The sequence below is a fragment of the Aethina tumida genome, chromosome 2, assembly GCF_024364675.1.
Source record: "Aethina tumida isolate Nest 87 chromosome 2, icAetTumi1.1, whole genome shotgun sequence".
NCBI lineage: Eukaryota > Metazoa > Arthropoda > Insecta > Coleoptera > Nitidulidae > Aethina > Aethina tumida.
In genome coordinates, this window is record NC_065436.1 from 31801975 (window position 1) to 31902973 (window position 100999).

At 29.4% G+C, this 100999-nt stretch overlaps 2 protein-coding genes across 8 annotated transcripts; both read right to left on the minus strand.

Moving 5' to 3' along the window:
- Positions 1–3911: 3911 nt before the first annotated feature.
- Positions 3912–5421, minus strand: LOC109600445 (glycine cleavage system H protein, mitochondrial). The gene is made up of 5 exons (XM_020016598.2): positions 5158–5421; positions 5022–5101; positions 4441–4504; positions 4163–4294; positions 3912–4106 (listed from the first exon to the last, which is right to left on the minus strand). Exons 1-5 carry the CDS (start codon positions 5267–5269, stop codon positions 4006–4008), a joined length of 489 nt encoding a protein of 162 aa, XP_019872157.1. The 5' UTR covers positions 5270–5421; the 3' UTR covers positions 3912–4005.
- Positions 5422–6999: 1578 nt separating this feature from the next.
- LOC109600456 (aryl hydrocarbon receptor nuclear translocator-like protein 1) lies at positions 7000–71002 on the minus strand. 7 transcript variants are annotated; one of them, XM_049963824.1, is made up of 12 exons: positions 70806–71002; positions 69912–69939; positions 57964–57987; positions 44303–44426; positions 10194–10360; positions 9964–10136; positions 9319–9600; positions 9032–9263; positions 8743–8975; positions 8448–8681; positions 8160–8390; positions 7000–8101 (listed from the first exon to the last, which is right to left on the minus strand). In XM_049963824.1, exons 2-12 carry the CDS (start codon positions 69922–69924, stop codon positions 8084–8086), a joined length of 1731 nt encoding a protein of 576 aa, XP_049819781.1. In that variant the 5' UTR covers positions 69925–69939; positions 70806–71002; the 3' UTR covers positions 7000–8083. The 7 variants fall into 7 exon arrangements, with proteins under 7 accessions (XP_049819781.1, XP_049819784.1, XP_049819780.1 ...); XM_049963827.1 differs by lacking the exon at positions 57964–57987 and having other exon boundaries at positions 70806–71001; XM_049963823.1 differs by lacking the exons at positions 57964–57987; positions 69912–69939; positions 70806–71002 and adding an exon at positions 57766–57856 and having other exon boundaries at positions 8160–8387.
- Between the last annotated feature and the right edge of the window lie 29997 nt (positions 71003–100999).

The window sequence follows — 100999 nt, forward strand, 5'->3', positions numbered from 1 at the left end:
CAGCGACAACAAAATTTGTTTTTTAGAAATCAGAAGAAAATTAAAATAAAATTACTATATTAATTTTTATTAGAAATTTATATATATATATATATATATATATATATATATATATATATATATATATATATATATATTTCTTTTAATAAATAAAGGTTTCCAAAATTTTAATTATTAAAATGATTAAAAATTTATTAAAAATTGAAGAAAAGTAGATTAATTAGATTATAATATTAGTTTATAAATTCTAAAATCACACAAAATATTAATTTGGATTAATTTTAAAGTTCTTTAAGTTTTGAATTATTTAAAATAAATTAATTAACTTTTTTTTTAGAAATTTAGGGAAAATTAATTATTTTTTTTTCTTTTAATTAATGAAAATTTCCAAAATTTTAATATTTAAAAATTTAAAAATGTATTAAAAATTTGAAGAACAGTATATTAATTGAATATTAACATTAGTTAAAAAATTTTCTAAATCATAAAAAAATTAATATTGATTAATTTAATTACTATTATTTAAAATAAAATAATTAACTTTTTTTTTTGAAATATGGAGGAAGTATTAAAAGTAAATTAATTGAATTAAAATATGAGTTAATAAATCTCAAAATACTTTAGTTTAATGATTACACTTCAACTGTAAATTTAGAAATTTGATGAAAATTAAAATAATATGCTCTAATTAACTTTTGAAGAAAATAAAGTATAATATTTTAATTATTTTTTTCTGTTAATGAATGAAAATAATAATAATAATAATTTAAAAATATATTAAAAATTAAAAAAAGTAATTGAGTATTTCTATTAGAATATTATAATATTATTTAATAAATTTTAACGTTTCAATTATTTAAAATAAAAAATAGTTAATTTTGTAAATTTATATAAAATGATAAATTTTTAATAGAAGAATAATTTAATACAAGAATGTTTATAACTTAAAATTATTTTTTATACTTTGATGATGAAAACTATGATATTTATTATTTATTTTTATGAGCATCATATTTATTTATTATAATAACTCAAACTGATTTTAAATATTTTCCAATTGGATTGACGACTACTGGAGTTCCGACATAATATTGATAAATTAGGAAAACACTCAACTGGAAAATCCAATATACTTAGATTCTGGAAATTTAGTTCATTATTTTGATCCTAAATAGTAATTAATAAATGCTCACTTAACACTTGAACAGATATTAATTAACCAGGTGTGTTTCCCTTGTTTTGGATTTAATAAATGTTTGTTCAATACACTATTGTTTAATTAATTAACAATTCTACGAAAACATTTCTCAATCATTATTTGTTTACATACATTTTGTTCATAAATGTAATAATTTTAAAAACTTTTCGTCATAAATTATATAATTTTTTTGTACGTAAAAACAACGCTCTCTCCAACACTGATCTAAATCGAAAAGTTTCCATCCAGAAACCGAGTGTCTGCCATGAATTGGCCACGCACGATGAAATAGCGAAGATCGGGTGATTGTACGATAATTAAAAATTCATAAACAAACCATCAACTAAACATTACGCAATTTGGTAAAAGAAGATAACCTTGGATTTTCGCGGAATTCCAATTGATTTCATGGAATCGCCGTCCAAAAGTCGCAATTGTAAACTGCAAGTAATCAAAAGGGTTAACCTTTTACTCGTCTCGATAACTTTGTGCAGTCACGTTGCAGAAGTTCCCAATCCATCAAATGCAAGATTGGGCTATGGTTCTTCAATAAAACAAATCTGCGTTCGAACGAAGTTACCACTACGCTCTTCAATGTAATAATGCGTGACCTTATAAATGTTCTTTCACGTGTCCAAATTTTATTAAATTAACATTTAAGAATGTCACAGAAATAGATTTTGCCCAGTAGTTTGGAAACCACTGAATATATTAAACTGACGAAAATATCATTCGTCATGAGCGTATGTAATCAAAACAATTTATTATCAATCACAATATAGCAATTTCGTACGTGTGTTGATTCTGGTAAATTTTTCTAAAGTTCCAGTTTAGTGAAGATCGTTTAAAAATGGTAAATATTCATCAAGTTCATAAAAATCATGAAAATAAACTAAAGTATTCATATCAAATTAAATAGCTATTATTGCTGTTAAAATGAGTTATGATAATTATCGTAGTCTGTAGTAAATTAATTAATATCTCGCATTGTCAATTACCTATAAATTGCCAGACGTTCGCACGCATGAACAGCTTTAGATAAAATAAATATTTTTACACGCATTGTTTTAATATTAATTTTGAGTGTTTGTCAGCGGAAAATTTAAATTCTTAAAGTTAAATTTGTACTTGTTATTTCTATTTATACGCCCGGTAGAAATGGGTTCAAAAACTAATTTGTTTTTTACATTAACGGATATTTTGTTGGTGGCTAAATTGAATCGTGTCACAGAATAAATTTTGCACAAAATTTAAATTCTTAAAGTTAAATTTGTACTTGTTATTTCTATTTATACGCCCGGTAGAAATGGGTTCAAAAACTAATTTGTTTTTACATTAACGTATATTTTGTTAGTGGCTAAATTGAAACGTATCACAGAATAAATTTTGCACAAACATTCAATGACATTTTTAATTAACGATTTGTTGAAAGAAGGTTTCCTTGTAGTATTTAATTGATACGATAAAGCCTAACGCATATTAATACTGGGTCTGACGTTGAAATAATAAATAATACATTTATAAATACGTAAATTACGAACAATGCGATTTCATGCACATGTACATTTTTATAATGCGACAACAGAAAGATATGGTTAATTAAAAAGATATTTCTTATGTTAGTGTTTTTCTAGCACGTTAATGCTATTTAATGAATTTTATTATGCAACCCAAATATCATTTATACACATCACATATTTCTTCTAAATTTATAATTCTATTTGTATAAATAATGTGTACAGGGTATCCCAAATTGGTTGTCTTCATTTGTTCCTAGGATTAAATAAGGTGTTTCTAAAATACATGGTCAAAATTTGGAAGCAGTTTGAATATATTCAACAGTGAAGAAAATTTTAACACTAAAATTTCTCCTGAAGGAAATACAGACCCTGATTAATTTCGATTAACACAACCATTTTCTTCGAAATTGTGCATACATAAGAAATAAAGTGAGTAAAAGAAGAATTTTCAGAATCTACACCACTGTAATAAAATGGAAAAAATTTAAACATCTGTCTACAATTCATATTTTAGAAGAAAATTAAATTGAAATTTAAATTTGAGGGGCTGTATTTTTTTCAGAAGAAACTATAATTATATTTTCTTCATTATTGGACCTATACTTACTGCTGCCAAATTTCGACCACCCGTTTTAAAAACACCTTGTGTATAAACTACTTGTCTTAAGAAATATATTTTTTAAAAATTTTGAGATAAGTTCAAATTTTTATTTCTAATGGTAACAGTAATTGAATTTACTTTCATAATGTTGGAAAAAAATTAATACATATTTTACATTATCTTTAGCCAAAATATAACAATATTTTTAGTAAATTTCGAGATAATATTATCTATGTAACAACTCATAATTTTAATAATTATTGTTATAAAAATAAAACACCACTTCTATATTATTAATTAAATGTTATTAACATCTTATCCAAAATGTCTTAAACATACAAAAAAATTCTAAATGTAATAAGAGATTATAAGTCGAAATTAAATCGCATATTCAATAAAAATTAAATTATTAATATTTATACACATTGACATGTAAATCGTTTTCAGTTTGTCATAAAATATCTTAAATTAGGTTACTTTTTATTTATAACTGAACCTCAGGCGTACATTTTTGCGATAACCTTCGAGAAAAGACGTTTTATTAATTGTGTTTTTATGTGGAACGCAAATCGTCGCAGAGATAAGGCAAAAATACATAAAAGAATCGAGTAACTTTATTTAATTATAAATACAATTATGTAACCGTACTGAATAAACAATTTTTTTATTTATATTTATTATTAGACCTAATGATCTTCCTGAGTCTTGAGGAACTCCTTGTACTTTTCTTCGTTTAACAATTGATTCAGCTCGCTTGGGTTCGACAGTTCTAGTTTGAAGAGCCACCCTAAAAAATATTATGATGTTATTTGTCATGTACTTATTTAATTAGTTGTTCAAAACCTTTTTCGTAACAAGACGTGTTGATTAATGATGGGGTGTCTTCAACGGCAGTGTTTTTTTCAATAACTTTCCCCGAGACAGGGCTGTATACTTCACTCGCAGCTTTTACACTTTCCAAAGCACCGCATTCATCTACAATTAATTAACCAAATAATGTATTAGAATTTTAATGAGGAAACGATTTTAGATAAATTGGGGAAAAACGATAAGGACAAGGGTAAAGGTCAAGGGATACAATAAATCTAAAAGTTATACAAATAATAATTGTAAATACAAACCGGCTAACTTTAAAATTGTTTCAACTTCTGGAAGTTGTGCGTAAACTACATCGCCCAGAGCTTCCTGTAAATAATTTAATTAATATTTTCATAATTAATTCATGGAGATGTTTATAAAAATAGCCACGATATCTTTCCATTCAAAACAACATTTTTTCTGATATTGGTGACGACATTAAAAATAAGTAAATACTTTTGAAACATGTGGTGGGTGATTTTTTTCTTGCTGGGTCACGGTCAACGGTTTATCAATTTTTACATAGAATTGCTTTTTGGTTGTTTCGAAAAATTAATGATTTAACTAAAAATTGTTTTCAAATTTTAATTTTTGTCTTAAAAAGTGAAATACTTAGTTGTAAGATGTTATTACAGTTTTCAGAATTCTTTAACCTCACATTCTTGTTGGTTTTCAAAAATTGATTATGTAAAGCGAAATCAAAATTTTAACTTTTCCTCTGAAGCAAAAGCCACAGACAGCTGTAACACGTTCTTAAAGTTGTCAGAACCACCGCAAGATGTCACGTGCACTAAATTATTTAATCGACCACGTTTTATTTGACACAATCGGAGACAATAATTACCTGGGCATAATTCGAAATGCCAACGGTTCCCACGTTGCCTTCCACAGAGACCCACTCGTGTTTGGAGGTGAACAGTCGCTCTGGAAAACGAACACGGTGACAGGAGCGAATTTTATCACATATTTACCTCCGTTACCTGCTAGTGCACATTTGGACGTATGCAACAAACGTTTCCTGGCTAATCCGCTGATAATTGCGTTGTTCTGTACGAGACACGCGGAACGGAACATTAACCTGGGCAGAGCCATTTTGGGGAACTGATTTTTTATTGAACTAGCAACCGATATCACTCACAATTACGTATCAAACATCAGTCATGAGTTTTGAAACTGATCTAGTTGTGAACACTACGCTGAGTCTCCCGCATTGTGTACTAAGTTGGCAAAAGGTCAATTTTGAGATAAAGTAGTTCTTAATTGTTGTGCAAATGTAGTTAGGAAAATTATCAATTGACATTATGAAATTGTTGATTGAGTAGCGGTTGTCAACAATCGAAAAATCGAAAATTTAAAAACAGTACCAGGTGTGACCTCTCTGATCCGAGGGTTTAAGCAATCTTATTTTTCTATTCGGCTGATTACTAACAAGGTTTCTTTCTTGTAATTATTAGTTATAAAATTAATATTCAATTTCATTAAGTTTTAATATGATTTCAGTAACTAAATATTCTTAATAGCTTAGTAAACGTAGAATTGAAATATAATGGTTTATTAAATGATAGTGATTCAGATTTACGAGTTTTATCGGTTGATGCTTTCCTAATTTTTTTGAAATAAAATATCACTTCCGGTTTTGTCGGAAGTAATATCAACTTTGTTATTTTTAATGGAATACCATGTACATTTTTGGATTCATACGTATATCTAAGCCAAATAGTTTTAAATAATTTTTTTTTTTCAAAAATTTAGACAAATTGATGGTTTAGCCAAAATTTATGTAAAACCATCCATGTTGATACAGGAAAGTTTATTTTTGGCATACACGTTAACTAAGAATAGTTCAATAAGAAGTCATTATTACCACCCCAAATTTTATACAGGGTGTTCGTTATTTACGATTAATTTTGTGTATCTTATAATATCAATAATTTTGTTACTTTCAGTGGAACACCATGTATGTTTTAGCATAATTGAATTGACTATTAAGAAATCTTTCTACTGGTATCATGCTGCCAGATACGAAACAAATGTGTTCTTGGCACATTACTATTAGTATATAAGGTAAATGACCGTTATTTTTATATTTTTGGAAAATTTTCTGTTAATTCTATGTTCTATTAAAAATTTATTGATATTTTAAGATGCACAAAATTTATAAAATTTGGAATTACTAATAATGCCTCTTTATAGTATACCTGTCACTATTAAAATTGGTGGCTTTACAGAAATTTTATTTAGACCATCAATTTGTCAAAAATTTTGAAAAAAATTAACTCAAATACTATTTGGTATAGGTCATAGAGAATAGCTATTTTATTTGCCATTATGCCATTATGCGGAATTCAAAAATATACAATTTTTTGTTGAAGTCAGATTCGGCGAAACCGGAAATGATATTTTGTTGAAAATAAAAATGAAAAGTAGTTTAAGTCAAATTATAATTGCTATAAAAATTTCAAATCAATATCTTTTGATGTTTTCTAGAAACTTTCAATGAATAAGAGGAATCATCCCGTATATTGAAATGGTGAATTCTTCAGTTCAAAGAATTTAATCTGATGCACATGATAAAATATCTTTTTATGAATTATAACCTGGGTAGTGAGTTGTAAGTTCGTAAGGTCGAAAGTTATGACCTTGTGAATTAAACTGATATTCAAAATATCTCCAATTCAAGAAGTTGTTTCATAATTTTAATATCACTCTGTAAACATTGAAAACAACATCTGAAATACTTTTCAGCATATTTGGAAAAAATTGTATAATTTAAAAGTAAATAAATTAGTTATGTGATTGAAAAGAGTAAATAAATGAAACCATTCAGTTCCTAATATTTTTTATTTCAAATTAAATAATTATAATGTAAATATAAAACACTGTTGTTTATCAATTATATACATACATATGTATAGTGAAGGACTTTCATGATAACAAACCAAGTCGTGTTCTCAAGAACGATTAACGAAATGTTTGTATAAGACATAATATACTATTTCGAAGTTTCGTAATCGACAACAGACGTCCAGAAAATCCGTAAATATATAGTTTTTGAGCTTATAGCGAAGAAAATACACGTGGGCAACAATCGTGATAAACAACAGGGATTTTTCCACGTATTTATGCTTCGAATCTCAACATACAAAAAAAAGAAAACAAAAAAAAAAATTTATGGAGGATGCGATGAAATTGTTTTAAAGCAAATGCAATAAGAAAGTGTTCCAAAAAACAACATGCAGTCTTATTCATATAAATTTCCATACAATATACAAATTATAAAACATAAATATTTAATAAATTTAATTAATATACCAAATAAACACGAATAGTTACACTACTTACAAACAAAATTTTTTGATATAGTTGTAAATTTAGTCTAAATTTAGTCGAATATTTTCGGTTATCGTTACAATTAACATATAAAATATATACATATTGGCCGTTTTTATATAACTGCAAACAAATTTCGTTTACCGCATTTTACAATTTCAGACTGATATTCTCGTACTAGTCTAATTGTTAATATTTTCACGAAATAATAAAATATGGGCTTAGATATTGCATTTGCAGAATAACAACTAACATGAATGATCCGTATTTGTACTTATATTATAAAACATACACATACATCACAGTCACTATATATTAATAATAATAAAAATCTATATACATCTTATAATATCTTAAAATAAAACAATTCTTTCTTAAAAATAATCAGGTAGTGCGGAATTGGACTTCGTCAAGCACCAGGTGTGTTATACATGGTGAAAGAGATGCTTGAAGAATGGCAATTCCTCTCATTTAAGTATGGCCTATATCAGTCAGTCTCTCAAATATTACACTATTTAGCAAAAAAATTCACTGGGTCCTAATACGTATCCCGCGTTGTTCAGAACTTCCCAGGGATTAAATCGTCTCCGTGCTCTAAAAAAATCAATTAATAATACTGTGATGCAGTAGAATATTATATGAAAGTAAGTACCGGTAGCTCAGAGATGGTGAGCCCCTGACTGTACGGGGAGACGCAGCGACTAGGAGAAGCGGGTGGTTTCAGTCGTTTGTTGTTCAAGTTATCGTCCAAATCTTCGATCGTCACCCGCCTCTTCGAACCACTCCTGTATGGCTGGTGGTTGGGCGGCATCGAACTACTGCCCGCACCCGTTGCATTGTTCCTGCACCTACCGTTGCTCCTCTCCGGCACGGGGATTTGCTGCTTAAAAGAAAACACTAAATGTTTGTTCCAACAATATTTTTAGAACTTTAGAATTACTTGTGTTACTGTGGTGGAGGTGGCGGCGGTGTATGGCATACGACCCCCCGTTGGATTTTGATGGGCCAGGTGTGGAGGCGGGGCGAACGACTGTGGGGGGTACTGGATTCGAGGGCTCGGCGTCGATCGACTGTCGGAACCCGGGGACGGTAAATTGCTCACCAAATGGGCTACCACGTTGTCCAATTTCGCGGGGTCCTCCACTTGGTCCACCACCTCAGTATCTGCTTCCAACTGAAAATATATAAATTATTAGTTTAATTATATATAATAATTCGAGTAGTTAATTAATTACCATGTTTGAGTCGATCGATGTATGAGCAATAATGGCCGAGAACTTCTTTTTCATATCGTTGATAAGCTGCATTCCCACGCTTTCGCTGACCAGCACGTTCACGCAGACGAAACTCTCGACAGTGCCTTGGTCATCGATCTCCAAGAAACCGAACGTTCGCAGATAAATAAACTGACCGTTTCGGCTTACTAGTCTATAGCAGGATGTGCCTCTACTCTCTCCTTTGTCGTACACTGCAATTACATTTCCCATTACAAATATCCATTGACTAATGGCTGTTGTGACTTACTTTGCCTTAAGGCAATCATGACCCAACGAACGTCATCCCGATGCATGTAACGAAAGGCGGACATGCCTGAAACCTCGTCAGTCATATAACCGGCCACCAGAGATATTCTCTGGTCGCAACTAATTATCCTGCCATCCAACAGGTGACGAGTCACATATTCGTCCTTGGCCGCCTCTAGCAGCAAGTCATCTATCCGCTCCGGACGGCAAACTTTTGCGAAGAAAACCAAGATCTACAAAAAACCAAAAATGTAACAACCCCCTAAACAATTCAAAGACTAAACGTACATCGGTATCACTGGCCGAGGATGTAGACGAAGTCGGCGACAGGAGTTCTCGACTGGAGCTGGGACTGTTCATGCAGAACGTGTCCAAGGTGCGGTGCATGCCGATCATCTTGACCGCCTCATACACGGGCGTCTCGGCCCGCGGTCCGGCCCGCTTCAGTCTCACCGTGAAGTACTTGCGCCAGTCGGCCTCCACCGCCCCCGAGCACTTCAAATAGGTGCGCAGACGGTCGTGATCGTCCGGTGCGCAAATATTAAACAACGATTGGCCCATCAGGTCAGTCTGGAAATCATAATTAATATTTGTAAATTTTATTAGTGAATAACTGTGATATTTATTTTGTTATCCTTAGCATTTCACACATTTCTTTAATAGTTATAAGGTTACAAAAATATATGATTAATATTACTCATTCGTCAGAATTCTAAAATATTTTTTTACAACCTTTTGTTTTGAACTACCATAAAAATAATGTAAGTCATTGAAAATACTTCGTTATCTGGGGTATTCAACATATTCCGTGCATTTGAACTAATTATGTTAACGAGGAAGTTCTAACGTTTTTCTTAAATTGCTCTGACTTTCCAAAAATAGCAGTCCAGTTATTTTTAAGTTTTACAATTTAAGGTTGTTGATTTTTGTTACCTGGCTGTGAGCAAGAAGATTTTCTACAGTCTGTGATACGAAGATTATCTTTCCTGATGACGTCAGTATAATCAGGAAGCCTCCTAGTTCGTCGCAGACCAACTGCTCCAATAAGCACTGGTCCACATGTTTGGGTAACTCCATGTGTGGTTCCAATTTTCCATTTAGTAGAGCTATAAAATATACAACATTAATAAAGAATTAACATTATTTAGTTAATATTGACTTACTTTGGTAAATTCTTAAAAAAACGGCTGTCAGTCTAAGTATACTAGTCTTGTCCATCCTTTTCGGACTCTTAGCTATCATCGGTACCAGCGTGGACAACTCATTGATGAAGGCATTTAACTTATCCCTTCTCTGCTTCTCCGCCAGGTTCCGTTGGTGGCGGTTGTTGCTGAAAACGGAATATTACTGTTATTATGGTGCAGGAATAAATTAATATTAAAGAAAATGACACCACCACAATTTTATAGCTATTTAATGTGTTAGTCAAGGCCGCTGATATTGAATTTTAATGTATTAGTACAAAAATCTAGTCGACTTGATCTCCGAAACGATGGATAATATGCGAGATTCCATCTCAAATGTTTTTTTATTCACACATTAACATGCATATTTTATTATTAATTGGAACATTAAGTTTTAGATATTTAGACATTCTAAAATGTAAATGTTTAAGATCTGCGCTTGAAAGACTTAATTAAAATGTTAATTAATTAGCTGGTAAGAAAAATATTTTGCCTAGTTGTCATGAGAAAATTTAATAATAGAAATAAAGAAAACAAACAACAAAGAACTTAATGTCGGTGGAAAATTGTCCAGTTAAGTTTGTTTTTCTTCCTGAATATGTACTTATTCATTGCTGACCTAATTGCTTAAAATAAAAGGGTCAAAATGAGCTACATTTTCTTCCCACAACAGCAACATTTTTATTCAAGTTTAAAGGAACCAATTTATAGCCGTTCTTTAGGAAGGCTAAACTAATTTATTAATTAATAATTGCCATAGGAAAGTCCTACGACTATTTGAGATGCAGATACCAGTTAAAATTAATTGCAACATTAATTATATTCAAAACACTGAACTAATTAGCGTCGTAAATTCAAGTGATTGTTGCTAAAAGTAATTTTGCCCTTAATTTGTAATTAGTTTTTTTTTACAACTTCACCTTGTTATTTTATTTTTTTGTGTACAACAAATGTGCTAAAGATTAAAGTCAATGTTTACGATTTAATTCATCAACGCAGTGGTGGGAAATGTTGACTGATTTAATTTTCAAAGTTGCGCATTGTTTTAACGCTCAACATTATGTATATCTAATTGAGTGTAATATGCATGAAACGAATACTTTATGGTGAACTGTACTTGACCCAATTCCATCGGAATTGTTCTAATTTTAGTTATAGAAGCGGGCACCACTGCCTGGTTTATATTTAAAATTCATGCGATGCAAATAAAGTTACTTGTCTTTTTTGGATCGCATTTTCAGCCGAGACAGATTTAAACATGCTTAAGTTATTCGTTACTGCGACACAATTAAAACACATGTTTTGTGAAGAGAAAATGTTATCTGGTTTGTGTCGTGATGTTGTCGATTTCGAAAACACATTTATAATATAACATTAGATTACAATTAAAATATATAAATTACACATTTTTAGGGTAATTTGGGTGTGCTGTACAAGAAAATCTTAACAAGTTGTTTTCATTTGTGTCATTTATCTAGTTATGGTTTTCGGTTTATTATTTCAGTTCATAGACTTCCCACAGCTTTAAGTTCAGATTACAGTCAAGTTTTAACTGTTTCAAGTTATTTTTGCCAAGTTTTACAATTTTAGACGTTTGTTTTGTTTAATTTTAATTTTAAGACCCACTAGACAAAAATTGGACAAGAATTCAAAATGATATGATGGAAAGAAGACAGATGAATATTTTAGTTTGTTTCTATGTTTCATGTTTCATTCATTTCAGCTGTATAAAGTGTTTTGACATGAACTTTTTTATTTACTTTTGTCACATCTTGTTGTGCAAGAAACCAACTTATATATAGTCTGTCATTTGCTCGTCCCTGAAGCTTTGATATCATCTTTTATTTCAGTCATGTGTTGGAGAAACCTTTCATCTTGTTCATGGCATTAACTATTAGATTTTCTATGAAAAAATCAGATTACTGAAGAGAAAATGAATCTTAATTATCTTAATTGAATCTGGAAATGTAAGTTAAATATTTAAATATGGACAGTCTTGGAATAAATGAAAAAATACTTTTTTTTCTTTCTATCACAACATTTTTATGTATTTTGGGGCTTGAAATATTCGTAATAAACTAATGAATAAAGTAAAATTAACACATTAAAACAATTTAATGTTTAAAAAAGCTTCTGAAATGTGAATGTGATTTAAAATCAATCAAAAATAGTGTAATGTTTAGGTTTTCAACAGCTGTAAAGCTATTATTCTTCTTCCGATCGAACCAAATTAGATACCGTTGGATGCATAATTCTCTCAATTTTGCCGTTAACTGTGGACGTCACTTGTAAACTAGTGTAATTGATTGCAAAATAAGTACATGTTTACTAAAAGCTTTAAAAGCTTTTACTACGAATAACAGCCAAAACAACGATTCCACGAAAAGATGAAAAAGAAACACATCCGTTCATTGATCACAGCCTCTTTGTACGGAAAACACCCCGACAAAACGAAATTTGTTTTGCTTATCGTATTTATAGCTTGTTGGTGAACCATCAAAAATAGCACGCACGCATATTTGTACGGCCAATTCCCGTCCGATTCGTATCTCCCTAATGAATCGGAGACAAATTGCCGGGGAATAAATGAGACGCATATACGACCTTTCGGCCACATTGTTCCGCTCTCCGTGAATCGTGTCAATTAGCGAGGTTTCAGTGGCACTGACGACGTACGGTCGGTTTCTACAATTTTTCCACAATTTTGCATAACTGTTTCGTGCAACGATGATTTATTAAAGGCTCTGTTATGCTTTTTTGGACTTCAAAAGGTTGTTGTAAATAAATGGGGGAAATCGGCCAAACAATACCTTTAATAAATGATGGCCTGAAGAATCGAGAGCTTAGGGCATAATAAAGGGCAAAGGGCGAAATATATTACCATTTGAAATTAAATTGATGTGAAGGAATTAATTTAAAAAAAAACAATTTATTAAGGAATACAGTACTAGAATATTTTGGTTATAACATTTTTATTTAATGTGAACTGGTAAAAAAAATAATATCAATTTACTAAAAAATTAATACATTTTTATCTTTAAAATGTTACAAATACCTTTCTATATTGAGCTGGACCTAAATAACTTTAATTTTGAAAGGGATTTTTAATGATTAAATCTGTGTTATTTAATTTAATATCAATACTTTGTATAATATCCTTTTTGTTTTATAATTTTGGCCCATCTCCATGGCATAGACTCAATTTTCCAAATATATGCCAAGTATATATTCCGTGAAGCTCCTTAAACTGTTGTGACGAGTTCATTTAAATTTGTAAAATTTTTGTGACAAATTTGGTTATAAACGTGATGTTTTTGGTGTGAAGATTGAGTGGGCAAGACAAAACATAGATAATTTTGGATTTGTATTTGGTATTGTTTTCATGTTGAAATACATTTATTAAGAACATTTCTTCAGTATATGGAGGCAAATTGTTGTTTGATATATTCCTTTACATAAATCAGTCTAAGAGGTCCACGCCAGAAAAATTGAAGCATCCCCCTATCATAATTGAATCTTCACCATGTTTCAACAACTTTTTTTGTAGTTTTGTTCCTGTATGATGTTTAACATAAGCGCAACAATCATGTTTTTTATAAAATTAAATTTAGACTCGTCACTGAACACTACTTGTCGACATTGTTCTATTTTACCAAAACGATCCCCCATCCACTATTCATCTTTCTCAATCCACCCGATTTTGACGATAAGATTCGATTGTTTTATGATATCGAATTATCCAGTTATCGATTTTATTTCAAGTTTTTCTAACTCAGACAATTTTTTTCGTTGCTACTACACGTTGCTACACTCGCTCAGTTTCTTTAAATTTTATAAAACAAAGGAAATGACTTATTTAAACCACTGTTAAATAATCAATTTAAATTCACAGAAAGCAATGAAAGCATAAAGTAAAAAGTTGTCTAATAAAAAAATTTGCAATTTTTTAAAGAATAAAATTAGATTGACCACTTGTCTAGTAAGCACAACAATAACAGAAAAAACAATATTGTAGGTATTGGCACACAATTTTAACAGCCCAGTTCATATTTTTTTAATATATTTTAATAAGTTGCCATAACTAACATATGTCCAATACTGTACATGAAGTAAACAAATTTAGTTAATTTTTAAAAATTCAAAAACGTAATATTGTAACGTTTACACAAATAATTTAGATGGATAAAATGCTTCAATATTGCATTTTAATTACTTTAATAAAATGTTTGATAAAATGTATAAGTAAAAAATTCCAAATAGTTTTACAGAAGACATGACTAATGTCATATGACTAATATATGTTAATAGAGAATAATAAACTGCTTTTACAGGTTTTACAGCGAATTATACACTTAAATAGCATACATTCTTTTAGATATAACATTGTATACTTTTTGTATTCATTTTGTCTAAGAAAATTATAATAAGTGTGTAATACTGAATAGTGTTTATGTATAATAAACTGTCAAATTAGATTGTTTTTCGCACGCTCGTGAAAGTAATTTGCATATCAATGTGCAGTGCAAAAATTATGTAGTCTATACAAAAAAGCATATTTTAAATTATACAGGCCACAAAGAGTTGCATGTCATTTATAACATGTCTTATCGAATTCTTTGTATATTATAAATAAATATTTATTACTGATATTAAAGCAGAATAATATTACTATAATTTTTGCATTGATTAATAGTCCGTATTTACAATTTTAATAATTCGCCTTGTAATGGCATCACTGCTTTTTTTGCTTCCAGTTATATACAAACGCAACAATTAGGTTTAATTCTTAAAAATGCTATCAAAGTTTTCCATTAGTTTAAGTACCAATTTATTCTCATGAAAATGTACTTTTCAATCGTTCAAATTAGTCCTGTCATTATATCACTGTCTTTTTTTTCTTTCAATTATATATACGCAAATCATCGTTTAATTTCTTAAAATTTATTATGACAATTAAAGTATACGTATTTTCCATTAGTGTGTATTTTGTTTAAACGGTAATTTGTTTTCATGGAAACGCAACATTTAATCGTCGCACTAACGCGCAATAGAATGCTAAGTTCTAAATTTAAATGAAATGTTTAGCAAGTCGTTAATCCCGTACTAAGCACCGGACAAATCTAATTTGACACATCCATGAATTACCCCCATAAAATATTTCACATTAATCGAGTAGAAACACGTCTAAGGTGCATTATGAAGTCCTTTGCCTAAACGTAGTGCATGTTCATCAAAGGAAATTCCCGAATAAAATGTTATTTTCCAAACTGTGTACAAAGTCACGGAGCGTGAACATGTGCACATGTGCCTTTCGATGTGTGCAACAAGCTCAATAATATGCATGTTATAAAAGTCCGCGATATTATCATACTACATTTGTGCTTTGTCGGACGCAAAACGCATAAAATGCAAACGACTCATTAGCACTTAATGCACTGGGAAAATAATTACGTGATGTTATTACAGGCAGAATTAACAAGTCAATGTGCAAAAACATTTATCATACTTCTGCGTATGACATTATAAAATTATTGGCGCTGCGTTTTCGAAAACCACTTGCATCATAACTGTTTGTTACTAAAAAATAAATAAAAGAAACGATCAGTGACATCACGAAACTTGAATGTTTTGTTATTTGGGTTGATAATCATCTGAAAGGTCAACCGACTTTTCAGACGGGTTATCTGTATATTAATATTCGATAATTAATTGGGTTTTATGACATGGAAGCATTTATATAAATTGAATAATTTTAGTTTTTGGTGTTTTTACGATTTTTCGTTTGCTCCTAAGCGGGGGAGGGTATTGTTGAGACTTTACGGATTATTATTTTGACCGCTTGCAATAATGTTGCTGGACGTGTACGGTTGACAGATTAAAATAAAATCACACGGTGCCAGAAACATACTTGTATTGCCAAATGCGACTATTTTTAACAGCTGATATCACAATTTACAATGTATCATTTATTTTATATGTCCAAGACATGAAATGTGAATGCATGAGAAAAAAAATAGACATTATCTCATTTCAATTCCACGGATCATTTTCAACGAAAGAAACGTTAATTCGTAGGAAACACTTTCAATTTGAATTCTTATGAGTAGCGAAAAGGTAGTTAGAAATGTAAATTTAATTAATAAACAAGGAATTACGTATTGTCTCGGCTTACGTTTCGAATTTCAAATTTAAAATAAAGAAATTTAATACTAACACAAATAGTTTTTAGTATTTTAATATTTTAAATGTTATTAATTAGTTATTCAAGGTTATGAACAATTAATTTCCTTAATTACAATATAGGATTTACATAATAAACCGCAAAAGATTCAACATGTGATTTTCAGTTTATTTACTATTGCTTTACGCATCAGAAAATTCAATGTTATTTATTATTTTATTGTGGTTGTATCATTTTTATAAGTAATCTCTAGTTTTGTTTTAGAATCTTGATGAAAAGAAAAGAATATTATTTCTAATTCATACATAATCAGTTAAATTTGCTTCCTCTTGTAAATAAAACTGTAGATTTTTTATAATTAATTTTTTTAAAATGTTTTACAATCTTGAAATGAAGAAAAGAAGGAACAACAAGTTTCCCTTGGTATAATTTATATTGTCAGTATTTAATAAATATTAATAAAATTGAATTATCCAGAATCTTTTACTCTCTATAAAAATTCAAAAAACTTGTGTGTAAAACCATTTTTCCCATATTTTCAACATGTAAAATTTATTTCATTTTGCAAATAAAATTGTAGTATTTTTATAATTAACCTCATTAAAATGTTTTTTACTTTCAATAAAGATTAAAAAATATACTACTGAAAAAAAATTATACTAAGACGATCCTTTCGAATTATCTTAGTATAATTTAAATTGTAGAAACAGAAGTTAACAATATTCGTGTGTAAAGTACTTTTGCCCAATAAAAATTTAGTAAATTTAATTTAAAAATCTTACAAAAAAATTATATTAGTTTCCAAAATTAATCAGTTTTATATGTTTTAGAACCTTGAGAACCTGAGGATATAGTTTTGTACTTAATTGGTGTAACTTAATTTATAGAAACAGACGGTAACAAAATTATGAATCAGGATGTAAAAAACCTTTTTTCCTTCAATAAATTGCATATGAAAGCCTCAATCAACGAAATCAGAAAAGCAAAACAAACGCTAATGTTGTCAGGATCATTACTCACACCCACCTTTATAAACCAAACGCAAACAAATTACTTTGGTTAGCAATGAAACAGAAATTTCCACTTATAAATAAATCTCTGTGACCATACATCCCAGTTAGGGTCTGAACTTATTCCCTCCCTTTTCAGTTCAGAAACTTAACGACACACACATCCCGTAAGGCTTAAGTCCCTTTACACGATCATAATTCCCCGTATTAATTATCGTCTCCGAAACATGCGGATTTAGAACAATCACATAGACGTAACCGAGGAAACGGCTCCAACATGTATTGTGTAACTCGCGATATTAGATTACTCTTAACTTTTCACTCCAGCTATTTGTCGCATTAAATGACGTTCGATGCTTTTTATTGTTTGCAATACGAAACTACTCGGTTATTCGACGCCCAACGCAATATCAAAGTGTCATTTTCATCATACAGTTAACGGGTAAAAAGTCATTAGCGTGGCAATCTGCCGGAGAAATTTGTCGTGTGTTCCAGACAACTCCTAATTCATTCAAGAAAGAAAAAATATCGATTTCCGTGCGAAGGACGGACGACTTGGAAACGGTCTCCCACTCGGTGGAGGTCGCAGAATCAAAATGGAGTAAATTCGATTTTGTCCTCTGGGACAAACAATTAATAAAAATATTGGCAATTAAAATAATGAATTTCACATCAACGAGTTTTTATATCAGCTGGTCGGAGTTTCAGGGTCAGTTTAACTTTTAGTGGTAATTAAAACTTTGCGTTTAACTATTGTGCCATTTAGAAACCGTTGATCGAATACAAAATTCATAAGATATGTGTATTATTAGTTCCATGAAAAGCAATTTTAGTTGGTTATGACAAAAATAGCTCTAAATCATCGATTTGATTGGGAAACCTTAAAGCAATCAATCAATAGCTATTACTGTTATGAAAAATTTATTATTTGTATTATTAACAGCTTCCAGTTTTTTTTTTCAATAATTACATTTAAATATCAAGTAATTTTATTTGTCAAAAATTAATTACGGTTAATACACACGTGGTACATTTCTGGTATTATAAAATATTGGAACATCAAATAAATATGCACAAATAACCTATTAAATACATAAAGACTTAATTAGTTTGTTTTCACAAAATTTATTTTTAAATTCACCCAAGGCTGCACAATTTATAAGGCTAAAATACTTATTTAGTACATGTGAAATGGTGGACGCTTTTGTTTCTTAAATGGCCAGACGTTTCTTCATCTACATATTATGAGGAAGGAGTTGTTTATTATGTTATTCATATGTCGCCCACGCACTGAACAACATCAACAAAATAAATATAGTTGACAGCTACTTTAATTATAGTAAAGGTCAGTCTCGGTTTTACGCAATAGACTTATATTCTATGGAGCCAGCAAGATATTTTTTGACCTAGACTAATGTGATAATATGCTTCAACGTCTAAGCCTTCATTTAGCATTTATATTGATCGCTAGTGTTTATTTAACTCAATTATCCTTTGGATAATGATGTGATCATGTCCTTCGCAATGAATCGATATTTTTACTCACCAGCTCAACAAATCTAACAAATGCATGGTTGGTGTTGTTGTTTATGGCTTACCTGCAAAGAAAAAGACAATAAGAAACACAATCCTCCAAGATCGTAACTAGTAGTATGAAAGTAGTAGAATTCCGAATCGAAAAGTCAATGCCAAAACGTAGCCTATATTTATTTATAAACAATCTAACTGTATAAAGATTAATTAATACACCATTGACGTGGTTGATTAATGGTTTAATAGGATATGCGTGGATTTCGAAAACAACACGAATAATAATAAATGATATCACCGATTTTCTGTACGAAAATATGGTTACAGCCGTGGCCATAATTATAGCAACTTGTTAAAATGTATTAAAAATTTGAACTGTACTCCTTGAATAGATCTCAGCATATGGTATGTAATGTTTCTTCTGTTTTTGTTGTGTCCACTGTGCAACTGGTCAATTTAATTTTATTTTTTAAAGAACTATAAAAGGATAATACGAATATTAAAAAACAATCCAACATTATCATCATCAACCGATATTAAAGCTTATCTGGAGGAAATTGGATTTGCTGTAATTAGTTCAAAGACCGGGAAAAGATTAGTGGTTGGGGTTCGTTTGACTCCAGACCTACAGGAAAAACCATGGTTTCCATTACAAATGTGAAAGTCCAATTTTGACTTGTTTAGGATCTCAGTCACTGGACCACAGAACAATTGAGACGAGGTTCTGCTTATGTAAAACATTTTACAGGAATAAAACAACACAAATAGTTTATTATTATTATTAAAGTTACTGTATTTATGTCCCACTCAACTCAGAAAAATGAATGTAAAATTTTATAGAATAAGAATATAATAGTTTTTATAATAATAATAAAATGCAATAGGGCAATAGGGGTAATATTTAACAAGTTCGAAAAATTTGAATTTGGATAATTCGAATGTCAAAAAACAAATCATTCTTAACATCAACTGGAAAAAATGGGACTTCTTGTTATTTAATTTAAGGATAGTGAGAAGAAGGTTGGATTTGGGTTGACCAGAGACCTGTAAAGAAAATCCTGTTTCCTATTACGAATGTGAAGGCCCACGTTTGTTCAGGATCACAAAATGGAGGTTCAGCTTGTGTATTCTATAGGGACGAGTCTTCACAAAATATGTCTTATACCTACCCATTGGGTGATGGTTCAATTATGGTAGGAAGATATTTCTGCTACTGGCGTAGAGGATACGTGATCCGATTTATGTACACAAATATATTATATAACAACTTGCTTCCACATATTGAGGAAACGTTGCTGTTAGGTAATGTGTATCAACAAGATAACAATTCCAAACATAAATCTAAAATTATGACGGAGTGGTTAAAAGATCAAACCACCAATGATTTGCCTTGGCCGATGCAACCTCCAGACATCAATACAACAGAAAACATGCGAGTTCACGTTGATAACCAATTGGATATAAAAATTTTACAAATTTAAATTAATTTATCTCACCAATTCAATAATTTCGAAGGAATATAGACTTGTCGTATATTCAGAAAATGGTTGAGTTTATGTCACGGGGAAGGCCTAAAATTATAAAACAAAAAGAATATTATAAGAAGTGATAGTGTTAAATTACATAACACAGATTTTAATCATTAAAAACCCCTTTCAAAATCGGAGAATAAGCACCGAAGCGACACAAATGAAGTCTAAGACTTTAGAGACCGATTTTCGACAACCCGATTCTTGACTGATGAGTGGTTAGGAGAACAAGGGTATGTTGTAAGTATTCGAACGGTTTACCGCCGAAGGTCATTTGGACTGCAGCATTATCACCCCAATCTTGTGCTATCTCCTACCGTTCAACATCGAAGGCAACGACTTCAGTAGTGTAGAGAAAGACAACATTGGAATGTGGATTGACATCAAATCGTCTTCTCTGGTGAATCCCGATTCTGCTTGGGTGGACATGATGGGCGAAAAAGTGTCAAATGACATGGGAGAGAAAGACATTAACCTCAATTTGATATAGAGCGTCATTGATGTAGGCCACCTTTAGCCTTTATTAGAGGCATCATGACAGTGCGTTATTATCTTCAGGAAATAGTGGAGCCCTATGTTCTTCGTTACCTTAATGGGCTCAGGGATCCAATATTTCAGCAACATAATGCTCCGCCCCATGTTGGCAGGGTTAGTTTAAAAGTTTTTGAAGAGACCCATGTGAATCTGATGCCATGGCCAGCCAGATCCCCCGACCTCTCACACATAGAATATGTTTGGAATATGATGGGTGGAAGACTAAGAAATTTACCCCAACTCCCACGGACTTGAAGTAGAGATAGATAAAATCTTTGACATTTTATTTCCAAATTTTAATTGTTTATTCCTTGCTATAACATCTATGGTTTATCAATATAATATTAAATTTGGTGTTGCAATTTATTTGTCAGTGAATATATATTTATGTCCAGTTTAATTTAGAAAAATATTTGTTTATAGAATACGAAGTTTCTATAATAGAGTCTAAAACAAATAATGTTGTATTAATATTAATAAATAAAATAAGATCATCACATTTGAGATGTTAAAAAGTTGTCATATGAATGACCATTACTGTACGTGACTGCCCCTCTGAAGTAACGTATACACATCCATGACAACATTAATTCAAATCGGGTTTTTTGTTATTTAAATTTCATCGATTTTGCCTTATACGGACGTGTGTGCGATGTCTCATGTATTTTCCACACAGTTATTGCAAATAAAAATCATAAGGCATGCATTTTGGAGACGGTCCAAAAGGTTATTGAACGCGATATTCTTGAAACGGTGTTTACACCGTACTTGCTCTATTTTTATTTAGTGAAACAATTCGCTTTTTTTATTTTTTATCTTTTTTTTTTCGCGGGCAACAACAACCGTGCACGCTCCATAGATGTCGGAGATAAAATAAAGCGAATAAAAACAGTCTCAGCACCCTCTTTGTTGACTGTCGACTGTGGCAAAGCCCCGCGTGACACCGGCTCCATTTCATTTCGCCGCGACAATGCCGACGAAGCCGGCGAAACGCAAACACTTTCTGGAAGTCCCGGGACGCGAACGGGTAGAGAACAGGGGCAGGCAACACGTGTCTGAACGTTGCTGTCGCGGTTTCTTTCAATCGGGGACGTTGTTGGTAAATAACCGGCCTCGCCTCACCCCTTTTAAATTCATGAACCACGGAGCTTTCTCGTCCCCGTTAATGGAACGAAGCTTTATTATTTTACACGTCCGCCATCTAATTTGCTCGAACTTTTATTAAAGAAATGCACACTGATGGCGCAGTTGCTTCGTTAGACGTTAGTATCGGGGCATGATAAACCCTTGCTCTGACCTCTTTAGTGGGATAATTGTTTCCAATCGAACGATGCCCGGGTCACCGATATGCGTTTCCGAAACGCGACTCCTACAATCGGCCATTCGATATTTAGTTCTATTACCAGCTAATGCAATAAGTTTCATCCCACTCATCCCTAATTCATATTTTTCAAAATATTTCTGATATAAAATGAGCGACAAAAAGTAATTGGATGCACGCGTATCGATAGACGGCACGTGAATGCAAAACGAAGTTCGCCTCAAGAGGCAAATTGTGCACAACATCAAAGGGCGCACAAATTACTTTGAACTTGCAAATGGAACGAATTCCTACTAAAGATGTTTTCCTAGAAGTAGTGAAAAATTCTCTCAAATCCACTATTATACCTTATAACTATATTTGCATTATACATTATAATAATACTTGCATATGTGCGGTCCCGGCTTATTTGAATAATGAGGCCATTACTTGACGGATGCACAACTTTTTTCAATCGACCTCTCAAATTTATATGTAAATTTCAATCTTTAAAAATTGGTTATTTATATGCGTATTTTCGTCTTTAAAATTAACAAGCGATAATTACATCAAATTCGTTGAAGCATGTGTGTAATTTCCTAAAATTTATCTTTGAAACACCAATATTTAAATAATTTTTACTGCATAACAAATTAAAACGAACGAACTCTCATCAAGACTTCTACATTTATAATTAGTAATTTGTTTGTCTTTTATAATGTAACAATTGAGATAGTCAATAAAGACTGTTATTCACTTAAAAAAAACTTTACACTTCCCTATCATTATATGTTATCTTTATTATTATATTTATATTTATTATTGACTTCATAATATTGTTGATTTTTTACAATAATAATTTGTTTTTATTAAGGATATTGATTTTAATTTATAATAAATATAATAAAAAATAATTTAAAAAATAAAAAAATGATACTTTTAGGTCAATTTTCAGTTTTTGAAAATAATTTTGCTAATTATCAAATTCTGATAATTATCTTATATTTGTTATAAATATTATATTCATTTGAACCCTGTAAAGGATTAACAACAACAGAATTATACTTATTAATAAAGAAAATTTTACAATGATTAAAATTATTGATTTTTAATTTAACTAAGATTTTTATAAAATACGGAAAATGATTTATTTATTATAAAATATCAGATTTGTTTAAAAAATCAAATTTGAAATAAATATACAAGTAAATTATAATTTGTAATAAATAAAATTTAAGAATGATTTAAATTATTTAGTTTTTAACTTTTTTTATAAAATAGACAAAATAATTTTTTATATAAAAAATAACAATTCTCTGGATAATTATAATTTTTTGATAATAATGTTGGTAATTATCAAATTTGGTTTATTTATTATAAATATTAGACTTATTTAAACTTAAAGAGGTCTAAATATCAAATTTGAAACTTCCTTAACTATAAGGTATTCATAAAATGGGTGAAATAATAATTTTGTACATAAAAAGTGACATTATTATAAATAACAAATTATATATTACAAATGAATTATAATTTGTAATAAATTTAATTTAAGAATGATTTGAAATATTTATTTTTTATCTTTTTTAAGAATAAATTCTTCACAAAATAGGCAAAATAATAGTTTTGTTAATAAAAAATTACATTTATCTGGATAACTATCAAATTTTAATAATTCATCGTTATTTATTATAATGTCAAATTTATTTAAATTCTGTAAAATAACAATCAAACAAGTGAATTATAATTTGTAATAAATTAAAATTAAGAATGATTTGAATTATTTATTTTTTATAACATAATAGTTTTGTAAATAGAAAACGACATTGATCTGGATAAATATCTGTTTTTGAAAATAATCTTGGTAATTATCAAATATTATAATAATGTATTCATTACAAATATCAGTGTTTAAAAAATGTGTATTTGATCAAATTTGATACAAATATTCAAGTGAATATTTGTCATAAATAAAATTTAAGAATTATTCTATTAATTATTTATTTATTAACTTCTATATAAAATAGGCAAAATAATAGTTTTGTTACTAAAAACAACTTTTTTCTGGATAAATATAATTTTTTGATATTAATTTTGGTGATTTCCAATTTTAATAATTTCTCTCTAATATTTTCGATATTTATTATAAAGGTACAACAAAATTATAATTTATAATTAATAAAAATTTTGGATACCTTACTTGAATCACAAGAACTTAATAAAATAATCAAAATAAAAGTTTAGAAAATAAAAAAAAGATATATAACTAGAAAATTATCAAGTTTTTATAAAAGTTTCATCTATTTCTATCTATTTTTGGATTGTAATCGGATAAAATTTTGATACTAATCCGATATTTATTATAAATAAATATTCGTATGGTATAAAACGTCAAATTTTGAACGTCTGTATATGAATATAAAAATATGCAATATTTATTTTAATAATTTAAATTATTTTGTGCAAAATTTGATAATAATTTGGATAATTATTTAATTTTAATATTAATTGGATATTTGTTGTATTACATTATATTTATTCACACCCCGTAAAATACCAAATTTGTAATGCCCGTTTAATATACAATAAGTCTCACATTGCAATTAAGAGTATTTCTTGATTTATGACCTCACTTGCTAGACACACAGACGCTTCGACTGCGATTTGTTACACGTTTATTTTATAAATGATGACTGTGCGAAAAAATATTGCAACTTTGGATGTTGATAAATTAATTATATCCGTCAGTGCTTAATTAATTTAGTCAATGGTATATTTGCGACAATAAATGAATTACAAGTAAACAGATTCATTTTGTGCCACACGCAATGGTTGCATGTTTTTATTAAAGAAAAATTAAATAAAAATAGACATTTTTCGTGAATTTTATTTGTGATAAAACAAAAATAATTACGAAATAATTACTGTTTTCGTATGTTGATGGGTTTCAAAACAAATAAAGTTACAATGTCAAAACTAATATTAAAAAATAACGGTAAAACTTTCCAAACTAACTAACTAAACTTGTGCCGGGAGTGCAGAGGAATATTTTTAGCTTGGGCTATCGACCCCAAAACAGTCGGTGCACTGCACTGTCCCATGGTTAATCGTTGCTTCCCCCTCGACCCAGTAACCCGCGACACGACTACCTTGGCCTTTTCGCGAATGTCTGAAAGTGGCAACCTGTTGAGTCTACCAGACATCGACTAACACTATGACCGCCCCCGTGACGAAATTTGTCCACTTTCCCTTTCTATTGGTACGGGTTGTTAGTCAGCAAAAATGGGACCGGTTTTGTTCCACACCGGGGGAGAAATGAAAGGGTGAATTTTGTTCAGGTTGAATGGCTGAATGGAAACCAGTCCTTGTACTACCAGTTGATTTATACATTGCACAATGTTTAACTTATTACGAACCACATTATTTTCCTGGAACACTCGAATCATGGGTTTTGCCATAGATTATAAACGTAAAGCAAAATATTTTTGTTTGGATCGATTCCAGTCGAGATTGTTACAATTGTCCTGGGACTCCAGGTGCAATCGATAAATGCGGGAACGCGCTTTACCACCTTTAATAGTTTGACCCGAAAGGAAATTAATAGACTCGAAAATAAATGAAAACACGAGTTTCCCCCTCATACTTTTTCCCTTGAGAATCCATTTGTTCGATGCTTTCATTTCCCGTAATTTTAATGTACAACGAAGTTCTTCGGGGAATTTGGCAATGTAATAATCCACAGGCAAAAGTGGTAAGACTTAAATTCATAAAATGTGATTTGCATTCAAGCTCCAGCTGTATTCGCCATTAAATGCATTTAGTATCACATTTTAATAAGGTTACTCAATGTTCAGGCACGTCGGGAAAAATACAATACGACTCAAGTTTATCGCATTCATTATCGAAAACGATAATAAAATCTACATTGTACTTAACCACATCGGTCATAAAAAATCTGACACAATTGATCAGTCAATTAGTGACGTAATTACCGATTTCCATACCGGTTACGTAACGAATCACATTACAGTCCACGTTCGCAAATCGACCGCACGATTTTCCATACGTCGACCGGAGCCCGGCCAGCCAGCCATCCCGAAATTGAACAATCAACAGCCGTCCCTGCGTGCAGTCGTTAAGGAGCGGAGCAAACACGAGCGCCCCTCATCTCTTGCCACCGCCCTGCCGCCGCCGCCGCCTCCGCGAACCGTAAGCTGCGTGTTGGAGGCCTTTAAATTCTCGTGTTAGGCGGTCGCCATGGATACCGGTGCCGAACCCCGCCAACATCGTCGACGCGAACGGCGGCCGTCTAGACACACTTTCGCCCGGCCACCGCCGCCGCCGCCGCCCGGCCCAAAGATTTTCTACGTTCTGTGCGTTCGCATTTTTGTTCACGGTCCATCTCTTATTTCCAGTTTTCAAGGTCTATTAATGTTACAAGCGGAGTCGACGATATATATTATAATTCGAATTGCTAACTTAAAAAAGGTTTTCTTAGTCATAACACGTTAGATTAATGAAAAACAAAAACAAATTAAAAAGAGAGGAAAAATTATTTGTGCTTCTGTTTCATGAAACTTTATATTAAATGTTTTTCTAACGCATTTTGTGTAATTTATCCAGATATTAATATAAATATAATAAATATCCCATATTTTCATTTAAGATGAACAGTCATGTACATAATTTTATCACTTTTACTTATTACAAACCTAATACTTTTTTTAAAAACGAAAAAATTTGATCTGATATTTTGGTATATTTCTTCATATAATTTTTAAACATCTACTAATAAATACAATTTTGATACTTTTTCTGAAAACGAAGTTCGGTAAACTTATATATAATTATATAAGATATGTCATAAATATCAGATATTTTGATATTTTCAAATTATGGTGTAGGTGAGATACAGAGAAAACCTCTGATTATTATAAAACTAATATTTCTTTTAAAAATGAAAAAAAAAAATAAAACTTATTAGAATACTAAAACATTTTTCTAAAATCAAAAAAAAATTAATAACTTATTTATACACAATATCTTAAATATCCGAAATTTTAAACTACCATTTATTATTAAATGAATACTTTTTTTTAAAAAATAAAAAATCTATTAATTATATATCAATATATCCAATATATATAGTAAACATCCGATATTTTGATATTTTTAACTAATTCTAACATTTCTATTCTAAAAATGAAAAAATTTAATAACTTATATATCGATATATCCGATATGTATTTTAAATATTCGATATTTTACACTTCCATTTATTATAAAACGAATACTATTATTGAAAATAACAAATCTATTATTTATATACCAATATATCCAATAGATATCCAATATTTTGATATTTTCAATAAGATATTCTTTCTATATATTAGAATTTTAATACTTTTTCCAAAAACGAAAAAGTTTAATAAACTGATATAGTAGATATGCCATATTTTGCTATTTTCAGTCATATAATTAATTCTAACACTTCTATATATTAGAATTCTAATATTTTTTGCAAAAGAGAAAAAGTTTAATAAACTTATATATCAATATATCAGATAACGTATATCTTAAATATCCGACATTTTTCACTTCCATTTATTATAAAACGAATACTTTAATTAAAAATAATAGAATCTAATTTTATACCAATATATCCAATAAATATAATAAATATCGGATATTTTTCACTTACACTTATTATGCAACGAATAATTTTATTGAAAATAAAAAAATCTATTATTTATATATCAATATGCCCAATAAATATAATAGATATACGATATTTTGATATTTTCAGTCAGATAATTAACTGAATATTTTATATTTATTTTAATTTCCATACTTCTGATTTTTATAAAACGAATAGTTTTTTAAAAATTAAAAAATGGAATACTATATTTAAAGTAAATATCTCCAGTTTAATTTATTAAAATTCAAATACTTATTCCAAATATGAAAATCCGATATTTTATTATTTTCAATAAGTTTCAAGACTTCTGTTGTCATAAAACGGTTACTTTTTTAAAAATGAAAAAAATCGAATACTTACACGTATATCAATATATCCGATACTTTGATGTTTTTATAAAGTATCATCTTTTAGATGAAATCCATAATTTTAATACTTCCGCATATTAAAAATCCAGTATCATTTCAAAAATGAAAAAAAAAAACTATGTATTTTATATAAAAATATTTGACATATATCTTTAAATGTCCGTTATTTTGATATTTTCAATAAGCACCACGAAATTTACGACCGACCGACTACAAGGTACATTCGCCGTGCCCGGGGGCAGTATCCGACCGACAAAACACGCACACTTGTCCGAGAAACGAACAGCCGCAGCTTCCCACAGAATCCGGACACTGCGGCTGTTTTGTCTAGAACGAGTTTTGGCGATAGACTTGCAATCATCGAACAAACACCGGCCAGCACCAACAAACACAACGACTAGTTCAAAACTAGTAGGAACGGATAATTTTTTTACGAACCGGTTACAGTCAGATCGGGACAACAAATACTGATATTTTGAGGCACAGATTCTCTTATTGTGGTTGCAAACAACAAAAGGCATTTGGTAATTTATTTTTTCATATGTCGAACGTCACGGAAATCTTTACCGGACTAACGCCCTATCGGTGTGATTGATGTATGAGTCGGGCCCAGCTGAAGAGATTTACCAGCAATTGTCGATTTTGATTGCGAGATGATACTTGTAACATAAAGTCGACGGAATAGGTTTGCCCGTTAGTTTTCGAATTAAAATATTATTTGTAACGATCATTAAAATACAGTGATAAACGAGCGTTTCTTTATCGTTTCGGGAAATTCTTTGAAGGTTTAATTAACGTCAAGGTTACATGTGGTAAAACTACATGTGTATATAAATGTTTTACTTGTAAAATATGCAAATCGAACATAATGGGGATCACCGAATATAACCGATAGTGAAATAAACATGAATATAAATATTGTGTGTCGATGATTGTTTTGTGCAATTTTTGTTTGTTGTGATTGGAAATTTCTTCATCAATTGTACAAAATCAAACCATTGCCAAGATTCGCGAAAAAACCATTAAGTCATAAATATGACTGGCACTATTTATTTGACTATCAGATTATTTATTTAAGTACACACAGCAATCAGACGGACTTTTTTGAATTTTTAATAAATATTCAAAGTAAACAATATTGGAGTGTAACCATTAGAAAGCAAATAGATAAGAAAATATACGTCACAATTTTAGTCCGATTCGAACGATTTTAATTTTTTATTAATTTGATGATCGATGATCACATGATGTCGATTTGTACAAATTTTGTCCTAACACTTACCTATTAAAAGATAGTACACGGTCATACCTGTAAAATAAAACTTTTAATTAGTTCAAATAATTATTTTTACGTAATTAAACTATCCATATGCATAATTTATCAAATACGTTTGTTCACCTAATCCACGATAATAAATTATGAAAACTACTATCTAATCGGCAACAATGTTTCAATATTTACAAGTGGTGCACTTACATTTATTAGTCTAAACGAAGCTTTAATCCATTTTATGTTGTGTGTTTAATTAATTATAATTCTAGTTTTTCTACAATGTTTAACAAATGAAAATTTCATGTACAGATTTGGAAAGTGAATATTTTATAAGTGTTAGTCATTAAAAACATTATAAAACAGATAAATAAAAAGTTGGACAAACGATATTTTAGTTTCGAACTATCCTGATCTGATATATAAGTTTGATTAACAGTTTTTTTAACCAATAATATTAATATATGAAACAAACTTTAATAATACATATGTCGTTTTTTAGACTAAAGATGGAATATTTGTGTAGGGATAGATAATTTATTCTACTTATATATATATATATATATATATATATATATATATATATATATATATATATATATATAAATATCTGATATTTTGATACTTTCAGTAAGAATAATGATATTTACTAACAGATACATAAATTTAACATTTCCACTTGCTACAAAATTCAGTAATTTTTTCTATAATGAAAAAATTGAATATATATTATTCATCCCACATATATCCTAAATATCAGATACTACTAATATTTTCAATAATAATAATAATGATATTTACTATTTCATACATAATTTAAGATCTACCCATAAGGGTAGAAAAAATGACATATATTGTGTGGAAATTCATATCATATACATCGTAAATATTCAATATATTGATATGTTTAATAAAAATAAAGATATTTACTATCAGATACACAATTTTAATGTGTTCACTTTTTAGAAAATGTACAATTTTTCCAAAAATGAAAAAATGCCATATAATGTGTAAAAATTAATCCCAATATCCAATATATTGATATTTTCAATAAGAAGAATGATATTTACTATTACTTAAATAATTTTAACATCTCCACTTATTAGAAAATTTACTACATTTTCGAAAATAAAAAAAAAATAATATATTATTTACCAATTCATTCCATATTTATCAAAAAGGAAAAAAAAATGAATAGAACATATATACATAATAAATATCTGATAGTTTGGTATATTTTATAAGTATGATTTTTATGATCAGACAAATGATTTGTTTCATGTTTCCATATTTCGACCGAAGGTGGAAAATCTTGTGCGAGGATAGATAAATCAGGGGCTGTCAAATTATTCCCTTGGACGTGTTCGACAACTGATTTGAATAAAACAAATCACATAGTGAAATATCGAAACGACACTAACGGTAAACACACCCTCGACACGTGCCATTCGAACTTCAACTAAATTTAGCCGTTTCATTGCCGCATACGCATCGCATTCAATCGGTGCTAATGCACATGAAACACAACACGATTACTCGTTAATGGCGTAATTGATATTCAATCGATGCGGAAATAAATCAAAAAATTAACGAAATATTTAAATAACGTCACAAAAACGGGAATTTAATGTATGCAACTGAAGGAAATAAATTATTTCACAAAATTTAAACAAAACACCGTCGTAAATTAATTTAAAAAAATGTCATTAATGACGTCACTGTAAAATGCAAATAAATTATTTATTAATGAATTCACAAAACGGATGGGAAGCTGTGGCAAACATGTTGCATCAAATGTTCACAGCAATAAAAGATTCATGGTCATTATTTAAATTTGATATGATTAACACAAAATTTATTATGCGACATATTAATATTGTTGTATTGTTAGGATTAGTTCAATGCTAAATATATTGTGAAACCGAATAATAAATTTAAAGGCTACGTCATTGATTATCGTCAAACTTGAGGAGGCCTTAAAATACACTACTGACAAATTAAATTATTAAAAAGCGATAAAAAAACATAATAAAACATTTTTAATTCTCTTATCTATTAATAATAAAAAAATATGCTTATAAAATAGACGTTTAATCAGTTAGACTGGCGTAAGTTAACAGTCAACAAAAAAATTTAGGTTTATCGTACAACAAATACTGATATATCGGTATCTAAAACTGGAAAGGAGGATCACTTTAAAAATGAATCCGATGCAACGTCGAAACAATTGCGTTTATCGAAACGAAGGCGAGTTTATTCGTGGGCTATGACTGCTTCGCGTCGAGTTTCCATCTAAAAATACCCTCGTAATTTTTTTTAGCGAAAATTCGATAATTCGACATGAATTCAAATAAACAAATGACGCAACGAACGTTCAAAACAACTTGTTATTACTACATTCAGTAAGATAACGTCGTGTTTAATGAAGTAAATAGAGTTAATTAACTCTGAATTGCATTATATTTATGTACTTATCAATTTTATCGTATTTATTGTTAATTACAAGGTGTGCAGACTTTGCGAAAACTCCAGAGATCTTTTAAATCGAAAAGGTTAATTATGTTTTTCTTGTAACAGTTGATACATGCATTAAAAATGCAGACAGGAAAGTTGCCCAGAGGTGTGTTTCTTTTAACAAACAATCTAATTGATACGCTTAATTGCTGCACTATGAAATCAACACATGATTCATAAAAATCAAATGGAAATGTTGCGTAGTTTACACGCGCAGGAAATGGTGGATAATTTTTACTAAGTGGTCAAGAAAGTTAGTCATTATAAAATGACCAAAGCACCCTGATGTTTTGGAGGAAACGAAATCGTGAATGAATTCTTGTGTACAAAATTGTCGAAAGGTTTGAAAGAGCTGATGAGAGGTTGAGAGGTTTGGTGAGTAAGGCAGACTTTCGTACCCTCCTTCGTTCAACTTCTGCAGTGACAGTTGTGTGACATGTAGGCGAGCATCTTCAGTAAAATGAATTTACCCTTTTCTGTTGACCCATATCCAGCACTCCGCTGCTATTTCTAGTGCATTTCGTCAACTTGTTGACTATACTGCACCGCCATAATTGTTTCACCAAGTTTCAGGAAGCTGTAATGGATCACAGCAGTCCACCAAATAGAAATCACAAGCTCCTTTTGGAGCAATTTGATTTTTGGAAAGTGTTTGCTAGCTTGGTTGGAGTCTAAGCATTGTACAGAACGTCGTCGATAATAGTCACAATCTAATCAATAAACAGCTTGTTCACGGTATATTATATAAAAGAACATTTGTCCAGCTTTTTGGTCTTTCCAATCTGTTTTAGGTGGTTGAAAATGGTAGTATATGAAATAACCTAGTATTCTCAAGAAATAATTGTTTTTCATAAAAAAATTAGTCGTCAATAAATGCGTGGTAAGATTTTATTTAAAATGTCTTAATGGGATTATCCAGAGGGGAAGAACAGAATTGCATAAATGGAAGTGGTCACTCAGAGCGTAGTTCCGAAGACTTATTCAAGGTTTCTGTCATTGGGAACCCTAAAAAATAGGCATAGAAGTCGTGAAAGATCCACCACAAAAGGTCGGAACCGTTTTTTAGCTCACATAGCAAAAATAAATCTCACATCCCATCTCGAGCTTCAAAGAAAACTTAAGAACAATGCTCCTCCACACACCTGCAGGGTTGCCAAAAATTGTTTGGAAATGGAAAGTGTGACCGAATTAGAGTGGCCTTCTTGTTCTCCGGATCTTAAGCCCTTTGGGCACTTATGGGATAATGTTAAAAGAAGAATTAGAGCTGTTCAAAATATCCCTGACAACACCGTACAACTTAGACCCACAGCTTTAGAAGAATGGAGAAATGTTCCCCAAGAAGACATTAATAATTGATTAGAAAGCACTCCACGTCGAATTGGTGTTTGCATTACTGCTAGGGATGGCACCACTGATTATTAGATTAGCAAAAAACTTTTAATTTTTTCTTATAATTTACCGTAAAATTTATTTTCTGTTTTTTTTTATTGGGTCATATTTTCTGAGAAATTCACAGTTTTGTCTGTGGAACAAGAAAATTGTCCGAATTTGATTTCAAATAAAAATGAATTTACACATTTAACACGTACTTTAAATCTATATCACCTCATCTCAACATCTCAAATTTGACCGAATATTCATGTTCCAAAAATTAACATGAAACGCAATAACTTTCTTGATAATCTAATATTCAATTCATCCAGGCATAAATGTGCAAATTGGAAGATAATTAAGTTGTTGATATGATTTAATTATTTTCCTTTTAAATTGTTTACTTAGTTATTGAAGTTGGATGATGTTTACAATACGTTTAATAAAAATGTTTATTAATGTTTATAAACTGCTACTGATTATTTTTTTGTATTTTAACGTATCTTTTATCTGAATTATTTGCAATAAATTTGTAATATGAACAAACAAAATTATACGACGGAAATGATACTCCATTACATGAGCATGTTCAAAGATTTTCAAGCACAATTGGGTTACGTTAATTGGGAACTAAAGGAACGTTCATCAGATTATTAGACTTTGGAGGTTAAATCTTAACAACAAACATAAGAGCAAGGCAACGTTGTTTTTGTCTGTTTTAAATGTTAACAACCTTTAAACCAGACAAGACCTGCATATTGTTTCAACAAATCAAACATAAATAACTGCAACGTGCGTCAAACAACACATTTATCGAAATATTTGCTTAATTACTTCATTTTCCTTTGCAATAAAACCACACATACATTTAACAAAACAGATAAAAAGTGCAACATTATCATAAAACTAACATCACATTATCAACATCGTCTCTAAACCGAAAAAATACATTAAGGCAAATAAACACGAGAGCGATCACCGGTAATTTCTGGTTTCGACCTCCGGAAATGCGTCGAGTCCGGGTCGGTTATCGAGAATCAAGATCCAATTACAATTTATTCGCGTTTGTACGTGATGCCACAAACAAAGTGATTTTCCGCGATACGCCAAACAATTATCGTTACGTTTTTCGTCGTCGGGGATTTCGCGTCCGAATGTTAAATGCACGGGCAAGCAATGTCGCTGCGGAATTTGTCGAAACGAAATATCCGGACGAACGGCACACAAAACACGCGCCGGGCTTTACGGTTAATTCCGGGGCGGACCGGCACACGTTTTTCGAAGTGCACAATAAAATAATTTTTTGTCTAGCGGACTTGTTCATTAATTAAAAATTGTTTTCCTGTTCAATAAGTATTTATTTATGGAATTATTTATTTATAGTAGTGGTTGTTTTGACAAGCAACCTAAAAAATCCATACTTTACGATTGAACAGATAAACTAAAATAATTTAGATAATGAAGAATGTTGAAATTGAAAACATAATTTTTGTTTCTAACAAGACCAAAATCCATTTCCTTATCACATCAAAGCCAAAATAAAATAACTTCACAGATATGTGAATCTGCAAAATTATGTAAAAAAACTTGCTTTAAAATTTGTTATTTATCACTAAAATAAGTTAAAAGGTTACTAAAGAGAACATTTTAGCGTTTTTCCTTGATGCAATAAATCAGAAACCAGAAGTACAACATAAAATCCTCGTACAAAATAAAACTAGACGTAAGATAATAAATATCATAATTAAAAAATACATTCTTGCTTTAAAATTGTTTCGATCTTTGTACATTTTTGTTGGCGAGTTGATAAAATTCATGTTTTCGTCTCACAATCAGTAAAATATACTTAATTATATATTTTTTTGTACTAGAATTTGACCACTTTGACGTTTTGTCTAATTTTATTCATAAAATCCGAAGCTAGTCGTAAATAAAACAAAATTATTCTCGCATAAAATTAAATTAAAACAATAATTATAATAATTAAAGAATACATTCTGACTTTAAAATTGTTTTATTTGCCATTAGTTTCCGTTTTTATATACCATCATCAGGAAAAAATGTCGAAAAATATTCAAGTTTAAAATCTCTATTAGATCTTTGTTGACATCTTGATTATATTCTGTTTTCATTTTATAATCAGTAAAATTAATAAAATTATATATTTTTTAACCAGAACTTGACCACTTTGATGTTTTACCTGACGAGGTTTATAAAATTATCTTCGCATAAAATTAAATTAGATATAAAATAATAATTATTATAATTAAAGAATTCATTTAGACTTTAAAATTGTTTTATTTGCCATTAGTTTCGGTCTTTATGTACCATCATCAGGAAAAAATTTATTCAAGTTTAAAATATCTATTAAATCTTTAATGAGAAATTTATAATACTTTGTTTTTGTCTCGCATTCAGTAAAATAAACTAAATTATGTTTTTTTAACTAGAATATGACTACTTTGACGTTTTGCTCCATGATGCTCATAAAGACCAAAACTGGTCGCAAATAAAACAAAATTATCCTCACATAAAATTAAATTAGATGTAAAATAATAATTAATATAATTAAAGAATACATTCTGACTTTATTTTGTCTTTAGTTCCGGTCTTTATATATAATCATTAAGAAAAACGTTGTTGACAACTTGATAATATTCTTGGTTTTCGTCTTACCATCAGTAACATAAACTAAATTATAAGTATTTTTGAACAAGAACTTGACCACCTTGACGTTTTTGTGTGATGATACCCTATAAAGCTTGAAAGTAGTTGTAAGTATCATCTATTAGATCTTTGTTGGCAACCTGTTAATGAATATTCTTTGTTTTCGACTCAACGTCACTAAAATAAATTAAATGTTTTCTATACAGAACTAAACTAATTTGCCGTTTTTCTTGATTATGACCTACACAGAAACTAGTCTAAAACGAAGTATTTTTAAAGCAAGTAATACATACAAATTGTATTGATAAATACAATGTAATTACAAGTCCGTAAAAATAAAATTTTGTCAATGTTTATTTAATGGAACACAGAAATGCAATTATCTATTGATTAATATGGAATTTCCCAAGAATAAATGTGCAATAGTTTTATATTCGCGGCAATAAATTGAAGTGAACAACAATTATATCGCATTATTTAAAACAAACTCACTTACATGTTAAAATAAATTTACGACACTTTACGTTGTTTCCGACCGAGTTAACAAAACGAATTATCTCTCTCTGTTTACAATAAATATTGCGTTAAAAACTTTCTAATCTCGCGAACGTTGTTCGGCCCTAACCTAAGCTAACAGCGTATATGTATCTAGGTGTAGAAAAAACAGACGTCGAACGGATCGACGCTGAGATAAAATGATAAACGATTGATAAGGGTTTTCCAAGAGTTTATCGTATGAATTTCAATGAGATCGAGGCCTTGAGTCGAAGGTTGAAAAAATAAAGTTTAATTATATTATTTATTATTGGTGAGACGCGATTCTGAACTGAGACTGTTTATTCGAAATGTATTTTTATGTTTTTTATCACCGTTCAACCAACTATTTTTGAAAGATAAGTTTTATGTGGTTTGTATGATTGATTAATTATAATAATAATCTTAAGTAGTGACAGAAATAGAATTTTATATAGATTTCTGGACAAAGGCACATTTCCGTATAGAGAAGGGGGCCAAATCAGCAAATAATTATCGAAAAGAAGTGTTGTAATCTGTAGATATTGCAAAACATCATCTTGGCTTCGGATCCATCTAATATTAGTTTGTTTTCGACTCTATTCAAGGACAACAGACCGACTAAATGTGTTTGCATAACATTTTTTGTCTATTCGAAAACTAGATACAACGTTTGACACTTTGACAATTCGAAACTGTTTTTTTTTGTGTATTTTAAGAAGCAGTTACTATTTTTTGTAGTAGGTGTTGAAAAATTACTGTTACTTAGTCAAATAAATCCTAGAAACATTGAATAAACATCTCTCAGTCATCAAATGAAATCCTAGAGATAACTGTAGGTTAGCTATTTGATAAATGATATAAGGAAAGTAGGTTATCAATTCGATTGACAATCTTTCGACCTTGATCCGTATGAGCTTGTCCAAGAAACGAGGGGAAGGAGTCGCTCAATAACGACAAGTAACTTAAAACTGCTTCACTTTTTCAATTAAGAAAAGGAAACATACGCTACTTTTTATACTTTATATTTCAAATGAATCAACACCTTTAGTAAAAATAAACAGAAACAGAGATAAACAATGGAGAACAAACAGCATATGATTGATAAAAATGTTTATGCCTTCGTACTTTTCTAAGAATGTCACAACTAATCGTTCGATTGGATGTGCAAACAGACTGAACGAAAAACACATCTGGTATTGGGGGAAAAATAAGAAGTGAACTGTGATTTATTACAAAATATACGTTCAACTTATAACCGAAACACCAGCAACGTTTATCGTCATGGTATGGTTCATAGTCCTGAACGGAATGAAGAGTAGTTAGTTTATCTGGCTTTCAGTTTAAACCGTGTTCCGCGTATCAAAATACCCGATAAAATTTTATCACAAGCAGGATGTTACCCTCCGAATTCAATGACCTGCACAATGGTTATAACATAGTGTTCTTAGAACATTTTTATTTTTAATGGTAAAGATTTGTTCAGGGAATATCAAAGATAATATGATAAAAAAATAAAAGAACGACACAAAGGTGTCTACTGTTATAAATCATAAAAGATGGTTCATATAAATAAATATAAAGAGTAAACTTTAAATATTGTGAATAAACATCATTGTGAAATACTTGATAAAACCGACAAATAAAAGATCATTGTTTTTATATACACAAAGGAAGAACGACGATTTAAAAATAAGAGAAGAAAGAATAAAAGATAATTGTTGATGAGAAATAGAAATCATAAATAAACATTTTTATAAAAAAACAAAAAGAGTCAAATACAAATGTTATTATTAAACTAACACATTTAAAGAACATCCTTGTAAAATACTATGGACTACATAGTACTAAACTACAAAGAAAGAATGATGATTTGAGGATGAGAAAAAAAAAGAATAAAAGATTGATATTGCTGAAAAATAGATAGCATAAATGATGATTGTTATGAATAAATAGAGTCAAATATAAATGTTGTCATTAAACCGAAAAAGTAATGTATCATTGTGATATACTTAATAAAAGTGAAAAAGTTCAAGACCATTGTCGCCGAAACTACAAAGAAAGAATAAAAGATAGTTGTTGCTGAAATAAAGGTTGTCATTAAATAGTAACATTTTAGTACGTCATTATATTGTAAAATACTCAATAATACTGAAATATTCAAGATCATTGTTGTCGAAATTACAAAGAAAGCGTAAATGGTGATTGTTATGAATAAACAGAAAGAGTCAAATAAAAAAAAAGTCATTAGATCAAAAATTAAAAAAATATCATAGTAAAATACTTAATAAAAGTAATGAGTTCAAGATCATTATCAAAACTACAAATAGAAAATGATGATTTTAGGATGAGAAAAGAAAGAATAAAAGATGATTGTTGTTAAAAAACAGAAAACATAAATGATGAACATTATGAATTAACAGAAAGAATCAAACATAAATGTTGTTATTAAACCGAAAAATTAAAGTGTCATTATCAAATACTCAATAAAAATGGTTGTCGTTAAAACTACAGAGAAAGAATGAAAGATAGTTGTTGCTAAAAACAAAAAGCACAAATGATGATTGTTATGAATAAACAGAAGAAGTTGAACATAAATGTTGTCATTAAACTGTAAAATTGAAGTATATTGTTGTGAAATACTCAATAAAACTGAAAAGTTCAAGATCATTTTTGTCAAAATTACAAAGAACGAATAAAAAATGGTTGTTGCTGAAAAACAAAAGGCGTAAATGATGATTGATATGAATAAACAGAAAGAGTCAAAAGTAGTAATTAAATAAAAATAGTGTTAAAAACATTATTGTATTGAGACACTTAATGAAACAAAAGAGTGAAAAATCCTTGTCGTTAAAATCACATGGAATGAATAATGATTAGAATATGAGAAAGGAAGAATAAATGGTAAATGTTGTGAAAAACAGAAAGCGTAATTGATCTGAGTGAAGTGAACGGAAAAACTGAAAGATTCTTGTAAAAAATCATAAAAGAAGAAAGAAAATAAGATAACTGAAAAAATATATATAATAAAGATGATTGTCATGGAGAAACAGACGAATGGAATAAAATATTGTAAATCACCGAAAAAGTAAAATATCATTGTTGTGAAAAATTCAATAAATAAAAAGGATTGTTCAACAGGAAACGCAAAATACTGTTCGAGTGGAAAGCACAAAACAAAAGATTAACGTAATGAAAAATGGTGTGCATAAAATATGATGAGTTACGAATAAACAACAGAAAGATGACTGAGGAAAAACAGCCAGTGAAAGACAACGGTTGTAAAAAACAGCGCAACCAAGAGATGCCAACGGTGAAAAACAGAAAAGGCATGAAAGACGATAGATGGATTAGTCGATTTCTCTGGTCGGCAAACGTCTGGCCACAATTCAAATAATATACAAAGCCGGTTCCGTCTATTTTGTTGTTACACCGTTGCCGTTTGACCTTGCACATAGACAAACACATCCCGTTCCGAGTACATCCAACAACAAATTCGCTATAGGCGCGCTACGTCACCGGCCCGCTGCACTCGGACCTCGACCGTCGAAGCGCAATTCGAGGACCGGGCCGCAATTTCGTGCACCGGGCTAAATATAAATCCGGTGTGGCGTTTTTGTCTGGCGTTTTCGCAATTTTCGAAAATGCGTTTCACTTTTGAACTACGATACTCGAGGATCGTGTGTATGATTTGTGTGTGTGTGGAAAATGTTATCGTCGCGATATCCTATCGTCGGATGCGTGATTCAATGGCAAAGATTAAAGCAACAACAACAGCAACGTGGAAAGCAAAGTATCAAATTGATTTTTTGCTTGATTAACTTCATTGCCAGAGATACGTGCACTTAATGAACTTAACGAATTTAATAATTGCAAAGTAGATGTTAAATAAAATGCAAAGGTAAACGTATTCAGATAAAGGATAACAATGCATAGATTATTGTGATATTGTTTAATTTATGCAACGTATAGGATTTTTAATGTTTGTGTATGTCCGCCATAAACAAATAAAAGTACAATTATATAATTCAACAAGCAACTAATTAGTTGTTTGAAGTTCAAGAATTTTCATATAAATGTACGTTTATGCTTAAATTGTATTTACATATGCTTAACTGGTGCGAATACACTACAATCCGAATATGTAATCCTATTTACACACTGCTTACAAAGGAACATTAACACAATGAATGAACATTGAAGCCTTTCTTTTTCAGATCTGGTATAATATAGGTTATTTATATAAAATTTTGCTTGTCAATATAAATTGTATAATTTTATATTTAGCTTTTAAGTAATTTAATTTAACTAAAACTTGCTTTCTTTCTAAATATTGTAGGATAAATGAATATTTTTATATGGAAGATTAGGCTGACAATATTTTTATAATTTTGTATTTTGTACTAAAGAGAATAACTTACAAAAACAACTTAAAATAGAAGTTAAAAATTAAATGTGAAGAATCTGTTTACAAAAGAAGATACAATTAATGAACACTGGAGTCGTTCTTTTCTAGATATGATAGAATATGAGCATATTTTTGTATGGGAGACTTTGACTCTCAATATTTTGCTTTTAAAAATATTTCTTTGTGGAACAGATTTTATGATCAAAGTATAAATGAATCACTTAAGATAGAAATTGAAATAAAAATGTGTGAATTTGACTGTGTAATCCAATTAAAACGTTGCTTACTAAAGAAGACTAACACAATTACTGAAGATTGAAATATTTCTTTTTAGGTATAGTAACACATGGACTGAAAAGTCCCGGGCCTAACACATACATGGTGCTAGTTTCATTGCATTCACCTCGTTTTCAATTAGTACTAATCTTCAAAATACAGCCGTTATAAATTCATGATATTCTATTAATTAGTTCGTGAGTTGTTGTGACGCAACTTTTGTTATTTTCAAAACAAACAATTTTGTGTTTTAATTTCTTGATGGGAAAAAATACTGTTCAAGCGAAGCAATGGCTTGAAAAGTGCTATGGGGACTCCGTTCCATCAGAAACAACAATAAAATGTTGGTTTGTTGACTTCAAACAGTCATAGAGTGGACGTCCAAATGAGGCGGTAACTTCAGAAAACATAAATAAATCCACAAAATCGTTTTGAATGATCGAAAAGTTAAGTTGCGTGAGTTAGCTGATATCGTAAAGATATCAAAAGAACGTGTTGGCTTTATATTACATGAGCATTTGACTATGAGAAAGCTACGTTCAAAGTACCGGGTTAGCTCACTGTTGACTAAAAACAAACACGTGTTGATGATTCTGAGTAGTGTTTGGCCAAGTCTCTCCCAAAGACTTGGGCTGACAATATTTTCATAATTTTATATTTTATTTTTAAAAATATTCTTTGTGGAATAGATTTGGTGATCAAAGTATAAAAGAATCACTTACGAGAAAGAGTTAAGATAGAAGTTGGAATAGAAAATATGAATTTAACTGTGTAATCCGATTAAAATCTTGATTAAAAAAGAAAACTAACACAATTAATGAACATTGAAGTCGTTCTTTTCAAGATATGGTAGAATATGACATTTTTCTATTGTAAATTTGGACTGTATAATTTTATATTTTGTTTTTAAAAATATTTCTTAGTGGAACAATTTTTATAATCAAAGTATAAAAGAAACAGTTAAGAGAAAAACTTAACAATACAAGTTGAAATATAAAATGTAAATGTGAATGTGTAATTTAAACCTTGTTTACAAAGGCATTAACACAATTAAAGGACATTGAAGTTTTTCTTTTGTAGATGTGGTAGAATATGACAAGATTTTTGTATGGGAAACTTTTATTGACAATATTTTTGTAATTTATACTTTATTTTTAACATATTCTATTATGGAACAGATTTTGCGAGAAAAATAAAGAACAACTAAAAATAAAAGCCAAAATATAAAACATGAATCCGAACGTGTAATTCAATTCGAGCCTTACTTACAAAGGATCTTTAAGACAATAAATGAACATTGAAACCTCTCTTTTCCCGATATGGCGGAATACGTCAATAATTTTCAACGTGAAAATTTGGCCGACACATTAAAATGTCTTATTTCTAAAACATTTCATAGTGGAACATATTTTACGAGCAACACAAAATAGAACCACTTACGAGACCATTTTAAAAATAGAAGCCAAAATATTAACTGTGTGGTGGAGGCGCATCCGCCCAAAATGATAATTCAATTTCTTCAGTCCAGTTTAAAATTGCCGATTACTAATACTTTCTTCAATTAACATATACCTGATAATTATGACCGATAGTTCTATAAAATAGTTTGCTATGGATTTATTTTGGTCACGATATTCATTTAAAACATAGTTTATACCAGAATACTAAACAGCTATGCAAATATGCTTACGTAAACAAGCGGTTTATTAATTAAAACATTGTTTTCTCCAATAAAAAACGAAAATTAACGACTTCTGTAAAAGAAAAGTAAGGAATTAAGCACCGTCTTTTTATACATATATAATATATGTGCAATAAACTGTTATTTATTTGTAATATTTGATAAAAACTAATGGTTTAGTCAAGGACAGGCATGATGTTCCAGAATAAATAGCTGATAGTGGTGTTTTTAAAGTAACATATTATACATATGTATGCATCGACAATTGCTTGAAATAATATTGATTGTAGTTTACAAAAAAAATAAAAAGAAACAATGATGCACCCAAATAACCGGTGATTATTTCGATAAATCTTGATAAAACTGAGTCAGACGTGTTTGTTTAATCGTACAGGTAAAATCAGGCGACAATAAATTATAAATATTCATAAATATTGCGATCGTTAATGTCTTTTCCGTATTGACAACAACAAAATTTGAATACTATCCTTGGAATACACATGAGAGACAATAATACGTTTACGCACTCGACGAATTAATATTTTTAGAAACGGGAGTGCTCATTCGGAATGACTATAAATTTAATAACAATATATATATTCCAAGGACGTGGCCGCTGATATCAGATATGTTGTTGCCGTTTCGTGTTCGTCTATGAACTAGGTTTCCTCTTGTGTCTGTATGTGCCGTTTCATACATGTAACCTAGTGTGTGCAGTGATCTAAAGCCGGCGGGTACCCGACGTGCCGGAGTACGTACGGGAACAGTAACAACACTAACCTAGGATCCACGACGAAGTTGTTGTTGGCGTTGCGCGCGACCGGGTACCAATTCGTCTGCATTTTATCGTTATTAACCGAATAATTCGCACGACAATCACTGGAAACCAACATAACAGTTCGTCACATCAGCAGGCCAACGGTACTGTAAGGTCCATGGTGGCTCGACGTGATCATAACAACAACAACAATTAATCTGGCGGTATTAATCTAAGTCGGTCGCGTCCCGTTCGAATCTCCAACACCTGGGGGTGCGTGCAAAAAAGCGGGCGCCTGACGCGCGTCTACGTGGTGCACTCGCGTCTCGCGACGTCGTCCGACCTGTGGCAGCAACGTTCGCGACGGATTGCGCGGCTCGACTGGTGTGGATGGAGTTGGCGCGGCGACGTCCGCGTTACCCGCCGCACACGGGCAGCGGTCTCGAGCAGCACATTGGCGTAGGCCGCCGCCGTCACTCACCTTGGCAACGCGGGTCCCCCCTCCGGCGACACGCACGCCTCTGGGGCGCTGTCCTCCTCCGTCTCGCATTCGGCGCCGCTGTCCATGCTGCCGCTGCCGCCGCTGCGCCGCTGCACGATGCCACCTGTAACGCAAACGATACGACGATTAATAACAGTGGTCTGAACTAGCATAAAATGTTGGGTTGTTTTAAAAAAACATTACTAAACACACATGCGATAAAATAATGAAAGGAAATTTAATAATTTTTACAGAATGGTATTTAATTTAAAAATTAGTATTCAATTGTATACAACTTAAAAATTTTAAAAATTATAATATTAATAAGATTTTACGATTTTAGGATTTATTTACAATTTAATAATTCTAAAATTTTATAATCAGTTCTGTATACAATTAATAAGGTTGTATGTAAGACACGACAAACAATTTTATATACAATTAAGAAAGTTTAAAAATTCATAACAAACTCTGTATACTATTAATAAGGTTTTCGGACATCATAAACAACTTTATTGACAATTTAATAAGCGTAAAATTTTATAATCAGCTCTGTATACAATTGATAAGATTTTAAAACACCATAAGCAATTTCATATACAATATAGAAAGTTTAAAAATTCGTAATCATATCTGTGTATAATTTTATAATCAGCTTTGTATACAATTGATAATGTTTTAAGATACTATCAGCAATTTTATATACAATTTAAGAAAGTTTAAAAATTCGTAATCATATCTGTGTATAATTTTATTGATAATTTAGTATGTCTAAAATTTTATAATCAGCTCTGTATACAATTGATTAGGTTTTAAGACGTCATAAGCAGTTTTATATACAATTTGGAAAGTTTAAAAATTCGTAATCATATCTGTGTATAATTTTATTGATAATTTAATATGTCTAAAATTTTATAATCAGCTCTGTATACAACTGATTAGGTTTTAAGACACCATAAGCAATTTTATATATAATTTAGAAAGTTTAAAAATTCGTAATCATATCTGTGTATAATTTTATTGATAATTTAATATGTCTAAAATTTTATAATCAGCTCTGTATACAATTGATTAGGTTTTAAGACATCATAAGCAGTTTTATATACAATTTGGAAAGTTTAAAAATTCATAATCATTATCTCTGCATAATTTTATCAGGTCTGTATATAATTGATAAGGTTTTAAAACATCATAAGCAATTTTATATATAATTTAGAAAGTTTAAAAATTCGTAATCATTTCTGTATATAATTTTATTGATAATTTAATATGCCTAAAATTTTATAGTCAGCTCTGTATACAATTGATAAGGTTTTAAGACATCATAAGCAATTTTATATACAATTTAGAAAGTTTAAAAATTCGTAATCATATCTGTATATAATTTTATTGATAATTTAATAAAAAAATTTTATAATTACCTTTGTGTACAATTGATAAGGTTATCATAAACATTTTATATACAATTTACAAAGTTTAAAAAATCGTAATTAGCTCTGTGTACAATTAATAAGGTTTTAGGACTTCATAAGCAATTTTATATTCAATTTAGAAAGTTTAAAAATTCGTAATCAGCTCTGTATATCATTAATACGGTTTAGGACATCATGAGCAATTTTATACTCAGCTCTGTATACAATTGATAAGACTGTATGACATCAGAAGCAATTTAGAAAGTTTAAAAATTCGTAATCAGTTCTATGTATTAACTGTATAGTTAATAAGGTTTTAGGACATCATGAGCAATTTTATTAACAATATTATAAGTATAAAATTTTATAATCAGCTCTGTATATAATTGATAAGGTTGTAGGATACCATAAGTAATTTTATATACAATATAAAAAGTTTAAAAATCGTATTCAGCTTTGTATATAATTAAAAAGATATTAGGATATCAATAAGTATAAGTAATTTTATACACAATCTAAAAGACATATAAATATACAATTGAGATTGTTGTAACATTTTATAAGCAATTTAAAATACAATTTAGAAAGTCAAACATAATTAATAAGTATGAAAAAATATTACACGCATAAAATTAGAAATTTTATGTACATTTTATAATGTTTAATAATTCATAATCAATTCTGTACATAATTTATAGAATGAAATTAAGTAAGCTATTCTATTTAAAGTTTAAAAACCATAATTATAGTTATAGTATATACAGTTAAGACGGTTGTGATAATTTATTTTATTTACAATTTAAAAAGGATAAAACTTCATATATTAAGGTACACAAGAAAATTCTCAAAACTTCATAAGCAATTTAATACACAATTTAGAAAGTTGAAAACAGTTTAAGAAGTTTAAATCCAAGTTCGAACTTGGGACTTCCTATAAAAATTATCTATAGAAGTAAATTGTATTTGATTTTTTTTATATTACACTATTTATGGTGCCAGATAAAATATCTTATCGCTTTAAAATTAAACAACTTTTTTTGTGTTTATCAAAACTGAGAATAACCGATTAATGTGCATCATTTTCTACTGATTAAACGTTTATCAACCGAACCATAACCGTTTTTTATTGAACCCATCCACTCTAAAAACAAATCGACTGAGGTAACGTTTCATTATTTTTTTGAATATGTATTTTTTTTGACGAAACGCCCGTGTGATAAGATCGATCCAATCGTCTGCGAGACATCCGCCCGCCGAACCATTGTGCGTGGTCGTCGTCGCGAAAAAGGAGAGGCCGGATGAAATTCGGGCGGCCGCCGGTTGGGTTTTTTGGGGGGCCGGCCGCCTCTCGCTCGTCGCCGTCGAACCGAAGCTCTCTCACATACACACACACAGACTGGCGAGGTTCGGGGGTCGACCACCTGTTCGTTCGGTTCGGCGGCGAAACGGGAGCGCCTCAACGCTCCCGGCCGTCGGGTAGGTCGGAATCGCCTGTTAGTTCGAACGCAATTTTCGAACAATGCCCGCAACACGAGACACCCACAACAACGTTCGGTTCGTCGGTTTCAGGAAAAATGTCTTTTCGACGATTAACACGGTTGTGACGAAATTGTTGCGACCCGAATCCGTTGATGCAGCCGTGGTGATGGACTCCTAAGTCATGGATGACTTAGGCTAATCCGTTTAGAAACCGGTTTCCGATTGACTGTTTATATTTACGATCATATTTTGGGCTAATTTTACCTTAAAGCTAAGAGGGAAATACCTAACAATTAGAGTAAAGCTCGATTATAAAGTGCCCTAGGGGGATCTTAAAAATTGGAACACTGTATCAGAAATTTATTGAAAATATTTCCATCCATTTTTATTGTTTTTATTAATTTATGATAAAAAAGTGTCAAAATAACAAAATTTACATACATTCCTTTAAAGAACATGTTTAAAATAAAACTTTATTGTTTTTGTTATTTTGTGATACCAAGAATACAAAATATAAAATGTTAATTATACGAATTTGTTTTTATGCATTAGTAGTTTAAAACACTCTTCTCTACTTCCGTAAAGTTACGTTACGGTAAAAATGTTTTTATATTGATAGAATAAGAATTTTAAATTAGTAGGTTTTATTATAGTTGTAAGTACGTTATAAAAAAGATTCGCCAATTTTCAAGAAATATTTCTTACAACCAACATTAAAAAGTGAAAAAAAAAACTGCCAAAATGTACGTACGTAAAAGTATCTCTAATTAAAAAAAAAAAAGAAATGGAAGACGGAATTATAGAATAGTTTGTTTTAAATAGTTCCAGTTCAAAAAATATCTTCTGTTTTCTACAAATATCTTTTACATTTTATCTTCGAAGCTTATAATGTGTGAACGTGTTCATGAAAAGTACTTCATAATTTACTCCTTGTTTTTATTTTAACACAGGAATTGAATTCTTCTCATAAGAAATATTTAATAACCAAGTACGTTATATAAAATGTTGATAGAAATAAGACCTTGGACTCTTTATTTAGTACGTTTTAAGTGTAAGTACTTACTTTGTCAGTATGCTATAAAAAGTTTTGCCATTTCCAAATATGTTTCATTAAGGAATATATAATAAAAAATTAAAAAAAAAATTGCTTTACCAAAAAGTCTGTTACAATTCATAATTGGCCTTTTGTTTTTGTTTTAACGCAGAAATTGAATACATCTTATAAGAAATATTTAATAACCAAGTACGTTATATAAAAATGTTTGTCTGTTGATAGAAATAATACCTAGGACTCTGTATTTAGTACGTTTCAACTGTAGGTACTTAATTTGTGAGTATGCCATAAGAAAGTTTTGTTTCGTTAAGGAATATATAATTGAAAATTAAAAAAAAAACTGCTTTGCCAAATAATCTGTCGCAAAATTTATTTTTTAACAATTTACAAGAATATTTTGTAATAAATACATTTCTAGTTCCAGTAGTACCTCAAATATATCTTCTTTTTTCTACAAATGTCTTTAACATTTTGCCCTCAGAAACTGATAATGAAAAGTACTTCATAATTTGCTTTTTGTTTTTGTTTTAACGTAGAAACTGAATACTTCTTATAAGAATATTTAATAATCAAGTGTGTTATAAAAGTGTTTTTCTAATGTTAGACAAGGGTAATATGTTGGATTCTTTATTTAGTACGTTTTAAATGTAAGTACGTGCTATGCATGTACTTTATAAGAAACTTTCACTAATTCTCAAAGGAATTTCGTTAAAGAAGACAGATAGATATAAGTCGTCCATTGTATAACTTTATTTTAGCGATTTCCAAGAAAATTTTGCTGTTTTAACGAGGTGACATGTTGATGATACAGCTTTCTATTATCGTTTTTATATTTTGTTCTCAAAAATCAATTAAGTATGAATTTTAGAAACATAAAAAGTAGTTTAAAATTTCTCTTCGTATCCGTTCTAATCTAGAAATTAGGTACTTTTAATCAAAAGTACTTAATAACCAGGTACGTTATAAAAAAGTTTAATCGATAATTCTATATGAAACTAGACACTTTATTTGGTATGTAATATGTGTGTACGTTAAACTTTTCATACTTCCTAAGAAAAATTCAATTTTTCATAATAATAAACTTTACCAAAAAGTTGTACGTCTTGCTTTGGAGAATTTAAAAAAAAATTGCCTTCCTAGTACCCACGTCAGGACAAAATACCATCTTTGTAATGCTTCAGCTTTCTATAAAAGTTTTTCATATTTTGTTCCGAAAAATCAATTAAGGATGTTAAAAAAGTAATTCATAAATTCGAATATAAAGATAATTCGAACCGTGAAATTATATACTTTTTAAAAGAAGTATGTAATAACCAAGTACGCCATAAAAACCTTTTCTCTTTTGATAGCCCCATATACTTTTTATTTGGTACGTATTGAACGTACCTTATAAGAAGGTAAATTAATTTTGAAAAAAAAAAATTGTAATTAACAAATTTTGATTTATTACATCAAATCAACAAATCCCTCATCCCTCCACCACCAACAATGCAGTAACTCAATAATGGCATGCTCACAACAACCTGACCTACATTACCGGGTTAAAGCAATCGATCTTGGCATTGGTCAGTGGTATTAGAAAAACTACATGTGATCCCTTAAGCGAATCCAATATTCCGAAGTTGACCTCTCAATGTCAGAGCCCATTTAAAAACGTTAACGACATAATTATATCTCTCTATCTGCTAATTTTCCCAGTGATAAATTATTTAGAGTCAATTACGAAATTAATGGTTGGCATGATATAACATGGTAATTTGCTGTGTAACATTAACATGATACACACACGAATCAATTCCTAGGCGCAATATTAAATTTGTTTGGGCCGACTAAAAAGTTATTAAACATAAATGCGAAAGAGGCGTAAACCTTGCCAGGGAATTATTATAAATCAGAAATTTTCTGGAATTGGCAATCACGTCACGTGCCCGTGCTCCGATTCAGAAACTAATTTATTTCGATTCCGCCGACATAGAACTAATTTATTTGAGATGTAACCGTTAGTCGGCGGCGGACTTTGCAACGTAACTGCAGATTTAATTTATCTCGAAACGGTTTCAAAGAATGTAAAGGGAAAGCACTGCACGTGTCGATTCGGGTAAACTTTAATTAACCGGTTCATTATTTCTGGCTTGGAACTTCTTTAGCGAGACTCGACGATTTTTATGTGCCCAAGAAGTTTTCGCCAGTCCGTTAAGCCGGTTAGTTTTTATTGAAAGGAAGTCCGAGTTTCCGTGACACAGTTTCTCTAAAACTAGTAAAGTGAATTGGCCTTCTAGCACGGTAATCCATATCGATTTTGTGTTATTGTTTTTATTTTACTGACCTATTTCACCGCGATACATCATTTTGTCTCGGTGAGGCTCACGTCCACCATCGTGACATATAGAATTCCATAAACAATTAGTCATGTTTATATTGGGAGTCAAAAAACAGACATTTATCTAAACAGGAACTGAATCACTGTTTAGGCAACGAAGTCGGGTTCCAAATTTTTCGTCTGGCGTACCCGAAGCATGCGTACTGAGTACGGTTTTCAATTTATAAACCTATTTGTCGTGGGCATTAAATCTATTAATATAAATTGAGACAAACACTGTGCACTTTTGGTCCTGCGTTGATGGAAACCAAGAGACGCCAAGGAAACGACTGGAATCGACTTTATTTTAATCAATCAATAAACAATAAATTATTAATGTCAGTTAAATTACCCAAGCAGCAAATTTATTGCTGCTTTATTTTAAGTGCTTTACATATAAATTGCTAGCTCAAACATACTAGTACCACGACAACAATAAATCCATTACAGGGACAATTATATATTATTTCTCAACAACAATACGTAAGGAACATAAACAGCAATTAGAACAAACTAAAAACAGATAATTTATAATCCCACAATCATCCAGCCGTTCTCAAGGATAACCATTTTGTTTTATATTCCCATGTCGACGGTCGCTCATAAAAAAAAAACTTGTTGATTTGCCAATACCAGCTAAACACAAAATGTTATATGCAAATCGTGTTAGATAATCAAATGTAAATTCGAACATTTAACTGCAGGACACATTGCGAAGAATATCAACCTGTCCACCGGACAAAAATTCCACGCGATACGTGCAAGATTCGAAGACGGGGAAGAAAGAAACACGAGCCACGCCTCGTCGAATCGAACACGACGACGGCCAACTGTGTGCAAAGACAGACAGCAGCAGCAGCATTGCGGGCAAACAGATTCGCACAAAACGTCCGGCCTTATCTGTAGAACAAACACGCCGGAATGCTGATAAGCCACCGATTCCAGACGTGTCTAAGCACTTTTATCGAAAGGACCATTGTTTCGTTTGTCCGCTGTAACCATGCGGAGATGCACAATTGCATCTTTCTGTGTAATGCATGCGGTCGTGCATGTCAATATTTAAGTTGTTTGATTTTAAATAACTTATCTTTCTTTAAAACAACTTTCATTTAACATTATAGTAAACAATTTTTTGCCAACGTTCTACAAGTAAATTCAAAAAAAAAAATCTGGATTCTTAGAACCGAAGACAATGATATAAATGAACAACATATATTTGGAGAAGTATCTGGACTATTTGGTGGATGTGATATATCTTCTTATTTAATATTTAGAAGTTCGTCTCTAAGTAAGTTGGTGAAGGGACAGCTGACTGTTGCATTCATTCTTGATAGGTAGTCAATATAAAAATTCCTGCATTGCACTTTGCAGTTATATCTCATAGGTTAAGAAGAAGAAGAATAAGTACTGTGATATCGATTTACCATCTTCAATCCATTGTCTAGACCAAGAATTGTTGTGATCAACCAACTTTTGCCTGCAATGAGAGAATTGTTAATTGACAAATGCATAATTTCGTGCTCCTCACTTATTTGATGTGTGAATCCATTTGTTCAACTTTTTATGAAATTCTTTGCATGAAGCCTCTTTTTAATGCTTGATTTATTTGAATTTAATAACGGGTCTACTTCCAAATCTATTGAACAAAAATAATGCTCAATTTCTTCGTTGCTCTAGGACTGAAAACCTCATTGGCACCTTCGGTGTTTCATTATAATTAACAATTTTTTTTTCAACGTAGGTAAATTAGAGAAAAAGTACGAGAAAAAATGCTGAGTTCTTGGAACCGAAAAAATTGGACATTGATAAAAATAAATAATAGACACATGGAGAATGATGGATGAGGTAGAACTTCTCATTTAACATTTGGAAACTTCCTTTGAGTCTCTAATGCAATATACAGCCTTATATTGTCTAGAAGAAGCCCATCGCTTTTTCTATTGACTAAATAAGCTCATCTTTGAGTAAGCTGGTGAACTGGTCAATTTAAGGACAGTCGACAGTTGCATTGATTCTTTGGCCTCTTGATAGTTAGTTAATATGAAAAAGTTCATCCCCAATCCACTTCGCAGTTATCAAAATTTCTCTTGATTTAAGAAGAAGATGTATTGGGCTATTAGAACCACCACACTGAAAATTGTCATAATCAATCAATTTTTCGTCGCAGTAGTAATACTTTGTGTTATCTTCACTTATTTGATGGAAAAAACCATTTGTTGAACTTTCTAATGAAATTCATTGCATTAAGCCTCTTTCTAAGGATGGATTAAACGCAGTATAATGATTGGTCTAAATACAAATTTATTGGACAAAGATATTCGTTGATCCAAGTTTGAGGAAGACTTTGACGTTGTCCAATTTCAGTACTTCATTATAATAAACACATTTTTGCCAATATTTCTATAGGTAAATTTGCGATAAAGGAAATAGTAAAATGAGAAAAAAAAAATGGGTTTTTGGAACCGAATAGAAAATTGACCTCTTCAGAATTGATTAGTTTGTTACGTAAAAAATTGACCAATGATAAAAACATAATATAACATGGGGAAGGATCTCAACTATACGGTGGATGATGTATAATTTCCCATTTAACATTTCGAAGCTGCCTTTAAGTTTTTAATGGTTAATCTAATGATTAAAGAAGACTTTGAGTATATTGCCAAACTAGACAATTTAGTTTGGTCTTTTCATAGGTAGTCAATCTGAAAAATTTCATATGAAATTCACTTTGCAGTTATCAAGAAGGAGAGGATTAAGTATTGTGCTATTAACACAATGAATTGTCATAATTAACCCGTTTTAATTGATATGGAATCTGTTTGTCCAAATTTCTGTTGAAATTCATTGCAAGAAACCTCTATCTAATGGTTGATTCACCTCACTTTAACATCTGGCTTATATCTAGATTAGGATATTGCTCAATTTCTACGTTGATCCAAATTCGAAGAAGACCTTGACCTTGTTCACCTTCACAGCTTCATTACAATTAACAATTTTTTGCCCACGGTCTAGAAGTACATTCGAGGAAAAGTAAAAAGTCAAACGAGAAAAATATTCTGGATTCTTAGAACAAAATAGAATATTAATTTCAGTTTTGACTTCTCTTCAGAATTAAACAGTTTGTTATGTAAAAAAATGAACAATGATAAAAATAAGCAATAAACATGGGGAAGGACGGACCTGGACTATATGGTAGATGAGGTAGAACTTCCCATTTAATAATTGATAAGTAATCACATTAGATTTGCCAGTTTTAACTCATTGTACAGACCGAGAATTGTCAAGATCAATCAATTTTTCTTCGAATCTAGTATTAATATCAATAATATGACTTGTATTGCGTGCAACAAGATAATTGTTATTAACAAACGTCTAATTTTGTTGCCCCCACTTAATTTATGTGGTTGTCTAACCTTCTGATGAAATTCACTCCAGGAATTCTCTTTCTAATAGTTGATTCATCGCAGATAAATAATTGGCCTATTTCCAAACCTATTGGATGAGAATATTGTTCAATTTCTTGGTTGGTCCAGGTTTGAGGTAAACCTCGACATTATTCATCTTCGGTGCCTCATTATAAGTAACAATTTTTTGCCAACGTTCTACAAGTAAATTCGAGAAAAAGCAAAAAGTAAAACGAAAAAAAGGAGTTGGGTTCTTGGATCTGAAGTGAAGATCAATCTCAGTTTTGATCATCTCTCAGAATTAAACAGTTTGTTATGTAAAAAATTGGATATTGATAAAGTTAAACAATAGACATGGAGAAGTATCTGAATTATATGGTTGAAAGTGCAGAACCTCTGGTAACATTTGAAAGCATCTTTGGTTGGTCTTGCGTTGTCAAGAAGAAGTTGAAAACTTTTTCTATCGATTAAAGTCTTTGTCTTTTAGTAAGTTGGTGAACTGGTCAATTAGCGGGCAGTAGACAGCTGCATTAATCCACTGGCATCTTGGTAGGTCAATATAAAAAATTTTAGGAGTTTCAGTAAGACCTTGACCTTGTTCACCTTCAGTGCCTCGATCGCCGCTTTTAAATCGAGGAAACTAAAACCGTACGATTTCATCCATTACAGCTTCTCCAAAGGCATTGTGTATGTGTCGTGCTAAATGAAGGGCAACCATAAATCACAATTGACAAAACGTCCTTCGTACAAATGCAATTTCTGCCCCTCGGGACAATTGAATGAACCAGCCTTGGGTTGGAACAAAGCGCGTTCCGAACCCCACGGGCTTGATTTCACCCAGTTATATATTAAATCGATCGGTCGGGTGTTCCACGAAGGCCGCAATTTTCCTCCCGACGCCATCAATTTAACGCATGCAACGCCGCAACGTCCTGCCCCCACGGGGTCGTGTGTTGAAAAAAAGTAACGCAAAACGTTGGCGTGGGCACGTAGTGGAAGAGTGCCCGCCAGGATTTTTTCCATTAGGGCAGGTCGTGCGGGTGGGTGGTGCGGTCCCATCGCACGGCGGGGCCGGGGCAGCCCACAGACACGATCACCGTAAAACCGTAGTCCAAATAAACAATAAAGCCGCTCGATAAGTTCAAGGTCGCGAGTCGATTCGCAATTTTCCACCGGCTCCCGCACAACTGCAATCGTGACTCTGGAACTCTCTCCCGGGACAGTGGCGGCGCGGCGGTTTTTGTCGCGGCGTCCAATCAGGAGCAGACATCTCCGCTTTTGATATAAAATTTCGAATTATACGAAATGCCAATATGTTTTTCCAGGATTTTATACTAGATGATTCAATGCCATTTAAATTTACATGTAAATAACGATAATCCTGTCAGTATCAGATATATCCTGATTTAAAATTAGTTTCAGCAAATCGGTTGAAACCAGTAATATCCAATCATTTTTATTATTACTATAATCCACGAGATAGAACAAAACAAAAACATCCGTGTCTCCGTCACCGATATTATAGGTAGATCATGGTCAATATCGTAATTAATTACTAGTGACATCTGTAGTATATATGTTGATGCCTTTTTGATCTTAGTAGTACCAACCTACACTGACAAGAACTTTCTGAACTAAGAATCTGAAAATTTCAGAAACAATAAAATAATTCCTGTTATAAAATATTTTTATATTGAAACAATCACAGATCCACATTTACAGTCACCAAAAAGGGTGATTTTGTTTACCAAATTCGAAAACCTAAACTTTTAACTTTCTTTACACCAATGAAATAATTAAAATTAAACATGAAATGCAACTATGAATATATTGATATAATAAGTTATTTACTTCACCCATACTAATGTCAAACTTTGAATCTGAGTAATAATTATTAATTATTATAATTATAATTATATATTCATTTTCAATTTGTTAACTTTATTCACACTATATCAAATTATATACTAATTTAAATTATTATACATGAATTGAAGGTAAAGGTTATGAAACAAATAAATTATGGAAAATATATTTAAAAAATGGTTTACAACAAGGTATATCTTTCTACTGGTTAAGTTTTAAAATAACTATGTTTTCTGTTTATATAATTGTTAATTCATAAATCTGTAAAAGATTAAGGACACTTAATAAGTAGATATCTACTTTACCCATATTAATGTCAAATTCTAGATAACAGAAACTTTAATATTTTATGTTTGAATTGAAAATAATGGTTATAAAACAAATTTATATTTGAAACTTGATTTAAAATAAGTGCTTAATAACTGAAACTTTTCGGTATGTAAAATTATATAGTGATAGTTCATATTCTATTAAAGAATAAGTACATTTTGTCTCAGATTAAGTTGGTTTGTAAAGTAAGATAGTTACTTTAGCAACAAAATTGTTAAATTATAGATAAAAGAGATTATAATTTATTATATCTATATTGAAAGTAATGGAAATATAATTGAAAAATAGTTTATAATATGTACATTTTTCTGCTCGTTTGGTATTAAAATTTTTAGTAATTAATTGCATTGTTTTATAAAGTTAGGTATCTACTTTACCCACATTATAAATAAAAGAAATTTTATATTTTTGTGTCTTGAAAGTAGTGGTTATAAAACAAATATCTTCTAAAAAGTATATTAGAAAAATGGTTTACAATTTAAAGTATATTTTCCTCTTACTTTAGTTTTAAAATATCTATAAACTTTCATAAACTTTAAAATAATAACTACATTCTGTCTCATGTTCAAGTTTATTTGTACAGTTAGGTATCTACTTTACTCACACTAATATCAAATTATAGATAAAAAACTTAAAATTTTTGACTCTGGATTAAAGGTAGTGGTTATAAAACAATATATTCTGGAAAAAATATAAGAAAAATGGTTTAAAATATAAAGTATATTCTCCTGCAGCTTTAGTTTTCTGTACTGTAACGTTTCATTCTGGATTGAAAGTAGTGCTTATGAAACAAATATATTCTGGAAAATATATAAGAAAAATTGTTTACAATATATAGTATATTTTCCTGCAGCTTTAATTTTAAAATAATTATTAGTTCTCAAAATCGTTTTAGAGTACAAAATATATTTTTCTATTACATAAAATTTTGAATACCTATAAGTTATTGTGTAGAAATAATTCTTAAATTGGGTAAGAATAAAGTCAGTTTCGAGTAGATTTCTAAATTTAGATCCACTTATCCATATTAATGTAGAATTATAGATAACATAAACTTGTATTTTCTATGTTTGATGGAGATTGTTATAAAACAAATATAAACTGAAAAAACATAAAACTGAATGAACTATAAAGTAAGCAATATTTTATAGAAATAATTCAACAATGTTCTGTATCAGTTTCAAGTAGGTTCTGAAGTTATATACTTTACTAATACTATACTAATGTATTGTTTGTTTTAAAAACAGTTGACAGTGCGAAGTAGATTGATATAGTAAGTTACCTACTTTATCGGTACTAATGTCAAACTAATAACTGGTTCAAAATATGTTATCTCCTTCCTAAAACCTTATCACCAGTTACCTAAATTATACTTAAATGGAAACCCAAATGTGAAAACCGAACAAACTCATGTGTGTGCATAGTCATACATGTGTTAATTCATACGTAGGTGTTAATTTCTGGGACCTTGTAAATTTTTATTGCCATCGAAAACATGTTTTCAATACATTGTTTACTTTTGCAACGATAAAACTAACCCAATGTAAGCGCAAACTAACCAGCCTCAATCTGTTTTCCTAAAGCAAAGCGATGAGTTATTTGTCGACGCATCTATTGATCCAATCTAGCAAATGGTTAAATTTATTTTTGTGTAGTCGTAAACAACGACCTTAGTTGTTTTATTTGCGTCAGATCGCGTTAATCTCGAACAATACGTTTTGCCAATGCCATAAAATTTTATTTTTTAAGTCTCTTACCGATAACTTCAGCTTTTTCCGAGTCTGAAACAGAAATTAGTCACAATTTAATAACAACATAAATATTTCTCAAGCCGATAATTTCTCAAGCAAGTTACCAAATTATCGTCAAATTTGGTCGGCTGCCCACAAATCGTTTGTAAAATATAAAATGTATCAATTTATTGATGAAATCCTTACTTAATGAATACATAATATACTTGTTATTTAAATGACGATGATAACCTTAACCACCTCATTCAGTCACCCTGAACACAGACCGAACTGAATAACAAACAATTTGATTTACGGCAAATTTCATAATGGAATGCAAATTATTAAATAAAGCACTTTGTTTTCTTCGGGACAGTCCAAATGGATCCATTGTGCGATGTCGCTTTATTAGTCCGGATTGTGTCGACGCTGATACAAAACGTCGTCTGCTCCCGTACTATAATATGTCCTGTCGTTCAAATTATCTCGTTTCTGCCGAGGCAATTTTCTATAATCTATTCGGTGTCTGGGCCACGAATTCAACCACTGACAAAATGGGCGAATTTAATTATGAACGTCTGGGCCGTTGATTAAATCGTCGACTTTTCTGTGTTTCATGCAACGTCGCCCGCGAAATGACGCCAGGGAAAAATTAATCAATTAATTGTTCGATCTTTAGGGGACGGGTGACGATACCCCACTTTTGATTATAAGACGACAAAGTTCATTAACGATGCGTTATATAACTAGATAATATTAATTAGAATTATACCTTCATTAACGTGAGAAACGTTTGATTTTCTGCCTGGTGGCCTTCCCATTTAATAGCAACGTTACAAAGCTCGCAAAACAAGCGAACTCGTAAACATATTTAATATGCAACAATGCAACTGCAATTCGACGGGAATTTCAAAAATACCCAGTTAAAATGTTTCTTGACCGTTTTACGCAGTTGTTTATTAAAGTTTAATTAATTAAAATCATAGCAGTTGTCGTCTGCATGTATTTTTTTAGTATAGGATAGGATTAAATGTAAAATGCGTAAAATAATATCTCATAGTTCGGAAAATATACTTTTAAGTTTTCCAATTGAATATTTGGTTTAGTACTTCATTCACATTAATGATAAATTACAGTACATCCTATCTCATGTTCAAATTGATTTGTAAAATGCAAAGTTTTTGTGTCTCTGAAGGTAGCGGTTATAAAACGAATATATTCTGGAAAATATAATCAAAAAATGGTATTCAATACGAATTATATTTTTCTATTTCTTTAGATTTAAAATAATTATTTTATTATATTATATTTTTTTATATAATTATAAATTTTCAGTATAAAATTGTGTAGCAATTGTAAAATAATAGTACATTCTGTTTCATTTTCAATATGTTCTGGAAAATATAATAGAAAAATGGTTCTCGATATATATTACATTTTTCTGCTACTTTAATTATAAATTTTTCAATATAAAATTGTGTAAGAATAATTCCTAAAATGTAAAATATTAAGTATATTCTGTTTCACGATCAAGTTGATTTGAAAAGTTAGATATCTACTTTACCCACTTTAATGTCAAATTATAAATAATAGAAATTATAAGTTTTTGTGTCTAATTTGAAGATAGAGGTTTTAAAACAAATATGTTCTGGAAAATATAATAGAAAAATGGTTCTCGATATATATTACATTTTTCTGCTACTTTAATTATAAATTTTTCAATATAAAATTGTGTAAGAATAATTCCTAAAATGTAAAATATTAAGTACATTCTGTTTCACGATCAAGTTGATTTGAAAAGTTAGATATCTACTTTACCCACTTTAATGTCAAATTATAAATAATAGAAATTATAAGTTTTTGTGTCTAAATTGAAGGGAGAAGTTTTAAAACAAATATATTCTGGAAAATATAATAGAAAAATGGTTCTCGATACCAATTATATTTTTCTGTTACTTTAGTTTTAAAATAATTATAAATTTTCAATATAAAATTGTGTAAGAATAATTCATAAACTGTAAAATATTAGGTACATTCTGTTTCACGTTCAAGTTGATTTGATAAGTTAGATATCTACTTTACCCATTTTAATGTCAAATTATAAATAAAAGAAATTATTTAAGTCTTTGTGACTGAATTGAAGGTGGAGATTTTAAAACAAATATGTTCTGGAAAATATAATAGAAAAATGGTTTTCAATACAAATTATATTTTTCTGCTACTTTAGTTTTAAAATAATTATAAATTTTCAGTATAAAATTGTATAAGAATAATTCATTAACTGTAAAATAATAAGTACATTCTCTTTCACGTTCAAGTTGATTTGAAAAGTTATATATCTACTTCACCCACTTTAATGTCAAATTATAAATAAAAGAAATAGGTTTTTGTGTCAAATATAGTATATTCTTGAAAATATAGAAAAATGGTTTTCAACAAAAAATTTTTCTGGTGCTTTAGTTTTAAAGTAATTGTTAGTTTTCAGTATAAAATTGTGTAGGAATAACTCATAAACTGTAAAATAATAATGAGATAACAGAAATTTTAATTTTTAGTGTATGAATTAGCAAAAATGGTTTACAATACAAAGTATATTTTATTTGCTTTATATAAGAAAAATTGTTTATAATTCAAAGTATATTTTACTGCTGTTTTAGATTTAAAATAAGTATAAATTTTATGTATTTAAAGTTGTGTGGAAGTAATTAAATTAAATCGTAAAACAATAATTACTTTTTTTCAGTTAAAGATGGTTTGTAAAGTTAAATATCTACTTTACCCACACGAATGTCAAATTATAGATATGAAAGAAATTTTTTGTGTTGTTATATTGCAGGCCAAGCTCCTTGATAATCCGAACCATTTTTCAAAATTTCTCAATCAAAATCGAGCCTCAATTAAATACATATTTAAAAGGTGTGTGTGTATTGAATTTAAATATTAAAAATTAAACACATTTATTTTGAATTCACTTAATAATTCTGGGATGAAAAAGGAACTCGGGTACATGTATCGAGAGCCACAAATAATCCTTCAAAGAGCCGCATGTGGCTCACGAGCCACAGTTTGGCCACCTCTGTTATATTGTTTAAACTGAATGTAATGGTTTTACTAATATATTTTGGAAATTATATAATATTTCTTCGATTACCAACATAGTCTTAGAATAATTTATAAAAGAATAAATAACCTTATTCTACTTCAGATTAAGAAATTTTTGTAAAGTATTTACTTTTTATATCTGTATTAATGCAATTTGTTATAAATCAATGATTCTAGAAAATATATTTGAAAACTCTTTTACAGTACAAAGTATTGATTTACAGGAACCATTGAAATAATTTATTAAGTTACGAAGTAGATATACTACATAATTATAAACCTTTGTGTATCACCTGGCACGGTTCCTCATATTTTATTGATCCATTTCAATTGACTTACATAAATTATTTCACCGTTTTTTGGGCAAATCAATTTCTCTCAAACGAAAAAAACAATTTACGACATTTGTAAAAGTAGCACCAAACTAATCGGAACGCGATAAAAACATTCACGTTTACCAAACAGTCCTTTGAACTTTCCCACATGGGTAAATAGCGGTTCGATAAAAACTCAACATTTTTTTTTCGAGTCTTGCCAAAATAACCGAATAAAAAAGCCACCAACAGCAATATTTGATGAACGTCTGGCATTCACCGGCTTCCAAGAACGCAATCTAAAAATACCCGTCTGTGTACACAAAGGAAAAAAGATTAACCACATCCATTTGTCCTCTACATGACCTACCCTAATTGAAAAACATGCATGTTTAACGTACGAATGCAACGAGCATGACTCATGCGAATAACAAAATAAAAAAAAAAAAAACGGAATGTTTATTAAGTGCATCTTTATGGTGTATGTTTCTTGACATTCCAAGCCAATTCGAGTGGTTTATCGTTGCGAGACGTCGCTATAATTGTTTACGGCGCGGCGATCAAAAGTTCAGCGTTTTTACAATAATTAAATATTGATACGTTCCATTGATTTAACCCTCTCGACGGTTAATTAGGAGTCGCAGAAAGGATGGTAACGAAATGCATGTACGGTGGTTTCGGTTTCCGGACGAGTCCAATCTCCAGATAATGATTAGAAATTACAGTCTCAACAGTTTCAATTGTGGATGCGTACGAACGCTCATCATCCTGTTCGTCTATTAATAATTTCAGCGTTACGCAACAACGTTAAATTAATATCAATGCTATATTATTTATGTCGTCAAGGCGAAATAAACAATTTCTGACCAAGGACAATAAACAACTGGATGTGATATGATAAGTCCGTATTTCCTTGTCGTTTAGAAATTATATACCCACTGGAAGACTCACGTCTCTGTAGAGTTGCTCTCATAAAACCTTTAACACCATTTAAATATTAATTAATTTAAATCATTGTTGTAAAATTTGATGATTTGATTTGTATAAAAAGGTGGATGTAATAAATTCCGTTGATTTATTTGCACTTAGACGTCCGTAATATTGACTTATGATAAGCTGTAATTAATATCAATGAGTGTATCAAAATACGTACAGTAATTCCTATCCTCCAGTGATTAAAATGAAAACGACTAACACAATAATTAATACAGTAACCACCTAGGCCAAACGTACAATTAACATATAAAATCAACAACTAAATTGAAAACAAAACGAATAAACACAAACACAATGTGTACAACAATAAATTACCGGTACCTGCAATTACCGCAATGTCAAATGAGTCATATTTACCAAGATATTGGCAATTCTATCGTATAGCAATAGCTCATTAGCCGGACGACGTATGAGATTATTGCCGGTTTTTATGGCCATTTAATTAATACCGTGCTTGTTTATTTTCGTTTGACATTCTATGTCCTACCATAACACAAGTCACATTCGGCATCCGTACAATTAAATTTTCTATTTTTACTCGTTGTGCAACCACTGGATACCGGCCATTTACCATGAAAGTGTCCGAATACGTTCCAACCGGATCACTTGCGCACATTTTTATTATGCACCGCTGGCTCCAATTTATTTTATTTACCCAAACCGTGTACCAGTGAGCAAGCACCACTTAATATGGAGTTGTATCATGCGGTCGGTATCCGGTGGGAGTTTTCAGAAATTTTAGAATTGGTTAAAAATAAAATAAAAAGCACGACTAAATAAAAATTGTGAACTTTATTACTTCTACATAAACATACATATCTGGTGATATCTGGTGGATAAATTTACTGCATGTAGATGTAGGTATTTCTGAATAAACACTAGTTGATAGACATAAAAATTGCTGAAGCAAATTCGTTAGGAAGTGTGTCCCAGTGGCTACTCCACTACAGCACAAACAGCTAACGACTGTTCATCCTCTCCCTCCATCATTAAACTTTATTACTTTTACATAAATATACACAATTGGTAACTGAAGTTATTTTGTATTTTCAGAATATAGATGTAGGTATCGATAACAAATTTCTAAAAAAGAATTTGAATAAACACTAGTTGAGTTTATTGAGATGACAGCTAACAATTGTTCATCCCGATTCTCCACCACCTTCTAATATTATAAATAGATTATTCTGCAAGAATAAAGAAAATGTTTGAACTTTATTACCTTTACATACAATTGGTTTGTTCATTTTCAGAATATAGATATATGCTAATCTACTATCAATAATCAATTTCTAAAAAAAAATCTGAATAAAGACTAGTTGATGGAATAGACGAAAACAAATTAGTTACGAAGTGGTTCCCAGTGACTATTTCGCTAACCAACTGGGAGGAATTTTCTTTAGAATAATACAGAGAAGACTTAGATGCCCTAATTGTTTCAATGTCAGCATTAAAATCTTATTTGATCATGCTGTTTATTGAGATGACAGCTAACGATCGTTCATCCTTATCCTCTACTATCTTCTATTATTCTAAATAGATTATTTTGCAAGAACAAAGAAAATGTTTGAATTTTATTATCTTTACATACATATACACATTTGGCGAATGAAGTTTGTTCATTTTCAGAATGTAGATGTATGTTAATCTATTATCAATAATCAATTTCTAAAGATAAATCTGGATACAGGATAGTTGATGAAATAGACAAAAACTACAGAGCCAAATTAGTTATGAAGTGGTTTCTAGTGGCTATTCCACTAACCAGCTGGGAGTAATTTTCTTTAGAACAATTCAGAAATGATTTAGATGTCGTAATTGTTTCAACGCCAGCATAGAACTCTTATTTGATCGTGCTGTTTATTGAGATGACAGCTAACGATTGTTCATTCTTATCCTCCACCTTCTTCTAATATTCTAAATAGATTATTTTGCAAGAGCAAAGAAAATGTTTGAAATTTATTATCTTTACATACATATACATAATTGATGAATGAAGTTTTTCTATATTTTCCATAACCAATATGTAAAAGATAATTTGAATACAGACTAGTTGATGGACTAGACAAAAACTGCTGAAACAAATTAGGTATGAAGTGGGTCCCAATGGCTATTCTACTAACCAACTGGGAGGAATTTTTTTTAGAATAATTCAGAAAAGACTTAGATGTCGTAGTTGTTTCAACGTCAGCATAGAACTCTTATTTGATCGTACTGTTTATTCAGATGACAGCTAACGATTGCTCATCCTTATCTCTACCATCTTCTAATAGTCTAAATAGATTATTTTGATAAAACAAAGAAAATTTTTGAACTTTATTATTTTTACATACATATACACAATTGGTGAATGTAGTTTGTTCATTCTCAGAATGTAGATGTATGTTAATCTATTATCAATAACAAATTTCTAAAGATAAATCAGGATAAAGACTAGTTGATGGAATAGACAAAAACTGCAGACCCAAATTAGTTATGAAGTGGTTTTCTAGTGGCAATTCCACGAACCAACTGGGAGGAATTTTCTTTAGAATAATTCATAAATGATTTAGATGTCGTAAGTGTTTCAACACCAGCATAGAACTCTTATTTGATCGTGCTGTTTATTGAGATGACAGCTAACGATTGTACATTCTTAACCTCCAACTTCGTCTAATATTCTAAATATTATTTTACAAGAGCAAAGAAAATGTTTGAAATTTATTATCTTTACATACATATATACAATTGATGAAAGAAATTTTTCTGCAATTTCCATAACCAATATGGAAAAAATAATCTGAATACAGACTAGTTGATGGACTAGACAAAAACTGCTGAAACAAATTAGGTATGAAGTGGGTCCCAGTGGCTATTCTACTAACCAACTGGGAGGAGTTTTCTTTAGAATAATACAGAGAATACTTAGACGTCGTAGTTGTTTCAACGACAGCATAGAACTCTTATTTGATCGTGCTGTTTCGTGAATGAAGTTTTTCTGCATTTTCAGAAGGTAGATGTATGTTAATCTATTATCAATAACCAATTTCTAAAAATGTCTTTTTAAAATAGGATTTAGACGTGGCAGATTTAATGTCCGCATGGTCCTCTTATTTGTTCGTTCTGTTTTTTGGGTTGACAGTTAATAATTGTTCATCTTCATCTCACCATTTTCTAATATTTTAAACTCTTTGGTGTTGCCTTTATTAATTTTCTATTTTTTTGCTCATGAATTTTTCGTTTAAATGTTCCTCTCAAAAAAATATGTTTTACATCTTATTCCTTTATAGCTTTATTGTTTTTGATTGGATTATCTTTGTGTAAACTAATGGCTAAATAGCAGAACCAGTATAATTAACAGTATGACAAAAAAATGTTGGTATCCTGAACAAGTGATAATTTGAACGACCACATTTAAAAGCAATCAAAACCAACACAAAATGTAATGACATTCCATTAGAATTATAGTCACATCATAGACAAGCACTAATTAAATGAGCGTTTAGCAATCATAATGTGACTGCTATAAAAAAAACATTGTCTAAATAAATGCAAAGGCTACGAGAAACGATAAGCGAATCATAGATAATGAATGATTTATTGGATTCTTTTTTATATGTGTATCTCATAGGTTTGTCGTCATGGGAGATTTCTACTATTAAAACAATCCGATTCGATAAAATTTCGCGAATGTGTTCCCCAAATAAGGCGTGGTGTTTGCGTGGGCACATCAAAATAAAACGATTAAATTAAATTCGAGACCAATTTCCCTCACATGCCGTTCACATTTTCGCGCAAAAACTCCCTCGTTTGACGTCACCCGTCCGAAGCATATGTTCCGAGATCGTCGATGCCATTCATGAGGACCAGTTTCCCATTAAGATCTCTAACGAATCCTGAATAAAGTCGTCAGCCACCCGAAGGGAGGGCGACGCGGGCGGTCCCACGTGGCCACGTCTTCCCAAACATATTTCGATGTCCAGACCTGCCATTATTCCATTTATGACTCGATTGCAATTAAAGGGCCCGACGGTTCAAAGGTGACATCGAGTTTATTAGGTAGGGGGCCTCGCAATTACGTGGTGTACCCAATTAGTACCGAGTTTCGTACTAATGACCTGACTAAAAGTAAACAATTATTTTATGTTTTATACGTTAATACGTTTTTTTAACATTTCATTATTATTATTATTATTATTAAGTATAGTTAGAGTTAAATGCGATTTCGATCGAACATCTAATTATTAGCATTTGCTGCTCACTTCGATTCTGATTTTTCCTCTGGAAGCATCAAAATTAATGGTTGCCATTTACAAAATGGGTGCCATAATGACCTATACATTTCCAATACGATTTAATTATAATAATTTTGTTCCCAATTTAATCATTTTGCTATACAAATCTATTTTAACTTCTCTGAAAGTACCAATATCTATAAATTGAGTGCCATAATATCTATAAATTGAGTGCCATAAAGTTCTTCATTCATAAGCATAAATTTATTACACCTATATAGGAATTACGATTTTGATTTCAATAGAAGAACAATCGTTTTTTTACGAAACAACGAGCAAATAACGATATTTTTTCAACATTTGTTTTAAGAAACGTCTTAGATTTTTTCTCTTCAAAAATTGCTAACTCATCAATAAATTGAATTTCATAATGTCCTAATAGATAATACTATGATACGAAAGGACTTTGATTTATTCTTTCTAAGTTTTAATATTGTTGGTAAGCAACTAATAATGTGCATTAGCTACACAAATTAACTTTGATACCTTCAATAAGAGCACTAATTATTATCATCTATAATAAATCTATATAAAATTCTATTAGATATCATTACGGTACATTTCATGTGCATTTTCTCATTTCATTTTTTCATTTCATCTCCAGAACCTTAAATAGTGTTCATATGTATCTATATAGTTACTGTCATAATGATTTATTAGATCTCACTCTGATTGTTCTGTTATACGATAAGTAATAATTAATTAATTCAATAGAACATTTCGTATATGCATTTGCTGCTATACAATTCTACTATGATTCTTTCTCTAGAAGTACTAATAATGTTATTAATTTCTATAAAATGAGTGCCATAATATCCTATCACTTCACTATGGCACATCCCATCATGTGCATGTTCAATATTTGATATTGACTCATTCTTTAGAAGCCTAAATATTGTTCGTATGTATCTACGTAGTGAGTACCATAATGATTTATTAAATCTCATTGTGGTTGTTTATTTTACGATAAAGGAATAACAAATTTTTCAAAACATCTCGTCATTTGTATTTACTACACACATCGATTTTGATTCTATCAATGGAAGTACCAATATTGTTTACATCTATAAAATGAGTGACATAATATCCTATTAGACTTCACTATGTGCATTTTCAATACATTTTGACTTTGTTTCCTTCTCTATAAGGTTAAATATTGTTTGTACACACCTACATAATGGGTACTACAATGATTTATTAGATCTCACAGTGGTTGTTTTATTGTACGATGAAATAATAATAGATTGTTTTTAATACATCTCGTCATTTGCATTTATTACACATATCAACTTTGATTCCTTCACTGGAAGTATTTACATATAATTTAAACTTCTATAAAATGAGTGCCATAATATCCTATTAGATTTGGCTATGGTACATCTCAGTAAGTACGTTTTCTATAATTTAGTTTTTTTTATTTATTATTTTCAATACAACATCTCGCCATTTGCATTTGCTACAGAAACTTTGATTCACTGGAAGTACTAATATTGTTATTAATATCAATAAAATGACTTCCATAATATCCTATTAGACTTCACTACGGTACATCTCTGTAAGTGCATTTTCTATACATTACGAAGCCTAAATATTGTTCGTATAGTGTGTTCTACATTGATTTATTGAGTACCACCATATCTTACGATATTTCATAAGGGTACATTTCTTCATGTGCATTTTCTATACATTATGACATTGATTTCTCCTCTAGAAACCTAAATATTGTTTGTATCTTTATAGTGAGTACCTCGTAATTAGATCTTACTGTGATTGTTCTATATTTTCAATACAACATCTCGTCCTTTGTATTTGATTTCTCTATTACACGATATAGGAATAACGATATTTTTTAATACATTTGGTCATTTCCATTTGGTATACAAATCGACTTTTGTTCCTTGTCTAGAAGTTTCAATATTGACGGTAACCATGTGTCATAAATTGTTATTCATAGCTTCCAATAAGAGAATAATGATTTTTCCAATAAAACATATAGTCATCATTATTTTGCTATGTAAATCAACCTGTATTTCTTCTCGAGAATCATCACTGTTGGTCATAAATTGAGTTGCATACTGTTCTGTTACATTATGCAACTATTCTATAGAATAATTTGCATTATCTATATTGTAATTATATCCATAAAATCAGTACCATAAAGAATATATTAGATAAATCCAGACCTGTCCGCCTTGCATTGAAATGCACATCGTACCGACGAGCAGATAGGCACGCTAAATTGTTTACTTGAATGCAACATAGTTGTTTGCGATCCAAGGTTAAATCAATATTTTCATGATGATCTCTAATTATAACTAGTTAATGTAATGCTATAGAAATGCATCGAGTGCATGGAAGACTGTAATCTGTCCGGCAATGGAAAATCATACGTTCTATTTATATCATGTGCTTATCACTTGGACTTGAACAGTGGAACATGTTCCGTACGTTGGTAATGTGAAATATAATTTTCTATTTAATTGAGTTCAATTTGCGTCCTTGCACAACGACCACAAACTGATCACAATGGGGAAATGCGTGTGAAGTTTTTGCACAATACAACATCCTTTAATTTGGATTTCGTTTTTGTGTGTACACTATGGTCGTGTGCGAAGAATTCCTTATTCAAATATACACTTTAAAGTAGATTAATGAATTTCCAAATATTTATGCATGTTTATTTGATTATCACGTTTCAAACAACGTTTCTAAATATTATAATATACGAATTAACGATTCGACTTTACGAACTCCTGCGTATTTCCAACATCTTTAAACATGAGCGAGGCAAACATCAATAATTCAGAAAACTGGATTCAAGTGCTGGCACGATCCAATTAATTGAAATCGAGCGTGTGTATGTCTTGTAACCTGGGAACGGTGTTTACATGCCCACGACAAAAGACATGAAAGGTGCGCCGCTTCCCTGGTGGGACGAACGATAGCAGGTGGATGCTGGGCATTATTATCCTGGGTGTTACGTGTGAAACCCGTTTGTTTTTCTTCTGTCCATCCGGTTTGTATTGTTTTTGTCAATTAATTATGTACGACATGGGAAGCGGGTGGTTCTGATGTAGAGACAGCGGCTAAATATTTATGGGTTGCCTTGGCAACAGCATTATGGATGCAACATGAGGGAAAATTGTGGATGTTTCAAGGGAATTGCATAAGGTGTAATTAGAATATTGGATAACAAGAAAATTGTCTTTGCTCATTATATACGTGTAGATTATAGTGTCTTCCCTACTTTTAATTAAACTAAACAAGGCACTATCAAACAATACTGTACCTGTCTCTGACATATTCGTTGATCAGTCCTAGAAAAGATAATGTTTATTAAAATTTTTATGTTTTTGTTAGTTTTGAATTAAACTTTTTGTGCGAATTGTTTTTACATTCTTAATCCATTTTATAAATTTTCGGGAATAGAACATAAATCTCAAACACAACAAAGTTAATAAATATTTTCTTGATATCAAGAATTTGTACCACAGATAAGCTTTATTATATTTACCTAATTTTAAACACAAATGATGCAAAACGCAGTAATAATTTGTAATTTTGAACATTCTTCAACACTCCCCATATAACTCTTCACAAATTGTATCCATGAGAATAATATCAATGACAGTACAATGACCCACTGAACCCTTCTCATATTAATAGACTTACAATAAAATAAGAAGCCGATTATTTATTGGACACAAAATCGTTTTCCCAGTTTCCACTGTGGAAAAATAAATAATTGTGAGGAGTGTAACGGCTGAAAAAGTACGGAGCGGCAACGTCGAAATTTGTACGATAACCAGCCCCTTGTGTTCCCCGCCCTAGCTCTAATTTCAAAGGCCGATGACCTCTCCATCAATTTAATTTGTGACCCATTTATTTTAAACGATATAGCACAACTTCAACAGCACATATGCACTACACTAGTTTATACATACGATCTTACAATCGGGTACAGATGTTTGTTAACCAACTCCTTACACGTTACAGCCCACAATTAGTGGGCCGTTCGAACGATGAATGATAAAAATCTGCACGATATTGGTAAACAAGTTACTAATGTGGTCGTACATGGGTGGACTTATTCATAGATTGGTCACATTTCATTCAATACGTTCGACCATAGACGATTGTAAAAAAGTAAACAAACTGATTTACTCACTAACAGTTTACTTACCCAGGGGTTAAATCGTGAAATATTAATCCAGTCTTGAGTGCAGTCTTTTAGATGTGGTTTAAACTAAAAATACACACGAACATTCGTCACAAACCGAACAAAATTGTAAACTTATATTGGAAACTATTATAGCCCACCATACTTCTTTCTGTCCAAAACTTTATGGTCTAGGTTGTCTAGTTGGAGGGGAGGGTTGTTTACTTTCTTCATCGCTGGGCCGACTATCACTTTTAACGGGCCGCAATGCTAAAGCGCAACTTTGGCCCAGGTGTTATTCAAAATTTGCAAAAACCGTACACAAACATGTAGTAGTGCAAAATTCATAATAAAGAAATAAACTGTAATAAAAACAGGTGTGGCATCTGTCGGTCTAAAGCATAATTAACGCCGGGTCGGTAATACAGATTTCGTATTTCTAACGTAAATATCTCATTCTTCATTTTTTAAACAGATGTTGCGTTATTTGATAATAGATGGCTCACTCTGTACACTTTGCAGAAATAGTCAATGCGAGAGTGGGAGATTGGGGGGTGATTCCCCAGGGTCAGAATCTGTGTAAGAATTCGGATTTCTCTAATTGCATTCACTTAACTATGATGCTGAATTTGAATAGGTAATATTCTTTTGAAAAAATTTTTGAAAAAAAAATTGAAAGACAACGAAAAAATTAACATAAGAAAAATATGGTAGAAATAAATCTTGTGATAAACAATTTCTAAATTGATATATAATTGGTGCCAGTGAGACTGGACTTTTCTAACTTATTTTAAACATAATTTTATTTCCGGTTTTTATCGAAGTGACGTTGATTTTATTATTTTCAATAGACATCCTATATATTTTTTGAATTTTAAATTGGACATGTAATCGCAAATTAAATGGTTATATCTAAACCCAATAGTTTTAGACACATTAACAGAATGATGGTCTAATTAAAATGCCAGTAAAGCCACCAATTTTCATGCTGGAAAGTTATTTGTTAGTATTACACGTTACAAGTACCATTCTACAAGAAGTGATTTTATTACTCTTCAATTTTATAGAGGGTGTTCATTATTTAAGTTTAATGTTGTGCATCTTGAAACTTGTCGAGTCAATTTTTGATAATCGATGTACTTTCCGTACGGGATTTTAAGGTACTGTAAATTTTGGCAATATTTATGCTCAAATTTCTTAATAATTCTGGAAAGAGAAATTTATTTATTGAATACTTTGATTATATTTTTTTCTCATCGAACCTTTCTTAGTGTGAACGTCACTGCCACACCACTTTTAATTTAATCAATGTTAAATCTGTCAACAACTAACCCCATTTTAGTGTTTATATTCACTCGTAGTCATTAAATCACCATTTCATTCACCGGAATAAATTAATTACATTTAAATCCAATAAAATCAATTAAACGTTTTATAAAGCGTATTGATTTTTGTCAGACATATCACCTTCAGTGCAGATTAATTAGGCCACCTCCTATGATTGATAAATAAAAAAAATTAAAAGCGCTTTGGTAATAAAGGTTATGGAAATAATCATCGGAAGCACCTTGAGCCGTATACCATCATCTAGATTAGTCGAATGGCTTATGCCGGAAGTAAAATGCGATTTTTCAATAATCAGCTGGCCTTCGATTGACTTTTCAATTATTGATCGCTTTCTTGATGGAATTCCACAAAAAAAAGTCTTCTTCCGTTTATAAATTCGATGATAATCTCTGTTATTTCTTCGGTTGCCAAACAATTATAAGAAAGTTGGATTTAACAAAAAGTTGTTTATTGTTTGTTGACTAGAACAGTTATTTACACCAGCAAAATTGGTTCAAGATGATTTTGAAACATAAAAAAATAACATATGACATCGTTCTTGCAACAATTGGATTTTGTGGTGACATTGATATTAAAAGTGGAAATCAAATAAACAAACTGTTCCACACGTTAGAATTTGAATGTGATATTGTGAACCTTGAGGAAATCTCACGGTCTTCTTCAATCAGTTCCATGTCTTTCTTCGCACCGAAAGACATTGTCCAAACGTTGCCTTGTCACTCTTACTTCCGAAGGCGACATTTTATTTCGCTATCGCAATTGCCAGAAAAAAATACGGATCAATCGGCTGTAAATAGTGTAATTCGGTATCAAAGATTATTTAACATGGAAACTGAAGCATTAAATCAATGTGAAGGTCGACTGCTCGGGGACAATTCTCAATGGATTATAGAAAACTTGATTGGATATGGTCAGATATATGATATATGTAATGACCAAAGTTACTATTTAACAAATTTAATTTATTTAAATAACCATTAAAATAAATTCTAGTCTAAAAAAAATAAAATAATTAATAAACTCTACAAAGACAAATTTATCTCCAAATTGTTACCTTAAGGGACATTCAATTGTTCGTCTGGATATTTTATTCCCAAACACAATTAATTTTAATTATTGTCATGTGATTAATCCGTGTTACATGATATGTATTAAATCAAGCATCAAACCGTAATTACCGAGTGGATTCGCATTAAGTGCACAAATGATGTAATGTCTAAAAGAATCGTTTCAACTAATTGTTCAAATTACCCGTGGTAATTTTATGGACTTTTTCGGAATTTAAATTTCAAGGATGGAATGCGGCGGACTAAAAATAAAAATAGGACAATTTATAACGTTTTTTTAAGTCGCTGCCGACAGCGTATATTTTGAGTTTTGAGTATAATAATGAAAGGGTGTAACGCTGGATTTGCTACCCCTTCTTTCCATTAGGTTCGGCTATTCATCATAGACTTTACGCGCTCACACGTTTCCTGCCATTATTACGCTGACACTTTGACCATTTCGTGTGATTTTCTTCGCTGCTTTATTACATCCACTGCGGATATTGTTTGTAAAAAAATCGAGTTCTTGAAACTGTCATATCGCAATAGTATTTTAGGAAATCGGTACCTAATTACAAGTTATTATTTGAAATTAGGTTATAATTAAAATTTCGTATCCTTGTTTTATCGTGATTTACAAGTACGATAGCGTTCGATTTAGTAACACGATAAAAAAAATACATCCGGAACTTGTGTATTTGTTAAATTCAAGGGTATAATAAATTAATAAATTGTATGAGATATTGGGGCGGATGTCTTAAGAAATTAGCAGGTATTTATTTCCTATTGTAATTCCGGACCAGTGGATAAGTAAGAATTTAATTGCCTAGTAAAAAATTAATTGATCAGATTATACTTATTTCAAATAATGATAAATATGTTTAAATTATTATTATTATTATATTAAATATATTTAAGTTATGATTATCAGAATACAATTTACATCATTAGGATCAATCTTTATTCTGGGTACCAGAATATTTTTATTTACCCTTTGAATAAAGGTAATGAAGATTTGGTTTTGTTAGTTTAAAAGTGCTAATTGATTTATTGTAGATGAACAAGGTCAAGGTCGCCCTGAAACCTGTAACAAGGAAGAAATTAAGTAATATCTCATGCAAAATTTCAATAAACTGAATATCAAAAACAGGCTTCATAGAAAGATTTTCATCAAAAAGTTGGAAAAATGGATTTCACATAAATTAAGTAAAGACAATAAAATTAGGCTTTTTATAATTGTATACAAATTGATAATATTACCAGTTGCGAGTAAAAATGAGTTGATTATTACATTACATGTATTAGATAATGAGTTGAATCTGCTAAATCTAATAACTAAATAACTTCTTAGTTTTTTTAGTCAATATAAAAAGCGTTCAGCTTCTTCATGACAACGTAAGAACACATATCGCAATAGAGACTGAAACGAAGCATTCAAATGTCAAATAAGAAGTTTTACTTTAATCACCATATAGTTGTTTAATTTTATCTTTGTTCAATTTTTTATGAAAGAAACTGGTAATCCTGGTTTAATAATACTTATAATAAGTATTAATCCAAGAATAGTATTTTACACTACAAGGGAAGAAAGTTTGAGATTCCTGCCCTGCGCGCAGGGCAGGGCTCTCAAACTTTCTTCCCGTGTAGTGTATACTATTTTTCTTACTACCTCGGTCGAAAGTACGTATTTTGCTCCCCGGTTCCACGACAGAAAAATACTATTTTCTGTCGTGGAACCGGGGAGCAAAATACGTATTTTCGACCGAGGTAGTAAGAAAATGCAATTTTCTATTGCTTACAAATTGACGAAGTTTATGAAAAACTTTTTGTGTCTAAATGAAAACCAAAGACTGCATGTGGCATTAGAGTCTTAATATGTTAAATGTGTTTATTTGTCTTGATAAAATTTACCTTTAAACTCTATGTATGTACGTATGTTGTTCGATAACAACAATACGGTAATATGATTGTTTATTAGTAGGTTTAGTTAGGTATTTATTAACACACTATAAGCGGGTCGGGTAAAAATACCCGTCTCGAGAACTGTTGATTGTTAGCGGGCCGGATAATTTTTACCTTTTTGAATGTACTTACTTTAAAAACGGGGTGAGATAATTTTATTCTATTGGTTTACATACGGAACTGAAAGAATTATCTCTAACTAACTTTCTAACTTAGTTTGGACTATCTTGCTACCCGCCTATAGTGTGTTAATATATGAAAAAAATTCAAGGGTTAATAGTAAAACAACTATAAAATAAAACAACGTTAAGGTCATTTAGCTTTCCTTTATTTAGTATATAGTAGTATATTATTTCTAATAACTTATACACCTTGTTTTCATTGATTTGTTGAAGTGAAAACTTCTTTATCCGCGTTGGACACTTTTTGGTAGTGGAAAATCTTATGGGTTCGCGTCACCGACATGCTCGTTCATCAATTGTTCAAAGTTTGGTTAGCAACCAGTGAATCGTGTTGATAGTGACGCACGCGCAGTGGGCTGGGCGCCTTGGACATTTTTTGGATGGATGAAATCTCGTGTGTTTGCGTCACCGACATGCTTATAGCAGTATATCTGTATCTATACAGCTGACGTTTAGTTCTTATATATCTTATAAGTGAAATTGCAAGGATTTAGTGAAAAGTTCAATGTATATATACTGTGCATTGTTGATATAGTATGTTAGTTTGATTATTATTTGAATGGCCACGTCCCATGATCGAAAACAGAGTATGACAAAATATAAAAGGACATCGATGCCATTTTTACGCGTTACTTAGATAAATTTGAATCAAACATTTTCAATTCTTATTTTAGTTACTATTAGCCTATTGTATCTATTTAGAACAAAATGAAATAATTGAAAGTACAAAATGTCTAAGTATTGTTGAAATCAACGATGACAATGATGGAAATAATTAAAATAATGTTAAAAATTAAGCACATTGAAATTTAAGTAAATACAAATTCTGTCCATAAATAATATGATTGTATATTAATTTTTATTTCAGTTGAATTTTATTTATATTTTGTCAGCCCGTAATATATTTGAATAATAAAAAACCATATAAACATGCATATAATTGTTGCTCGGAGTGTCAATATATGTGAAAACCAGATTGATGTTGATAAATTTAATTCAAACATTATGTTTGAAGTTTCGGTAGTCTCTATAACTGTTAATTTTATTTTATTTTTTTCAATATAATCTTTTTATATTTCTTTCTACTGATTTTGAACTGCTTCGCAGAGTTCATTTAAATTTGACAGTCTTTTTGTATGAATTTTTCAATTGGATTGAGGTTTGGGTTTGATGCTGGCCAAGTCATTATACGTGTTTCAGATCGTTATCGAACTTGAAGGTTCACATTAAACTCATATTATCTTCGACAAATAGAAACATATGATTCTTCAGAATATCAATAAACGAAACAATTCATTATGCCGTCTATCCTAACCAGCGGGTCCATGCCAAACTCACCAAACCATAACGCCTCCATGGGACATGACATTAAGTAAATATGACAAGTACAAATGACCACCATGCTTCACAGTAGGTCTAGTGTACTTGGGATTATACCTTTCATTAATTAGTCTTCTCATATTTACTTTTGATATATTTCAATAAAAATAAATTGATTTCTTAATATTTACAATATATAACACAATAGCTTTACTCAACATTGAAAGCATTGTGATAAAATAGCTTGAGACATTACACTCATTTCAAACCACTTCAAGTTTACAACAAAAACAAAAAAAGGCAAAAATAAACCACAGAGAAAAATGAATAAATTGATTAATTATTGTAACCCTGTAGGATCGATGGCTACGTACACACGGAAAGGTTTTTCTGCACCTGTTGCCTGCAATTAATCAGATCGTTAGTTCCGCGGCGTTCGAATCGTGACTAACAGCTGCAACTCCGATTATAATAAACTGTGTAAAATAATGACACATATTTTATGCATGACCACATTAAACCTAGGACTTCATAATTGAAATCCTTTCATTTTTTCTAAAAACGTTTCAAGAGCAAACCGAGTATCCTTTATGACATTGGAACTGGCTAGATGATTGGGAGTAAATTGTTGTTTTCAGCAAAACACAATGTATAATTATAATAAAATAAATAATATTATTACAATATTAATATGCAGATTAGGTGATTTTTTTGCGTGTTTGTTTATTACTTCTTTAATTACCGGAAGAAGTTTTGTTCAATCAATCGTCTATCAATAATTGTCCTAATTAGGACGGTGGGTAAACAATATACGGACGTGGGATCCAGATTTCTTGTTTGGGAAAACATGATGGATTGCACGTACGTGAAGTATTCAAAAAAAACACCAGATGTGGGGTCTATTTACACAATTTTTCGAATTCGCGTTGATTCTTGTTACCATAATGAAAACTAGGTGATTATGTCTATTTATTTAATAGATCCGGATTGTTGTTGATGTGATAACTTTCGATCAGGTTGTAAAAGTCGAATAAATATGAAATCGACAGGTAAATGTAATACAAGTAGCAAATAAAAAATGAACGACACGTGTGGAAAAAATTGCAACTCGGTGGTGATAATATCCACATCGAAGAGTTATTTACACTTGGTGGGAGTATTACTTTTGCATAACGAGTGGTACATTTACATTGAAACGATTGCAAAGCATTCAGATCCGCGAATATTACCTTCAAACTAAAATAGATTATTATTTAACATTATATTGGAATTGTCTTGCTAAAGCTGTGTCACATATATCTGTACCAACAGGAAGCACACATTTAACGCGGGGTTGGGCATCCTTGGTGACATTTTTTTTAAATTGATTCTAGTTACCACACATGTGGGAGGAAATAAAATTATTTATATTAAAAAAAATAATAAAAAATGTACTTTTCTAAGGGGTTTCCGGTCTATTTTAAGTGTTTCTCAGTCATTCTTCAATATATTGATTAATTGATAAAAATGTATTAGTTGAAATCCTAGAAGATAAAACATTGTAATTCCTAGAATTTTTACTATTCTAAAAATATACAAATTTCCAATTGTAATACTGAAAAATTTTCAATTCAATAGAACTATGTTTAAAATTTTATAAATATTTAAAATATTTTCACCTGCACTTATAAAAATAAAAATTTTACAAATATTCAAAATTCAAATAACAATTAAAAACATTTAAATATTTTATTAATTATTTAAAAAATGCATTAAAAAAATAAAATTCCTTGCGATGTTTTCTAGATAAATAAAATTGTTTAAACTTGTTTTATTATTACCAATATAATAAAATATTAAATAACATATAGAATGTAGATTTTTCCAAATTCTTGCATCAGTTTTAGTCTTAAAAGTGGCTTTTCTTAATGAGATTGGTTAACCAAAAAATTTTTACATTTTCACAAACTCTTTTTACAATTTACTGGTAATAAAGTATTAAATAATATAAATAATGTAGACTTTTATAAATTTTCAATTTATTGCACCTGATTTAGTATTGCAGATCATGGTTATTTTTAATGAGTTGAAAACCTGAAAGAAAAAACCTTTAAATTCTAAAATGTTTATAATCCCCGAAAGTTTAAAAAAATAAATATAAAATATTAAAATAAAATTTTTCTAAAATTTTTAAATTATACATACATAAAAACCTAAAAATCTTCATATTCCTTTTTAAAAAATTCAGCACAATAAAATAGTCACTTGTCCGAAATAATAAAAATGTTAATTTCACTAATCTTCAGTATTCAAAAACTATAAATTTCTATTGTTTATTTAAAATATACAGCAAAAATAAAATTTATTGAGATATTAATAACTAATTAAATAAATATAAAAAATGTCAATTTATACAATTATTGATAATTAAATTATCATATTATTAAATAATTCATAGTAATCTTAATGATATTTTTTGAAATCCTAAAAAAATAATGAAAATTAAATCTAACAAAATTATAAATCTTAAAATTTTTAGAACCTCTCAAATTTTAGAAAAATGTAAAATTAATTATGTTATATTTAAATAAAATTATACTAAAATTTTTAAACATCTGGATATAATCTATAAAATAATATATATATATATATATATATATATAAAAATTTTTAGAACCTCTCAAATTTTAGAAAAATGTAAAATTAATTATGTTATATTTAAATAAAATTATACTAAAATTTTTAAACATCTGGATATAATCTATAAAATAATATATATATATATATATATATATATATATATATATATATATATATATATATATAATATCTAAATAATATAACATAAAAATCTCATTTATCTTCTAACTTAAAATATGAAAATTTCCCAAATCTTCAGACTCCTAAGAAATTTTAAATGTTTAAAAAATTAAATATTTTTATTAATTAATTAAAACTGTTGAAACTCTTGCTACAATTTATTGATAATAAAGTAACAATTAAATAATATATATAATATTATAAAGTAAAATTATTCTAAAATATGCAGGTTTCAAAACATACAAATCAATTTTCAAAATAATTTTAAGTTTTGAAAAATTAAATACATTTTTTTTAATTTTAATTTATTTGTTTAAAAAATAAGGTGAAATTACTCGAAAAGATTTCTAATTAAAAAAAACTGTTAAAATAAACTAATAAAAAAATAAAAGTAATAAATATAAACAATGTGGTTTTTTCCATATTCTCAATTTCTTGCACCTGCTTTAGTTTTACAATTAAACAATCATGGTTATACTTAATGATTTTGTTTCAGATCCTAAAAGAAAAAACTTATAAATTCGAAAATCTCACTCATTTTAAAAAAGTGTAATTAATTATATAATATTAAAATAAAATAGTTATAAAATTTTTAAATCCTACATTTTTAAAAATTTATTTTCTTAACTTAAAAACTTATATATTCAACAATAAACAATAAACAATCAAATTGTGTATACAATACATAAATCTAAAATTTTAATAAGAACTCTTAGAATTTGTGTGAATAACTTAGAAACTTAAAATTAAAATAACTATTAAATACAGATTGAATTAATAGTAAAAATGTTAAGGCTTAAGTTTCTGAAAACTCAAATTGTGACTTAAATAAACAGTAATTTGTAGAATATGTTTTTATTTGAATTTAAACATATCTATTTAATACCAAATTAAAATACAATAAGACTCTCAGTTCTGTGTTTATATTGTTATATACGTAATGTTGTGATATAAATAAAAAATCATTAACTGAGTAATAATAAGTTTATAAATATAACAATCCATGATGCAATAAGAGATGCAGTGAAAGAATAAATTTATTTTTATCCTGTTTCTCCTCTATCGTTATATTGATAAATTAGACGGATGTGTTTCAGCATGTTTGTCCGAACTGCGCATTAAATTTTCATAAATGTAGTTTAAGGATCTGGAATTGTACCGGCGAATTTTTTATTTGTTAGTCACGGCGGCGGACGCATTCAACCAACCAACGCTCAACAGAGGATTAATTTTTTTTACCCCCAAGTCCCGGATTCACTGAGTCGAGAACAGAATTATTTTTTTTTCGTCGCGGACCGGACATTAAGATGGTACTCGATGGTACTTTTGCACTTCGACCAATGAGAACGTCTCATAAATAATTTCAAGTACGACTAATTGGTAAACGTAGACGTTTGAATAAAAATATGACATAACAGAACGGTAATAATAATAAAGCCATAAATAATTCAACATGCCATTAAATACCAAATTATTCGTAATAATCGATGGAAAAAAATGCAAATGCGGGAATTATGTGTCCACAATAAATATGAAGTAAATGCGATTTAATTACAGTTACAGATTTTCCCTTCTTAACCAACACACCTCCAGGAGACATTTTTTATTTACGATTGTCATTAGCATGCGCTCTCGTACCGACACACCTCCGTAGTGTGTCCACCGTGTGTGACAACTTTACATGTGCCTGCTGCGTGCAAAGTATTTTTTAATTGCGGCTAGAAAAAAATGTTAATTAAACAAACGTTCCCGCGTATTAATTGCGAAGATGTGACCTAGGACAAAGCGTTCGACGTTTAAGCGGGCGCATTCACTAAAATTTCGACTTGAGGTGGACGTCCAAAAATTTTCGACGTCCTGCAAACTTCCTGAAACAAATCTGTGGCGTATTTTAATTAGACAATTATAATCAACATATTTGAATATAATATATACATAAATAATTAATTTACTTCATTTTAACATGTTGCATTGAAATAATTGACGCATTAACATTATATAAATATGCATAAATGCTAATAATGTTGTTAGTGGAATTGTGCGCTTACACATAAGGGATCATGTACTTCGTGTGTGAAAACGCTTAATCCGGCATTCATTTACATCCACTTACGGAAAAAATCGTTTTACGAACGTATTTTTTTGGTAAAAATCTTATTTTAATTCCGGCAATAAGGAACAGTGGTGAAAAAAACAGGAGTTTAACTTAATTGGACCGTTATCACATTAGATAAAACTTGTTTTTTGTTCATATTATAGTAAAAAAAAAAAAACTATTTTACTGGGGCTTAAATTTATACGTATACACAAGGACTTATACTCGTTCTTGGTCACGTTTTACTGGTCAAACGTGTAACAATTCGAAAAACCTCACCTTAACGCAAAAAAAAACTTTTTAAAATATTTTTGTGTGTTCGTTAAAAATTTGTGTGTGGCATCGTTGTCGATGGACAAAAGTAAGGAAATTAATTAAACGTACGTGACCACTCGATGTCACACACAGACGAATGAATATTGATCGAAAATGGGACAATTCTGTCGATTCGTTCTCGTCAAACGGACGGGGTTAATTATCAAATTATTTAATTTTACGTGCGTCGAAAACCGACGCTTAAATTGTTGGATTTTCGTTGGCACCATGTTGTTTCTTGACCTAATGAAACGTTTATTAGATAATGTAGTTTTTATAATTGTTTCGTCAGATTGTGCGACATGACCAACATCAATGTATTTTTTTTTGTATGTGGTTAATGAATAGTTGATTGGCATTTGTAAGTGTATAAAAATTGATAGACTGTTAATTTTAACATTGAGATCAATCATTTTGTTTTTATGATGTCTTCAATTTATGACTGTTTATTGTTGTACATGTGAAAGTTACTTATGAAACATAATTTTAGTATTTATAAAAACTAAGATAAGTTGGACCATTCAAATTCTTAAATTAAATTTAATTTATTATAGTTCTAATATTTGGATCACGTAAATGTCAATTGTGAGTTATTTATTTTATTTCCTGTTTGAAATATTAGTAGCTTAGATTATTCATTTAGACATTTATATTATACATTAAAATTTTTATATTAAACTGTATATATTTATGTCAGTTATTTTTTTTTCTAAATTTTGTTTAAAACTTTTTTTTGTTAAACATGGTGAATTCAAGTAATATAATCTGTCAACATTTAAAAATTTCTTTCTACAATGAATTTCATCAAAAAATTGGAGTTTTTTATTGATCGTATTATTATATACTATGAAGAATGTGTTAATTACTGCAATTCATAGTAATCTGGACAATAAAATGAAGCTGATCAACTTCGTGGAATAGAAATTAAAAAAAATCTTAACTTAAGAACGATATTGCTGGTTAAACGATCAATGCAACTGTCTACTTTTCAATTGACTAAGGTCATAAAAAATTACTTAAAGATCAGGTTCCTTATTTAATAGAAGAGACGTTCTGCTTCTTCATGACAACTCAAGTCCACATGTCAAATTAGGGACTTAAAGGAATCTTCAAAATGTTAAATGGGAAATTCTACTTCATTTATCATATTGTCCAGATATTTCTCCATGTGGCTATAGTTTATTTTTGTCATTGACAACTGATTTGCATAATAAACGAATTAATTCTGAAGTGGAGTTCATCTTTCCTTCAAAACCTAGAATTTTTTTGCGACATGAATTTGCCTGCAGAAGTTTAGCAAAAAACTAATGAAATTATGTTATCTTATAGTTGATCATGAAAAAGTATTAGTAAATTATTTTTTCCGGTATCCAATATACAGAATAGTTCAATTAAATTATCATTTATGGGGAATGAATAAAAATATTAATTTGAAATTTTAATAGAAATTATAACTTAACTTCTTTTCTAATTTATTTTGAACAAAAGTTCACTTCTGATTTCGCCGGAAGTAAAATCACTGGTATTTTCAATGAAACACAAACCAAATAGTTTTTGAATAATTTTTTTTTTTTCAAAAATTTTGGAAGTTACCAATTTTGATGCCGGAAAGTTCATTTTTGGCATCAAAATAATAATTATTTAGAGGATAGCCCTTAACTAACATGTATACCAAAAATGAACTTTTCAGGATTAAGTTTGTTGGTTTTACAGACATTTTAGTTAGACGATCAACGTGTCCAAATTTTGGAAAAAAATTAACTCAGAAAATGTAGGGTTTAATTAAAATCATCGTGTAGCCATTTTATTTGTTTATTTGTTGTTACAGCTTATTAGCTTAACGAAAATTATTTTAATTAAAAAACTAAATTAAAAAAATTAAATGACAAACAAAACATAATTATATTATAATCCCAATATTCCTAAATACAATTTTCGCCCTAGTTTTTCAGGACCAATACGATGGGAATCAAACAAATAATAATAATAACATATTTTTCTTTATTATAACAGTTAAATTTTATAAAACTATAAATGAACATATAGAAATATCATAATGAAACAAGTTTTACTTATTTGAGCAAGAATTGCTATTGTGGCACTTGGAATTACATAATATTCTAGCATTTTTACAACTGCATTTTTTTGAGGAACATGTTCTTTTACAGATGCATCTTTTAAAACCTTCAGTTTTCATCAGTTGAACATATTTCAAACCTTCTGACCACTTGGTTGTTTGGTTAGTGATAACCTGGCTTTATAAGTATATTTTGAACATCTTGATTCGCTCGCTCTTTTCGAGCCCTGGCTTTGGAAATGGTGAGGCTTCCCGTGTATTATTTTCACACCATTCCACATATTTGCTAATTCTTGGCTAATTTTATTTGCAAATTCCCTACCATTATCACATTGGAGAATGGATGGGGCTCCCAAAAGAGTAAAAATGTCCATAAGTTGTTTTGTTACTTCTGAGTTTTTGTTTTTGTTTTTAGTGGACATCAAATTTGGTTAAATGATCTTGATAATTTAAAATAAATTTAAATTCATTATCTGGTTGTGTCTGTAAATCTATAGATCCACTTGACATCTAGAACTCGTCAAAATTGGTTTTATCACAATTCCTTTTTTTTACCCCTTGCCTTTTTTGACATGCTTCACATAAAGATAAATACAACATAACTGCTTCAGTAGTAATGTTGTTGTATTTGTTATTAATTTCTTTCACTAATCTGTTTAGGCCACCATGGCCAGTTGCCAAATGAGCATCGTGTATAATTCCATAAGTTTCTTCAATTTTTGCAAAATATTTTATGCTCCCCCTTCTTTAAATGGACTTATTAATTTTTCTTCCTTCCCTACCACTATTATATCGAGCACTTACTATTTCGTATTTTGTATGCTCACATTTACCAAAACGACATGGTCATTGTGAATTCAAAGAAAAACGTAAAAAACAACTAAAATTTCAAAAATTCATTAAAAACGTGAAAAATTACTAAAAACGATCATTTTCCATACGATCAAAATCCATACGATCATTTTTCCATACGATCAAATTCCATATGATCATTTTCCATATGATTATTTTCCATACGATCAAAATACATATGATCATTTTCCATAGAATCAAAATCCATACGATCAACTTCCATACAATTAAAATCCATACGATTAAATTCATACTGATTACATGTTTACTGTAATAATTTGTAATTAATGTTTCACTAACTTCACATAACTATGGATTTTTATTTTTTTACTAACACTAATTTCCTGAAAAACCATTGAAAAAGTAAAAATAAATAATTCTAATTCTTCCTGGATTCACAAAAAAATATTAGAAACGTAAGAAATAACTAAAAGATATGATCATTTTATTAAAAGAACAATTCTTTTTAATTTTAATTAATTTTATGATTAACCAGCTGTACCCGCGATTTCGTCCGGGAGGCGCCCGACGTGACGGCCCAGTGGTGGCATGCGCGTGAGCTGCGGACTGGACTTGGATATTGCACCATTACTTTATTTTTCTAAAATAAAAAAATTTTTCTAAAATAAAAATAGCTACTCCTTATTACATCAGCTACCTGCAATAAAAGTTCTGTCAAAATAGTTCCAGCCATTTCAGAGATTAGCCGGAACAAACATATTTGTATATTTATATTCATATACATGTAGTAAAAAACGGTTATTTCAATATTACAAACAGACACAATTTTATTCATAGATTACATGTAGAATTTAAAATTCTAAAAATATACAGGGTGTTCTATTGAAAATAACAAAGTTGATGTCACTTCCGACAAAACCGGAATTGAAATTTTGTTGTTGAAATCAAATTATAATTTATGTTTTTGTTTATTAATCGCATCAACCACTTAAGGGTTATTAGCGAATATGTATATACAGTTTTACATTATATTTTATTATACACTTGAATATCTTTTAAGTATTTTATTAGGTTAGTGACTGATAATTTGTCCTCTACGATTTCTTGGATAGTGTTGGGTATGTCGTTTTCTGTTCTTCCTTGTTATAAAAATCTAAAATCACCTCTTTTGTTCTCCACAATCTTCTAACGAATAAGTTAATAATTTATATAAAAATATTAGAATGTTTAATAGTTTCAAACGTATAAAAATATTTCTTAATATTCGAGGACACATTGTGCAATTTTATATTAAATCACTTGTTATCTTTTTAACCACAAAACATAATTGAACATAATTTTTGGTCTAATATTATTAAATTTTACATTTAAATGGTCTGGCCCATAAAATTGTTTATTTTAAACGAACCTATTATTAATTGCCTACATTCAACTAATTGATATTTTATCTTAATGATCGCAATAAAATATAAATGACATAAAATAATTACAAATCCCTGATTAATATAAAAAACTACTGCATAACAAGTGATCTGTATAAAATCATTTTCATTGTTAATGTCAGAACAAAAAGTTTCCTATAAAATTGCTAATTATTATTAACTTTTTATTAGTAACCTTGAGAAATAATATTTTTTTACAATTCAAATATTTTAATATTATAATTACATAGGTAATTACAATAAAATATTAAAATTAGCTTTATTACATTAATATGTTAACTATTATTTTATGATTTACTGCGATTCAACATAATTAAATAATTATGTATAAGTGGAAGTGAAACAAGAGTGTTGGTCAATTAATCCCTGTTGTTTACACACTTTCATTACAAAAAACACACGTTTCTTTTAATGTGATCACAATTTCGGTCACCAATCACAAATTGCATTAATATCCAATCACCTATCACCGGTTTAATTAGAATTGAATGCGAAACTGTCGGGGCGTTTTATTAATAGTGCCGGTTGTAACATTTATCAAGGGAAATAAGGTCAATATATCTTCAACAATTACCAATAGAATTGTGCAGCATCTGCATTTACCTTCGATTAGGTTCCATCTTTTGCTCGTGCGTGCTAATGTATATCTTTTGCAATTATGCCCGAGTAATGGGATACGTGTGACCTTGGCAGCCGATTAACTACATCTGAATGGGAATTGATCAATTATTGTGGAGAGAAGACAAAGAGCTAATAGGAAATCCAAGATCTAAGCTAGGAAAAAATATTCGTCTAATTAACTTAATGAACAAATAATAAAAGTGCGGAGGGATCTTGACGTTGCTCATGCATCATGAACCATTCGTAAGAATTTAATTAACGGATTTGCAAAAAGAGACACGTCGGAATTGAAATGTGTGTGTGTGTGTGTGTTGGGAACCGTTTTCAATCACGATATTGACCCGAATTAATACCAAAGGTCGATCGATCTAGGCTCGAAGCTATCGATTTTATCGACGAAACACAATTAATTATTAATTAGATTAGTTCCTGAGATGCTGGTTTTTTTAGTTACCAACTGATTTTGTTGACCTTCCACTCATTGGAGCCAGATAACTATATATCAATTTGACAAAATTTGATATATTAAACGTCTTTCGTCACATATAATTGTCTAATTTGTGTGTTGCCAAATATTTAATGAAACTCATGATTTAAACGATTATCGATATAAAAACATGTTTGGGTTCGCACAAAAACTGGAAGCAAAGATTTTGAAAACGAGTTCGAGTTCAATGAGCGTGTAAAAAATCTAACTGTACTTATTGCCAAATAAATGGACAATCGAATGTTTGAATGTTTTTTTCGATTATGATAGTTTTAGCCCTGAACTAGAACTTCGGCGGCAAATTGTAAGGTGTACTGAATGTATATCAAGGTTGAGATTGTTTAACCTAAACCTATATTAAGTACATTTTACTTTTTATGTCAACCGCGATCATTTTTATAAGCATTGAATTTAAATTGCATCTCGTAGAGGTCACAGAAACACTAGTTTCTATTCCACTTTTACAGATGGCTGGGATTAAAAATGTGAAGAAAAAAAAATGTTATGGGAACTTCCCATTGGGAAGTCATTAAATTTGTTAGTGATTATTGTTATTAAACTGCAAATTGATTATTAGTTAAATGGGCAATATTCTCACGGTACATTTGATGTCAACTTTCGGTAATTTTTAAACGATTTTGTAACTATTTAAAGTGTTACAAGTTAAATTAAAAAAGGTTTATTTTCACATTATAGTTTGGTAGCTGTTTAACTGATTCGATTTTATTTCAAAATATTGTAAAGGAAGCAATGATTGATAAAATAACTTTTTAGTGTTATTTTTTAGAGAGATATGATGAAAAAAATAAAAATATTTTTTTTTTCTTCTGAAGAAAATACAGACCCCAAAATTTATATTTGCTTTTTTTACATATTTCTGAAACTTTTCGTCCAATAATGTTACAGTGGCGTAGATTTTTGAGGGTTCGCCCAGTTTTCTACACCATTCAATATTTTTTAAACGAAATAAGTTTTTCATATTTTTTGTATAATTTGGAATAAAATAATTTCTCTTGATTAATTTTGATTATTTCCGCCGTTTACGAGATATTTCAGATATAATGTTCATTTTAATTTTCTTCAAACAATAAAACTGAAATATCTTAAAAAGCGCTGAGTTAATCAATCGATGGAAAAAGTTGATTACATTGAATTGTGGATACATATTTTAGGATAATACATAATTGTTCCAAAGGTTAAGGAAATATGAGTAAAATAAATTTTAGAAATTTAAATTTTTTCTTTAGGAGAAATCTTCATTATTAGTCCCAAATTTTAATCAGCTGTTTTAGAAGTAGCTTATAGATCAGGGGTGACCAAGCTCCTTGATAGTCTGAGCCATTTATCAAAATTTAAAATGTTTCGCGAGCCTCAATTAAATACGTATTTAAAAGGTATACAAAAAGGTATTAAAAAATTTATTGAAAACATATAAATAAAAGTACAAAATATGTGTATTGAATTTAAATATTAAAAGTTAAACACATTTATGTCAGTTCTCTTGATAACTCTGGAATGAAAAGGGAACTCGGGTACATTTATCGAGACCCACAACTAATCCTTCAAAGAGCCGCATGTGGCTCGCGAGCCGCAGGTTGGCCACCCCTGTTATAGATTATTTGTTTTAAAACATTAATATATTTTGACTCCGAATTTAATATCAATCTGGTTGGATTTAGACAACGTCTATAGCAATTATTACAAAGGTGATGAACAATTTACATTAAAAAAAAAACAATTTTTGAAATTTAAATTTGAGGAGAAACTTAAAACTTTAGATTTTCTTTATTATTGAATGTGTTTCAAATGCTCCCAAATTTATTTTAGTAACATCTTGTATAAAGGTGTATAATTTTTTTCTGTATATTACAAAGAAAGTGAAATTTAAAAATATATTTTTATTTAATAATTTTTACTAATGTTTAATTATTAAATAAATTAATTTGTAGCAAAAATAATAATTTTTAATAGATTTTTATAAAATTTAGTTTTTATGTCAAAAATAAAAATTTAATCAAATTTGTTATTATAAAAAAATGTTAACAAAAATTATTTGATTGCCCAGTCAGTTACTTTTTATCTAATACAAAAATACAATAAATTAATTTTTATTAAAACTTCCAATGTATTTTTTATTTAAAAATATAAATTTTAAAACATTTAACATTTCGAGTTGTCAAACTCTTAATGCTTGGTTTACTAATTTAGGACCTGTTGAATGATCAAGTCGTCACATTAATCAACAAATTAACACAGTTTAAATTAGAGATTATTTAAACAGTTTATTATATAAATAAAAACTTTAGAAAACCTATAAAATCTTTTTATTCATTCGAATGTTTCCAATGAAACACGTACACTTGTTTAAACAACACTTGTATCATAGGTAATGGCATCGTAAAACGTGGTCCAATCATTACACAATGTTTACAAATTGATTTTGTTTGGGTTCAATCGACAGGTGACATTATTATGAACGAAACGCGCATCTTTTGACGTTACTAAAGAGAAATCTGATACGAACCGACCAATAAAAATTTGCTTACGTCGTCTGGGATTTACATGGTCCAGATTTTTTGGCAAACTGTGTTAAGCTATTGAAACTTGTTTGTTTGTTTGATTGTTTATAATATGATTATGAGTCACTTTTGAATTGTATAATATGTGTGTGGTATATTGTTTATTAATAAATATTCATGATTTTAATTATTAATATTCAAAAAAACTTTTCAGAAATCTTTAAACGTCATTTGGAAGGTAAAATACTGTATCTAATAATTTTTTATATTTATTTTAATTCATTCATATTCTTATTTATTTGAATATATTTTATGTTATAATATTTTTAAAATATATGTGACATATACTATATTGAAGATGGAGTATTTTAGTTGTCAGCTTAAAAGTGGCAATAGATGCATTGAAGATGAACAACTTCAATGTTGTCTTAAATGCTGTACTAATAAAGATATTTAAACAATTTTTTCTACAAAATCCTCTACAACATGTTTGAAGCAATGAATTTCATAAAAGAGTTATACAAATGGATGCTACATAAATCATGACAAATTGCCAATTATCTTATTGCACACAACATATATGAGTGTTTTATTAATCGTATTGTTACTTATAATGAAAAATTGGATTGATTAGGACAACTCTGAGTTTGGTAAACCTAAAACAGTAATTTCTCAAAATCGAGCTTAAGGAAGCTAACCAAAGAGATAATAGAAAAGGTGTTATGTATGTTCAGTATGAAGTGGGATTCCATGTACCATTGTAGATCCAAAAGAACCAAAATATTAAAATTTCCTCTTTTCGACAATTTAGTCCAGGTGGTCAAAACTGAGGTTGAACTTTTCTTCATTTCCCAGAATTTCTTTTGGTTACATTGTTGTAGACTAAAAATAAAAATATAATATAATAAATAAATAATGGTGAATATTTTATTGAATAAAAGTTATTTTAAAGTTAAATGTTGTCTATATAGGGCTATTGGTAATATTTTGAGTTCACTGGTTATTTATTTTATTATTAAAAATACAAAAGAGGTTTTACAGACTGTTTTGACTAAAATTTCATAAAATATTCTATGTATGAGAAGAATTACAAAATAAACGTGCACTTTATCATCTCATATAAAAAATAAATGACAGGTGGGTACAGTAGCCAACATCTAAAAAATTAACATATTATCCTTACAACAACAAGTTTATTTTGTAGCTACTTCTTATTGTAAAAAAATATGTGTCATACCTGATTTTTTTGCCACAATTAACATTTCCTGATACTAAAAAGAAGCTTTCAAATATCTCGTAAACACTTTTAATTAAGTTTCCTTGTGTAATAATTAACTTAAAAAACCACAACAAAAAGTATGTTTATTAAATACTACTGGATAATTTGAATATAACCAATAAATTAAAACATGATAATTACACACATATGTCTATTCCTTTTGCAGAAAGTGCGTTTACAAGATTTGAATTTTTCTAACAATGCAAGTCATTCTTGTGTCAGATATTTAATTGAATTATTATTTAGTGCAACCGATTAACCTTCCATTGGTGTCTTAATTGATCTGTCAAAATTGTAATTATCCAGTTGCTTCCGGTAAAAATTCATTTGAAAAACATTTAGATTTTGTTGCGTTTAAACAGGTCTTTGGTTGGGTGTACAGTTTCCTGATATATTTTCATTAGATTGGACTTTGATCCTTTTCACCTGATTTCAAATGGTACACCTACTAAGATGGTGGAAAATGTATTTTTTAATATAATCAAATGTTGTTATTTCACTAGTGTTTGACGATTTAAGGTGTGCTTGTGAATTGTGTATTTCTAAAATTGTGCCTCCAGATTTGTGTGCCCCCCAAAATAATGCTTTTGATGAGGTGATGAAGTGATAAGAGTAAAAGTGTGAAATAATAAATAAATATGTTTTATAAGGAAAAGTTGGATTATCTTTAAAGTTTGTTGTAAGGTAATTTTTAAAATATATTTCTACTCAAGTTAGTTCAATTCAAGTTTTCAACAGAGTAAGTTGGTAATGGTGACATTACTTAACAGATTAATATGGTAGTTTATATAAATAACTATTTAATTACATTTCCTTGATGTAAAACTTAAAACGTAATACACAAATTTTTATTATCTATAAAAATAATTAATAACACGTTTTGAACTGCATTTTCATATAAAAAATATATATAGTTGACCTCCAAGATAATAAGTAATAATTCTTACAAAAACTGTTGTCAGGTCAAGAACTTCATAACTAAATATAAAAATATAATTTTTTCACCAACAAAAAATCCATATTTATAATTTTATAGCACAGATACATTGAAACACTTTTTTGTCGAAAATATTCATGCTCAGACATTTGCGAAATGTTTCCTTATTTCAAGGACCCCCAGATAACTAGAGAGTATCAAAAAATAATGAGAATACATCTAGTGTGGGCAATTGGTTCCTTTCAAACGCCAGATCCGGAAGGAGTTTATTTGAACGTTCACCGTACGAAGACAAATTCATAAGCACAGACCTTACCCGGACTCGTGTGTGAAAAATTATTTAAAAGTTCTAGATTTGATTATTTAATTTGACCATAAACAAATTTTAGCAAAAAATGTTTCCTTCTGTCAAGGTCGGTCTTGTTTAGATCCTGATCAAAAAAATATTAAATTTATAATTAGATTAATGTCGCTAATGATATTTTTTATTCTGTTTAAGATCTATGATCCGGAAATTTGATAAATAAAAAATAATTAACTATTCTTATTTATTTCTATTCGTGTGTAAGATAAACAACAAAAACGTGTATCTATTTCCTGATGAGTATTACATAAAAAACGTAGTAAAACAATCATAAACTTGACAAGTTTTGCACATCCCAAGGCCTGTGTACTATACAACTTTAAACTTTAAAATCTATTTATGATTTATGAGTGAGAGCACGAGGTTATTTTTTTCAATATCATCATATCAGGAAGGAATTGATTTAAGAAAGGTGAATTGTTAACGAAATCGTGACTGCTTCAGGAATTAGAACACAGGTTAATCCATGATGCGAAGAGACTAACCATAAGATAAAACTCCGTTATTCATTTTAATCATGTAAACAAAACAAAAATATTGTGTTAGTTGAAGCCCTCTCCAAATTTGAGAGTCTTGAACTGTGTCACAAATAACGCCAACTTTCGATAATCAACGAACAAAAATAATAACAAAGGATTAAATTGTATTTTGACAAAAAAAAAAATCGAAAGTACCATTGTGCCAAAATAATCCAGTGACTGTCTAAAATTGAACAATGTCTTCTGTAACTTGAGCAAACGTTGCATAATATTTTTCGTACAAAATTTTAAGCTATTTTACTATATACTATAAAAAGGTGCTGTATCCTGTAATTATCTGTTCATGCTTTATAAGTGTGAAGGACGAAGTAGGAGTACGTGACTCTTCGCTACAATTCTTGGAACGGACATCCAAAGAGAAATTCGTGTCTCGCGTGCTACAATGTCGTTCTTCGCAATTACAACCATATGTACAACAAATAGAATTATTCCTTTATTTAAAATAAGTAGCGACCGATTTTCAAGTAATCGTTGAAGAAACGAATGAAAATTTTAATTGAATGCAAACCAGAATTGTACGTGTATATGGTAGGAAGGACACTTGGAAATTCCCTCGTTCTTAGTTTACCTTTATTGGGTTCCCAAGAGCAGGAAACGAGGAAGGAGTTTTTGTTACAATTATCGTTAAACTGTTACGAAGAGTTTTTATATTTGTAAAATGCGGAAATATTAAAATTTTTCTTGATGTAAATGCACCAAAGGATACGATTCGACTTGATTAACAGATACACAAAAACAATAAGTCGAGAGAGGGAGAGATAAATGATATTTTGCTATTTGCTTAATTGGAAGATCGTCATCTAACTAGTATTCATTTTTCTGTAGGTTCACAATATATTTTTGATCGAGATATATACTTTAACATACATTTTTTTTGTAATTACATATTTATTTAAGTTTTTGAGTATAAAAACACACCACTTACTTCTGTGTCTTCGAACTTCCGATACTGATAACCTTCGTTTAAGAACTGAATATAATTTACATTTAACGGCAGGGTACTCTAATGAGCACTGATGACGTTAATATATACTCAAAAACTGTATTAAAATTTAAATAACTTATATTTCAGAAAATAATCAATCTAGTAAAATACAATAAACGCTATTCTGTTTGTGATAATTATATGCAATAGGAAAAAAAATATTATTTATATTTATGTCATCATTACTTCAATGTTTTACTATTAGAAAGTAATAACATTTATTTAAGAACTGAATTCCCCTTAAAATTATATTAGTAATAAAATTTTAATATAAATTCTCTATCTAAAATTGTTAAATTAAATTTTAACGATAGGGTACTTTAATTAGCACGGATAGCGACAGCAGATACACAAAGACTGTATTAAAATTTAAATAACTTCTATTTATGATAATTATATCTAATAAGAAAAAATAACTTTTAATTTATGCCATCATTACTTTAATATTTTCCTGTTAGGAAGTAATAACGTTTATTTAAGAACTGAACTCCTCTTAAAATTATATTGTAATAAAATTGTTATATAAATCCTCGATCCAAAACTGTTAAATTAAATTTGAATATTTATATTTAATTAACAAGATTGGAAAAAGCCTTGGAAGGATGGTATGAATAAAAAAAAAGAAAATTGAATATAATTTATCAACTATTAATTTACATTTAACGGTAGGGTACTTTAATGAGCACTGATGACGTCAGCAGATACACCGAGAGAGTATTAAAATTTAAGTTTGTGATATTATTATATCCAATAAGAAAAGCATCTTTCAATTTATGACATCATTACTTTAATATTTTACTATTACGATGTAATAACATTTATTTGAAAACTAAAAACTATAATAGTAATAAAAATTAAGTAAATGATAAAACTTTTAATTATAATAGTAATAAAATTTATATAAAAATCCTCGATCTAAAACCATTTAATTAAAATTGAATATTTGTTTTTAATTAATATGTTTTGAGAAAAAAATCTAGGAAGGATGATATTTATAAAAAACAAACTTAAAAACCTGGTGAATATAATTTATTAACTGGTAACCTTCTTTTAATCACCTTATGAGCACTCTATTAAAATTTAAATAATTGATATTTCCGAAAATAATCAACGCAATGAAATGAAATAAATATAATTCTTTTTGTGATAATTATTCTCAATAGAAAAAAAAAATTCTATTTATATTCTCATTTCTTTAACATTTTATTATTCAGTTCAAACATTTATTTAAGAACTTAATTCCCTTAAAATTATTTTTGTAGTAAAACCCCAGATCTAAAAACTGCTAAATTAAATTTGAATATTTGTTTTTAATTAACACGTTTGTGAAAAAACGTGTATGAAGGACAATATGTATAAAAAAGGACAAAAAACAACATAATTGATATTTATACTTTAAACAATCCTAATTATACGGGGTGCAAATTCTAACACGAAGAATTAATCAAACATTTTGGGCGAGGCAAAGCGAAAAGATTCCTTTCCACGTTCGATTTCGCCACGCGTTGTTCCGACCGCTCGAATTGTATTATGTGCGATTACGATTTCCGTTTAAGTAAATTAAAAGTTTCCCATTAATCATGTAATCGCGAACAATACTTACATAGATACATAGATAAAATGCATTGCACCGATTCATTTGACTACCGTGACCAATGACCTGCTTTAAAGCTTAACCAGCCGAAGGACAAGGTTAATAACATTCAGTATTGCACCGGCGTTCTTTTTTTCTATGTTTTACTGAAACACCTAATTGCGTCTTTAACAATCGACTCGACTAATGGGAAGTCAGAGGATATTGCATTATCTTACAATTAATATTTCAAAAAGAAAAAAAAAAACATTGACCGGTTAGCAATAAGATGGAAATTGTGGATTTGCTTTGTTCCTTTGAATTAATCGATTTATATTAGAAAATTTTAAGGGTTGAATGTCTTTTATAACAATAAAAGTAACGACCATCATTAGTTCTCAAATAAATATTTATTTACTCACCAAAATATAATTCAGGAATTGTTAAAACCTAGTTGTTGAAGTAAATATGGACTAATTACGAGATTTGTCTAAATTTACTATTCGGGCAAAATTGTCTGGCAACATTTAGAGCATGAAATAGTTTAAATTTCCCTGTCAACTTCATGATTTTCAAAACACGCAACAGGCTGAAATGTCAGCACAAGTTTCGCTATAATTACCCCCAATGTTACATTTATTAATATTGCAATAATTGCTGCACGTAAATAATAAAAAAATGCGATATGCTAATTTTAAAAAGGAACAGATCTCAAGGGTACTCGGTATAAGTTCCATTGTTTAGCGAAATCCTGAGCGAACACTGTCTGAATTGCGAGAAAATATATTAAATATATTAACCTTGCATTGCTCACTGACTTTTTTTCCTAATTATAAGGCGTTCCTTTGTGTGCAAGCACTTATTACGGCTCAAAACGAGACATTTACTACTAAATTAATTATAAACTAGTGGAACGCACTTCACATTCATATTTTCCACCTGTTTAAAGTTTACTACAATTATTTTCCTATTTGAGCAACTTATTACCAAATCATTGTTATTTAAGGTTGATATGGCAACTGTAATTTGCGGTAAAATGTGAGTTACATAAATACGTAAACTAAATAACTTTAATAAGATATCAAATTATTTATTTATTTACTCTTAACATTTAGTAAAATCTTTGCTTAAACAAACTTCCAATCCAATATTTTTATTTTTAAGGGAAATAATTTATTACGCATCATGACCTTGGAATACTCAAAATGTAAGAAATTTTTAATTTTCAAAAGAAAGAACCATACGAAAACAACGTTTAAAATAAATGCAAACTTTAAAATTTGATGGTTCAAACTCTTAAACTATGTAATCTTAGGCACAAGCTTCAACTAAATATTGACAAATAATTTATAAAATATTAAAATTTAAATAGCACAATCAGTGATTTCACATTTTCACTCAATTTTTAATGAAAGTTTTACTTCATACGTCTACGTTTTATAAATAAAAGTTATATAGAGCAATTCTAAAAATGTGGTTAAAAATTTAAGAAATATTTTCATCTTTAGACAAAATAATTTATTACTGTTGACTTGGAAACATTCATTATTTAATTAAATTTTGATTCAAAAAACAGAATTTAATAAGAAAACTACATTTTAAATAAATAAAAACTTGAAAATTTGATAGTTCAAACTTTTAAACTGATTAAATATTCATTCATTTCATTTAACATAATGTCTCATTCAAATGTCTTTTATAAATAAAAGTTAATAAGAGTAATTTTAAAATTATAGTTAAACATCCTACCAATATTTTCATCTTTAGGCAAAATAATTTATTACTAAACCTTGACCTTGAAAATACTCTAATATATTTTGAATTTTTAAAAAAAAGAATAAATATTAGAATAAAAGATTTTATATTTTTACTTAATATTTAAACAGTAAAACAATCCTAAAATTCAGGGAAAATAATTTATAACTCAACCATGGTCTAGTAATAAAACAACATTTAAGAAGAATACACTCTTTAAAATTTGATAATTCATGCTTTTAAGATTAACTTTCTTTAACTTTCTAGAAATACTTTAACTAATTTTGAAAAATAATTCAGAAAATATTAAAATTTACATAATAATAATAAATGATTTTGCATTTTCACTTAACATTTAACAAAAGCTCTACTGCAAACATCTACTTTTTATAAATAAAAGCTATAAAACAATTCTAAATTTATATTTAAATCCAATCAATTTTTTTATTTTCTTCTTCAGGCAAAATAATTCGAAAAACCCATTATTTATTATATTTTCATTTTCAAAGAAAGGAAATAAAGATTTAATAAAACAACATTTGTTATCAATAAAAACTTCAACTAAATTTTGATAAATAATTATATAATATTAAAATTTACATAGTACAATAAATTGAATATTTCATAATTTCACTTAATTTTTGACACAAGTTTTACTCAAAATATCTGTTCTTCAATTAATGAGAAAAAAATAATTTAAATTAAATTACATAAAAAAATGATAGAATTAACAACAAAACAATCTTTTCACTTAATATTCAATAAAGGCTTCAATTAAATTTTGCATAAACATAAATTAATTTATTAAAACATAATCAAAAAAATAAAATACATAGTTGTATGTAAATTTTTATGGAGGACTATAATTACAAGTAATATTCTATATTTAGAAGATCGACTTAATATTTTAATGAATAATAATCCTAAAATTATAGTTAAAATTTCAAACGCATAAACAACAATTTGTACTTTTGTGGCTAACCGCATTTAATTTTATGAATAACCGTAAAATTATTTCCCAATATACCGAGTGTTCTTTTTTTCTGACGCCTATTATTCGCAGTTTAATTAATAATTTCATTAAAAATAAAATATCTTAATGGCACAATTTCGAAATCAGCCATTGAGATTTGCGAATTTTAACGTTGTTTTGTTCGAACTGGGTTAAGCTTAAAATCGCCTTAATGTTTACGTTTAATGTTTTTATTACTCACGACTTATGTCCTCAGAAAAACCCACAGAGAAAAGCGTCAGTACACAAAACAAGGAATGCGTGTAATTATCTGGGTTTTCTAAACTCCGACATTAATCAATTAAATTTACCATTATTCAAATAGTTTACCGGGAATTGTTATTAAATCTGTGCCACCTCAGAAGCGCAACAGTAAATGCGAATAAATTGCACACCGTAATGTAATCAATCCCTCGAGAAAGACCGGGAAGATGACGTCAACGTACGCGAAGAACCGAACCCGTTTGCTGGTTTCGATTTGGGAATTCCATGTGGGACAGTCCCAGTGTGCTTTTTTGAACTTGTAAAGCGCATCACGAGATTATAGCGAAGAAGAAATTTAAATTGGCACTCTTCTTCGTTTTTGCATTCCGTTGCATAAAAGATAAATTATGGGCGGTGTCAATCACTGCGCCTTCTTGGAATTTGGGCTGTGATTCTTTTTTCTTCTTGCGTTGAGACGAGAACACGAATGAGGGTCGAGTTGAAAAAAATTTGACCTGTGTACCAAATTAATAAGATTTGTCTTGTCACCTTGGGTTAATCTGCAAATCCGGGGCGTTCTTTACAACACCTTTATTATATTTATAAGGCTGGAGGTATTACAAAAATGTTCGATGTATTTATTGTATTAATATTAATATATTTGGCATGTCTAGCCCATTTTTTCCTGTATATCATCCTTTTTTCCTGAGATAAAACTCATCAACAACCAATTATAAAACACAATTGCGGTTAATCTTGAATGGAATTGTTGATGTCTCGATCCACGGATTTTCCTAATATGTTTATATTTATGAGTTTCAGGAGCTTTCACTTTATTTCTTTGATATTGACCGTGAGTGCGTACTTGTACACCTTTCGCCATAAACCCAATCTGTTAATTAGAATCAAATATTTTGTTTATCTCTTGTATATATTAATCGTTATAATAATTTAAAGGAATCAGTCTATCTTGTCCTTGGCAAAAATTATTTTTGCGGTTTATTTTTTATTCCTTTTGCATTTTGATTATATATTGAGGGACGTCCTTAAACTTGGTTCCTTTCGTTAAAATGTTCCATTGCCTTCAATCCGTTAACATTAAAAATTGACAAACATAGATTAGACTAATGATCTATTATATATCAGCAATCTGAGTTTGTCGACCTCTAAAGCAACAAAATCGATATAATATTTAAAACCGCAGAACGGAATTAATAAATTATTCAGTTTTATATTTTAATTAAGTACATGAAAAATTAAAATTATAACTTTTTTAGTTTTACAGTAAAAATGTTGTTGTCCAATCAATGTTAACTTTACAAATATATCTCAAAGTGACAGTTTTCGACATATTTAGATTTAAAATATACGAATTAGTGAATTTACCATTGTTGTAATATTAATAACGAATAACAGAATTATTAATTTTCTGTCACCCAGTGATGTTTGTCCAACAGGATTGTCTAAAAATGAAATAATTGTAAAAAAATTCAAGAAATTCAAATTAATAGAAATATTATACTAATATACAATTTTAAACAGACACATCAACATATTTATAAGGTGTACTATTTTTTACTAAAAATACTGGACAAATATTATTTTTATAAAATATTAAGAGATTTAAAAAAAAAAAAATAAAACAAATAAAATAAATAAAATAAATAAAATAATCTATAAAATCTATAAAATCTATAAAATCTATAAAATCTATAAAATCTATAAAATCTATAAAATCTATAAAATCTATAAAATCTATAAAATCTATAAAATCTATAAAATCTATAAAATCTATAAAATCTATAAAATCTATAAAATCTATAAAATCTATAAAATCTATAAAATCTATAAAATCTATAAAATCTATAAAATCTATAAAATCTATAAAATCTATAAAATCTATAAAATCTATAAAATCTATAAAATCTATAAAATCTATAAAATATATAAAATCTATAAAATCTATAAAATTTATAAAATCTATAAAATCTATAAAATCTATAAAATCTATAAAATCTATAAAATCTATAAAATCTATAAAATCTATAAAATCTATAAAATCTATAAAATCTATAAAATCTATAAAATCTATAAAATCTATAAAATCTATAAAATCTATAAAATCTATAAAATCTATAAAATCTATAAAATCTATAAAATCTATAAAATCTATAAAATCTATAAAATCTATAAAATCTATAAAATCTATAAAATCTATAAAATCTATAAAATCTATAAAATCTATAAAATCTATAAAATCTATAAAATCTATAAAATCTATAAAATCTATAAAATCTATAAAATCTATAAAATCTATAAAATCTATAAAATCTATAAAATCTATAAAATCTATAAAATCTATAAAATCTATAAAATCTATAAAATCTATAAAATCTATAAATTAATAGTTTTAAAATAAGTGTCGGTTCTTTTGTATCCATTTAATCTACGAAAAAATAATAAAACTTAATTTTGAGTTAAATAACTTCTTTTCGCGAAATTTTGCTCAAAATGTTAGTTTATATAAAAGTTACTGAATAAAATT

What these genes read in the sequence shown, in the direction of transcription:
- LOC109600445 (XM_020016598.2), bottom strand. Translation starts at nt 5,269, where the DNA reads ATGGCTCTGCCCAGGTTAATGTTCCGTTCCGCGTGTCTCGTACAGAAC. An exon ending in GTCCAAATGTGCACTAGCAG is followed by an intron (nt 5,102 to 5,157) that starts GTAACGGAGGTA and finishes TTCGTTTTCCAG; the next exon opens with AGCGACTGTTCACCTCCAAA. An exon ending in CACGTCTTGTTACGAAAAAG is followed by an intron (nt 4,107 to 4,162) that starts GTTTTGAACAAC and finishes AATATTTTTTAG; the next exon opens with GGTGGCTCTTCAAACTAGAA.
- LOC109600456 (XM_049963822.1), bottom strand. Translation starts at nt 57,817, where the DNA reads ATGCGTCGACAAATAACTCATCGCTTTGCTTTAGGAAAACAGATTGAG. An exon ending in GGGGGACCCGCGTTGCCAAG is followed by an intron (nt 10,361 to 44,302) that starts GTGAGTGACGGC and finishes TTCCGTTTTCAG; the next exon opens with CAACAACCGCCACCAACGGA. An exon ending in TTTTTTAAGAATTTACCAAA is followed by an intron (nt 10,137 to 10,193) that starts GTAAGTCAATAT and finishes TATATTTTATAG; the next exon opens with CTCTACTAAATGGAAAATTG.